The sequence below is a fragment of the Oryctolagus cuniculus genome, chromosome 8, assembly GCF_964237555.1.
Source record: "Oryctolagus cuniculus chromosome 8, mOryCun1.1, whole genome shotgun sequence".
Taxonomy (NCBI): Eukaryota; Metazoa; Chordata; class Mammalia; order Lagomorpha; family Leporidae; genus Oryctolagus; species Oryctolagus cuniculus.
In genome coordinates, this window is record NC_091439.1 from 94,543,664 (window position 1) to 94,645,226 (window position 101,563).

At 41.8% G+C, this 101,563-nt stretch overlaps 2 protein-coding genes across 4 annotated transcripts; one reads left to right on the plus strand and one right to left on the minus strand.

Annotated features, from left to right (window-relative positions):
- Window positions 1–234: 234 nt before the first annotated feature.
- Window positions 235–73,466, minus strand: MOB1B (MOB kinase activator 1B). Of its 3 annotated transcripts, none has more exons than XM_008267766.4 (6): window positions 73,134–73,454; window positions 30,343–30,509; window positions 19,576–19,669; window positions 13,687–13,820; window positions 10,847–11,010; window positions 235–5,916 (listed from the first exon to the last, which is right to left on the minus strand). In XM_008267766.4, the coding sequence occupies exons 1-6, from the start codon at window positions 73,145–73,147 to the stop codon at window positions 5,839–5,841; spliced, it is 651 nt and encodes a 216-aa protein (XP_008265988.1). In that variant the 5' UTR covers window positions 73,148–73,454; the 3' UTR covers window positions 235–5,838. The 3 variants fall into 3 exon arrangements, with proteins under 3 accessions (XP_008265988.1, XP_069904145.1, XP_069904146.1); XM_070048044.1 differs by lacking the exon at window positions 73,134–73,454 and adding an exon at window positions 72,884–73,024; XM_070048045.1 differs by lacking the exon at window positions 10,847–11,010 and having other exon boundaries at window positions 73,134–73,466.
- Window positions 73,467–74,618: 1,152 nt separating this feature from the next.
- On the plus strand, window positions 74,619–75,096 carry LOC100356732 (ribosomal biogenesis factor-like). Its single transcript, XM_002717117.5, has one exon. The coding sequence runs from the start codon at window positions 74,702–74,704 to the stop codon at window positions 75,002–75,004; it is 303 nt and encodes a 100-aa protein (XP_002717163.1). The 5' UTR covers window positions 74,619–74,701; the 3' UTR covers window positions 75,005–75,096.
- The last annotated feature ends 26,467 nt before the right edge of the window (window positions 75,097–101,563 follow it).

Here is a 101,563-nt window from a genome sequence, read left to right on the forward strand (position 1 = left end):
GGAAAGCAGTGGAAGATGGCCCAAGTCCTTGGGCCCCTGCACCCGCCTGGGAGACCAGGAGGAAGCGCTTGGCTCCTGGTTGCAGATCGGCGCAGCTCCGGCCATTGCAGCCTATTAGGGAGTGAACCATCAGATGGAAGACACTCTCTCTCTCTCTCTCTCTCTCTCCTCTCTCTGTGTAACTTTGATTTTCAAATAAATAGATCCTAAAAAAAAAAAAAGTCATCCAAAGGATTCATGGCCAAACATAATGATTTATTAATTTTTTTATAAACATTCAATTTCTTCCTTAAAAAAACTTATAATTTAAATATCCCATCACATACAAGTCTGTATACATTATTTACATCTTTCAAATAAAACATATTACAAATTTTCTGACATTCGGTATGCCCTTTAAAACAAAAATGATGAAGCAAATTCTGATCATTAGCAACTACAACCTGCATAATCTTGGCACAGTTTACAATATAGCGCCCATATTCCATATTTTAGACCATTTTTCCCCTTCCAGCTACTTAACTATAGAGACAAACTGTCCCTCTCCACTAGAGTGTGATCCCTGTATCGATGCAGTCTCTTAAACACTAGCACAGTGTGAATGCTGCCTTTATGCTTCCATCCCCTGGCATTGGCAGTATTCCTCTTCTTTTGTCTTCACACTTTAAGTATTCTCTTGTGTACTGTATTCTCTCAGTCTAGATTTCTTGACACTGTTCCTATTGGTAATTTAAAGTAATAATTTAAATATGTAGGAAAAGTTCAAATAGAACAAAGTGTTCCCTACAAGATTAGTGCCCTCACCACCCTGCTTAAACATGTACAAAAATAACAAATACAATTTAGTGGCTGTAAAAAACTATTTTCCCTAAAAATAGTCATTTCTGCAGAACAATTTAAGGAGAAAAATGTTGTTAAAATGAAAATGCACTCATTTATTTTTACAATCTGCACAATTAAGTGTTTCTGAAACAAAAATGAAAACTGTGCAAAATTGTAAGAAACATCTACCTGTAAGAATTTAATATTAATAATATATGAAATAAAATTAAATATTAATAAAGTTTTACTTTATATCACGAATAATCTCAGCTTCAGTGACATAACTTAAAAAAAGCTATCAACTGAAACCTGTGTATTGACACTAAGTACTTTTGAATCACTAACAAAGAAAACTTAGAGGAATCAACCTGCTTTGCTTGAAATGTGTCTGTGTGTATGTACCTGCATACCTTGTGTTTGTGACATGGAGGATAAGGAGTCAAGAAAAGAGCTACAAAAGGCCAGTGATTTTACTATCTTTAGAACTGTAGTACAAAGTTATCTATTGTATTATACTATGTGCAGAAAAAAATGTACATTACATTTGCAAAACTGAGAGTACCCAGTATTTTAACCTGTTTTGTCAAATGTAAATTAGTTCAACTACAAGTGGCAGACATACAGCGCAGTTTTATAATAAATTATTCTGTGATTAGCTTATTAGGAAATTCATAAAATTCAAATCATCTACAGTCAGAATTGTTACATCTTCAAATTAAAATTTTCCAGCATATCTTGAAATAGCTTTACCTCTAAACATTTATTATCTCATACACAACTAAGTTGATAGCTGAACAAGTGATTCCTATGCTAAATCTTAACATCAGGACAAAATTCTTGGCATTTAAATTATTTTGGGAGTGGTCCTTAAAGTATAGATCTGTGTTTCTAAGAATTGATATAGTCTTTATTATACCAGATAAGTTTCAAAAAGACATAAGTTTTCATAGTACAAAGTCACATTTCCAAATTACAAATATACTTCTGGTCCCACATCTTTTCAAAGGACATTCAGAAACTTAAAGTTATAAATGATACATAAAATGACTATACAATTTTAAACATTTTGTGATATGTAAGCTTAAAACTCAGCATAACATATAAAACATTCCGATTTCTTTGCATTACAGTCTTTAATAAAGTAAAATTGTTTACTCAAATAAAACATGCTTTAAAAAAAATCCTGGAAGTGAAATCTTTTATTTCCTTAACTTACTTCTATCTTAAATATTGGATCCATTTTCCACATTAGACAATCAGAACTACTATTCTGTAGTAATCAATATAAAATTCAAAAGTTTTCAGGATAAGTAATAAAACACAGAAAACAAGTTCTGGAGAAAAACAGTGGTTTTTAAAAATTATTTAATTGTATTTAGATTGAATTTTTTTTTAAAGTAAAACCTACACTTGTAAATGATATTGTCCACTTCAAAACAGTGATGTCAGAAAACTATTGCTTTATTCAATTATGTGATCAATACTTAACATATTGTTTTCTGCAGATTCAGAGACTATGGCACATTTTTTTCAATGTCCCTAATGGTGCAGTTCTCAGAGCAGAGCCAAATTATAGTTAGCTTGGGGATTAAGATAGGTCACTACTGAGCCACCAAGAAGCTTTTGGTACAACCAAAATGATGAAACTGATTTCCTTGCATAGTCACAAACTGATTTGCATGACATGTCTAAAACAAAGTTCCAAAAACATTGCACTTCTGTGATCAACCACTGATTATTTTTAACTCATCACAAAGCTATCAGCATACTTTCCTAGCACAGCTGGGATAAGTAGCGCTCCCACAGGAACCACTCCGAAGATCAACTCTCATGTGTATGTTGAGATACGACATATTCATTTTAAAAGAAAATTCTACAACTTAGTATTTGTAACTCACATATTCTACCATTTTATTGATTATCAAAACTTCTCTCAGAAAGGGTATAAAGGTGTAAAAGAAATCTGTCATTTTTCTATTTTCTCATAAGCAGGGAAAATGCTAATAAAATGGAATCTGGTGACTATATTTGTAAAATATAAATATCCACATCATCTCTACTGCCTAACAAGAGATTGTAGTGCTTCACCTATTCTGAGAAGCCAGAGAGAAACTCAGTCTGAGAGACATTATACATTAAACCTATCTTCCGTAGGGCCTACCTAATACATTTTATGCTGACCTTTTAGAAACTACAGATGACTAACAGGAAAGGCAGAATGAGATAGTAATTAAGACAAATTGACCTCCAAAGCCACCAGCTAACTAACACATGCTTACTCTTTTAATGTAATCTAATGCTATGATTTTTATAGGAATGGAATAATCAAGTCAGTAAATGAAAGCTAGTAGCACCGTCTACTGCTAACTAAAAAGATTTCCACTGTGTTACTCATGTCTCTTCAATACTGCTACTCCATCATTTAAAATAATTACTAAAACTTGTTTCATGTTAACTTAACCAAGCATCATGAGTGACAGTAATACTATGTTAATTTACTACTGTATATTTTACAGGATGCTTTTATCAAAGAAAGTTTTATATCTTATGTATAAAGAGTAGAAAGGAAAATATCTGGGTTATTTACAAATTAAATTAAAAGATCTGAAGAGAATCCAATCAACATTTAAAAGCATGCTCCGCTGAAAAAACAAGCTTTAATTCTTATTTTATAAAGGGCATCTTACTTTCACAGGAACCAAACTAAAATAGCTTCCTATTAAAAGTTCATTCTCATATGCTTTGTGTTTCCTTATTGGTAGCCATGTAACACCACTGACAATGCCAGGCCTCTCCCTAGGAGAACTTCTATACTTTGTTACCATATATACACATACATACCTCCTCATTCCCAAGAACTCTGATTAAATAACCAGAAGCAGGCACCTGAGATTCTGGCACAGTGAAAACTAACTCCTATCTACACATACTGGGAAAGTATATCCTACTATTGAACAATTTAAAAGAAACATTTTCCTATTTTTACAGTGTACTAACGAATAAGGCTAAAAAGAGCAAGAACAATTTTTGACTTGGCTTTTGCAATTCCTAGTTTACTAGGTCTGTATGAAGTCAATGCATTTGGAAGATTATTTGAGTAATCATATTGTTTCATGTTCCTAAATAGATGGTACTCAAAACCACTTGACACTAAATTTCATTTCTGAATCAATCCACAGTTGTTGATATTGTCTATCTGGATACTAAAAGATTTAAGGATATCAGCTAGCTCTCCCTGCAGTTTATGAAAAAGAATTATCAGTAAATATCCAAAATATTCGCTTCTGCCAGGCTCTCTTGTTATTTCTACTGTTGCTATTTGGCAAGCAGTTGCTACAAATGAAATGGAGTAAAAGGCAGTTCCTAGTGACCATAACTTTAATGGCATTAAATTTTATCACTGATCTGTTAATGATAAAAAAAAACTGATCTCATTTTATATTTTTTCTACTAAGTATTTGTATCTATGATTGCAGAGCAAGCATTTCTATTCTACAAGGAAAAAAGGCAATGTTTCTAACTGAAAGAAGGACATATATTTCTAACTGAAGGGAGGAAGTTTGCTATAAATGACAAAATTAAAACTAGATGTCAGAAAAGGCTATTTCTCAAGAATAAAATGAGAGAAAAATTAGTATTTATTCTAAAAATGAGGTTTCTAGATTTGTTATTTATGGTAATAATTCACTATAAAGATACAGCATTTTCATTGTTTGATATCACTGCAAAGAAAAAGATTTCCTCTCACAGTGGAAAAATCAGAAGTCAGAATGCTTCAAACTGGGCCTATAATAAGCAAAAAAGGTACTGTATCATTTTAAAATGATAAGCAAACACCAGCTCCATTCACTGAATGGAAATGCTAAAAAGTCATCAATTTACCCCATCTTTAAATTATAAGCTTAATGTCTGTACTTAAAATTAGTAATTTATTTGTAACTTCTCATGGAAGTTGATTCCTAACAGGAAGTCTCTAAGACGGTTTATACATACTTTTTAAAAATCTTCACACCATTCTTTTTTTTCAAGGGCTTAAGCCAGGACTTACAGAACTTGACTCCCCATACTTAATCCCATCCCTAACTCCCTAGAAAACTAACCACCCCCTAAACACATACACACCCCATCCCCTCCTATTCAGAGTAGAAGGAGATTCTGCAGACTTATGGCTCATTTGGCAATTGCTAAGAAACCTCACAGTTCAGCATCACCTCTGAAGATGGCAATCTTACTTATAACCTGAATTTTTACACCTACAGTGCAGTAGAAAGAAGCCAAAATGCAATAGATATTACATTTCAACATCCTCAAGTTTCAATATCACAGATATCAACAGATGGAAAAAGACCTGCTTGCAGAACTTTAAATATTTGTTGAACAGACTCTATTACTGTCAATATAAAAAATAATTAAGAAATATTAATTTTTTATGTTCTACATGCACACCTTTACAAATTATGTTTCTTCAATGTAGTAAAAGCTGGAGATCACCAATTTACATAAACTATGGCTTTTATCATGAATATTTTACAGCATGCACAGAAAGTGCCCTGGGTAGTAATCTTATATTGTTTCAAGCCCTGTTCAGTTCCATGTCTGTGCTTTGCACCTCAGAAGTGAGCCTGACAAGGCACTTAAAAACAAGTCTTTTGGGGACTTCAAAAATGGGCCACAATTTACATAAGACAGAACCCCATCTACCAGCAGTTCAATCAATAAGCTTTTTCTTTCAGCACACAGTATTATAACATATTTCCCAAATAATCAAAACTAAGTTTAAAAAAAAAAAACTATACAACTAAGACAAAATTTACCCCCATCAGAAGTATAGAGAGTGGCTCTTGGCATCCTCTAGCAATAGAATATGGTTTCATATATTCAGAATAAAGAACCAGGAATGCAAAGCCACCCAAACCTAAGACGGAAACAACAAAGATAAAAACAAAACATAACCAAGATCCAAATATACTCCACACATCTTCATTTGAGGAACAATCTGCATAGCTTTGCATCCTTTTATCTATCCTTTGAGGTGAGTTTTTCAATCAGTTCTTGGAGTGGTGCAAGTTCTCTTCTGTCAATAAGGTTGAATTCCTATGCATGATTTAAAAAAAAAAAAGCAGCAAAAATAGTAAAACATTTGCACTTCATTCCAAAGCAAAGTACCATTATCATTTGTTGGAAATTAGCTTTTGAAGTAAAAGAAGTAGATTTGATTTTTTTTTCTATTCACTAGTTCTGTGTCTTAGACAAATCACTTAACCAATCTTGATGTTTTCTTTTCAAAATTTTATTTTATTTATATTTGAACGACAAAGTTACAGGGAGTTAGAGAGAGAGAGAGAGATCTTCCATCTGCTGGTTTACTCCCCAAATGGCTGCAATGGCTGGAGCTAAGCCAATTGGAAGCCAGTAGCCAGGCACTTCTTCTGGGTCTCTCACATGGGTTCAGGGGCCCAAGGACTTGGCTGTCCTCCCAGGCACATTAGCAGGGAGCTGGATCAGAAGTGAAACAGCCGGGACTAGAATCGGTGCCCATATCAGATGCTGGTGCTGCAGGCTGGGGCTTTAACCTGCTGCACCCCAGCGCCAGCCCCTTGATGTTTTTTGTTTGTTTGTCTGTTTGGTTTTTTTTGACAGGCAGAGTGGACAGTGAGAGAGACAGACAGAGAGAAAGGTCTTCCTTTTGCCGTTGGTTCACCCTCCAATGGCCGCCGTGGCCGGGGCGCTGTGGCCGGCGCACCGCGCTGATCCGATGGCAGGAGCCAGGAGCCAGGTGCTTTTCCTGGTCTCTCATGGGGTGCAGGCCCCTTGATGTTTTTATAACATCTGTAATATTATGAAAAATACCCTGACCTCATAAAACTATCGGGAGACTAAATGTGATAATGAATATTAAAAAATCTATGTAAACCCTGGGAAAAACTAACACTCAATAATTGGGAGTTTCTGCTTCCTGGTGAAAGGAATAACCAGTATACCACTTAAATATGTATATAGTCAACCAATTAGGGATCAAAAACTCTAGCATCACAGGCAAATTTAAGCATATATGATAGTAAAACCCTGGTTGTAAACCTGTGTATCTGCAGGCCAGCCTAAGATGTGACCTGAAAATAACATGAATAAGGTAGAGTCTACAAATCATAAAATCCTGTAAAGAACAAATGAAAAAGCCTGGATTTAACTTAGGCTTCTTTAGAAGCTCCACTCCCTATCATTCGAAAATTCACTTTGGAACAGATTTTCCCTCAACTATAAATTATAAGGCTAATAAATGGAAGCTGCTATACTTTCAATATTCTGTTATGATGAGGCCTTTTCAGTTCTCAATTTAACTTCCTTTGTTAGCATCTGTCAGGTGCTACATACAATAATTAACGGGAAGAAGCACTAGGAGGTATTCAATTGCAGGCTTACTTCTAAGATTGGTGGTGTCTGGGCCAAGAACACAGATACATAGCACATGACTAAATTATTAAAATTTTACATTAAGCTAATATGTTATGAAATTAACCATATTCTATTCTCCTACCTTTACAAATATAACTTCACAGTGACCAGGAAAGCAGATTCATATTTATAATTCTGAAGACTCCTAAGGATTCTGCACTTATAAAGTTATGACACTCTCTATGTATCTATGTATCTATGACTAGTGACTAACTGAAAGGACATAGAGTTCTAACTGAAAGATTTGCCATAAATGACAAAATTAAAACTAGAAGTCAGAAAAGGTTATTTCTCAAGAATAAAATGAGAGAAAAATTAGTATTTATTCTATAAACAAGGTTTCTAGACTTATTACCATAAGTAATAATTCACTATAAAGACAGCATTTTCATTGTTTGACATTACTGCAAAGAAAAAGATTTCCCCTCACAGGGAAAAATCAGAAGTCAGAATGCTTCAAGTTGGGTCTATAATAAGTAAAGAAGGCACTGTATCATTTTAAAATGATAAGCAAACACCAGCCCCATTCACTGAAGGGAAGGACACTAGTCATATAGTGCACTGGTATGGCACTAGTGACCCAGGTCCCAACCCTCCAGAAACCCCCTGCTGTTCTAGCCTCCCTGCACCTCAAAGGGCTGCGTGCACATGAGTGTAGGCACACTTGCTGACACACATGGGAAATGTTCACATGCCCTCATGAACAGCAAGCACCCTTTTGGCTATCCTCAGGTATGTCCTCAAAGGAATGGATGCACAGAAAAGATTCATGGAGATGCTGAAAATGCAGCTGGGAACATGTGGGCAGAGAATTCTGAGATCTCAAATGCCCAAGCATAAACCAGAAGAATGGGTAGGTATGTTACTAGCTGCATGGATCCCTTAAGGTCATGGTGGGGAGTGCAGCCAAAGCAGAGACAGAATAACAGTCTAAAATTGTGGGATCTAGGGCAGATGTTCATTGTACTCAATCTAAGGGTGATCCTATATAACTTATAGAACTACATTTAAGAAACCCAGTGTCCCCAGAGGTAAATTAGATAAGATTTGATAAATGTTCTGTGTCAATCCCCTACTAATAGCTAGCAGCTGGAAAACACAGTGTACTTTAAGATTACAAAGTAAAACCAAGCTTTTTGAGGGAGAAAATACTCTTCCGAACCACAGAATCCTGAACTTTCGTTTGTTTGTTTTTGACAGGCAGAGTTAGACAGTGAGAGAGAGAGAGAGAGACAGAGAGAAAGGTCTTCCTTCCATTGGTTCACCCTCCAAATGGCCACTATGACCGGTGTGCCACTGTGCCGATCCAAAGCCAGGAGCCAGGTACTTCCTCCTGGTCTCCCATGCGGGTGCAGGGCCCAAGCACTTGGGCCATCCTCCACTGCCTTCCTGGGCCACAGCAGAGAGCTGGACTGGAAAAGGGGCAACCAAAACAGAATTCGGTGCCCCAACCAGGACTAGAACCCGGGGTACTGGCACCGCAGGCGGAGGATTAGCCAAGCAAGCTGCAGCGCTGGCCCAGAATCCTGAACTTTAGCAATCATGTTCTGCCTAAACCAAAGCACAGCTACAAACTTTACAAAGTTCTGTTTGTTTCTCTTGGTCTGCAAATGAGATATCATATTAAGTGTTTACAGAAACAGTTCTGGCAAGTTACAACCTCCTCAAATGCATTTATATAGGCAAGACTGAAACTTAAAATATATGTATGCCTTCAGACTGAGAGTGTGTATAGAGGGAAAATGGACATATTTTTTCTTTAGTGAAGAAGAGAAGTGAACAAGTATTTACAGACACACTTGAATGTTAGAAAAACAACATGAAATCAGGCCTTGGGCTTCTCCAGACCACCATCTCCCTCTCTTAACCACTAGGAAAAAAGTAAATAAATCTTGTCCACTTCTACCTCTTTTCCACCTTTGCCTGTTACTTCTCTAATTATGACAGAGTGAGAGAAGACTCATGGCCCCTAGTCTATATTTTTTCTTTTCTTTTCTTTTCATTTCTTTTCTTTTCTTTTTTTGACAGGCAGAGTGGACAGTGAGAGAGAGACAGACAGAGAGAAAGGTCTTCCTTTGCCGCTGGTTCACCCTCCAATGGCCGCCGCGGGCCGGCGCACTGCGGCCGGCGCACCACGCTGATTGGAAGCCAGGAGCCAGGTGCTTTTCCTGGTCTCCCATGTGGGTGCAGGTCCCAAGCACTTGGGCCACAGCAGAGAGCTGGTCTGGAAGAGGGGCAACCGGGACAGAATCCAGCGCCCCGACCGGGACTAGACCCAGTGTGCTGGCGCCGCAGGCAGAGGATTAGCCTATAGAGCTGTGGCGCCGGCCCCCCCTAGTCTGTATTTCTAATGTCAGCTCATTGCAGACTAAATATAGGGGAGGTCAACTAGGAAGTCAGATCAAGCACTAATAGATCTCTGGAACAAAAAATACCCTTTGCAATATATTTCTAATATATTTCTCCCTCAGACATATTTAGAATATGATTTTTTTTTTGATAGGCAGAGTTAAACAGTGAGAGAGAAAGAGACAGACAGAGAGAAAGGTCTTCCTTTCCTTCCCTTCACCCCACAAATAGCCACTGTGGCCGGCGCGCTGGGCTGATCTGAAGCCAGGAGCCAGGTACTTCCTCCTGGTCTCCCATGCGAGTGCAGGGCCCAAACACTTGGGCCATCCTTCAGTGCCTTCCCAAGCCACAGCAGAGAGCTGGCCTGGAAGATAAGCAACCGGGACAGAATCCGGCGCCCCAACCAGGACTAGAACCCAGGGTGTTGGCACCACAGGCGGAGGATTAGCCAAGTGAGCTGTGGCGCTGGCCTAGAATATGATTTTTAAAAGGACATGGGCAAGCATTTGGTGGTTAATTTGCTAGCTGGAACCATCACATTGCATATCAGAGTGCTTAGGTTTGAGTTGCAGTTCCTTTCCTAATTCAAGTTTCCTGCATACCCTAAGAGGCAGCTCTGATGGCTCAAGTAGCTGGGTTCACAATACCCATGTGGCAAACCTAGATTTGAGTTTCCAGTTCCTAGCTTCAACCTAGCCCAGCCCCAGCTTTCGCAGGCATTTGGGGAATGAAGTAGCAGATGGGAGCTCTCTTTGTCACTCAAAGATATAAAATAAATAAGGAGACAAAAGATATGACATCCAAAGCCCATTTCCTTGTTCAGGAGCCACTAATAAACAGCAAGGCTTGAAAGGAGAAGAAGGTTAAAGGGAGTGTGAGGAATGATGAAATGATTAAAAAACCAAGTAATATATATGTCATGCATTCAATAAATAATCTGCCCAACTGTTAAAGGTTCCTTACTGAGCCCCTCCATTATGGCCTGTTCACTAAAGCAAATATAAGGCAACTTCTCTTGGATCTATTTTAGACTTACTGTCATCAACTTGGAGGCTAATAAAATTCAGAAACAAAAGGCCAGTGCTTACCATAATGGAAAGTTTGGAACAGGATGCAGATTATAGAGATGTGGCAAATTATACACTGTGGAAGTAGTGTTCACCGTGTAAGTCAGAAGATAAATGCTTACACTAGGCACCAAAACCCTCCTAATCCAACCTACCTGAACAAAAAAAATAAAGTGCTTGAAAGATGTATTGAGATGAGCTTCCTCCTGCAGCTGGATCACAGGGTCAAAGTGCTGATGATAAATGTGAGCATAAACCCTGAAGAGGCGTTTGAGGATAGTTTTCGCCACAGACATGAAATTCTTCGGAAATGGGACACCTAGTAAAGAGATAAACAACCCCCATTCTATTAACAAGAAATGAGAAAAAGGCAGTATGAGTTTGTAAGCAAAGTGAAAAATAAATTACTAAGACGAAGCACAAAAAAAGTAGTATTTATGAAGTTCGCATACCCATTTTACATTTCAGAAGTCCTCAATATTCCATGAAAATGAGCTTCAAAGCTTCTAAGGAGTAAGAACTAGTCTTCATTAGGGCCCATTATGCTTCTAACATATCATTACTTTACTAAAATGAAACAAAAAACTCCGGGGATGGTAGTGGAGCTAACAAAACGCACACTCAAATCTCTAACATCAAGTCCCAGTACAAATATGTGATAAATAAAAATCATGCATTAACCCTGTTTAAAATGATTTCCTTACTACTTCAGGTCTACATGTGTCCTGAAATTAGCTTCAATCTCTGCTCAATTAGGCTCACTGTTTTTGTGCATTGGAGCACTTTTACATCTTTAAACAAATGCAGCATCCCTGTGGAGAAAAGGAAATCCTCGTACACTGCTGGTAGGAAAGTAGATTGTTGCAGCCATTAATGGAAATAGTATGGTGTTCCTAAAGACAGTAAAAATAGAATCACCATATTACTCATCAGTCCCACTTCTGCATGTATACCCAAAGGAAATGAAATCACCACTCCTATGTTTTTTGCAGTATTATTCATAATAGCCAAGATATGGGAGGGAGGAAGAAGGGTAGGAGTGGGGGTAGGAGGACAGGTAGGGTGGGAAGAATCACTATGTTTCTAAATTTCTATTTATGAAATGTATTAAGTTTGTATACTATAATGTTTCCGGGTTAAAAAAAAAAAAATGGGAACAACCTAGGTGTCCATCAACCAATGAATGAATAAAGAAACTAAGATGGGGCCTGTGCTATGGCACAGCAGGTTAAAGTCCCAGCCTGAAGTGCCAGCATCTGATATGAGTGCCAGTTCTAGTCCCAGCTGCTCCACTTCTGATCCAGCTTTCTACTAATGCACCTAGGAGAGCAGCAGAGGATGGCCCAAGTCCTTGGGGCCCTGAACCCATGTAGGAGACCCAGAAGAAGCTGCTGGCTACTGGCTTCAGATCAGCTCAGCTCCAGCCTTTGTAGCCATTTGGGAAGTGAACCATTGAATGAAGACCTCTCCCTCTCTCTCTCTCTCCCTCTCTATCTCCTCTCTCTCTCTGTGTATGTGTGTGTACTTCTCTCTGTAACTCTTTCAAATAAATAAAGTGAAATCTAAAAAAAAGAAAAAAAAAGAAACAAAGAAGCCAAAACACACGGAAATACTATTCAGGCTTTAAAAAGGAGATCCCGCTATTTGCCACTGCATGGACTTTGTAAAAATGTAAGCCAGAAACAAAATGAAAAATACTGCATGTTCTCATTTATATTTGGAATCTTAAAAAGAGAAAAAAATCAAATATGCAGAGATGGAGAACAGAAAAGTTATTATTGGGGAAACCTGACTTAGACCTATATAGTATTTAATTACTAGTAATTTCCTGCTTTTGACAAGTTATGATATCAAAATAAAACCAAAATCCTGGGGCTGGCGCTGTGGTACAGCTAATTAACATCTTGGCCTGAAGTGCCAGCATCCCATATGGGCACCAGTTCGAGTCCCAGCTACTCCACTTCTGATCCAGCTCTCTGCTATGGCCTGGGAAAGCAGAAGATGGTCCAAGTCCTTGGGCCCCTGCACCCACCTGGGAGACCCGGAATAAACTCCTGATTCCTCGCTTCAGATCGGCACAGCTCCAGCCATTGTGGCCATTTGGGGAGTGAACCATCAGATGGAAGACCTCTCTCTCTTTCTCTCTGCCTCTCCTCTCTCTCTGTAACTCTGACTTTCAAATAAATAAATAAATATTTTTTAAAAAAACTCTCTCTTTAGCGTAAGTACAATGTACAACTGGATACAATCCATGTAAGTTTTTCCCAAAATATAAAATACACATGATCGTATTGGATATTACTAGTTGCCTACTCAACACCCATTCTCTTTTTCTATAACATAACTCAGATTTTGCTATTATCCTAGATACACTCATTTTCTCATTGTGTAAAATTACAGAGAAGTGATCTCAATGTTCATGATAAATTTGGTATGAAAAAGGATAGTTTTAATGCATAAGATTAGAAATATTTTGACAGGTATGGTACCTAGTATGGTTTCCAGAACAGGAATAAGCCTCCACCTAGAAATTTTTACTGAAAAGGTTAGCTCAGTGTTTATAACTATAAAACAAAGTAAAACATAACAATAAAAACAAAAATCCCTGCTTTATTATTGAAAATAAATTTAGTGATATTTTAATCTAGAATATCACCAAAAACTTAACAAATATTTTTATAATATATATAATTTTATATATGAAATTATATATTTATATATAATTTATAATGTATTGTTTATATTTATAATTTTATAATATGTTTTATAATATAATAACATATTAAGGAGAATAAAATCAATTCACACAGGATAGCTTGTTGATTTTAACTCTCGATTAAACAACTGTGTCTCTTCCTGGGAGCTATATACATACATACACCAATACAACACCACAGAACTCTTCCAAGTATATAGGGTGGGAAGGACAACAATTCTAGAAACGTGTATTATTACATAATTAATAATGGATCCCAATTACATAAAATAATTATACCAATTTTTGATGGAAATAATGTCTCATCATCCAACTGGTCCTGAACCCAGGTCATCAGATAATCAATATACTTTGGTGCAGAGCACTTGATAGGCTTCTTTATGTTTGTTCCATCAGCCCAGTGATACTCATATCTGTATTGGAGAGATAAAAATGCACAGAATATCATTATATACTTCTAGATGGTTATGATACTATGATACACTTGTATATATTTTGGTTTTCATCCCCAGTTTCTGGCTCATAACTCCCTTCTCAAGGCAGACTACAAAAATGAGAATCTCTCTTCCCCAAGGCAGGTCATAGAAATTCGAATCTTCTCCCACCTTTCTGTCTTAGAACTGGCCACAGAGAAATTCTCTGACCTACCCTTGTCCAACTGTAGGTCACAAAACCCTCCTCATTTAGAGGGGCCCTGCCTCATACCCTTGGGGTAGGAAGGCTTCACACAGAGACCAAGAACGCTGAGTTAGGCCATGCTGGGTTTCTCTACACATTCTACTATCAATCATATCTTTGCAATTAAATTCAAAAAACTCAAAAGGATGGAGTTCAAAAAGCTTCCAGATAGCTGACTGGAGATACCTGGAGCATGCCCTAGGAAGCCTTGGAAGGCACAGAATCTGCACATCTCTTCCCCCTTACCTGATACCTATGCCTCTCTTCACCTGTATCTTTTGAAATATCCTTTATAACAAACCAGTAAATCTAAGGGTTTCCCTGAGTTCTGAAAGCCACCCATGTAAATTAATCAAACCTGAGGCAATGGTATAGGAATCCTGATTTATACTCAGTCAAAAGCAGAGGTAAGGGGCTGGTGTTGTGGTGTAGTGGGTAAAGCTGCTGCCTGCAGTGCCGACATCCTGTATGAGCACCGGTTCAAGTCCCAGCTGCACCACTTCTAATCCAGCTCTCTGCTATGGCCTGGGAAAGCAGTAGAAGATGGCCCAAGTCCTTGGGCCCCTGCACCCGCATTGGAGACCCAGAAGAAGCTCCTGGATCCTGGCTTTGGATCGGCACAGCTCTGGCAATTGCAGCCATCTGGGAGAGATCTCTCTCTCTCTCTCTCTCTCTCTTAATCTCTCTCTTTTTCTCTCTCTGCCTCTGCCTCTGCCTCTCTGTAACTCTACCTTTCAAATAAAATGAATAAATCGTGAAGGAGGAAAAGGAAGGAAGGAAGGAAGGGAGGAAGGGAGGAAGGGGGGAAGGGGGGAAGGAGGGAAGGAGGGAAGGAGGGAAGGAGGGAAGGAGGGAAGGACAAAGGCAGGGGTAAAGCAACCGGGGGCTTACAAATGGAATCTAAAGGGTAGCAGGGAGTCTTGGGGACTGAATCCTCAACAGCTGGATCTGACACTATCTCTAAGTAGACAGGGTCGGAGCTGACCTGGATTGGAGTATATCCAACTGGTGTCTATGGCAGAACTGCCTACCTGCTTGGTGTATGGGGAGAAAGCCCCCAACATCTGGTGTCAGAAGTGACCTGACTGCAAATGTATGCTGGAAAAACTGCATCTGACTGGTGTTTCCTGCTATATCCTTGGAATAGTGTACATACTTTTTTATATTATATATGTATTTAAAATGTATACAGATATTTTAAACAATCTGCTCCTTCAATAAAGATGCATTTTTAATTTGCTAGTGGACTTTCAAATTTTCACAATCCAAACTAAGCAGATCCTATATTCTCCATTGTTTTCCCTCTCATGTAGTAGAACCACACACTGCTACAGTAGAGAAACTGGCTTTCTTCCCAGATCTATGATGACTATCTTTGAGTCTTATAGTTGTTCTTCTTCCTTAGAAAACATTTCTTCTTATGCAGCACAATTCTCAAATTGAGACTTTGCACTTTGCACTAAGAGTCAAGAATGAAATAGAAGCTCTAAAGTGATGAAAAGGAGGATGATTCAATATTTGAGGACATTTGGCTGATGGGTTAAACACTCCAAAGAAAAGTGGCAGTGCTGGCGCTGTGGCACAGTAGGTTAATCCTCCGCCTGTGGTGTTGGCATCCCATATGGGTGCCGGTTCAAGTCCCGGCTGGTCCACTTCCAATCCAACTCTCTGCTATGGCCTGGGAAAGCAGTGGAAGATGGCCCAAGCACTTGGGCCCCTTCACCCACGTGGGAAATCCAGAAGAAGCTCCTGGCTCCCAGCTGCGGATCACCACAGCTCCAGCCACAGTGGCCATTTGGGGAATGAGTGGATGGAAGACCTCTCTCTCTGTCTTTCTCTTGGACTGTAATTCTACCTCTCATATAAATAAATAAAAAAATTTTTAAAAAGAAAGAAAATTGGCAACCCATCCTTTGTTTAATGGGCTTCTACCATGTGAGAGATACTGTGTCAACATCAGTCATTCACCAATGCACTACACAGCTGGTGTCATCACTTACAAAAGTGTTTGAACTTGATGGGTCTTATACTGAGAAATAAAATCACATAAATAGATGGATAGATATAGATTTAGATACAGGCACACACATACACATATATGTATTTTAATTCAAGGCAAAAAGAGAGAGAGCAAGCTCCCATCTACTGCCTCACTCCTCAAATGCCCACAATAGTTAGAAGTAGGCCAGGACAAAGCTGGGAGCCTGGAACTCAATCCAGATCTACCACATGGATGGCAGGGACACAAGTACTTAAGCATCATTTGCTGCCTCCTCAGGTGTGGGTTAGCAGGAAGCTGAAACTGGGAACAAAGCCAGGAGTCAAACTCAGGCACTCTGTGTTCAGGATGCAGGTGTCCCAACTGGCGGCTTAACCACTAGGCCAAACACTGGCCCCTAAGTTAATATTTTATTTTTATCTTTCTTTTCAAATGTTTATTTATTAATTTTCAACTACCTGAAAGGCCTAGTAACACAGAGAGAGAAAGAGACAGAGACAGAGAGAGATCCTCTATCTGCTGGTTTACTCCTCAAATGCTCACAACAGCTAGGGCTAAGCTAGGCTGAAACCAGGAGCCAGAACTCTGTCTAAATCTCCCATGTGGGTGGCAGAGGTCCAAGTACTTGAGCCATCATCTGCTGCCTCCCGAGATGCCATGAGCAAGAAGCTAGATTGGAAGTGGAGTAGCTAGGACTTGGATCAGCACTCCAATATGGAATACGAGTGTCCCAAGCCGTAGCTTAACCTGCTGCACCACCAGTCCCTTGTATTTAACTATTTAATTCCATTTTTCAAGGCCCCTCTTACATCTGCTGCTAAATATGTACAGCCATGACAACAACCACATCTACTTATGTCCAACAACAGGTAAAAGTCTAGATTTCTCCATAAAGAAGGGGTGGAATACATGGAAGAAAGGAAGGATGGAAGGAGGCACACATGCAGGCAGGAAGGCAGGAGTCTAGCTACAGCTTTAGTTACAGCTACACACCCACACACCAACATATAACTTGTGCACACACAGGAATAGATAGAAAACTGTAGCTTTCAAATAGTCACAGGAACTTGCTTTTGTAAAAGGTGGGCTATTTAATGTCCTCAATGCATAACTAAACATGAAACAGAAAAATTAAACACATCTATTCCCAGACGTTTTTTAAAAGCATCTATTCTCAGAAGTGATTATCAAAAATCTTAACAAAAATTAATTAGTACAAAAAGAAAATTTCATTTCAAAATGTGTACTTTTCCTTTAAGAAATTGTCCCAGAATAACAAGTAACAGAAATTCATACCATATCTTTGATGAAACTAGGAAACACCTGTGTCTCTGAACAACAGTATTAAAAAAAAGAAAAAGAGAGCTAACTCATGTAAGTTCAAACAGGGTGAAAAAGAACAAGAGGCACCTGCAACTACAAACCCAAAGTGAGGTCCACAGAGGCCTTTTCTCCAAAGCAAACACTGCAGAGGAGGGAAAACCTCAGAACATACCTCTCTGCAAGAAGGGATCTGTAAGGGGACTGAGAAGCACTGGATTCTGACTGACTTCTCTGCAGGCCAAAAAGAAGTGAAGGCTCACTTTTATGCCTTTTCTAGTGCGGTCTTCCTCTCTCTTCACTGAAAACTGCCAGCTCCTCATTTACCTCCTTCTGTGGTATTACCATACCTTTCCTTTTTTAAAAAAGATTTATTTATTTATTTGAAAGTCAGAGTTACATAGAGAGAGGAGAGGCAGAGCGACAGAGAGAGGTCTTCCATCTGCTGGTTCACTCCCCAGATGGCCAAAACAGCCGGAGCTGCGCCGATCCGAAACCAGGAGCCAGGAGCTTATTCCAGGTCTCCCATGTGGGTGCAGGGGCCCAAGGACTTGGGCCGTCTTTTACTGTTTTCCCAGGCTATAGCAAAGGGCTGGATAGGAAGAGGAGCAGTCGGAACTAGAACCAGTGCCCATATGGGATGCCAGGGCTTTAACCCACTGCGCCACAGCGCTGGCCCCACCATACTTTTCCTAAGCTTTTACACCTCTATGAGCACTGTGACCATCTGACCAAATTGTCTGAGTCCATGGCAACATATGGGACGATATTTTTGTGATGAATGTTTCTGTGTACAGGCAAAACACACAAAAGGCCTTATAGCTAGTTAGTTCTAAATGAAGAATAGCTGCTATTGTTATTATTAACAGTAATAATAAAGGTTTCAAAAGTATATTGATCTGGCCGGTGCCGTGGCTCAATAGGCTAATCCTACGTCTTGCGGCGCCGGCACACCGGGTTCTAGTCCTGGTCGGGGCGCTGGATTCTGTACTGGTTGCCCCTCTTTCAGGCCAGCTCTCTGCTGTGGCCAGGGAGTGCAGTGGAGGATGGCCCAAGTGCTTGGGCCCTGCACCCACATGGGAGACAAGGAGAAGCACCTGGCTCCTGCCTTCGGATCAGGGTGGTACACTGGCTGCAGCGCGCCAGCCGCAGTGGCCATTGGAGGGTGAACCAATGGTAAAGGAAGACCTTTCTCTCTCTCTCTCTCTCTCTCACTGTCTACTCTGCCTGTTATTTAAAAGAAAAAAAAAAGTATATTGATCTAACCAACATTTATTGAGTGCTAACTAGGCAGCAGGCATTGTTCTTATACCAAAAAGAAGTTAAAGGGGGCCAGCGCTGTGGCACAGATGGTTAACACCCTGGCCTGAAGCGCCAGCATCTCATATGGACGCCGATTCTAGTCCCAGCTGCTCCACTTCCAATCCAGTTCTCTGCTATGGCCTGGGAAAGCAGCAGAGGATGGCCCAAGTCCTTGGGCCCCTGCACCCACATGAAAGACCCAGAAGAAGCTCCTGGCTCCTGGCTTCGGATTAGCACAGCTCTGGCCGTGGCAGCCAACTGCGGAGTGAACCATCAAATGGAAGACCTTACTCTCTCTTTGCCTCTCCTCTCTCTGTGTAACTCTGACTTTCAAATAATAAATAAATCTTTAAAAAAAAGTCTAACATTATATAAGATGTATACTCATAAATAGTATATTGTAACAAATAAATATAACCATTGTAAAAGTTAAGTAGAAAGAGCTCATCTAAAGAAGTCAGAAGGCTTCAGAGAGAAGAAGTATTTAATATGGGCCTTGAGGACAGGTAAGATTTTTTGAAATATTCACAAATGATAGGAAAGAAAAGGGAAAGAAGAAAAATATCCCAGAACAGAAAAGAATGAGCAAGTTTTCAGAGAGTAATGGAGGGGACAGTAAAGCATTTCCAGTAAGCCAGTTTGGATAGAACAGGGAAGACACATAAGCAAATGGAACAAAGGCAGAATGGAAGACTACAGGGAGAGTTGGGCATCAGTTCAAGCCAAGGCACATGGATTTGATAAATCAGTCATTGGCAAACCCCTAAGGCAGACGCTAAGTAGAGAAATTGCATGGCCAGAAACTTTCTTCTTATCTAAGTACTATAAAGGAGAATACAAATGACTAGTTATCATTAATGACATCTTACTTTGGGCCAGCTGACATCACTGGACAGCTCTCTTCTGTACAGAAGTCTGTGATGGTCCCATAAAGCATGTTGATCTGATTGAAGAAATCCACAGCTGCAAAACAAATATCAGTTATTAATAAAACAGAATGTTTAAAACAAAATTTTACTTAAGGACAATCTTATGGTTATCAGTGTTCTTTCCCCTACAAAGAACAGGTGAAAGGTACACACAAAAGCCTCAATATTTGGCTACACAGGAATTAGCAGCTTAGGTTTATCAAGTAACTCAATTAAGAGGGCAAGCACACAATGGGGGAAGTTTTTTGCAACACATAAAAACAAAAAGCTCGTATCCAGAATATATAAAGAACTCCTATAAGTCAATAAGAAAAGGACAACGCTGTAGAAAAATGTGAGACAGGCTGAACCATCACTTTATTTATTTATTTATTTAAGATTTTTTATTTATTTACTTGAGAGGCAGAGTTACAGACAGTGAGAGGGAGAGGCAGAGAGAGAGAGAGAGAGGTCTTCCATCTGCTGGTACATTCCCCAATTGGCTGCAACAGCTGGAGCTCAGCCGATCCGAAGCCAGGAGGCAGGAGCTTCTTCCAAGTCTCCCACTCAGGTGCAGGGGTCCAAGGACTTGGGTCATCATCTACTGCTTTCCGAGGCCATGGCAGAGAGCGGGATTAGAAGTGGAGCAGCCAGGACTTGAACCAGTGCTCATATAGGATGCCGGCACCACAGGCGGCAGCTTTACCCACTATGCCACAGCACCAGCCCCGAACCATCACTTTACAAAAGAAGATTTCAGTCAAAAATCCTATGAAAAGATGCAAGCAACTATGGAACAGCACATTTAAATGACGGTGGATGCCATTATACAGCGCCCCCCCCCCAAAAAAAATCCAAGAATATCCAACACATACACAAAAATGAACAAAGTGCATATCAAGATTTATAAGACACAATGAATAAAACAGGTCTTGGCAGACCAGCAAGACAGAACAGAGAGCTCAGAAACAGATGCAAGCATTATGCCATCACTGCAGAGCAGTAGGCAAAGGACAGTCTTCTCATAAACATTCCCAAGTCAACCGGCTATTGACATTGAAAACAATAAGACTTAACTCTTCACTCAAAACATACCCAAAAAGCAATCCCAAGTGGACTGTATCTCTAAATGTAAAAAGCAAGACATCAAAATTTAAGAGCATGGAAAGAGGCCAGCACCGCAGCTCACTAGGCTAATCCTCCGCCTTGTGGCGCCGGCACACCGGGTTCTAGTCCCGGTCGGGGCACCGGATTCTGTCCCGGTTGCCCCTCTTCCAGGCCAGCTCTCTGCTGTGGCCAGGGAGTGCAGTGGAGGATGGCCCAAGTGCTTGGGACCTGCACCCCATGGGAGACCAGGAGAAGCACCTGGCTCCTGCCATAGGATCAGCGCAGTGCGCCGGCTGCGGCGGCCATTGGAAGGTGAACCAACGGCAAAAAGGAAGACCTTTCTCTCTGTTTCTCTGTCTCTCACTGTCCACTCTGCCTGTTAAAAAAAAAAATAAAAACATGGAAAGAACACGTTTACAACCTTTGGCATTGACATATTTCTTTGAAAGAAGGGAAAAAGCAATAGTTATACAGAATAGGTTTCCATGTATTTCATTAGATTTATTTTAGGTTTCTGGTATTTGATAGTTATCTGTAACTTTTTATATTGAACTAGAGTCCACAACCCTATGAAAGTCATCTTTTGGTATAACAATTTGGTATGGCAGTAACAATCATAGTTGTTTAGATTTTCAACATACATATTCACGTTGGCTATAAATGGAAAAGGTTCCATCTTCCTTTCCAGTCACTGTTATCTTTTATTCTTTTTCCTACTGTACTGCATTGGATAAAATTCCATTAAAGTGGGGGTGGAAGTGGATATCCTTGACTTACTCCTAATCTGCAAAAACTTAAACTTTTCTGTTATGTTTGCTTTTGCTACTGCTTTTTTTTTCTTTTTTTAAAGATTTATTAATTTATTTGTTTGAAAGTCAAAGTTACACAGAGAGAGGAGAGGCAGAGAGAGAGAGAGAGAGAGAGGTCTTCTCATCCACTAGTTCACTCCCCAATTGGCTGCAATGGCCAGAACTGCGCCAATCCAAAGCCAAGAGCCAGGAGCTTCCTCCGGGTCTCCCACGCAGGTGCAGGAGCCCAAGGACTTGGGCCATCTTTTACTGCTTTCCCAGGCCATAGCAGAGAGCTGGATCAGAAATGGAGCATCTGGGTCTCGAACCGGTGCCCATATGGGATGCCGGCACCAGTGGCGGCTTTACCCACTACGCCACAGCACTGGCCCTTGCTACTGCTTTTCTCCAAAACCTGATGCTTTAACAGAGGTTCTCATTTATTATTTACTTGACAATATATTTCTTCAATAAACTCAACATGATAATAATATGTTAAGACTTTTTAAATACAGCTAGATTGAATTTCCTAATATTTTTATTAGGATTCGTAACCTAAGTTCAATCAATAAATTAGATGGCTTAGTTCTCTTTCTGATTATGTTCATACAGAGCTCAAAACACATAATCTCTGTAAGAGCCAAAGGCTGGTGTTATTTCTTCCTTAAGTGCTTGGTTGCGGGGCCGGCGCTGTGACATAGTAGGTAAAGCCGCTGCATGCAGTGTTGGCATCCTATATGGGTCCCCGGCTGCTCCACTTCTGATCCAGCTCTCGACTATGTCCTGAGAAAGCAGTGGAAGATGACCCAAGTCCTTGGGCCCCTGCACCCGCGTGGGAGACCTTGAAGAAGCTCCGGGCTCCTGGCTTTGGACAGGTGCAGCTCCAGCCGTTGCAGCCAGCTGAGGAGTGAACCAACAGATGGAAGACCTCTTTCTCTCTGTCTCTCCTTCTCTCTCTGTGTAACTCTGACTTTCAAATAAATAAATAAAATCTTTTTTAAAATGCTTGGTAGGAATACCCATTGTGTTAAGATTTCAATTAGATTATAATTATCAAAACAATAATTATAAGACTATTCAAATTATTTTTTATTCTAGTGTTAACATTTGTTAAGTTGAATTTGTAACAGGAATTTGTCTATTTCAATTAAACCTTCAAATTCTGGGCATAAATTTGAACTACATTTATAATATTCTCATGACTATGAGTATTTAAGAGTTATATAGATCTATGTAAGATCTGCAGTGATATTACCTTTTTCACTCCTAATATTGGCTATTTGCATTCTCTATTAATTTTTGTCTCTAGACTTGTCTTATCAAGGGTTATAAACTTCATTAGACTTTTCAAAAGAACAATTTTTTGATTTGCTAATTATTTTTGCTGTATGTTTTCATTACCTCATTCTATTTTGAGAGACAGGGGAGAAGAGCTCCCACTGGTTCACCCCCCAAATGCAAAACAGCTGTCAAGCCTTCTAACCTCCAGAGTGATAAGCTAAGTAAAACTCTGGTTTTTAAAAATATTTTTTCATTTTATTTGAAAGGTAGAAACAGATCCTCTACCTGCTAGTTTACTCACAAATGCCACAGTAGCCAGGGCAAAACAAGAATCCCAGAATTCAATCCTGGTCTCCCACCTGGCTTGCAGGAATCTAAATACTTGAGCCATCTTCTACTGTCTCCCAAAATGCAAGTAACCAGAAAGCTGGATGGGAAGCAGAGGAGCTGCGACTTGAATCAGGCACACTGATACGAAATGCAGGTGCCTCAAATAAGGCATTAACTGCAGCCACACACACACACACCCCCTTCTCTTCTACAGAAAGTACCAAGATTTGGCTATTTTATTACATCAACAGAAAACAGACTAGTACACTCTTGATTAGTGAATTTTACTTAAAGTTTACTTACATGTTCTGATAAAACATGACTATCAGTGATGTTTGGATTAGTGTTTAGCCTCTTAGTTTCAACTTTTATACATCTGCATATTTAAAGTATTTTTTAAAATATTTTATTTATTTTATTGGAGGGGTAGAGCTACAGAGAGAAGGAGAGACAGAAAGGTCTTCCATTCACTGTTTCACTCCCCAGATGGCTAGAACGACTGGAGCTGAGCAGACCAGAAGAAAGAGCCAAGAGCTTCCTCCTGGTCTTCCACACAGGCACAAGGACCCAAGCACTTGGGCCATCCTCCACAGCTTTCCCAGGCCATAGCAGAAAGCCAGATCAGAAGAGCAGCAGCCAGGACACGAACCGGTGCCCATATGGGATGCTGGTGCCACAGGCGGAGGCTTAGTGTACTATGCCACAGCGCCCGACCCTAAAGTATGTTTTTAAGATTTATTTTATTTATTTGAAAGGCAGAGTTGGTGGTGTGGGTGGAAGAGAGATCCTCCATTCACTAGTTTACTCCCTAAATGGCCAGGGTTGGGACAGGCCAAAGTCAGAAGCGAGGAGTTTCACCCAAGTCTTCCATGTGAGTACAGGTACACAAGCACTTGGACCAAATATTTCCCACTGCTTTCCTCAGGCGCATTAGCAGAGAGATGGATCAGAAGTGGAGCAGCTGGGACTTGAACTTGCTCCCACATGGGATACTGGCATTTCAGGCAGTGGCTTAATCCATGAAGCCACAGTACTGTCTCCTAAAGTACGTTCTTGGAAACAGCATTCAAATTTGTTTTGTAACCATCAAAATAGAATCATCTTTTTAAAAAAAATAAATTTGTTTTCATCTACTTGAAAGGCAGTGCAACAGAAAGAGAAATACTCACCAAATGCTGACAACAGCCAGGCAAAAGCTAGGAGCCCAAACTCCATCCAAGTCTGCTATGTATAGCAGTGGTCAGGCAAATTGGCCATCATCCGCTATCCCCCAGTATGCATTAGCAAGAAGCTGTACTGGAAGCAGAGGAGCTGAATTTCAGCTGACACTCCAACATGGGATGCAGGCATCCCAAGCAGCAGTTTAATCTGCTGCTCTACAACACCCACCGTCACTATTTTTTATTGAAGTATTTTGTCATTTACTTTTTTTTTTTTTTTTTTTTTTTGACAGGCAGAGTTAGACAGTGAGAGAGAGAGAGAGAGAGAGAGAGAGAGAGAAAGGTCTTCCTTCGGTTCATTCACCCCCCATATGGCTGCTACGGCCAGTGCCCTGCGCCGATCTGAAGCCAGGAGCCAGGTGCCTCCTCCTGGTCTCCCTTGCGGGTGCAGGGCCCAAGCACTTGAGCCATCCTCCACTGTCTTCCCAGGCCACAGCAGAGAGCTAGACTGGAAGAGGAGCAACCGGGACAGAATCCGGCGCCCCAACCAGGACTAGAACCCGGGGTGCCAGTGCCGCAGGCGGAGGATTAGCCTAGTAAGCTGCAGTGCTGGCTTGTCATTTACATTTAATACAATTACTAACATTTGGATTTTAATCCACAATCTTAATAATATTTGGTATAGATTTATCCTATTTATTATAATTATTTTTTGATTGTGTTCTTAGGAATTATTTTAATCATTCTGTTTTTCTCATATTAGCTAGGTAATTATACATCCATTTATTATTATTTCACTCCTAACCTAGAGCAAGAGTTGGCAAACCATGGCCACAGGCCAAATTTGGCATACCACCTGCTTTCATAAACAGTTTTACTGGAATACAGCCAGCCTAGTCAGTTATAAACATCTCTGACAGCTTTCTTCCTATAACAACAGAACGGAAGAGCTACAACAGAATCTTTGTGACCGGCAAACTCTAAAATGTTTACTATCTTGTCTTATAAAGTTTGTTAACTCTTGACCTAGAGTATAGAACATCACATCCTAGATTTTAAAAAGTCGCAAACACAAGACAGACATTGTGGTGCAGCAGGTTAAGTAGCCACTTGAGATGCCAAATTGGAGTGCTGGTTCAAATCCTGGCTACTCCACTTTTGATCTAGCTTCCTGCTGGTAGATGCATCCTTGAGCTAGCAGGTGATGGTTCAAGCACTTGGGTCCCTGCTACTCACATGGGAGACCTGGATGGAGTTCCAGAGTCCTGGTTTTGGCCTGCCTAGTCCTCACTGTTATGGGCATTTGTGCAGTGAACCACAGGATGGAAGATTTCTCTGTTTCTCAGCCTTTGAAGTAGATGGAAATAGCTAAATATTTATTTTTTTTTAAGTCACATACATCCTCCAGACAATGCACAGCCCTTGGATATGCTAGAAACTATGGCAGCCTCTAAGAATATAGTGAGGAACAAAACTGACTCAATGGCCTGCCCTTGAAGGTTTACACAGCAGTACCGAAGAGTTATCACTTGAGTTTCTCATGAAGAAAAGTAAACATGGAAGCGAACAGGTTGCCCTCAGAGCACTCTTAATACATAAAGCACAATCAATAAAGATTTACTGCAAATTACCTCAAGGAAGCCACAAGGAATGTTCTGGTAACCACTGACATCTCTAGCCAGATCCTAACAACTTATGCCTATAGTGTAAGAATTGTATCTTTTCAAGTTGCTAAGGTAGAAAGAGAACATCCAGCCAGATTTTTAAGGACAAACACTACACGTGGTGACCATGAGCTCAGTGTCTGTTCTCTCTTGTTCACACAGTTCTAACATTTCTTTTTCAAGCCATTAATCACCCATGAGCAGCACCATGCTTTGTAAATTCAGACTGTCTGAGCAGAAGAAAAAAATGACTGAGGAGTCAAACTTAATTATTGATGAAAGTAGGGCAGTAATAAGTACAATGCCAAATTAAATCCTAACCATTTTCTTCTACTGTCCTACCGCAGTGAGCCAAGATTAAATAATGACTCTGCAACAGTAATTCTTAAATTGTCCTCAATTTGAACAGGACAATCTATAGCTTTTAAAATAACTCATATAGGTTTGAATCCCAGCACCTATACTTACCAGTTTGAGTTATTTAATCTCCCTGAACCTCAGTTACCCACCTTTAAAATTGGAGTTAACTGGAGCACAGTCTTGGGCCTAGCAGTTTAGACACATGCATCTAATACTGGAATACCTGGTTCAATATGAGGGTCCTTGATTCCAGCTCTTTACTAATGCAGACCCTGGGAAGCAGCGATGATAGCTACCCACGAGAGAAACCTGGATTGAGTTCTAGGTATTCAGCTTTGGCCCAGGCAGAGAGAGTCATTGCAGGTATTTGGGGAATGAACCAATGGATGGCAGCTGTCTCTCTCTCAAATGCACACATAATAATAAAATAAAATAGAACCAATCACGGAGTACCAAAAAAATATGTGCTTACCATAAAGCAGCATTTCAGTAAGCACTAGTTTCCTTTCCCAAACCAAGATACAGCTTCAGGACTCTGTGCCCTATAAACTTTTTATGTTATGCACTCTGTTCTTTTCCAGAATCCTAAACCTTCCTAACATCTTCTTTAGAAGTTATCACTCTTATCTATTTTTCTACTAGAAAAATGTTCAAAAACAAGCTCGGTTTCTGGCTATGAGACTAGTTATTGAATTTGTAAAGATTTCCCATCTTTTACCACTTATCTTCATTAAGCTGGTATAATAAAGCCAAAAGAGTGCTAAGATGCCAATCTTATCAAGAATTTCCTCCTTTTTTTATGCACCTGAAATGTTTATCTAATCATTGCCAATGAGTGGCAATACCCATCTAGTCTCAAATGCTATTCACATCATCAATTGCCATTTTAGGGACCGGCACTGTGGCACAGCAGGTTAAAAGCCCTGGCCTGAAACGTCGGCATCCCATGTGGGTGCTGGTTCTAGTCCAGGCTGCTCCTCTTCCTATCCTGCTCTCTGCTACAGCCTGGGAAAGCAGTAGAAGATGGCCCAAGTCCTTGAGCCCCTGCACCCAAGTGGGAGAGTCAGAAGAAGCTCCTGACTGCAGATCAGCTCAGCTCCAGCCATTGCAGCCATTTGGGGAGTAAACCAGTGGATGGAAGACCTTTCTCTCTCTGTAACTTTTTCAAATAAATAAAAATAAATCTTTTAAAAAATTGTAATTTGAGCCGGCGCCGCAGCTCAATAGGCTAATCCTCCCCCTTGCGGCGCCGGCACACCGGGTTCTAGTCCTGGTCGGGGTGCCGGATTCTGTACTGGTTGCCCCTCTTTCAGGCCAGCTCTCTGCTGTGGCCAGGGAGTGCAGTGGAGGATGGCCCAAGTGCTTGGGCCCTGCACCCCATGGGAGACCAGGAGAAGCACTTGGCTTCTGGCTTCGGATCAATGTGGTGTGCCGACCGCGGCAGCCATTGGAGGGTGAACCAACGGCAAAAGAAGACCTTTCTCTCTGTCTCTCACTGTCCACTCTGCCTGTCAAAAAAAAAAAAAAAAAAATTGTAATTTGAGAAGATTACTATAAATAACAAACTTTAGAATCTAACATTTCAGGCAAATATTGCATTTTCAAGCAGAATTACATGTTCAAAGCAGATAATGTATTGCTTCATTCCAAAGTAATTTTTGTCCAAGTAAATAGGATAATTCTGGAATGCCAGTGAAATTTCAGTATTTCAATAGCACAGACACTCACTTTCAGCAACAGAAAGAGAATACAGACAGAAAATACTGATCTGGAGCTGGCATTGTGGCAGAGTTAGTTAAGCCGTCACCTGCCAAGCCAACGCCAGCATCCCATATGGGGCAGTTCAAGGCCTTGTTGCTCCACTTTTATCCAGCTCCCTGCTTACCCACATGGGTAAGCAGTGGAACGTTGCCCAAGTACTTGGGCCCCTGCACCCACATGCAATACCCAGATGGAGTCCCAGGCTCCTTTGGTCTGGCCCAGCCCTGGTTGTTTTGGCCATTTGGGGAGTGAACCAGTAGATGGAAGACACCTCTCCCATCATTCTCTGTAACTCTGCCTTTAAAATGAATAAGTAAATCCTAAGAAGAAAGGGAGATAGAAAGAAAATAATGATCTGCTTTTATACATAGAAGTCAAAATTTCTTGTAGTATAGTGGCTCTAATCATTGTTATATTTTTGATATTAGTAAATAAGGTCTCAAGGGGCCAGCATTGTAGTGTAGCAGGTAAAGCTGACACCTGGGATGCCAGCATAATATATGGGTGCTGGTTCATGTCCTGGCTGCTCAACTGCCAATCCAGCTCATCGCTAATGGGCCTGGGAAAAGTAACACAAGATGACCCAAGTTTTTGGGTCCCTGTCACCACGTGGGAGACCTGGATAAAGCTCCTGGCTGTTGCAGCCATCTGAGGTGAACTAGTCATAGAAGAGTCTCTTTCTCTCTCTCTCTTTAGCTCTTTCAAATAAAAGAAATAAATTAAAAAATAATTATAAGGTCTCAAATAAACGGCACAAGGGCATAACATGCATAAAAAATGCAGGCTTATACTGGAAATACATTCTTAATATTGTCTTTGAGGTGCTACAAAATCATCTAGTAGATAAGGTGAGTCTCATTAACAGCAAATGAATCAGTTTATTTGAAAAATTCTCTCAGTCTAGAAGGATAAACATAATAATACAGCTCTTGTACAAATGCTGTCACAGGAAGATTTTAAAACATCTCAATGAAATCTGTCTGGGAAACAGGGATTCAGCCTAGTGGTTATGACAGCTGAACACCATTTCAGAGTACCTGGGTTCAATATCTGATTCCAGCTCCTGAAGCTGACTTCCTACATTATAACGCAGACCCTGGGAGACAGTAGTAACAGCCCAGGAAATTGAGTTCCTGCCACACAAATGAGAGACCTGGATGATATGCTAGCCTTGACCCAACCCAGCCCTAACCAATGCCAGCATTTGGGAGTGAATGGGAGAGCTCCCTCTCTCTGCTTCTCTAAAAGTAAATAAACAAAACTTTAATAAGTAAATAAATAAAATCATTCTGGTTCTTAAAAGTTATTACTGGCTAGAAGCTCAGTTTATAAATCCCAAGACATATTTCAAATTACAGTAATACTATTCAAAATTATTATAAGAAAAATACTGTTTTGTTCTTCCTCGATGCTTTAGTTTATGCTTTCAAGGAAATTTCATTTCATTTCTATTAGATTCATATAAATTCCCTTCAGCTATAAAATTATGTCAATCTTTTCACTGGTGCTAAAGAAAACCTCTGAATGCTTATCCTTCAATTTTGATTAATTCCTAAGAATATATTTACTTTGATATTTTTCCTTTATACTTATAAATATTTTTATTAACTTAAAAAGATTACTATTGAATTGACTTTAAAAACAATAAACACAACTTAGACAAACAATCAGGTATGCTCCCGACACAGGCAATTTTATTTAGTTAGAATAGACTTTGAAATTTTATAGCTGTGTATTTGAGCCTCAGCACTGCCATTTAATAGTTACATGATCTAGGCAAGCTAACGATCTTTCTGTCTCGGCATCCTTATCTGTTAAACAGGGATAATTAAAGTATACACATCATATGGTTACAATGAAGAAATAAAATCATCCATGTGGAAAGGACAGCAGTGCTAAACACATTATTAACACTTACAAATATGAGGGGTATTCAGAAAGTTCATGAAAAATGTATATTACCAAATAAACTATGCATGGATTTCCCAACTTTCTGCATGAAAATAAACTACCTCTTAATTCTATTTTTCCACATATCTTGTGAAGTACCCTCATATTATTATTTTTCCACTTAAGTTTGATAAAATCTGTGCCTTCTAGTATTCATACATTACAAAAGGAGACAAGAGTTTTACAAAACTTCATATTCAGAAAATGTAAAAGGGCTAAACGTGGATTGTGACATCATTATATTGTGATATTAGATTGCCAACTAGATGCTAGAATGAGGCTCTTAACCTAAATGAGAGCCCACTGAGAAATAGAAAAACCACTTACTGTTAACTGCAACCCATTCATTTAGATCTTCCCCTTCAGGAAGCATGACAGCCATCCGGAGGTTGCCACTGCCAAGTGTGGCTTCTGCATGCTTTAAGAGTTCATACTGGTGAGACCCCTCTGGAATGTTCTTCTTTGGTTTAAAAGTTTTAGAAGAGCGACTACCACTATGAATAGAAAAGAAAAAAGAAAAAAACACTTTAATATTTAAGGCAAGGCTTTCAACAGGGGTTAGTATGCTATATTACGGGGTAATAAAATACAAGTGATCCCAAATGTTCACAAACAGCAAATACACTTTTAGCTCCTCTCAGCATTAGACCTAAAATGCAATGGCTACATTAAATCACAACACCATAATTGCCGTAACTCCTGTGTTCTCTACCAAAACACATAAAAACTCTCTCTACATTCACTACTATAATCCATAGGGAGAAAAAAGAATTTTTAGGAGCCGGCGCTGTGGCGCAGTGGGTTAACGCCAGGGCCTGAAGTGCCGGCATCCCATATGGGCGCCGGTTCCAGTCCTGGCTGCTCCACTTCCTGTCCATCTCTCTGCTGTGGCCTAGGAAGACAGTAGAGGATGGCCCAACTCCTTGGGCCCCTGCACCCACGTGGGAGACCCAGAGAAAGCTCCTGGCTCCTGGCTTCAGATCAGTGCAGCTCTGGCAGTTGCGGCCAACTGGGGAGTGAACCAGTGGATGGAAGACCTCTCTCTCTCTCTCTCTCTCTCTCTCTCTCTGAATGCCTATATGTTACACACACACCTGAAACTAAGCTTAAAATTGGTTTTAAGAATGTTAAAGAGAAGGCATATTCTCTTAATGCTGCAAATTCTTACTGAATTGTGCTGTATCTTTGTCACTCCCTCTCAATACCTTCTTCTCTTCAGATGAGAACACACTGGAAAGATTCAGAAGAAGCTGGATAACTGAGAGCTCTATAGTCTGGGGTCACTAAATTTACACCACCACAGCGTTCAGATATTTTGAGCATGCATGGAAAGTGGAGTTCCAATAAGAACACATAATAGCAGTTACACTTCCAAGTTCCCCATTACCGTTCCCCCAAGATAAAGCAGCAGTTCTACCCTGGCTACATACAGCACTTGAGGAGCTTTCAGAAAGCACTAAGATAAATGAAAATCTTAAGATGAACTAGGAACCTACTGATCAAGCCAGGCATCCAACTGAAATCACAGGTATATTTCACTCTAAATGGCATTCACCACTGACATTCTCATTTAAATGTAGGTCTCTTCTCAGGTGTCTAATTAGAATTTAATTGACACTCCTTCAGTCTCCACACACATTCCTTCCCTATCTGTGCTCAACAGCTAAGAGACCACTGAAAACATCAATCAGGTGTGTTCTGCTTAGACCCACTCAATACACCTAGTGTACCAGAGTAAATCAGAGGACAACTATCAGACATGGTCAAGCTCTAGACCTGCACTAGAGTGTGGAAACTGTTCTTTAATCAGATAATGCTTTTAGCACCAAATACTCTCCCAGCATCTCTAAAATATAAATAATTACAAACATGTAAATTTATTTATGTAAACATAAGGTATAATTATATATAAATGACTACCAAGCTTGTGGATTATTTCATTTTCTTCCTCCTCCTCACCTCTTATCAAAATTTAGTGTGAGAACATCTTTAACCAACATATTGTACAAAAAGACATTTGACTTAATTTATGTGTGATCAATTACAAAAATAGCTCCCCTGTGACAACATAGTACAAGTGCTGAGAAAGGGTGTTAAGTGCATTCCCTTTAATTAGCCTCAACTCCAGTGATGCAGCAACTGAGGAAGTGCCAAGCAGCTCTGAACAGGGCTGGCTGAGAGCATTAAGAGAGCTACAAGGACCTGTGCTCTGCCTGCACTCAGGAGGGTCAGAGCCTCCCCTAACCACCAAAACCCCTACTGATCAAACTATTCTGCCCCAGAGTTTTACACTTTGTAATGGTTTCTTGATCAGCCCTTTCCTAGACCTACCGGTGATCTTCCACCAAATTCTCGCAAGACCTTACATTTTGGTAGAAAGAAAGAAAAAAGTAGGAGTTGGATTTTATGAAGGCCAGCTCGGCACATACCAGGTATGTCATCTCAAGCAAATTAGCTTTCCACAGCCTGGTTTTTCTTTAGCAGCGAAAGCCTAAGAAAAAAACAACATATCCATACTATCTGTATCACAGAACAGTTGCAAAATGAGAAAATAATATATGTGGAAAAAATTTTTAAACCTGTAAAAGCTGTGCAACTCTTAGTTTTTCATTATCATGACTACAAAGAAAGGATAGGGGCCGGCGCTGTGGCATAGCAGGTAAAGCTGCCGCCTGCAGTGCTGGCATCCTACATGGGCGTGGTTTGAGTCCTGGCTGCTCCACTTGCCATCCAGCTCTCTGCTACAGCCTGGGAAAGCAGTATCAGATGGCCCAAGTCCTTGGGCTCCTGCAACTGTGTGGGAGACCTGGAAGAAGCTCCTGGCTCCTGGCTTGGGATCAGCGCAGCTGCAGACATTGTGGCCAACTGGGGAGTGAACCAGCAGATAGAAGACCTCTCTCTCCTCTCTGCCTCTCCTTCTCTCTCTGTGTAACTCTGACTTTGAAATTAAAAAAAAAAAAAAAAAAAAAGAAAAAAGAAAAAAAAAGAAATGATAGTGCAATACCCAAAGCTAGAATTGACTCCAGTCCTATCTGCTTTGTCTTCCTTCCTTCCTTTTTTCTTCCCTTCCTTGCTGTCCTCTCTTCCTCACTTCCTTAATTAATTTATTTATTTGAAAGGCAGAGCTAAAGAGAGACAGGGAGAAACAGAGAGAAATCTCCCACCCACTGGTTCACTCCTCAAATGGCTACAACTGAAGCCAGGAGCCTGGAACTCCATATAGGACTCCGTGGGTGGCAGGTGACCAAGTACTCTGGCCATCTTCTGCTGCGTTCCCAGGCACGTTAGCAAGGAGCTGGATTGCAAGTGGAGTCCATAAGGGATGTTGCCGCAGCAGGCTATGGCTTCACCTGCTGCAACTCATCATTAGCCCTTGGAAATACATGTTTTTATACAAGTTCAAAATAGAATATTTTTAGTTTTCTGTTGGTTTTTTTCTTTCCTTCTTTCTTTTTGGTGCATACAACCCTATGCTCACCTCAAACTTGGTTCAGGTGATCTCAGAGGTTACATAAGAATCAAGAAAACAAGGCTCCCCTCTGCGTGGCCATTTGGGGAGTTGAACCAGCAGATAGATGATCTCTGCCTCTGTCTGCCTTTCAAATAAATAAGTAAATTTAAAAAAAAAAAAAAAGAAAAAGAAGGAAGGGGAAAAGGGAAAAGGGAAAAGGGAAAAGGGAAAAGGGAGAGGAGAGGAGAGGAGAGGAGAGGAAAAGAGGGGAGGGGAGGGGAAAGGAGAGGAGAGGAGAGGAGAGGAGGGGAGGGGAGGGGAGAGGAGGGGAGGGGAGGGGAGGGGAGGGGAGGGGAGGGGAGGGGAGGGGAGGGGAAGAAAAGAGGCTCAAGGCACTTGGGGAAACAATTAAGATGCTGCTTGGGATACATATCACAGAACCTGGGTTTGAGTCCTGGCTCCACTCCCAATTACAGCTTTCCTGCTATTGAACACTCTGGAGGATGGCAGATGATGGCTCAGGTAGTTAGGTCTTTGCCACTGTGTGGGAGACCCCAACTGAGTTCCCAGACCCTACTATGGTTTTACAAAGGGGCCATTGTGGGCATTTGAGTTCTGAACCATGGGAATTCTGTCCCTCCCTCATCCTCTCTTTGCTTTTCAAATAAAGGAGAAAAAATTTAAATAGTAAAACAAAGTTCTATTTTCTCATCTTCTTAGGTTACTCAGGAAACCACAAATTATCATAAAAGTTTTTTTTTTTATTTTGTCATTTGAAAGCCAAAAAAATGACATTTTACAAAAGGGTATAATTTACAGATGAGATGTTTATAAAATGTTTTTAGTTCTCTGCAGACACCTGCCTGTCTTCTCTATTCCTCTCTGCATGTACCACCAAACTTCCCACATGCTTTTGAGTCCTCCATCTCATTTTCCTTCTTCCTGCTTAATTCAGACAGAATACCTTAACCATCTACTACTTTTTTTAAAATACTTTTTAAAAACTATATTAGGGGCCAGCACTGTGGCACGGTGGGTTGAAGCCCCAGCGTGTAGCGCCAGCATCCCATATGGGCACTGGATCAGGTACCAGCTGCTCCTCTTCGATCCAGCTCTCTGCTATGGCCTGCGAAAGCCTAAGTCCTTGGGCCCCTGAGCCCATGTTGGGGACCCAAAAGAAGCTCCTGGCTCCAGCTTCAGATCGGCTCAGCTCTGGCCATTGCAGTCGTTTGGGGAGTGAACCAAAGGAATGGAAGACCTCTTCCTCTCTGTCTCTATCTCTGTAATTCTTTCAAATAAACAAAATAATTCTTTTTTAAAAACTGTATTAGACTTTTCTTCAACTGCTAGTTGAGATTCCACCAGCATCCTTTCTACCCTGGAAGGGGTAGACAATATTGCTTCTCATTTCTCAAACAACCAACTGATAGATCCTCAAGTTCAAACTACAAACACAAAAGCATGTACACAACAGTCCTCATGGATGACTACAAGCTCTCATAATAGCAACATATGGCCAAAAGCACGGGAAGGGACTTCCAAAGGCTGTGGAGAAATGGAATAAAAATACAACATGAATTTTCAGAAGCCCCCTCATATATTTCATATGGCATTTTAGATATATGAATGCAAATGGTCAAAGCATTTTTCAAAAATGGAAAGTAAGTTGCCCTTTCACTCCACCCTCCCCAGAAGTCCCAGTTATCAATACCTTGTGTATCCTTCCAGAGATTCCATGTCTGCACAAGCATAAGAATGTTTGTGCCTGTCTGATCTTAAATAGGTAGCACACTGTAGTAGACTACATATTTTTCACTTAATATATCCAGGATATTGCTGTGTTAGGCACAAGTAAACGTACTTATTCTTTCCATAGACTGAATAGCATTCCTTGCTATAGATTTAATCAGTCATTTAATATTAAATATTCAGGTTGTTTCCAGTCATTTGCTACCACAAACAATGCTGTGGTAAAAATTCTCATGCATATGTACTTAAGGAAACATTCCTAGAATTGCTGGGCTAAAAGACATGTGCATTTTATTTTTCTCCAATAGGTTATACCTTTTTATAATCCCATTAATAACGAATGAGAGCTGCTACACATTTTTTTCATTTCATTTTACAGGACAAAGATTAGAATGCTAATTTCTCTTACACAGCTTCCAACACAGCACTGTAACTATAGAGAATTTAGAGATTTCTGATAAGAATGTGAATGATGCATTACACCTAAGAGTGCTGTATTAATGATTCTAACATTACGCTGCTGCTATCACTTTCCAAATAAACATCTAAGACATTTAGGTTTGTTTTCCCCTGTTATCTTATAGCTATTTGAAGGAAAATCAATTTTTAAATCAAGACAGTGTGGTCTGTCTGGTAAATAATCACTTCTACGGACAGATCTGACACATATTTCTTATAGTCTTCCAATTTGATTTACTTTTTGTAAATTTCCACAACATCATTTATTTCCTCTTTTAGGTCCTAAAGAATATCTTAGGTTCTGTAGTAACACCTACATTAAATCCCATAAATCATTATTTATTATCTTAACACTACCATCCATCTATACCCTTAATTTTAACCATCTATTGTTCAATCCAACCATCAACAAGATTGCTTGTACTTTCTAAATTGAACTGTGGAATCTTAAGGCTGAAGGGATGAGGGTTGGTGGAAGAAAATTATAGAGAACTCAAAACAAGGGCACTAGGATTAAAAGAATATACATCTGTATATTTTGACACTTAAGAATATGTCAATTTCTTCAGACCAGAGGGAAATTAACTGTCTTAATTTGAGTTAATAGCACCATCCCTTCAAGGTTAAGCAACTTACTCTTACCACAGAGCAAGTTAAATGGCCGAAGAAGAATTCAGTAATAGCCCATATCTGGAATAAGTTATTTAATATTATTAGTCTTGGTTTCTTCATCTATAAAATAGAAATAATAATACCTACCTTACTATTGAACCACATGATAAGAATTCTACTAACAGTAGCACTCTTTGCTCTACCTCTGGGTACCAACTTGTCATTCATATCAATAGCTCTTTATGTCTAAGTCAAAAACTGGAGATCAGGTACCCAATAAAATACTTTTAATCTACAGGTCAGTAGATTAAAACTTCAATCTGAGAACACCTACATCAAAAAAGTAATGATGATGATAGTAATTAATATTTCCTGAGAGTTTTGTGCTGAGAACAATTCATACGCAATTCTCATGTAATCCTCCCAAACTAGTATTCCCAAACAACACAGGTGGACAACCTCAAATCACTGGATGGAGTTCTGAGCTCCTGGCTAAGGCCTGGCCTAGCCCTGACAGTTGCACCAGGTACCTGAACAGGGAACCAACAAACAGAAGGTAGATGGATCTCTCTTCTATCTCTCTCTGCCTTTCAAACACATAAACTTTCTTTAAAAGCCAAACTAGCAGAAAAATCTTTGCAAATAACAAAGGATATGTATCCAAAACACAAAAATCCCTTAAGATTCAACAACAAAACAACCCAATGAAGAAATGGGTAGGCCGGTGCCGCAGCTCACTAGGCTAATCCTGCGCCTTGCGGCGCCGGCACACCGGGTTCTAGTCCCGGTCGGGGAGCCAGATTCTTTCCCGGTTGCCCCTCTTCCAGTCCAGTTCTCTGCTGTGGCCAGGGAGTGCAGTGCAGGATGGCCCAAGTACTTGGGCCCTGCACCCCATGGGAGACCAGGATAAGCACCTGGCTCCTGCCATCAGATCAGCGCGGTGCCCCGGCCGCAGTGCGCCAGCCGCGGCGGCCATTGGAGGGTGAACCAACGGCAAAAGGAAGACCTTTCTCTCTCTGTCTCTCTCTCTCACTGTCCACTCTGCCTGTCAAAAAAACAAACAAAAAAAAAAAAAAACAAAAAAAAAAAACAAAAAAAAGAAAAGAAATGGGTAAAAGATATGAACAAATCCCATCAAAGATAAACAAATAAGCGTATGAACAGATGACTACCATTATTTGTTATCAAAGAATTGTAAATTTAAATAATGAAATACAATGGGCCAGTGGGTTAGGCCATCACTTGCAATGCTGCCAACCCATACCAGAGTGCCAGTTTGAGTCCCAGCTTCTCCACTTCTGATCCAACTTCCTGCTAATGCACCTGGGAAGGCAGTGAAGGATGTCTCAAGTATTTGGGACTCTGCCACCATGTAGAAGATCAAGATGGAGTTTCTGGCTCCTGGCTTCAGCCAAATACAGTCCTGTCTGCTGCAGCCATTTGGGAGAGTGAAGTAGAGAACAGAAGATCTCTCTCTTTCTCTCTCTCTCTCTCTCTCTGTCACTTTGCATTTCAAAAAAAGGGATCTTAAAAAAAAGAGAGACAGAGATACCAATATACTCCCATGAGAATGGCTACAATCCACAATATGACAATATCAAATGCTGATAAGGATGCAATGCAATAGAAACTATTTCATTGCTGGTAGCAATGAAAAAATGATATAGCCAGTTTGGAAAACAATTTGGCAGTTTGCTACAAAGCTAAACAATAATCTTCTCATTCATTCCAGCAGTCATGTTCCTAAGCATTTAACCAAACCTGTACAGGAATGCTTATAGCAACTTTAATCATAATCACCAAAATTGTAAGCAACTAAAATGTCCTTCAATAAACAAACTGTGCTACATCCATACAACAGAATATTCCATTCACTGATCAAAAGAGATGACCATCAAGACTTAAAAAGACAAGAGAAAGCCTTAACAGAATACTACCAAGTAAAAGAAGACAAGTAAAAATGCTATATATTGTATGGTTCCAAATTCATGACATTCTAGCAAAACCAGAGACAGTAAAATGATCAGTCAGGGTTCAAGGGAAGTCAAGAGAGATGACAAGATATATTCCCAGAAGAACTGAAAACATATATCCACACAGACATAACATTTTCAGATTTTCAGAGCAGCGTCATTTATAACAGCCAAAAAGTAGCAACAACTGAAAGATTGATCAATTATAAATGGATAAATACAAAGTGGTATATCTGTAAAACAGAATATTATTCATTAAAAATGAAGTACTGATACATACAACATGGATGAATCTTGATAATATGCTAAATGAAAAAGAATCCAAACACAACATATGTAGTGTCACGTATCATATGATTCCATTTATATGAAATGTCCAGAATAGACCAATATAAGAAGACAGAAAACAGATAGGTTGTTGCCAGAGCTAAGAGAGCAAGGCAAAGGAAAGGGACAACCACTGAAGATATAAGGTCTCAATATGGGTTGATGAAGACATGCTGGAAATTACACAATAGTGACAGTTGCAAAACTTTGTGCATATTTTAAAAGCTACTAAACTGTTCATTTTAAAGGTCAATGTTATGGCACCCATTCCTTCATTCAATCAGTATATTCTATTTGCCTACTTCATTCTAAGTAGCACTATTCTATGCACTGAAACACAGCATTGAACAAGACAAGTAAAGTACCTATTCTCATAGTGAGAAAATAAAAGTAACATTTTCATGAACAAGGGAAAAAAGGTAATTGAGGCTAAGGCATCATAAACAGTGGTTTGAGATGAAACCAGTAAGGCTGGTAGCATCAAATTAGCTAAGATTTTAGAGGCCAAACTGAGGGACTTTAAGTGCAAGTTGAAGTCACTAGAAACTTAGTTTTAAAATCGAAGTGCTACCATCACCTGATTTAAGCTTTTTTAAAAAAATATTCTATAGCTATTATCAAAAAAGACAAAAGAAAACAAGTGGTGGCAAGGATGTAGTAAAAAAGTAAATCCTTAAACACCATTGGTGGAAGTATAAATTAGTGCAGCCACTGTGGAAAACAGTATGGAAGCCCCTCAAAAAATTAAAAGTAGATCTAACTATGTGATCAGCAACCCCATTTCTGGATATTATATCCAAAGGATAGGAAATCAGTATGATGAAGAGATATCTGCACTCCCATGTTCACTACAGTATTAATTCACAATAGCCAAGATATAGAATCAACTTAAGTGTCCATCTGTGGATAAAGAAAATGTGGGGCCAGCGCCGTGGCTCACTAGGCTAATCCTCCGCCTTGCGGCACCAGCACACTGGGTTCTAGTCCCGGTTAGGGCACTGGATTCTATCCCGGTTGCCCCTCTTCCAGGCCAGCTCTCTGCTGTGGCCAGGGAGTGCAGTGGAGGATGGCCCAAGTACCTGGGCCCTGCACCCCATGGGAGACCAGGATAAGTACCTGGCTCCTACCATTGGATCAGCGCGGTGTGCCGGCCGCAGTGCGCCGGCCGCAGCAGCCATTGGAGGGTGAACCAACGGCAAAGGAAGACCTTTCTCTCTCTCTCTCTCTCTCTCTCTCTCACTCTCCACTCTGCCTGTCAAAAAATTTTTTTAAAAATGTGGAAAATATATACAAAGGAATACTATTTTGGTCTTAAAGAAGGAAATCTTTTCATTTGCCATAACATAAACACTGGAAAACATTATATTAAGTGAAATAAGCCAAGAACAGAAAAACAAAGATCACATGATCTCATTCATATGTGCAATCTAAAAAAGTGAAGAAGCAGAGTAGAACAGTGGTTACCAAGGGTGGGGTTGGGAGCCACTGGGTTTTTGGAGAGATGTTGATCAAAGGATAGAAAATTTTAGTTAAGAGGAATAAGAGATCTATTATACAACATGGTGGCCATACTTAATAACAACATACTGTATACCTGCAAATTGTTAAGGTAATAGATTTAATGTCCTCACCATAAATAAATAAAAATGTGACCTAATATACACATTAATTAGTTTTGAGCATTCAAAACATCATGCTACATACAATATGCTAACAGAAACAGGGAGACTCAAGTAGTAACTACTATAAAGAAGAGAATGGTGGCTCAGACTAGCATGGATAGAAAGAAGACAGATTCCAGATACATTTAAAGAGAAGCAATAAGATTCACTCTTAGATTTTGTTTATGGAGAGCAGCAAAAAGAGGAGAATCAAGGATGCCTCCTAGGTTTTTAATCTCAACTAGGTAGAGACTGGGCCATTTACTACAAAGGGTACAGCCTAACGGCTCCTAGACATATTATCTTGAGTACCTATCATACATCCAGATGGATATGTTAGGTAGGCAACTGTACATACAAATGTCAGCATTGAAGCAAAGTTCAGGCAGAACATAATGGATCAACTTTGTAATCTCAATGGTTAGCACAGTGCCAAAAGATGCACTAATATTAATACAATGTGCATTTAAATGTAGTATTAAAATAATGAGTATTTCACAAGCTATGAAAAGACCTATACTGAAGAAAACTGTTTATGGTTAAATCCAGAGTTTCCAAATATTTTAGTCATGGAAACTTTTTCCACGCTTTGGCATCCTATTCTTCGACATAATTGGGAACAGTGCACGAGTAAGTTAAACTGTTTTGTTCTCTTTCAATTTAAAGCATGTTCCTAAAATTTCAATTTTATAAAGTATAACAGCAACTTCATATAATAATAAGTAGACTGTTAGTCAATTCAGTATTTATTTAATACTCCATTAACTTTTATAACCTAATCCTTAGAAAATAATATAGCACTTCACAAACAAACATCAATTAGTTTCAATATCATGACATTATCTGAGGTACCATACTAGCTATAAAAAAGGCACTTTATGTTCTATGTGGGTGCAAACTGATGAAATCTTTACTTAATATATAGTAAATTGATCTTCTGTATATGAAGATAATTGAAAATGAATCTTGATGTGAATGGAATGGGAGAGGGAGCGGGAGATGGGAGGGGTACGGGTGGGAGGGAAGTTATGGGGGGGGGGGAGCCATTGTAATCCATAAACTGTACTTTGGAAATTTATGTTTGCTAAATAAAAGTTAAAAAAAAAAGGCACTAGAGTTTGTTCACCTGTCTCCTAGCATTCTGAAGCTTCTGAGTTGCACAGAGGCCACAGTCTCTGCCTAGCATTCAGTCCAGTGTTCTAGTCAGTAAGCAGGTAGTGAAACCACAGCAGAGTTTAGGAAGTACCCACAATGGATGACTTGGTGATTTCCATGCAACAAAAGCAACTCCATTTTTGGAGTTTTATGCAGCGAGCCAGACAGTTAAAAAGAGAAAACAGAAACTTGCACGAGCAGGGCTTAGAATGCATCAGCCTGGCAACTGAGTCTACAGTAATTACAAATTTTTTTCTAAAGATTTATTTATTTATTTGAAAGGCAGAGTCACAGAGAAGCAAAGAGAGAGAGACAGAGACAGAGAGGTCTTCCATCCACTGGTTCACTCCCCAAATGGTAACAACGGCAAAAGCTGGGATGATCTGAAGCCAGAAGCCAGAAGCCAGGAGCCAGGAGCATCTTCTGAGTATCCCACATGGGTGCAGGGGCCCAAGGACTTGAGCCTTCCTCCACTGCCCTCCCAGGCCATAGCAGAGAGCTGGATCAGAAGTGGAGCAGCCAGGACTCAAACCAGTGCCCATATGGGATGCCAGCACTGCAGGCAGCAGCTTCACTTGCTATGCACAGCACCTGCCCCTAATTCCGAATATTTATGCCAGTAGTTTGAGGCACCTATACATGTGATTGTTCTCTTTCAAACAGCTGTTCTAAGATGACAGGCTGTGTCCCCTTCATTTTTGTAGTTCTACTGCCTAATATGATGTCTGGGATACACTAGAAGGAGAGGCAAAGGCTTTGGAATGAAGACACAGTTTCAGATCCTATCTTTGTAACTTACAAATTATACAGCTTCCCTAAACTTATAGCAGTCCTCCCTTACGCATAGTTTCATTTTCCGCAGTTTCATTTACCCACAGCCAACCACAACTCAAAAACACAAAATGGAAAGTTCTATCAGTAAACAATTTCTAAGTTTTAAATTGCATACTCTTCTGAGCAGCAGGATAGAATCTTGTATGGTTCTACTCCTCCTACCCAGGACCTGAGTCATTCCTTTGATCAGCACAAGAGTAATGATACTGGCAACTGCCTTATAGTTCATTGCTACACTATTTTATTATTGTTGTTAATTCCTTGCTGTGCCAAATTTATAAATAGAAACTTGTCATAGTTATATTGTACAGGAACAAAAAGAAAATATAGAGTTTGATACTACCTAAGGTTTCCAGCATCTACCAGGGACCTTGGAACACATTCCCTGCAGATAATGGAGACCACTATATAACTAAAACATCGGGAGTGATATTACTAATTTTACAGGACTATTATGACAAATGAGAGCATATATTTAAAGCACCTTAGTTTTACAGTAACTCACACAGTTAATAATACAGGAACTGACAGTCATAAATTGATCAATAAATTATGTGTATGTACATTTACATGCCTATCCATATATATAAATAAAATAACTATCCTTACTTTATCTCCCTGAAACACTTCTAATCCATTAAGGGCCACCTTAAAACATCACATCCTCGTATTTACTGTTTCTCTCTCATCAGACTGTCAGTTACTCAAAGATATGGACAGTGCCTTAGACATCCTTGAATCCCTAATACCTAATACAGAACCTGCAACATAACAGTGCCTAATAAATGTTTATTATCTTAAATGATCACATTGAAGTGGAAGAAAATTTTACTGTAAGGAGCCACTGTTTCTAGTATTAAACAAAAGGATCAATCTATCATCTTTCTTTTATTCAGTGCAACAAATCTATTTTAACTGTGACAACAGAAGTAACAGGCAGACTGGAGATAATTCCTAACCCCATCACTAAAATTTCATTTTCAATCTTAGGCCCGTTATAGTCCTACTTAAACTTTGCCTAAAACAATGGGTTAACTAAAGCATCTCAGCAATTCTATGTGAGCCTATTTCTCCCCCTTGTGGGGAGGTGGTAGTTTTTATATTTTTAACCACTAAGTAGGCTGTAGTTTCATCCTGTAGTCTACAGTAATATAACCATATTTTACAAGCTAGAATGTAGTTTCTTGTAAAAAAAAAATGGTTTTCCCCACTCAAAGTAAAAGGACAGAACTTTCCCTGGCATATAATCCAAACCACAGACCATTAGAAAAGGTGTAGTAAAAAATCAAGTCTGGGGGCCGGTGCTGTAGTGTAGTGGGTAAAGCCGCCGCCTGCAGTTTTTTTATCAGTTTGAGTCCCAGCTGCTCCACTTCTGACCCAGCTCTCTGCTGGATGGGAAACCTGGGAAAGCTGCAGAAGATGGCCCAAATCCTTGAGCCCCTGCACCCAGTGGGAGACGAGGAAGAAGTTCCTGGCTCCTGGCTTGAGATTAGCACACCTCTGGCCATTGAGGCCGTCTAGGGAGTGAACCAGTAGATAGAAGACTCTCTCTGCCTCTGACTCTGTATAACTCTGCCTTTTAAATAAATGAATGAATAAATGTTTTTATTTTTAAAAAAAGATCAAGTCTGCAGTTTTGGCAATAATGAAATAACCTTTACATCAGAAATAAATTTCAAACTAACACTAGGAAAAAGACCAACTCACAATTCCCAAAGTCTAGCATTTGCCTGTAAATATCAAGCAATAAAACAATAAGCATTCAATGCAATCAGTGACACAGAAGTTTTGTTGCTTGACTTTGAAATTAAATTTTAGTAACAGTGAAGTCAGCCTGGTTTTCTAAGAAAAGAAAAACATACGTACAGTTAGAAATCAGATGGAGCCTACTCCTCATCTCACATACTTTTAACTGAACTTTTTTCACTGGGTAATGTCTAGGCACTCCTAGAGAATCAACCAGGGGTCACAGACCTCAGGAAGCTTCCCGGATGGCCTCAGATGGGTGAAGGACGCCTTCTCTGTGTTCCCACAGAACTCCAGCATGCGTCCATTTTACAAAGCATCAGACATTTCCTTTAAGGCAAGGATTGTTCCTAAGTCATCAGCAGATCTCTGGAACCTAACACAGGCCTAGGTCAGAACAAATCCTCAGCGTTTGCTTCTTGAGCTAAACTAATAAATGACTCCAAAATAAATTTGAAAGTACAGGAAGTATTCTGGTAACTTTTGCTAAAATTTATATTTTCAGTTTACATAAATAGGCCTAAGTATGATAGACTGAAATAGAACACTACCCAGTATACATGCTTAGTAACAGACATATTATTCTTTAAGAAAATATTTATTTATTTTATTATTTATTTGGTAGGCAGAGTTATAGGGAAGAGAAGGAGAGACAGAGAGAGAGTAAGAAATCCTCCTGTACCTTTCTCTGAAGGGAGATGAGAACTTCCACTTTGATTACGGCCCTGTCTAAATAATGTTGGAGTTTGCTTATTCCATTGGGTTACTGTGAGAATTGAATGGCAGGATACATGTGGAGGCTTTTTATAAACCAGAGAGTGCTGTATGAACTGTCCTTATCTTTGTTCATGAAACTCTTTCTTCATTCCAGCTTTTGTTTCGTTATCTTACAAATGTATGGTATTGCTACATAATAGAGTAAACATGTATTATTAAGCAAAGTGTTGGGGCCGGTGGGCCACAGCTCAATAGGCTAATCCTCCACCTGCGGCGCTGGCATCCCCAGTTCTAGTCCCAGTTGGGGCACCAGATTCTGTCCCAGCTGCTCCTCTTCCAGTCCAGTTCTCTGCTGTGGCCTGGGAGGGCAGTGGAGAATGGCCCAAGTGCTTGGGCTCCTGTACCTGCGTGGGAGACCAGGAGGAAGCACCTGGCTCCCGGCTTCGGATCAGCGTAGCTCCGACTGTAGCAGCCATTTGGGGGGGTCAACCAACGGAAGGAAGACCTTTCTCTCTGTTTCTCTCTCTCACTGTCTGTAACTCTACCTCTTAAATAAATAAATAAAATCGTAAAAAAAATAAAAAAATAAAAAAAAAAAAACAGTTCTATTTTACTGAACTGTGGACATATTAACAAGTGTCAAAAAAACTCTAAGTAGAAAGTTATGGCAGACATCAGGCTTTTCTGTATTTTGTGATGTTACTTTCTAAGCTTTATTAAGTTTGCAACATGCAGTTCTTGTATCATTTCAAATATTTACTTTACTGTATAACTTGGCAATTATAACTCTAAGATCTGGATTAGTTTCTACCTACCTTAAGTTTTACTAATGGTACTCAGAGAGGGTAAATTAGAAGGTATTTGTTGATAGAACTGATTCTGTCAATTATCAGCACATAGAACTATTCAGAAACATTCTCAGAGAAATTGTTCATGACTATCCCTTAAAAAAATAAGCAACACCTTCCTCCAGGCATTATTGTATAGCATATAGTTTCCTATCACTATATTCACCAACCTAGAAGAATTGTGTGTTAATTCATCTGTTTCTCTTATGACCATGTGCAATGTAGGACCAAGTCCCATAAATCTGTAATATAATAAATGATCAAAAACTATTGTTTTTTTTTAACTTGAACTTCTATCTTTGAGTTTATTAAAGCTCTTTCACTCATTGGCTCACAACACGTATTATTCATCACTGTGGGGTAATTAAAGACCAAGATTAACTATAAAAACTGACAGCATTGATCTCTTTAAGGACCAAGGAGTTGAATTACTAGGTGCCATCCCAGTTCTTTTGCTCACCTAAAAGACTACTGTAGTTAAAAACTGCTATGTTGTCCACTGGGGGAAAACCAGCAGCAAGTGCACACAGCAGGGCCTAATAGATTTTTTCCTCCTCCAGAAAAGCTGAGTTATTGATGTAGCTAATGGAAATGTAAAGTGAAGAGCAAAGGTGAGCTTAAAGTACATTATGTCAGACCCATAAGGAAGTACTATGCGGATTAACAGTACAACTACGACTCAAACAGTATAAAAAAAAAAAAAAAGACCCATAAGGAATGATCTTTGGTTTTACTCCAAAAAGGTATAATTTCTGGGTGATAGAAATGTTCTAGGTCTCAAAAGGGTTATGGGTTACACAAGTCTATACTTCTCTTTAATCAAATTACATAGTTAAGATCTGAGCATTTCCAGGCCAACGTTATGACGTAGCTGAGAGGATGGTATCTCATATGGGCACCGGTTCAAGTCCTGGCTGCTCCACTTCTGCCAGCTCCTTGCTAATGCACCTGGGAAAGAAGCAGAATATGGATCAATCGCTTGAGCCCCTTCCACCCATGTGGGAGACCCATATGAAGCTTCTGGCTCCTGGCTTTGGCCTGGCTCAGCCCTGGCCCTTGCGGCTATTTGGTGAGTGAACAAGCAAATGGAAGATGTTTTTCTTTCTCCCTCTCTTTCTCTCTGCCTCTCTTTTTAACTCTGCCTTTCAAATAAATAAATATTATTTTAAAAATAACTCAATAATTTATATTAAACCTTAAAACCATGGCATTTATAAGAAATTCACTGCATTAAATTAACAGTCTTAAGAAAATGGGAGATGGCGCTGTGGCTTGGCAAATAAAGCCTCCACCTGCAGTGCTGGCATCCCACATGGGCACTAGCTTGAGACCTGGCTGCTCAACATCCAATCTACCTGAGAAAGCAGTAGAAGATAGCCCAAGTGCACCACCTCCACTGCACCTTCATGGGAGACCTGAAAGAAGTTCCTGGCTCCTGGCTTAGGACCAGCCCCGCTCCAGCCATTACGGCCATTTCGTGTGTAAACTAGCAATGGAAGATCTCTCTCTCTCTCTCTCTCTCTCTCTGCCTCTGCCTCTCTGCAACTCTGCCTTTCAAATAAATACATAAATCTTTTTTAAAAAAAAGGGAGGGGGGAGGCACTGTGGCATAAAGGGTAAAGTTGCCACCTGCAGTGCCAGAATTTCAAATGAGCACCGGCTCAAGTCCCAGCTGCTCCATTTCCAATCCAGCTCTGCTATGGCCTGAGAAAGCAATAGAAGATGAGAAGATGGCCCAAGTGCTTGGGCCCCCACATCCCTGTGGGAAACCCGGAATAAGCTCCTGGCTGCAGATCAGCCCAGCTCTGGTCGTTGTAGCCATTTGGGGAGTGAACCAGTAGACAGGAGACTTTCTCTTTCTCTCTTTCTCTCCCTCTCTCTTTCTCTCCAACTCTGCCATTCAAAATAAATAAATAAATAAATAAATAAATCTCTTTAAAAAAAAAGAAAAGAAGGAAGGGTAGATGTTTGGCTTACCAGCTAAGATGCTACTTAGGATGTCTACATCCCATGTTTGAGTCCTGGCTCCACTTCTGATTCCAGCTTCTTGCTAATGCACCCCCTGGGAGACAGATGATGTGGGAGACCTGGTTTCAGCCCAGCCCAGCCTCAGCTGTTGTGGGGATTTGGGAAGTGAACCAGATCTCTTTCTGTCTCTGTCTCTCTGCCTTTTAAATGAAATAAATGTTTTAAACAATGTACTGATTGATTTGAAAGGCAGAGTGGCAGACAGGGAGGAAGAAAAAGACAGAGACAGACAGATCTTCTATCTGGTAGTTCACTATTCTGGTATTCACTGTTAGCTCCCTGCTAACAGCCTCGGAAGGCAGTGGAAAATGGCCCAAGTGCTTGAGCCCCTGCACCCAACGTGGGAGACCTGGAAGAAGCTCCTGGCTTATCATCCGCCCAGATTCATCCATTTGAAGAGTGGCCATTTGGGGAGTGAACCAGCAGATGGAATACCTCTCTCTCTATCTCTCCCTCTCTCTGTCTGAAATTCTACATCTCAAATAAACAAATAAATAAATCTTTTTAAAATGGTTACATCGACGCTGTGCTCAGAGGAGCGCGCTACATCCATGAGGAAGGAAATCGCCACGTGTCAACGTGTAAGCCTTTCAGACCTTTTTGCACTGTTTCATGTGTGTGACTTGTGTGATGTTATCCATGTTTTTGTAAATATTTACTATGTTTTCCTATTTAGCTTAATTTCAGCAATTTTGTACTTTAATAAATTTTAGCTCTAAACATCAAAAAAAAAATGGTTAAAGTCATTTTCTCCTATAACCCTCACTGCAAATCCAAGTAACTGAGTTTTTTGCTTTTTGGGTTTTCTCTTTAATGAAAATAGGGATCATTCCTGATTTTGAGATAAATTTAACTCACAAAGAGTTGAAGCTAAAAACATTAAAGATTTAAATGAGCTTTGCTGGGGCCAGCACTGTGGCATAGTGGGTAAAGCTACCACCTACAACGCTGGGATCCCATACAGGTGCTGGTTCAAGTGCTGGCTGCTCAATTTCTGATCCAGCTCACTGCTAATGTGCCTAGGAAAGCAGTGGAAAATGGCCCAAGTGTGTGGGCCCCTGCACACATGTGGGAGACCAGGAAGAAGCTCCTGGCTTCTGATCAGTCCAGCTCCAGCCATTGCGGACATATGGAATAAACCAGTAAAACAGTAAACTGTCCCTCTTTTTCTCTATCTCTGTAATTCGTCCTTTCAAATAAATACACAAATCTTTTTAAAAAATAAGAACTTGTTAAAGTATGCTTGTGAAGCATAACCTGAATAATCTGAAATATCAGAAAGACAATGATAATGAAATAAGTTATAAAACTTATTAATGGTTTAACCAATTAAAATATTCTAATCAAGAGCTTAAAGACATCTAGAAACAAAATTATCATAGGACTAATATTAAATCATCCATTCTTCTGACAGACATTGAAATGTATCAGTCTAGTTTCATCATAATGATAAAATGAAAATACCAAGAAAGCTTGTGGTATCAGTGGTCATCTTTACTCTAAAGGAATTAAATTACTATTTGAATGTAGACATCATAGAGTTTTATTGCTGAAAACAAAGATACCAAAGAGGAATTTCACAATCTTGAAGAAAAATGGAAGGGAAGGAGGAGCAAGGCAAAGAAGAAACTCCAAAATTGCAGCAGATAATCATAAAGAGGTAACTAGAAATGAAAGCATAGTACTGAGACCACATCTGATATCCAAAAGGGCATCAGGAATATCAGCTTCGTTTGCTAGGAAATAACAAAGTAGTCATGAAGAATTCTGATAACCAGAAACAAATGGCAATAAATGTCTACTTCTACATTAAGAGTGAGACAAAATACTATAGTTCAGTATGGTTAGCTAAATTTCAAACTCAGAGCTCAGATATTTAAAAGGATCAATTAGTATACTAATGTCCCAATATTATTTTTATTGTTACTCTGGAAATAAAAATTTTAGGAAAATCTTCACCTACCTATGATCAGATTTCAAAGTCACTGAAATAATAACAGTGTTAATACAATGGATAGAGATTCATCTTCAATCTTCCAGGATACCTAACACAGACAAGACATTGCCATGTTAAGAACTATGGGAAGCTGTGAAGATACAGTTCAAATTTGGATTAATCTGTTTTATTGGAAAAATGAGATACTGAACTGTCAAAGTGTTAGTTGGAAGGTGAAGTTTTAGATTACCTACTAATACAAAGACATCTGAAGAAGTTCATAGAAAATGGAATTAAAAGATTGAAGCTTTTATGATGCAAAAAAATTGTGAAATCCATGAAGTTTTTTTCATAATATGCATTTCTTATGAACTTTCTGAAGTCTTTTTGTATTCATAAAAACAATTATGAAGAGAGATGGTTAAAGACTGTAGGCCGAAAATACACACCAGCCCCCCATGCCTACTCAAAGTAATAATAATTTTACAAAAATTATAATCCCTTGGGGCTGGCGCTGTGCTCAGCGGGTTAATGCCTTGGCCTGAAACACTGGCATCCCATATGGATGCCAGTTCTAGTCCCAGCTGCTCCACTTCTGATTCAGGTCTCTGCTATGGCCTGGGAAAGCAGCAGAAGATGGCCCAAGTCCTTGGACCCCTGCACCAGCATGAGAGACCCAGAAGAAACTCCTGGCTCCTGGCTTTGGATTGGCACAGTTCCGGCCTTTGCGGCCAAATGGGGAGTGAACCATCAGATGGAAGACCTCTCTTTCTCTCTCTGCCTCTCCTCTCTCTGTGTAACTCTGACTTTCAAATAAATAAATAAATCTTAAAAAAAAAAAACTATAATCCCATAAGAATAAAAAGGAAGAGGAAATAACACTTTTTTTTTTTGGACAGGCAGAGTTAGACGGTGAGAGAGCGAGACAGAGAGAAAGGTCTTCCTTCCGTTGGTTCACCCTCCAAATGGCCGCTATGGCCGGTGTGCTGCGCCAATCCGAAGCTAGGAGCCAGGTGCTTCCTCCTGGTCTCGCGTGCGGGTGCAGGGCCCAAGGACCTGGGCCATCCTCCACTGCCTTCCCGGGCCACAGCAGAGAGCTGGACTGGAAGAGCAGCAACCAGGACAGAACTGGTGCCCCAATTGGGACTAGAATCTGGAGTGCCAGCGCCGCAGGCGGAGGATTAGCCTAGTGAGCCACGGCACCAGCCCAAAATAACACATTTTTGTATATTATAAAGTAGATACATAACTGAATTAATGTGTCTAAGAAAACTTAATCCCAAATTTAGAAACAATTCATATCATAGATCCCACAAAAAGTTCAGGATTTAGTGACACCTCTAATTGCAGGATAATAGTTAATCCCTAAGCCTTATCTACAAGCTCACAACAGGCTTCTATACCCCCTCCCCGCTCTTACCCATCCCAAGAAAAAACTAGGAGCTGAAGGTTTATTTTAAGGCGAGAGCAAAATAGAAGCACTCTGGCTTAGAGATCACAGATAAGGCTGCAGGCTGACCTACCACTCCTATCACTAAGATGAATTTGAAGAATCAATGATCAGATTTGTAGCCTTTTCCCCCAACCAGGAAGATCATTTCCAAGCAAATACCAGCAAAGCTTTTTCTAGCATAACTGATCACACTGAGTATATAAAGATATTAATTACTTAGTTCCAGTTCTACAGAGAACTCCTTCAGCAAAGTCCACAGTTGGCATGTTCGGCTCCCAACAACCTGCACTCCAAAGATCCAAGGAACTAAGCTGTCTTACTTGTAAATAAAAGCAGAAAGCAAAAGGTTACAAACATCTGAGAGAAGCCTCTAACATGAAAGAAAACACCAAAATAGGCAGAAAAAAGCAACCTGAGGACAAATGATGCACAACAAAAATGTTAAAAAATAAAAACTTATCAAAAATACCCTCAAAAATATGCAAAAAAAAAACCTGCTTCATAAAATAAAACCAGGATATTACATAAAAAAAGAGAGAAACCATGTAAAACTCTTGGAATTTTTTAAAATGAAAAATATAAGCAGATGGGGTGGGCATTGTGTTACAATGGGTTAAGCTGCTGCCTCTAACACCTGTATCCCCTATCAGAGCATGGGCTTCATTCCTAACTCCTTGGCTTCTGATCCAGCTTCCTGCTAATGCACCTGGGAAGCATCAGATAATGGTTCAAGTACTTCAGTTCCTGCCACCCTGTGGGAGATCCAGATGAAATTTCTGGCTTTGACCTGGCCCACCCCTAGCTATTGTGGTCATTTGGGGAGTGACCCAGAGGATGGAAAATCTCTCTCAGTGTGACTCTGCATCTCAAATAAATAAATCTTTAAAAAAAAGAAAAAAAAAATTTTTTTTTAAGCAAGGGACATAAAAGTGTTTATGTCCTGGATTCAAATTGGCGCAGCTCCAGCCGTTGTGGCCAACTGAGAAGTGAACCAGCAGATGGAAGATGTCTCTCTCTCTTTGCCTCTTCTCTCTCTGTGTAACTCTGGCTTTCAAATAAATAAATAAATCTTAAAAAAAAATTGTTTAGGAGGGCCCGGCACTGTGGTGCAGTGGGTTAATGCCCTGGCCTGAAGTGCTGCCATCCCATATGGGCGCTGGTTCTAATCCCAGCTGCTACACTTCCGATCCAGCTCTCTGCTGTGGCCTGGGAAAGCAGTAGAAGATGGCCCAAGTGCTTGGGGCCCTGCACCCACGTGGGAGACCTGGAAGAAGCTCCTGGCTCCTGGCTTCGGATCAGCGCAGCTCTGGCCATTGCGGCCAACTGGGGATGGAAGACCTCCCTCTCTGTCTCTACCTCTCTCTGTACTCCATCTTTCAAATAAATAAAATAAATCTTTAAAAAATTGTGTAGGAAAGGAAAAGTAATATTGTATTGGCTCAACTGTTCACAGCACTTACGCAGTATTAAATGTATCATAAAGTTGGCAGGATAGGAAATAAATATGTATGTAATCTGGTGTCTGGTGGTAAGGGTGGGGTGATATCCTTTACTTCCATAATAACAATTTAATAATTAAGGCCTAGAAGCCGGCGCCACGGCTCACTAGGCTAATCCTCCGCCTTGTGGCGCCGGCACACGGGGTTCTAGTCCCGGTCGGAGAGCCGGATTCTGTCCCGGTTGCCCCTCTTCCAGACCAGCTCTCTGCTGTGGCCCGGGAGTGCAGTGTAGGATGGCCCAAGTGCTTGGGCCCTGCACCCCATGGGAGACCAGGAGAAGTACCTGGCTCCTGCCATCGGATCAGCGTGGTGCGCTGGCCACGGCGCGCCGGCCGCGGCGGCCATTGGAGGGTGAACCAACAGCAAAGGAAGACCTTTCTCTCTGTCTCTCTCTCTCACTGTCCACTCTGCCTGTCAAAAATAATAATAATAATAATAATAATGAAGAAGAAGAATGAAGAAATCATTATAATGAAGAAATGAAGAAATCAAAAAGTAAGAATATGTACATGTTCCAGACATGAAATTCAAAGCCAAACAATCACAGCAGGGCAGGTATTGTGGTGCAGTGGGTCAAGTTACTACTTAAGACATCAGCATCCCATGTGGGAATGCCTGCTGCTCTGCTTCTGAGCCCACTTCCTGCTAAATGTACCTGGGAAAGCAGCAAATGATGGTCCAAGTACCTGGCTCCCTGCCACCCACATGGGAGGCGCAGAGTTGGCAGCTCCTGGCTTTCGCCTGATCCAGTTCTGGCTATTGCAGACATTCAAGGGGAGTGAACTAACAGACAGAAGATTTCTCCCTCTCTCACTCTGTTTTTGGAATAAATAAATAAATCTTTAAATATTCAATGTTAAAAAAAATCAGAAGAAAGCATTCAAAGTGGTTGCCTCACATCATTCACAATAGCCAAAATTTGCAACCAACCAAGGTATCCATCAACACATGGCTGGATTTAAAAAAAGATGGTATATATACACAATGGAAATATTATTCAGCTATAAAAAAAGAATGAAATTCTACCATTAGCAGCAAATTGGACACAACTGGAGGACATGATGTTGAGTGAAATAAGCTGGAGCCAGAAAGCAAATACTGTATGTTCTCCCTTATTTGTGGGAGCAAAAATTTAAAAAAAAGAGAGAAAAGAAATGTCTATGTGTATCAGACTGCAAATATAGTTTTGTAAAACTTTGTTTTATAACTTGGTCAAACTAATGGCTAAGAATGTTATGCTACTAATAGTTTTAACGATCTGGGATTACTTTAAAATTTACTATATATGGGTGAAATGATCATTTTTCCATTTTTCCAATTATTGTTTATAGCCATTGTCTATATTCCCACTAAACTAGGGCCTTTTTGCTTTTTACTTGTTAAACTTCTTATTCAGTGAAGTATTACTTTTTACTGTAATGTAATTTTTTTTTTTTTTTTGACAGGCAGAGCTAGACAGTGAGAGAGAGAGAGACAGAGAGAAAGGTCTTCCTTTTTGTCGTTGGTTCACCCTCCAATGGCCGCCACGGCTGGCACGCTGCAGCCGGCGCACCACGCTGATCCAAAGGCAGGAGCCAGGTGCTTCTCCTGGTCTCCCATGGGGTGTAGGGCCCAAGCACTTGGGCCATCCTCCACTGCCTTCCCGGGCCACAGCAGAGAGCTGGCCTGGAAGAGGGGCAACCGGGAAAGAATCCGGCGCCCCGACCAGGACTAGAACCCGGTGTGCTGCGCCGCTAGGTGGAGGATTAGCCTATTGATGCTGCGGCGCTGGCCTACTGTAATGTAATTTTAAAATATGCTTTCTCTTGGGGTTGGCTGCATGTTATAATGGGCTGGGCTTCTGTGTGCAGCGCCAGCATCCCATACGGGGACTAGTTCAAACCCCAGCTGCTCTTCTTCCAATCCAGCTCTCTGTTGTGGCCTGGGAAAGCAGTAGAAAATAGCCCAAGTGCTCGGGGCCCTGCACCCATGTGGGAGACCTGAAAGAAGATTCTGGCTCCTGGCTTCAGATCAGCCCAGCTCCAGCCATTGCAGCCCTTTGGGAAATGAACTAGCAGATGGAAGATTTGCCTTTCCCTCTGTCTTTAATTCTTTAATTCCTTCTCTCAAATAAATAAATAAAATCTTTAAAAATTAAAATAAAAAGTTATCTCAAAAACTAAAAAAATAAATAAAAGAAAGAAAGGGAGAAGGAAACAGGGTGGGAGGGAGAGAGAGGGAGGTAGGTAGGAAGGAAATATTATGTTCTTAGAATTGTATCTATAAGTCACATTGAATCTGTTAAAAACTAATTAAAAATTTAAAAAGAGAGCCCGGCGCCATGGTTCACTAGGCTAATCCTCCTTCTTGTGGCGCTGGCACACTGGGTTCTAGTCCCGGTCGGGGCGCCGGATTCTGTCCCGGTTGCCCCTCTTCCAGGCCAGCTCTCTGCTGTGGCCAGGGAGTGCAGTGCAGGATGGCCCAAGTACTTGGGCCCTGCACCCCATGGGAGACCAGGATAAGTACCTGGCTCCTGCCATCGGATCAGCGCGGTGCGCCAGCCGCGGCGGCCATTGGAGGGTGAACCAACGGCAAAGGAAGACCTTTCTCTCTGTCTCTCTCTCACTGTCCACTCTGCCTGTCAAAAAAAAAAAAAAAAAAAATTTAAAAAGAGAGATTAATGTTCCAACCACTGGTTCATACTACAAATGATTATAACAGTTAAGGCTGGGCTAGGCTCAAGCCAGGAACCAGAAACTCCATTTAGGTCTCCTACAAGGGTGGCAAAGACTCAAATACTTGGCCACCTTCTACCACATTCTCAGGGGCATTAGCATAGAGCTGCATCAGAAGTGGAGCAGCCCAAATGTGAACCACTGCCCTTATGGGATGCTGGCATCGCAGCCTGCGGCTTAAACCACTGCACCACACCACCAGCCCCCTCTACATTTTCTTTCAACAGTGTTTTCTAATTTTCATTGTAGAGATCTTTAATTAACTTGGTCATATTCATTACTAAATATTTTATTTTATAGCTTTTGCCAAGAGTAATGCTTTCTTAATTTCTCTTTCAATAAGTTCACTGTCAGTGCATTAAAATGCTACCTTTTCTGTACATTGATTTTGTGTCCTAAAACTTTACTTGAACTTGTTTATCAGTTCTCACAGCTTTCTGGTGGAGTACTTAAGCTCTCTATTTATAAAATCATGTTATCTGTAAACATTGATTATTTTTACTTCCCATTTTCATATGTGAGTGTTTTATTTCTTCCTCTTGCCTAATTGCTCATGGCAAGGCTTCCAATCTATATTCTTTTTTTTTTTTTTAAGATTTATTTATTTTATTTATTTGAAAGGCAGAATTACAGAAAGAGAGGCAGTGATAGAGAAAGGTCTTCCATTCACTGGTTCACTCCCCAAATGGCCACAACAACCAGGGCTGGACCAGGCCAAAGCTGGGAGTCAGGAGCTTCTTCTGGAACGCCCATGTGGGTACAAGGAGTACTTGTACAAGTACTTGGGCCATCCTCCACTGCTTTCTCAGGCACATTGGCAAGGAGCTGGATAACTAAAGTAGAGCAGTGTTACGGGCTGTGTCTTAATCTATCATGTCTCAATGCAGCCCCTCCAATACTATATCCAATAAGAGTGCTGAAAGTGGATCTTAGAGGAAACACCTTCAGCTCTTCTCTATTTGGTGTTATGTTGGTTCTGGATTTCTCATATGTACCCTTTATTATTTTGACATACGTTCCTTTTATACCTAATATGCTGAGAGTTTTTCCTCAGGAAGCAATGTTGAATTTTACCAACTGTTTTTTCTGAATCTACTGAGATAACTGCATGGTTTTTGTTCTTAAAAAAAATGGTTGCATCTAAGAAGCAGTAAAAGAAGGGTTGCTTTTATCACATACCTTAAAGAATTGTTTAACTCTAAATTAAACTATGTACATGTATAACACTGAAAAAATAAAAATAAATTTAGAAAAAGTTTGAGAGCTTAATAAAAAACCAGTCTGAATGCTTAATCAAAACATGGCACTAAAATGGATTATTTATAGAAATGTAAATAAACTGCTCTACCTAAGCATACTGTACTGTATATCTAGAGCTATACAGAGATAGCCTAGCATTTTGATGCTGTATCACAGATAAATCAGTCAAAACCACCTATAAATGAGACATAATGGCTTATTAGCTGTTAGATGCTATTCTTAATTCACCTTAGAAATATTGCCAGAGGGGGCTGGCATTGTGGCATAGTGGGTAAAGTCACTGCCTGTGATGCTGGCATGCCATATTTCCAAATCAGCTCCCTGCTAATGGCCTCGGAAAAGCAGAAAGGAATGGCCTAAGTACTTGGGCCCCTGCCACCTATGTGGGAGACCTAGATGAAGCTCCTGGCTTTTAACCCAGCCCAGCCCCAGCAGTTGCGGCCATCTGGGGAATGAACCAGTGGATGAAGATCTCTGGGTCTTCTTCTCTCTGTGACTGTGACTTCAAATAAATAAATAAATCTTTAAAACAAAAAAAAAGAAATATTGCCAGATTCAATCAATGTGACTTGCTTCAGAAAACCAAAACCCACCAAATAAACATAAATCAGGTTAAAACTTATAAAAGCAGCATGCAGCATGATGTAGAACTGCTTACTGGAGTCCTATGGCCCTGGAATCTCATTGCAGCTCTACAGTTTAGTGGAGACATTGACTTACTCATTAGTCTATGGAGCTTTATTTACCTTGTCTACAAAACAGAAAAAACACTACGCTGCAGAGTTGTCTCAAGGGATAGAGACCAGAAAGTAAATTACTAGTGCAATGTCTGACCAAAGATCAATAAAATCTATTTATTGCTTTTGTTTATTCCTTTGAAAGGCAGAGACCGAGTGAGGTTGTCAGCTGCTGGTTCACTCCCCAAATGCCCCCCACCCCGGCTAGGCCAAGACATAATAAGGAGTCCAGAACATAATCTGGGTCTCTCACTTGGGAGAAGTTCCCGGCTACTTCAGACATCATCTGGGGCCTCTGAGGGTGTGCATTAACAGGAAGTTGGAATGGAAAGCAAAGCTGGAACTCAAACCCTGGCACTCTGATAAAAGATGCAGGCATTTCAAGTGGAATTTTTTTTTTTTTTTTTTTTGACAGGCAGAGTGGACAGTGAGAGAGAGAGACAGAGAGAAAGGTCTTCCTTTGCCGTTGGTTCACCCACAATGGCCGCCGCGGCTGGTGCACTGCGGCCGGCGCACCACGCTGATCTGATGGCAGGAACCAGGTACTTATCCTGGTCTCCCACGGTGTGCAGGGCCCAAGCACTTGGGCCATCCTCCACTGCACTCCCTGGCCACAGCAGAGAGCTGGCCTGGAAGAGGGGCAACCGGGACAGATCCAGCGCCCCGCTCGGGACTAGAACCCGGTGTGCCGGGGCCGCAAGGCGGAGGATCAGCCTAGTGAGCCGTGGCGCCGGCCGTCAAGTGGATCTTAACTGCTGCACCAATTGCCCAACCCCACTTACTATCATTATTTAACTCAGGTATTATTTGTTTCATATGGCAAAAAACTTGACTTTTGCAGCTGGGTATCTAGACTGGAATCACTGACCTGCAGAAGTGACAGTTCACACTATCTAGGACTTAGCAATGCTCTCCAGTATCTGGAATGAGTTCTAACTCTGGCCATCTAAACTAAGAAAAGACAACATAGGGGCCAGTGCTGTGGTATAGTGGGTAAAGCTGCTGCCTGCAGTGTTGGCATCCTATATGGACACTGGTTTGAGACCCGGATGTTCCACTTCTGATCCAGCTCTCTATTATGGCCTGGGAAAGCAGTGGAAGATGGCCCAAGTCCTTGGGCCCCTGCACCCGCGTGGGAGACCAGGAAGAAGCTCCTGGCTCCTGCCTTCGGATAGGCACAGCTCTGGCTGTTGCGGCCATTTGGGGAGTAAACCATCAGATGGAAGACCTCTCTCTCTCTGCCTTTCCTTCTCTCTCTGTTACTCTGACTTTAGAAAAAAAAAATGTTCTATGGGTAATAACTTCCAGAAATTATAGTTTTATCTTGGTAATAAAATTTTTTTTAAAAAGAAAGAAAAAGAAAGCATAAATAAATGAAAACTGTCAAAGAGGAGAAAAAAAGAAAATCCATAACTAAATGCAAAAAAATTCTCCCCTCTTTCTCCTACTTTTCTTTTTCTGAACTAAGTGGAATGCAAGTTTCAGAGCTGCCATTTAAAAAAGCAACAGGAGCTGGCATTTGGCCCAGCAGTTGAAGATGCCAGAGTTCCGTATCAGAGAGCCTGGGTTCAGCACCCAGCTCCAGTAGTCTGCTGATGTAGACCCTGGAGGCAGCTGTGATGGCTCAAATGGCTGTGTCCCCTCCAGCTATGCAGAACACCTGGACTGAGTCCCTGGTTTCCAGTGTCAGCAGGTCCACCTTGGCCACTGCCGGCATTTGGAGAGTGAACCACCATCTGAGGGCTCTCTATCTCTGTATCTTAAGTAAGCAAATAAAAGTCTTTTAAATGTTGAAAAGGACAAAATCATAGGCTAGCAGGGCTCTACACACACAATTATGCAGAGTATTTGCTGATAAAATGGTGAAATATTCTGAGTTGTCATAACATGTAACTTATTAGTGCTTTTAATGGTTTTACTTGTAAATACTCAAAAGCAGCAAGCATACCATAAAGGCATATTCTTCCTATGTACTAGCAATTGGACACTGCAGTTTACCCATGGATTGGGGAAAGAGTTACTAAGAGAAAAAAACCCTTCATTCAAAAACAATCCTGGGGGGTCCAGCACTGTGGCGTAGCAGGTAAACTGCTGTCTGCAGTGCCGGCATCCTATATGGGCACCAGTTGGAGTCTTGGCTGCTCCGTATCCAATCCAGCTCTCTGCTATGGCCTGGGAAAGTAGTAGAAGATGGCCCAAGTGTGTGGGCCCCTGAACCCACGTGGGAGACCTGGAGGAAGCTCCTGGCTCCTGGCTTCAGATCAGCTCTGCTCCGGCTGTTGTGGCCATCTGGAGAGTGAACTAGCAGATGGAAGACCTCTCTCTCTCTGTATCTCTGCCTTTCAAATAAATAAAATAAATCTTAAAAAAAAAAAAAAAAAAAAAAAAAAAAAAACCTTTACATGTACTATGTGTCGATCTTAGATAAAACAAATATTTTCCTAAAAGTTATCAATATTTTTAAAAGAATATAATTTTAAATTATATTCTGGGGCCAGCGTTGTGGCAAGCAGATTAAGGCCCCAGCCTGCAGCACCAGAATCCCATACGGGCGCTGGTTGGAGTCCCAGCTGCTCCACTTCTGATCCAGCTCCCTGCTAATGTGCCTGGGAAAGCAGTAGAAGATGGCCCACGTCCTTGGGCCCCTTTCAAAAAAATAAATAAATAAATCTTTAAAAAGAGTCAAAGAAGCTAAGAGGCTTTCAGAATTGTTTTTCTTAGTGGTACGAAGACATTAGAGATCCAGAGAAATGGGCACTGTCGTTTATCGCTACTGGAAATGCACATTACAGAGCAGATTAGAAGGCAGAACACATGAGCCTGGTATATGCCAATCTTTTAAGGAAGGTATCTACAGTGTTTCTATAAAGCCATGCAATAAAGATCCAATAAACAGGTGCTCTAAATCTTTCTGTGCATAGCATCCACTTCTTATATTTTCCTTAAAATCTTTAGAAGGGGGAAATTAGAGCAAAATGAGGCAATCACTCCCACACCCACCATCAAAATATTTGAAAATGTCATTGATTTGTTTACTTCCAGGCAATGTACTAGGTGGCAATGTACTAGGTGGCAGATTAAAAACTGTGGCTCACTTGGCTAATCCTCCGCCTGCGGTGCCAGCACACCAGGTTCTAGTCCCGGTCGGGGCGCCAGATTCTGTCCCAGTTGCCCCTCTTCCAGTCCAGCTCTCTGCTGTGGCCCGGGAGTGCAGTGGAGGATGGCCCAAGTCCTTGGGCCCTGCACCCGCATGGGAGACCAGGAGGAAGCAGCTGGCTCCTGGCTTCGGATCAGCGCAGTGCACTGGCTGCAGCGCGCCACCAGAGCGGCCATTGTGGGTGAACCAACGGAAAAGGAAGACCATTGTCTCTCTCTCTCACTGTCCACTCTGCCTGTTCAAAAAAAAAAAAAAAAAAAAGCAAATAACTCTGAGGGGGCCAGCCTCTGCCTACAACACCAACATCCCCTAGGGCACTGGTCAAGACCTGGCTGCTCCACTTCTTTGTTGTTGTGTGTGTGTTGTTTTTTTTTTTTAGATTTTATTTTTTTTTAACTTTTATTTAATGAATATAAATTTCCAAAGTACAGCTTATGGATTACAATGGCTTCCCCCCCCAAGATTTTATTTATTTATGTGAGAGGTAGAGTTACAGACAGTGAGAGGGAGAGACGGAGAGGTCTTTCCCCAAATGGCTGCAAAGGCTGGAGCTGCATCAATCCGATGCCGGCAGCCAGTTGCTTCTTCCGGGTCTCCCACGTGGGTGCAGGGGCTCAAGACCTGGACCATCCTCCACTGCTTTCCCAGGCCATAGCAGAGAGCTGGATCGGAAAAGGAGCAGCCGGGACTAGAACTGGCGCCCATATGGGATGCCAGCGCCGCAAGCGGAGGATTAACATAATGTGCCAGGGCACCAGCCCCTGCTCCACTTCTGATCCAGCTCCCTGCTAACGCACTGGGAAAGCAACAGAGGATGTTGGCCCAAATGCTTGCACTGATACGGGAGACCTGGAATAAGCCCCAGGCTCCTAGCTTCAGCCCCACCCAGTCCCAGCTGTTGCAGCCATTTGGGGAGCAAACCAGCAGATGGAAGATCTCTCTGTCTCTCCTTCTCTCTCTCTCTCTCTTTTTTTTTTTTTTGTTGTTATTTCTTTTTTTTTCTTTTTTTGTATTTTGTCTCTCCTTCTCTCTAACTCAGCTTTTCAAATAATAAAAAAAGAAAGATTTAAAAAAGAAAAAAACAAATAGCTTTGAAACTGCCCCATCTTCAAAGAGGTCACACATACTGTGATGGGGAGTATAATATCTTTCTGAAAAGGGTTATGGTAAGGTTTGAACATCACTGAAATGGTATCTAACAAATTGGGAAGGGGGCACAGGCCAGGAAAAAGCAGTTTCCGAACCAGAGGAATGTGGTGGAAAGGGTAGCCCAGCCAGAACAACTAGAAGAGCATTTACAAAGGCAGAAGAAACGCAAGCTGAAAAAAATACCAATAAAATGGCTGAGCCCTGGGGGGACCGTGTGATTGAGGCTGCAGTGGTCTGCACACACCATCTCTTCCATGCTTTGGAGTTCCGCCAACCACTTCCAGCCCATTCCAATCCCTACCTGAAAGTCCCAACTACAGGAAGTGGGTGGGCCAAAGGATCCCAGTCACCCCTTTTCTTTATTAAAAAAACACCATGCTGGGTGGAAGAGAGCAGCAAAAAAGCCAAGAACTAACAACACAAGATCCCAAATCCACCCAGTCAAAATGGCCTCTGCCAAAAACTATGGAAGCCTAGATCTGCAAAATCCCCTCTGTTTTGAGTAAGTGAACACACTACAAACATTTTAAAACTGGTATAAACATCAACTGAAACTCACACCTACACCTTAAGGAATGTGTATACTTGATGCAATATCCAAGATGTTTAAGCCATTAGCCAGTGGAAAAACAACTAGTAAGAACATACATCTTATCTTTTCCTGAACCCCTTTCTCCTCTTAAAGCTAGCACCCAACACTTTGCTTTATTTCTTCTTTTTTTTTTTTTTTTTTTTTTTTTTTTTTTTTTTTGACAGGCAGAGTGGACAGTGAGAGACAGAGACAGAGAGAAAGGTCTTCCTTTGCCGTTGGTTCACCCTCCAATGGCCGCCGCGGCCGGCGCACCACGCTGATCCGAAGGCAGGAGCCAGGTGCTTCTCCTGGTCTCCCATGGGGTGCAGGGCCCAAGCACCTGGGCCATCCTCCACTGCACTCCCTGGCCACAACAGAGAGCTGGCCTGGAAGAGGGGCAACCGGGAAAGAATCCGGCACCCCAACCGGGACTAGAACCCGGGGTGCCAGCCCCAACACTTTGCTTAATAATACAAGTTTACTCTATTATGTAGCAATGCCATGCATTTGTAAGATAACTAAACAAAAGCTGGAATGAAGAAAGAGTTTCATGAACAAAGATAAGGACAGTTCATACAGCACTCTCTGGTTTATAAAGAGCCTCCACATGTATCCTGCCATTCAATTCTCACAGTAACCCAATGGAATAAGCATTACTTTCTGGCCCCTGCCCCCCAGTAGGTAGAGGAAACAGAGGCTAAGGAATTAAGTCATCTCACAAGGTTAATGGTGACCAGGTCTCCTCTCTTACATACCACTGTTTCTACTAGAACAACCTTCAGTTAAGAAAAAAAAAAAAAACTAAAAACATATTTGCCAAGTAACATACTAACATACTGGAAAATAAAATGGTGAGCAAACCCTCCAGAAATTTACAGTCCAGAAGGAAAAAACATAGTTAAAGAATCATTATAAATAATTACAAGTGTGCAGACAGTAAGATAACATATATTTAGGCTCCTACAAGGGGCTTCAAAGAATCTCTCAATCAGAAGTAAAGTTACAGCGAATCTCAGAGGCAGAGTTACATTATATTAATTATTACATTGAACATGTAAATCAAAATAGTCATTTACCCATTTACTATTTTTTTAATTAATTTATTTATTTAACAGTCAGAATTACACAGAGAGGAGAGGCAGAGAGATAGAGAGGTCTTCCATCTGCTAGTTCACTCCCCAGTTGGCTGCAACAGCCAGAGCTGTGCTGATCCAAAGCCAGGAGCCAGCAGCCTCTTCCAGGTCTCCCACGCGGATGCAGGGGCCAAGCACTTGGGTCATCTTCCACTGCTATCCCAGGCCACAGCAGAGAGCTGGATAGGAAGAGGAGCTGCTTGGACTCAAACCGGCACCCATATGGGATGCTGGCACTGTAGGCAGCAGCTTTACCTGCTATGCCACAGTGCCGGCCCCTCATTTACTATTGTCTAAAGTTTCTCAGACTTGAAAGGTACTTTCCAATCACCTAGGAAATCTTACTAAAATATTTTCTTTGGGAGGGAGGTACCATATCATTTTTTGTTTTGTTTCATTTTGTTTTATGGAAAAATGACCATTTCACCCATATATAAACTTTAAAGTAATTACAGATCATTAAAATGGTAGTAATATAACATTATTTTTTATTTTAAAGATTTATTTATTTGAAAGTAAGAGTTACAGAGAGAGGGAGGGAGAGACGGAGAGAGAGATGTTCCATCCACTGGTTCACCCTCCAAATGGCCACAATGGCCAGAGCTGGGCCTATCTGAAGCCAAGAGTCAGGAGCTTCTTAGAGGTTTCTGACACGGGTGCAGGGGCACAAGCACTTAGGCCATCTTCTGCTGCTTTCCCAGGTGCATTACCAAGCAGTTAAATCAGAAGTAGAGCAGCTGGTCTCAAATGGGTGCCTTTATGGGATACCAGCTTGCACACAACACCACAGTATTGGCCCAGTAAAACATTCTTCATCACTGGCTTGACAAAGGTTTAAGACAAAGTTTTACAAAACTGCATGTGCAACAATACTGATACACACAGGCTTTTTCATTTTTTTAATAAATTTTAGCTCCCACATATAAGGGAGAACATGCGGTATTTGTCTCTGTGGATGGCTTATTTTACTCTACACACTCCGGGTGTGTCCATTTGGATGCAAATGGTAGAATTTCATTTTTTATGATTGGATATTTTACTCTGTGTGTGTGTGTGTGTGTATATATATATATCACATTTTCTTAATCCATTCATCTGACCATTGGACACCTTGGTTGACTCCAAATTTTGGCTGTTGTGAACATTACTGCTATAAACATGGTGGTGCAGGTATCTCTTTGATACAATGTGTTCAATCCCAGTAGTGGGACTGCTAGATCATATAACAATTCTATTTTTAGTTTTTAAAGAAATCTCCATACTGTTTTCCACAGTGGCTGCACCTACATTCCCATGAAGAGTGTGTAAGTGTTCCCCTCTCCCAACTTCCTCACCAGCATTTGTTGCTCTCTTTCTTTTGGATTTTGGCCATTCTGACAGGGGTGAGGTGATATTTCATTGTGGTTTTGATTTGCATTTCCCTGATGGCTAGTGATGTTGAGCATTTCTTCATATTTGCTGGCCATTTGTATTTATTCTACTAAAATACATTCTAATCCAAGGGTTTGGACCCTGAAATCTTGCATTTCTATCTTCCTCCTAGGTGGTGCCAAAGCTCCACACTTCAAAGGTCTAAAGCAAACCTCTTAAGGACAATACATTGGTCTCCTCAGTTCTACAGGTATCTTCTGTCATCAGAGGCCAAGAGCAGCTTTTCTTCTGCTATATAAAATGACAGTAATAGTGTTTTCCTGAGTGTTGAATGACATAAGCAAGTCAGAGGGAGTGGTGTTTGGTTCAGCAGTTAAGACACCACTTGGGACACACACGTCCCATATCAGAGTATGTAGATTCAAGTCTCGGCTCCACTCTAGATTCCAGCTTTCTGCTAATGTGAACCCTGAGAGGGAGCAGGTGATGGCTCAAGTAGTTGGGTTCCTGCTACCCACCTGAGAAACCTAGATTCAGTTCTCAGCCCTAGGCTTCAGCATGGCCTGGCCCTAGCTGTTATAAGCACTTGGGGAGTAAGTTGGTGGATGGAAAATCTCTCTCTCTCTCTCTCTCTGCTTTTCAAATAAAATGACTACTTTCAAGCCTTCAAATAATTTTTTTAAAAAGGTGAAGATATCTCTAAGCAAGTACTCTTCTCATCAAACAATATAGTATCAACATCTTATAACTATGTTTCCACTTCAGAGAAAGCTAAAAAATCATTAAAGCTCACAAAGTACATTCTGGTTCATAAAAATCTAGCAATTTAAGCACTGAATTTTTTATTTAGTTGGATTCTAACTATAATTAGAAATATGGTTTTAAAAGAATGTTTGGTTCTTAAAAATTTGCCTTTTTTTAAATGAAAAACTGATAAGGCTGAAAAAGAACTGAATAGTCTGACTGAGAAGACACCATTGAGAGTCCTTAACAATAACTCAAGACTTACAAGCAGCTGACCTCATAATAATGCTGTGTAATCAATTTGTTATTCACTGACTCCAAAGCACCATTTCAGAGTTGCAAATACGAGAGCCAACTGAATGAACATTTGGCAGGGATGGGGAAGGCTTAGTGAGAATGAAACTAGGCATATGTGAGCAAAAACCATAACCACGGGGAGTTTTTGAACAAAGAGCTATTTTAATAGTTAACTCTAGAGCTACAGGGCTCTAGCAAACAGATTCTCTACAGAGCAGGAGGGTCACACTACTGTTCATCTGTCTGGAATAGGATCTGAAACACTTAGATACCAGAAAAAGTACCTTAAAAACACTTTCTGTCTACTGTTTCGACTAAATTATTCTTCCTTTACACTGAGTTACACTGTTACCTATTTCCACAAAGGAACCACGGCATAAAAAATATTTCTTCTAATAATCAATACTATATTACTACTACTATGATTACTGAGGTATTCTTAGTCATATTTCCATTTGATAACATAAAGTCTTAGCCAAAAATATAAAACAAAAGCAACAATTAAAGAAAATTTAACCTTCAATTACAAATAATAAGGCTATATGGTCATGAAGTAGTTAGACTATTACCCAAATAATGTTTGCTCACTTGAGTTCTAACCTCAAAAACTCAAAGCAGCACTGACACACACCATGATATACCTACTAAAATTGGCTACAATTTAAGTTTCCAGAAATGGAGAACATGTTTACAAAAAATAACAGCCACTAGCAATCATCACACTACAGAGATGTCAATAATAAAGTGTGCATCACTAATGTACACAAGTGCAATACGTTGAGCAAGGCCTTTGCATTCACTGCATCTAATCTTCCCAACAGTTCTGCAGTATTGTTCCTAAACGCAAGATTCATAAGAAAAAAAATCACTGTCACATGCAAACAAAACAGTTTCACAACGCACTCATCCCTAATATGGTTACAGTACAGGCCCACACACGCCCCAACGAGAGAAGTTGGGGCTATAAAGTGGGTGGACATGTAGGATAGCCAGAGAAAAGAGAAAAGCTATAAAGAGGGACTCGGTAAGGAAGTTCCATGAGGATGAGAGGAGTCAGATTTCTCAAGGACAAAGAAGTAGAAAACATGAAAAGAAGAAGGTTAGAATAAAACCTATGCGATTGGCTTAGAATTGAAGCTGGCGCTGTGGCTCAGAGGGTTAACACCATGGCCTGAGGTGTCGGCATCCCATGTGGGCACAGATTCTGGTCCTGGCTGCTCCTCTTACGATCCGGCTCTTGGCTGCAGCCTGGGATGGCAGTGGAGGATGGCCCAGGTCCTTGGGCCCCTGCGCCTGCGTGAGGGACTCAGAGGAGGCTCCTGGCTCCCGGCTTCAGATTGGCGCAGTTCTGGCCATTGCGGCCAGCTGAGGAGTGAACCATCGGATGGAAGACCTCTCTCTCTGCCTTTCCTCTCTCTGTGTAACTCTGACTTTCAAGTGGATAGGTAAATCTTAAAAAAAAAAAAAAAAAAAAAAAAAAAAAGAATTGAAGGTAGCTGTGGGAACTGATTTAATATACACAGGTAGATACAGATAAGTATATATTATATGTATGTATTTTTTAGTACTGTCCAATGATGGGGCCTAGGAGCAAGCAACCTGTTGTAAAAAGCATACCTCAGGGGCTGGCGCTGTGGTGCAGTGGCCTGAAGTGCCAGCATCCCATATGGGTGCCAGTTTGAGACCCTGCTGCTCCACTTCCAATCCAGCTCTCTGCTGTGGCCTGGAAAAACAGTACAAGATGGCCCAAACGCTTAGGCCCCTGCACCCACATGGAGGACCTCTCTCTCTGCCTCTACTCTCTCTGTGTAACTCTGACTTTCAAATAAATAAATAAATCTTAAAAAAGAAAAAAGCATACCTCAGGCATACCCTGTGGCATAGTACTAACACCACTACTTGGGACGCCTGCATTCCATATCAGAGTGCTGAGGTTTGAGTCTCACTTCCGCTTCTGATCCAACTCCCTGCTAATGTGCACCCTGGAGGGCAGCAGATGACGGCTCAGATATTTGGGGCCTTGCTATCACATGGGAGCCCTAAATGGAGATCTGGGTTCCTGGCTTTGGTGTGGCCCAGCCCTGGCTGTTGTGAGCATTTGGAGACTCAATCAGCAGATGGAAGATCCCTTTCTCTTTGTCCTTCAAATTAATGAAAATAAAATATTTTTTAAAAGAACATTGTTTTCTATATTATTCTCCATTGAACAGAACCAAGGTACTCAAAGAAACAGACAGTCACAGAACTGGGGCAGAGAATGTCTGGGATATTTTGTGCAGAAAGCAAAGAAGTACTGAGAGAAAGATAGGAACAAGCCAAAGGATAAAGAAGCTGGCTTGAACAGAGTTCCCACCAGCATAAATTGGGACAATTTGAGCACCCAAATAATGGTTGTTACAGATTACAGCTCACTGAGTAACACAGAAATCCACATGTTCACACTGTCTTAGTCCATCTGAGCTGCTATAATAACATATCTATTCTCAGTAATATATAAACAACAGAAATTTACTGCACATGGCCCTGGAGGCTAGGCATCCGAGATCAAGGCATAAGCAGATTCTGATGTCTGGTGAGGGTTGTTCCTTACAAGCCATGTCTTCCGGGTGTCCTCACATGGCAGAGGGCAAAGAAGCTCCTGAGGGAGTTGAGGCACCATCTTCCATTTTTTTAAGATTTATTCATTTATTTATTTATTCTGAAGGTAGAGTGACAGAAAGAGACATCTTCTATTTACTGGTCTACTCCTCAACTGCCTGTAATAGCCATGGCTGGGCCAGGCCCAGGCCAGGAGCCAAGAACTCCATAAGGACAGGAACCCAAGTACCTGGGCCATCATCTGCTGCCTTCCAGGTGGACTAGCAGGAAATTGAATTTGAAGCAGAGTTGGGACTCGATTCCAGGCATTCCAATATAGATGAGGCATCCCAAGCAGCAGCCTAACCCACTGTGCCACAACACCTATCCCTTCCTCACGCCTCTTACCTAAGGGCATTAATTCCAATCACCTCCCAAAAGCCCCACCTTCTAATACCATCCATCACCTTAGTAATCAGATTTCAATGTATATGCTTTAGAAGGATAGAAACATTCAGACCATGGCAAACACGGATATAAAAAAAAAATGAATAAATGAAAAGAAGGTTAAGTTCTTCCTTGAGGTAAAACTATCAACTAATAAACTTAAAAGAAATGACAAAATTAGACAAACACAGTAGTAATAACTTGGACAAGATGTTGCAGTGGACACTAAAACTAGTGGATAAAAATGGAATGAGGAAAGGGATAGTCATAGCATATCAAAATACTGACTGCAAAGAGGGAAAAAAAGAGATCAAATACAGTGGAGAATCTTGGTACACATCTCAAAGAATCAAAGCTAACACCACCAAAACCAGACAAATACGTAACTTGTGTATCTACTAAGATGCAATAAGAAAAATACACATCCCTTCTGTAGTATTCTTGTCCCAATGCATAACTCAACTGCACAAGGAAACATCAGACAAATTCAAAACGAGGGACATTCTACAAAATGACTAACCTGCAATTCTTAAAAATGAGAAGGGCAAGGAATTCAAGGAAAGACCAAGGCAATACTTCAGTTTGAAGACACCTGCAGACACGTAATTGGATGCAACACATGACTCATGACAGGACTCTTTCACTGGAGATGACGCTGTTGGAGCCACAGATAAAATTCTGTGGGGTTTCTGAAGAAGGAATGCGTGCAGTTTCCTCGTGTGGTTCCTTGCAACCTTTATGAAGGTTGGGAAATGTTTCACAATACAAAGGTTTTTTAAAAAAAGTTATTGGCCGGCGCCGTGGCTCAATAGGCTAATCCTACGCCTGCAGCCCCAGCACACCAGGTTCTAGTCCCAGTCAGGGCGCCGGATTCTGTCTTGGTTGCCCCTCTTCCAGGCCAGCTCTCTGCTGTGGCCAGGGAGTGCAGTGGAGGATGGCCCAAGTGCTTGGGCCCTGTACCCCATGGGAGACCAGGAGAAGCACCTGGCTCCTGCCATCGGATCAGCGCGGTGCGCTGGCCGCAGCGCACCGGCCTCGGTGGCTATTGGAGGGTGAACCAACAGCAAAGGAAGACCTTTCTCTCTGTCTCTCTCTCTCACTGTCCACGCTGCCTGTCAAAAGTAAATAAATAAATAAATAAAGTTATTTATTTATTTTGCAAGTCAGAGTTACAGAGAGAGAGAAAGAGATCTTCCATCACTGGTTCACTCCCCAATTGACCACAACAGTAGATGAAGCCAGAAACCAGAAGCCAGGAACTTCATTTGGGTCTCCCATGTGGGTACAGGGGCTCAAACATTAGGGCCATCTTCTGCTGCTTTTCCCAGGCCATTAGTAGGAAGCTGGATCAGAAGCGTAATAGCCAAGACATAAACCAGTGTCCATCAAGGGTGCTGGCAATCACAGGCGGTAGCTTTACCCCCTACACCACAATGCCAGCCCTGTCACAGTAAAATTTTAAATCACTTCTGCAAATGAACAGATTTCACAGCCACACTTATACATAATTAAAAGATATCTTAGTTGATCTAAAACAAAAATAGAATGTTGGATAAAATGAAGAGTTGAAAAATATACAGGACTCAGCTTGACATTCCTAACAGGTACGATCTTTTCATATTTTTCAAGAAGTAATGCATAAGTGGGCCAGCGCTGTGGTGTAGTGGGCTAAGCCTCTGCCTGTGGTGTCAGAATCCCACATGGGCACCAGTTCAAGTCCTGGCTGCTCCACTTACAATCCAGCTCTCTTCTGTGTCCTGGGAAAGCAGTAGATGAAGGCCCAGGTCTCACCTCAACCCACATGGAGAGACCCAGAAGAAGCTCCTAGCTCCCGGCTTCAGATGGGATCAGCTCAGCCTAAGCCGTTGTGGCCATCTGGGAAGTGAACCAGCATATGGAAGACCTTTCTCTCTGTCTCTCCCTCTCTGTCTGTAACTCTACCTCTCAAATAAAATAAAATCTTAAAAAAAAAAAAAAAGAAAAAAAGAAGTAACACAGTATTGCAAGTAAGTGTGGTATTGCAAGTAAAGCTGCCACTTTACTGAGGCCAATCTGCAGCATATTCAATGCTCTGTCCCTGCCAGACCTACACATTCAGTCAGTGCCAATTTATCTTGAACATTCACAGAAAAGTTACACAAAGGTATCACTCCTGCAGATGATCTGGGCAGCCTCTGAAGATGTCCTAATCTACCTAGACTCCCAATCCAAAAACTGCGTTACTTCCTTTATTTTTTTCCATGGCATGACTTTCTAACATTCTATATAATTTACTGATGTTTAGGGTTTAGAGTCACCCACCAGAATACAAGGTCTAGTAATGCAGGAATTTCTGTCTGTTTTGTCAAGAAATGATACTCAGCGTCTACCTCAGTGTCTGACGTAGCGAATTTTTTTTAAATCAATAACTTTTTCCTTCTGTCTTACAGTCCTCAAGAGCCATGAGTCATCACCTTCGTAACTCTGTCCTGCATCGCCCTTACTTCCTCTGCTCCATCCACTTAACAGAAGCCTTCCCAACAAGCTTCCAAGAACTGCAGGAAAGTATCTGAACTCAATCTTTAAAGTCTTCCTTTCTGAGGTCATCTTTCTAGTTCTTGGTATAGAAGTTGTATTCAAGAAACCGTAACAAAAGATGAAGAAACCAAAACTTTGTTCTTTCATTTCCAATAATTATTTCTCGGTGATTTTAACTACCTGGGGACAAGGATCAAAACCAAAAATATGGAATGAATGTTTTTGAACTATCAAGGACATAGGCTAAGTATCCTAAGAATATACTAACTGCTACATGTCAGCTGACTCAAACACTGTGCCTCGAGCAGTGCAAACCCTCTGAGGTGCCATGTACATTAGTTACAGCAAGACTTTCTAAATGTAGCTAATATCCTTTAGGAGAAATGAACCAATCCAGAACATTTCTGAATCTATTAAACACTAAGCCATGTAAAAACAGGACACTATTGTATTTGTATTCCAAAAAATAGCACCAGAACCTTCTCCATCCTCTAGTTTCAGCCAAATACAGCTCTCCCCTGCTTCAACTAATTTGGTTTATGAGTTCCAAAAGACACAAGCCCATCAGATGCAGTCATGGGCAGTACATTCATTGCTATTTGAAAAGCACCTTTTAAATTCTTAAAGAAAATAAAACATCAGCAATGTAAAATTACACTCAAGATGAGAAGCTTAAAGCTAAGGTTGCCTGGATATATTGGTTAGGACTACAGTAGGAAACAAAGACTTCTAAAAAGGCACCCAGTCCCCTCCTCTAGCACTATTTCAATCTTACAAATTCAGAATCAACGTCCAGGATAAAGTCTAAAAACGGGGCTTCAGGCTGACAAAAGCCAGGTCCCCTACGCACATGGAAAATAATAGCCAGTTTGCGGGCAGTTAACCGTCCGTGATCGCTCGATAGACACCCTAAAAAGAATTAATATTGTAGATATAAGCCACGTGGAAATAAGGGTGAATTAAAACATCAGAAGTCAGATGCCAAGGGGATGACTAAAAAGTAATGGGCGACTGGGAAGTAAGTGCAATCAGCCCAGAAAACAATCTTCCAAAACGCTTATCTCGTCCACCACAGTGAAGGAGTGTACGGAGTCGGTTTCCAACTCCCACTTCACACTGGCTTTCCAAACGCAGAGGAACCACGGAGGAACCACACACAGCGAAGCCTTCAGGAGAGTTATTCCTCGGGGCGTAACCGGAGGCCCGCCTGCTGCCTCCACACCCTCATCTGGCCGCCTCATCTTTCCGCCCTGCCCTCTCGGCCCCCTTCCGCCCCAAACTCTTCTGGAATAAGCGATAAGTACAGCGAAATAATGACCAGCACTCAATGAGACTCTACCGATGGCATCCTCCAATGAGTCGCGCAACAACCCCCTGGGGGGACCTAACCAACACTGTGGCATGCAGGCAGCTCCAGATACCCCTGCCCAAGACCCCAGGCTGTCACCGGAGAAGGACTCCGATCCGCATCGGAGTTACAGCCACAGGGCTTGTCCCCTATCTCCCCACCCCTACGGCCTAAGAAGGAAGTTTACAAGGTCCCGGCGTGACAGGGGAAAGAGCAGGACGCTCAATCTTCCGTGCCTGGGACGCAGAAACGAGTCGGAGCCCGACGGGAGTGGGCGGTATCTAGGAAAAGCGTGCGGATAAACAATCGCCGGCAGGAGTGCGAAGGCAGCGCTCGGGCTGACGGAGAAATCGGACACACACACACACACACACACACACACACACAGCCGGGAGTACCGGGGGAAACAGCCTCCTGCGGCTCGGGGACTCCACGCGCGCTACAAGCCAGCCGAGGCGGCGGCGGCGGCGGTGGCGTCCCGGGAGCTACAGCTGCAGCTCCGGAGCTCCGCCCGGGGGGCAACGCCCGGCAGGGCAGCGCGGAGCGAGGCCACCGGGCCGGGCGGGACGGCGTGCAGGCAGGCGGCCGGGGCCCGCGGCCCAGGTCGCGCCCAAACAAAGCCGACGCGCGCAGGGGCCTGCTACTCACAACAAGAAGCTCATGTCGGCCGCGGCGTGGGCTACGGGCGCGGGGATCGCAAGGCCTCAGGGGCGGCGGCGGCCGGGGAAGCGGAGGACAGGCGAGAGGAAGACAGGCGCAGAGTAGGAGGGCAGCGCCGGCTGCTCGGCGGCCGCAACTTGCTGGGCTTCGCTGGTTCCAATGGCAGGCAGAGGGGGCGGAAGTGGGAAGCGCAGAGCGTGCAGCGCTCAATGGGAGGAGAAGCTAAGGGAGGCGGGGAAAGGGCCGCCCGCCGGCTCCTCTGACACCGCGCCGCTCCCAGGCGTCCACTTCCCCAGGCCCCTGCCACCCTCACTAACCGAGCTCTCGCGAGAGCCGCGCGCGCCCACCCGGCGCCTCCTGCTGGGCCCGGGGTCGCCGGCCTAATGGTCACCTTTGGGCCCAGGGAGCCCTTTGCCCGCCCAGGCCTGTCCGCCAGGTCGGGGGTCGCGGGCAGAGCGCTAGCTGGGCTTCACGGTCGGGGAGGAAGTGGGCGGCAGCTCCAGGAGGCCAGGGTCCTGCGGAGAGGGACTGAAGGGCCACCGGGGTTCTGCCCACCCTGAGTGCCCGGTCCAAGGTGAGGTGAGGCTATGCAGTCTCCTTCTCTGCCAGTATTTAAGGTCAGGGAATGGTTTGGATGTGGTTCTGCCCGAAGAGAGGAAAGGGGACTAAATGAGCTTTCAAGGTCGCTGCCCTGTGATGGGAGCATTTTAAAGCCCTGAATTAGGTCAGGGTCTCTGGGTCCCTGTCTGAACTGGCAGGCCAGGCTGTCATCAGCTCCTGGGAAAACTGAGGGAGCCCTGGGGAGAGCTGGAGTCACCACGGACACTACTAGCAAGGTAGGCGGGTCATCATCAGAGACAACACTGAGGCGGGGCCAAAGCCCCCGGTAAATGCAGGGTGAGGTGCAAAACATGCTGGAAGCTAGAAAAAATTCAGTCTCACTTATGGAAGCACTTTTGTTCTCTCCTAGTTAAGGGGCCCAGAGCAAGGCTTTATGTTCTAAGAATGCGCCTGCGGCATTGTCAATTTGAGGAGGACTATGGGTACCCGTTTGTTTTATGCAAGAGCTGTCCATGTTACGGACACCCATCAAATCCACAAGTTCTCAAAGAATCCCAACAAAACAAATGTGCAGATATTAACCCGCCTTTGACTTAAAGTTCCAAAGGGCAGAATACACTTGAAGGAGATGCAAATGTGAACTTTATTTTCTTATATGTCACATTATTAGTTTAGGCATGGCGATAAAATAGTTAAAAACAAAAATAGAGGAAAATATTGAGATCTCACACTATTAGGGGAACTGCAGAGGTCACTGGAATAATTTGAGAATTACAGGCCCAAAACATGCCACAAAAGGAGGAAAGAGGAGGACTGAGCTAAATATAATAAAAATCATGGATTTATTATGTAAAACCCCTGTGTTTGAAATATTCCTATACTACTTTTTTTAAGAGTTATTTATTTATTTATTTGAAAGTCAGAGTTAGAGGGACTATGTGCGTGCAGATGGTGTCACCTGGACCTCCAGCTGCAGCACGCGGGGATTTAAGACAATGGCCAAGAACAAATTAAGAGGACAGAAGTCCAAAAATGTATTTCACATAGCCAGCCAAAAAAACTTTAAGGCTAAAAACAAAGCAAAACCAGTTACTACTAATCTTAAGAAGATAAACATTGTGAACGAAGACAAAGTTAACAGAGTGAACAAAGCTTTTATAAATATACAAAAGGAACTTGCAAACTTCTCAAGGGGCCTTTCTCTGGAACCGTTACAGAAAGAGCTGATTCTTCAGCAGAGTCATGAAAATGAACCTGTTAATGTTGATGAAGCTACAAGATTAATGGCTCAGTTGTAATGCAGCATGATGTGATGGAATCCCCCCCCCCAAAAAAAATTCAATAAATTGTTTTATACAAAAAAAAAAAAAAAAAAAAAAAAGAAAAGAAAGTCAGAGTTAGAGAGAGAGAGAAGAGGTCTTCACTCTCCAGTTGGCTGCAATGGCCAGAACTGGGCCAATCCAAAGCCAGGAGCCAGGAGCTTCTTCCGGGTCTCCCATGTGGGTGCAGGAGCCCAAGGACTTGGGCCATCTTCTACTGGTTGCCCAGGCCATTGCAGATAGCTGGATCAGAAGTAGAATAGCTGGGACTCCAACTGGCACCCATATGGGATGCCAGCACTGCAGGCAGTGGCTTTACCTGCTACACCACAGGGCCGGCTCCAGTAGATGCATCTTGTGATCCTGAATCTGGAGAAAGACCAGCAGAGGAAAGAATCTGCAAAAATCTCTACCGTGTACTTTATCAAACCACTAGGAGAACTGCCTAGAATTAATATCTGGAAGAGCTTAGTTATAGTTGTCCTAAAAATGAGGGGGATGTCATGTTAACAATACAGAATAATTCTAGATTAGACTTTAAATCAAACAATGGCTATCACCTAAAATGATGTAGCATGTCAAAAATGTTAGGAATTTCAGAATCAAGTAGAAGTTATCTTCAAACAAATATAATTCGAATTTCTCTTTCACCAATCCATATTTCATGCCACTCTTTTGAAGTTTCGGTTTCAAGAAGTTACTGTTGAATTCCAGAAATTGCTTTCTGAGGTAACGTGTGTGTCCAGTGTGGTGGTTGTGAGATTGCATTGTGGACAGGGTCCAAAGGGCAGAAGGTGATGGTACACCCATCAACCTCATCCTCAGATACTTGCAAAGTAGATATGACACTCAGATGTGACTGTGTGAGCGAGTGTATGTGCAGAGAAAAGGCTGAATCATTGGTTTTGATGAGTACATGAACCTCATAATGGACCACGCAGAAGAGATTTATCCTAAAACAAAGTCAAGAAAACTGTGGGATCATGCTAAAAGGAAATAGTTATACTTTGCTACAAAGTGTCTCCATGTAGAAATGATCAATAAAGTTAGAAATTATTGAGAGGGCAATACAGTTTTTGTTTTTTAGATGTCCTTTATTGGGAGTAGTTTTTGTTTTTGTTTTTAAGATCTATTTGTGTATTTCAAAGTCAGAATTACAGAAAGAGAGGAAGAGACAGAGGAAGAGAGAGCTCTTCCATGTGCTGGCCCACTCCCCAAATGGCCACAATGGCCAGGGCTGTGCCAGACCAAAACCAGGAGCCCGGAACCCCATCTGGGTCTCCATGTGAGTGCAGGGGCCTGCCCAAGGATTTGGGCCATCCTCCACTGCGCTTTCCAGGCACATTAACAGGGAGATGGATCAGAAGTGGAGTAGCTGAGACTAAAACCGGTACCCACATGGGATGCCAGCACTGCAGATGGCATCTTAACCCACTGAGCCACAGCACCGGCCCCAGGCATATAGTTCTTTTTTTTTTTTTTTTTAATTTTTGACAGGCAGAGTGGACAGTGAGAGAGAGAGAGAGACAGAGAAAAAGGTCTTCCTTTGCCGTTGGTTCACCCTTCAATGGCCACTGTGGCCGGTGCGCTGCGGCCGCCACACTACGCTGATCCGAAGCCAGGAGCCAGGTGCTTCTCCTAGTCTCCCATGTGGGTGCAGGGCCCAAGCACTTGGGCCATCCTGCACTGCACTCCCGGGCCACAGCAGAGAGCTGGCCTGGAAGGGGGGCAACTGGGACAGACTCTGGCGCCCTGATCAGGACTAGAACCTGGTGTGCCCGGCGCCGCTAGGTGGAGGATTAGCCTATTGAGCCGCGACACCGGCCAGGAATATAGTTCTAAAATACTTGTTCATATAGTTTTTATAGCCCTTATGCTATTACAAAAAGACAGTAAATACTGTGGTATTATTATTAAAAAATTTATATTATTAAAAAAATTAACAAAATCTGAATGAAGCCATTTGTTTATGAAGCAAAATTGCTAACATTTTGTATTCTGTCTGCCAATTTTTTGAAGAATTGAATTATACTACAATGTGGACAAAAATAGAATATGAGTAGGTGTATGCCCTCAAATGCCTTTATTCATTTAGGTTGCTTTCTTGTCATAATAAGCATGTAAATATATTTAGAGAAATGGGTAAATAATTATAAATATGGTAAAAGATCTGAAATACAGTGACACAATGGTGTTATGAATGTGGAAGGAAGAAGTTAGGTTAGGTTAAGAAAGGTCCCTGTAAAGGAGGTTAGATGTTTACTGAAACTTGGAGGAAGAGAAGCCAGCCTGGTGGAGGGAATAGTAAGTGCAAATGCCCTAAGAGATGAAAGAGCTTAAAGTGTTCTTTTGCCTGATAGTTTAGAAGGAACAGGGGGTAGAGTGGCATCAGTTGGGGCCAGAAAGGTAGACCAAAGGCAGGTTGGGACTCACAGACCTGGATAAGACATTTGGATGTTATTCTAAGGGCATTTGAGAAGTCAGCATTGAATTAAGATAGTAAGAGCATAAATTAAAATAATCTGAATAATACTTTTCTTTTTAAATTTGGAAAATTTCAGACATACTCACGTGGGCAGAGATTAGTATAATGACTCCATCACACAACTTTAACAATTATCAGCTCTTGACCCCTGATTAATATTGTGGAATGATAACTCTCCTTTTTTTTTTTCTTAAAAGATTTATTGGCCAGGAGCCAAGAGCTTCTTCTGGGTCTTCCCATGCGGGTGCAGGGGGCAGGGGCCCAAGGACTTGGGCCAGCTTCTACTGTTTTCCCAGGCCACAGCAGAGAGCAGGATCGCAAGTGGAGCAGCAGGGGCTTGAAAAGGCACCAGTAGAGGATGCCGGCACTGCAGGCGGTGGCTTTACCAGCTACACCACAGTATTGGCCCCCACCTCCTTTCTTGTAGATAATAAGGTGGAAGCAATTTACATGTTAAAAGGAAAGCTAGATTACTGAAATAGTTCAATTGTTTCTTAGGAATAAGTTGTAATTTGATTTGGGGTGGTGTTATTAATCATAGAAAAAAGGAATTTGTAATGTGGAGGTAAAGCCAAGAGCACCTGGTGATTGGTTGGTTGGTTGATTGTGGAAGTTGTGGAAAGGAGGGAGACAAGAATGACTTCTGTGTTTTCAGCTGTCGCAACTGATTGACGATGCTGCCATTTATTGAGATAGGGAAGATGTGGATCACAATTCTAAGGGAAAACCAAAAAAATTCCATTTTGGATGTGTTCATGTTGAGATGTCTTTTAGACATCAAAGTAGCAATATCTGTTGGAGTTTTGAGTACTTCATGAAGCCTGAGGAGACATCTGAACTGCAGACAGGAATGCAGGCTTCCTCAGCAGGTAAATGATATTCAAAGCCGAGGATAGGCTTTTGAATAGAAATTTGTGTGCCACGTAAGAGTAACTTAGAAAAATGTCACCTCTAAGACTCTGTTTCTCCTTTCTTTACTTCTCTCTCCAGATATCTGATGCCTGACAACCATCTTCCTCTTCTCCCTCAATTTTGTTTACATTTGCTTTCTCTGAAAGTTAGGATTTCTACTACCTGAAGGAAAAGTATTCATAGTAGCTTTCTAAAATACAAAGGAATCATATCTACTGTGTTATTTGATGTCATTATTCCCATATAAAATAACACCAGTTAAAGACAAGTTTCCACATAGTAGATGAGGAGAAATTTCTCCTTGTGGAATTATTTAAATTTTTTAAAAAATGAAATAGGAATGACTGAACTAATAGTAGAATATCAGTATTTTCGCAACCCCTCCTCAGTAGATGCATCTAGCCTCTAGTGAATGATCATCAATGGTTGTTGGTGTCACAAGACAGATAGCCAGAGTTTATGTTTCCTGATAAAAGTATGTATTATCAGGGCTGGCGTTGTGGCATAGTGGGTAAAGCTACCACCTGAGACACCAGCATCCCATATGGATGCCCGTTTAAGTCCCAGCTGCTCCGCTTCCCATCCAGCTCTCTGTTAATGCCCCTGGGAAAGCAGCAGAAGATGGCCCACGTACTTAAGCCCCTGCTATCCAGGTAGGAGACCCAGATGATAGCTCACATAGTTGGGTCCCTGCTACCTGTGTGGGAGACGTAGATTGAGTTCTAAGCTCCTGGCTTTGGCCTAGCCCAGCCCCAGCTGCTGCAGGCATTTGCGAAGTGAAACAGCAGATGAGAGATCTCTTCTCTATGTTTTTCTGCCTTTCAAATAAATAAGTAAATTTTTAATTCAAAAAAAGAAGACTTACAACAAAATAGAAACTGAATCTGATCATGCCTCTAGAACCAATTTATCAGTTTGCAAGAAATACAGGAAACAGAGAATGTGCTAAAGAATGTGTTAAAATTACACCTGTACCACATGGATACAATCAGCAAAATCCAAACTGTGGAGAACCTAAGCAGAATCCAATTTCTTCAGTAAATACATTGCAGGGGGGAAAACAGCTGAAGGAGAAACCTAGAGGCTTAAAAACTCATAAGAAAATCAACTAATTGAAATGTGTGGACTCATTTGCATTCTGATTCAAACAAACTGTGAAACAACTGGAATAAATCCTCCTGACATTTATAAGACACTGGAAATGTGGACACTGGGTGCTTTTTGTGATGCTGATGTTGTGATTTTGCTTTTTTTTATAACCCTTAGCTTTTAGAAAGATGAAATAAACATGGCTGGAATTTGTTTCAGATAGACATGGGAGAGGAAGGTAAGAATATAGATGAAACAAGGTTGTCCATAACTTGATAATATTTGAAGCCAGGTAGTGAGGACATGGAAATAATTATGCAATGATGACAACCTTTGTTTAGCTTGAATTTTTTCCATGATAAAAAGAAAACAAGCGGCCGGCACCGTGGCTCAATAGGCTAATCCTCCACCTTGCGGCGCCGGCACACCGGGTTCTAGTCCCGGTCGGGGCGCCGGATTCTGTCCCGGTTGCCCCTCTTCCAGGCCAGCTCTCTGCTATGGCCAGGGAGTGCAGTGGAGGATGGCCCAGGTGCTTGGGCCCTGCACCCCATGGGAGACCAGGAAAAGCACCTGGATCCTGGCTCCTGCCATCGGATCAGCGCGGTGCGCCGGCTGCAGCGGTGGCCATTGGAGGGTGAACCAACGGCAAAGGAAGACCTTTCCCTCTCTGTCTCTCTCTCACTGTCCACTCTGCCTGTCAAAAAAAAAAAAAAAAAAAAAAAAAGAAAACAAGCAAAGAACAGCCTCCTTTTTGGGAAAATCCTAGAAGTTCTATTAGTGATAAGGATTTAAAAGTTGTTGAAAATGGGCCAGCTCTGTGGCTCATTAGGCTAATCCTCTGCCTGTGGCGCCGGCACACCAGGTTCTAGTCCTGGTTGGGGCACCTGATTCTGTCCCGGTTGCTTCTCTTCCTGTCCAGCTCTCTGCTGTGGCCCGGGAGTGCAGTGGAGGATGGCCCAAGTGCTTGGGCCCTGCACCCACATGGGAAACCAGGAGAAGCACCTGGCTCCCGGCTTCAGATCAGCGTGGTGCGCTGGCCACAGCGGCCATTGGGAAGTAAACCAGGAAGACCTTTCTCTCTGTCTCTCTCTCTCTCTCTCTCACTGTCCACTCCGCCTGTCAAAAAAAAAAAAAAAAAAAAAAAGAGAGAGAGAATAGTAGATACTGAATAACAAATACTAGAAAAGGTATACCTGGACAACAAATCCTTAATAACTTGATGAAATGCATTCTGTTGTGTGGGAATGTTTAGATTGATGTGATAATTATTCCATCTAATTATTTTATTACACAAGATTGTTTTTCTGGATGCAACTTACTGAGTATTTCCAATGGGCCAATCTCACTAAGCTTTTCATACAATTTTTTTTGTTTCATTTATTCCTTATACTGCTCCATAGGTTGATTTTAAGTGTTGTTTACCCCACTTTATAGATAAGGAAGATAATGCTAAGAGGTTATGTAACCTGCCCGAGATCACAGCTAGTTTGTAGAATCCCAACAGTGTAAAGATTATTTCTCTTCACTCTGCCCCTCCCTGATGGACTAAAATAGAATAAATATATTCTAAATGAATTGTTGCATGCTATACGGTCCAGAAATTCAACCTGAGCTTTATTGGTGCTCTTTAGATTTTAATTCTGTGTCTTGCTTCATTAAAGACAAACCAATGTGAGTCTTAATTGCTTCTCAAGGACAGATTAATTTGACATAGTGGAGCGTAATGGAAGCATGAAAATCTTGGTGTCTCTCAGTGCATTCATTTATCACTAAAACCCACAAAGTGTGCAAACACAAAGCTTCTTATTTCCTGTTTAAAATGAAGAAGGCATCTTTCATTGACCAAAAACTCAACCCAGTACCCTCGCCCTTGAAACTGTGCATTCCTTGAAGATGAGGTTTGTGCAATAGAAAGCTAGCTTTGAGGGAATGATAAGAGTCTCAACAAGTATTTGTCATCTATTCTGGACTTTAGTGAGGTCATGAAGTCTGTAGGTCATTGGGAAATACTAGCAATCAGATAAGTAAACACAAAGTTAGAAATTACATACGCATTATGAAGGCAGGTTCCATGTTGTATATGAGTATATATTATATCTATTTTGACCTTACCTATTTTGGTGGTCAGAGAATTGCATCATTTGTTTTCAGAAGTGAACAGTGTGTATGTACTCCTTGCACTTAAATTCCTGTTGCATTCATAAAAGGCATAATTTAATAAAAGTTTTGTTTCCTCACTTATCATTACCAACTTACTTTTGATGTTTTGAGGCATCATTGCATAGAAATTTATTTTTGTCTTTGAGAAGCCAGTCTTTTAAAACTTAACAAAATGGTTTTTTCTTTTGTTTATTTGCGAGACAGAGACAAAGAACTCTCATCTATTGATTTACTACCAAAATGCCTGCGTGGCCAGCGTGAAACTAAGGCAGCAGCCAGGAGCCAGAGCCAACTGCTAGGAACTCAGTTCTGGTCTCCCATGTGAGTAGCAGAGACCCAGCAGCTTGAACCATCCATCATCCACTGCCTCTCAAGGTCTGCATTGGCAGGAACCTAGAGTCAGGAGAGGGAATCAGGAATCAACTCAGACACTTCAATTTGGGAGACAAGCATCTTAACAGCTAGGCCAAATGCCTGCCCCTAGAACTTTTTTAGAAAGTTCTTTTTTAGAAAGTTCAGTATAATTTTGAGGGCTTTAGTCATTAGGGGGAAAAAAAGGATATAAGATTTCTTTCATGGACCTTGTACTTGCTCAGTAAATACTGAGTTGAAGTTCTTGGTCTGTCAAGTTTACTTCTGCCTCCTATTGCTTTTTCCAGTATAACCACGTAGCCACTTCTTCAGTAGGCTGCATAGAGTTGAAGAGAGAGGGACCTTTTTGAGCCTATTGAGAGCTGCTTTTCCCAAATTGACAGGACATTTCCAAGGTTGAAAAGTCTAAAATTAACTCCACCAGCTGTGTTTTGGTTTGCTTCATATAGCTCATGGGCTCTGGAGGCTCAATCTGCCAGGCTGGCTTGCAGCTTCAATCGCTCTTAAAAAGTTTGTTTGCCAGGAATGCTTCTGTGCACAAGACATGGTAACTAAGCAGCTTGAAAGTATATGTGGACTAAACAAATAAGTCTCTTGTTGAAGCTCATAATAGCCTAGCAACAACATGAGGAGATGGAGGAGTCACTGCTGAGTGTGTCAGACGAGCAGCTTAACTTTTAACCTTGCTGAAGTTTTGCAGAGAGCAGGCTGTCAGTGTGCTGTCAAAGATCAAGAGATGGCAAAGTAGTTTCAAGGAGCCCATGGTTTTAGCCCACCCATCCCCATGAGGTCCTGTAGCATGAAGGACCATATATAGACAGAGAGAGTCTCCCAACTGGGTACAACAAAAATATCTTAGGAATTAACAGCTGTTACTTGCACCCACACAAATTCACAGTTGGCTTAATTAAATAGTGCCTGTTCCCAAGAGCTGCAGCCTTTTGGTTTGTACCACAGGTGCTTTGCTGCTTCCCCCTACCCTATTGCCTTCCTCAGAATAACAAAAAAGCAGGATGGATGAATGAAAGGATTCAATTATGAAAGGTTCAGTGTTTGCATCAATGTTTATTTATAATAAAATCTGGAAATTAGATCTCCATATATGGTTTTGAATCCCTGCCTATATGACCACTGGAATCCAGGGACACTAGGCAGTCTTAGCCATTTGTTCTCCTTTGCTGTGGCCATTTCCACACCCCCTTCTTGGCATCTCACTCATGTTTTTCATAGTTGTCATAGTCACAACCATAGCAACCTGAGCAGGCCACAATCCTCTTATAGCTGGAGACATGAGATACTACCTTATACAAGATAATTTCCCTGTTCTGCACCAACAGGAATCTGGTCCCAAACAGGCAAACTACTTGTTTTGCTTCAGGAGAAATATTCCAACCCTCCCCATGGATTGCTCTCTTTGCGGTCCCTATGGCATTAAAGCAACCAGGAAGCAGACAGCAGAAAACCAAGGTAATCAATCCCATGTTGAAATTTGATGAAGTGTTTCCAAATCCCTTATTTGTAGGGTGTTCTGGATATTTTTACACTAATCATCTCATTTCAATACAGAATTCATGGATTTAGTGAAAGAAAACCTTAGTGGGCAGAAAGAGTTCCTATCCAAAATGGTGCATTTTTTAGAAAAAGATTTAATTATTTATTTGAAAGGCAGAATTACAGAGAGAGGAGGACAGACACAGAGAGATTTTCCATCTGCTGGTTCACTCCCAAATGGCTGCAACAGCTGGGGCTGAGCTAGGCTGAAGCCAGGAGCAAGGAATTTCTTTCAGGTCAAAACTCTAGGTCTCCCAAGTGGGTGCAGGTGCCCAAAGGCCATTATCAGGGAGCAGATAGGAAGTGGAGTGTTATGGTGCATTCGTTCTAAGAGGAGGAGCGCAGTGGGGGCAAGAGGCACGGAATCACCACATAGACCCTGGGAATCGAGTGAAAGCGGGTAAGAGGCGAGCAGCCCACAGACTCCTTTATTTCAGTTGGTACAGCAGCTTATATAGCCGAGGCAGCCAATCCGGTCAAGGGGCGGTTTATGCCCTAACCAATCACAGCCTGTTGCCAGGCAGGCTCCGTTGCCAGGTGGGTTCTGAAGCTATTCCTAAGTAACTGACGCTCGCTTACCAGTGGCCATCTTGGCATGGCCTTCTCATTCCACCACAGTGGAGAAGCCAGGACTTGAACCAATACCCATATAGGATGTCAGCACTGCTGGCTATGGCTTAGCTCGCTGTGCCACAGCACCAGCCCCCAAAATAGAGCTTTTTAAAGGAAGGGATCTTGTAATGCACTCCTTATAAAAGATTCTGGAGCCCTGCAGAATGAAGATCTACTTGCAAGATTCAGTCAGTCTGTGAGTGACATTCAGTTAACATGCTCAGGGGGATAATACAAAATAAAGACCCACCATCACAAAGAACTCATTTCTACTGGCAGAGACTGACGTGTAATCCAATCATTATAGCACAGAATCATTCTGCTTACAATAGGAATATATGCAAAGGACTGCAGGAGCCCACCTTTTGAAAAAGGGTTACCTTCGTTGGAGGAGGACGGTAAGGACCAAGAAGATTTTTATCTGAAGGCATCTTGAAAGGTTACAAGGCCTTCCCCAAATGAAGAAGGGGTGAGAGAAGGCATAACAGACAGGATGCAACATCCTCTGGAGGATGATACACGTAATGTGTGTAGGCAAAGGGAATGTTGGCTGCCACAATCATTTGCTCTTAATATGAACTCTCATCTATCCAGCAAATTTTTTATTAAGTTCTAACTATATGCCAGTTATGTGAACACTGGGGATATAGAAGGATTCAAAGCAAAGGCCCTGCCACCAAGACTTTATGTTTTTATTAGGAAGGAGATATTCTGAATTTAAGTCAGTGTATAAACTCCCTCATTGTATTAGCAATTTATTTAGGTCTAATTATGGCACAGAAATCTCAAAATATATTAAAGGAGTATTTTTAAAAATTAAAGCAGCAAGTGGGAGACAAACTGTGGAATCACAAAATAAGGACAAAAGGCCATCGATCACCAAGCAGATAATAGTTTGAAGTCTCTTATAAACTCTAGTTGATACACAGAATGGCAAATCCAGTCCTATAGGAGGTACTGTGACTACTTAAAGTACAACTTTTAGCTGTGAACTCAAGGATCATGTGGCCAAATGGTGGATCTAAATTTAGAGCAGTTCTGTTTGTATGTAAAGAAATTAAGATGGGAAAAAAAAAAAAAGGAAGAAAGAAATTAAGAGGACTCACAACAACTCTTTTCCTAGGAACAAAGCCTTCCCTATGTTCTGTGCCTCCTTCCTGCCTGATAACCTCCAGGGACCTGCATCATCTATCAGAGTCACTGTCACAGAACCTGCATGCTTGCAATTTCCGTAAACGTTGGCTATATCATCAAAAATGCTAACCCGGCCACACAACATGGCTCAAAAGGCCAGTTCCTCCCAAGAGGCCTATGTGGTTGCTCTGGACAAGACTGAAAGCAGGTCTTTGTTCCTTGTGGTACTCTGGGGCCAACTGTGGTTGCTTCTCCTGCCAGCGCTCATAGAGAGCTTGCATAATCATGGAAGGATATGAAAATCCAGACCAAGGCTGGAAGGGGACCACAGTATCTTCCGGAAATGGAGAGAACTAATATTTATTTTGTGCTGTGCATTTTATTTGTAATCTTCCAAGACTCCTTATATCTCATTTAATTGTCCCCACAACCATGTAAGACATATGTTTTGTCTCAGCTTCTATGGATGAGGAAATTCAGTCACATCTTAATTATATGAGCAGGAGTAAGTTGTAGACCCAGAATTTGAGCCCAGCTCTATCTAATTCATGTAGAATCAAACAATTTCAGAGTACTGTAGTTTTGAAGAACTGGGATTTTAAATGGTGCATGTACATGGCATTATATAATACTGAATCAGAATTAGATAAGTTAATCCCTTTTACATTCATTTTAATTTTTTCCAGCCTTGGTTTGATGCTAGTATGTCTTTAACACTTCTCTAAAACCTCCCTTGAAATACAGCATAGTCCCATGTGGCCCAGGGACTTCATCAGGCAACAATATTTAGCTAGAGGGGTCCATGCCATGGTGTAGAAGGCTAAGCCTTCACTTGCACTGCCAGCATCCCATATGGGCACTGGTTCAAGTCCCGGCCGCTCTACTTCCAATCCAGTTCCCTGCTGATGTGCCTGGGAAAACATCAGAAGATGGCCCAAGTACTTGGGCCCCGTACCCATATGGGAGACCCAGATGAAGCTCCTGGCTCCTGGCTTCAATCTGACCTAACCCCAGCTGTTGCAGCCATTTGGGGAGTGAACCAGTGAATGAAAGATCTCTTTCTCTCTGTCTCCTTTCTCTGTATCTCTGCCTTTGAAATAAATAAATAAATCTTTAAAAGAAAAAAATCTAGCTAGAACTTAATACTTTTTTTTTTTTCATTTTTTAAAGATCTATTTACTTATTTGAAAGGCAGAGTTACAGAGAGAGAGGGGAAGAGACAGAGAGATCTTCCATTTGCTGGTTCATTCCCTAAATATCCACAGCAGCCAGGGCTGGACCAGGCCAAAGCCAAGAGCTAGACCTCCATCAGGGTCTCCCACTTGGATGGCAAAGGTACAAGCATGTAGGCCATCTTCTGGTGCTTTCCCAGGCACATAAGCAGGGACCCAGATCAGAAGAGGAACAACTGGGACTCAGACCAGTGCCCATTTAGGATGCTAGTGTTGCAGATGGCCATTTAAGCACTGCACCACAATGCGGTCCTGTAATATTTTCTTCTGACTGCATTTACTTCTATGTTTTTCTACTACATAGGGCATATGATACTGGTTTCTAGTTACAGTTGTAATATAAACTATAGTTATTTGTTAAGTTCAGGATCTTTCTAGAATCATACTATCCAGGTTCAGCTATTTATTACCTGTTTGACCTTGGAAAAGTTAATTAACCTTCCATTTCCTCTCTTATAAAAGAGGTTTGATAGCAGTTTCTACCACATTCGTTTGATGTGCAGATTCTATGAGATACTGCATTCTCAGTCAGGTACTTAGAACAACATGTAAAATACATGTCTACTCAGTAAGTATTAGTTATTATGAAGTTTAAAGAGAATGAACTGACTGAAATCAGGGTTTCTCAACACTGGCACTGCTGACACAGTGGGCGGATGATCCTTTGTTGTGGTGGGCTGTGCTGTTTACCATGGTGTTTAGCAGTATCACTGAGCTCTAGCCAACAGACGCTTGCATGGCTCTGTCTCCCCAGCTGTACCAAACAAAAATGTTTCCAGTCTTTGACTAATATCCTTGGAGGGCAAAATCATTCCTGGTTGGGAATCACTGATTTAAAGGAAAATATTAGATATTGAGAGATGACAAACATCAAAAGGTATCATGGGAAACACAAGTCTGGGAAATACTGATGAAGTCAAAACTCTTTGCAAATTAATTCTTTTTTTTTTTTTAAGATTTATTTATTTATTTGAAAGGCAGAGTTACAGAGAGGCAGAGGCACAGAGAAAGAGAGAGAGGTCTTCCATCTGCTGGTTTACTCTCTAAATGGCTGCAATGGCCTGAGCTGGGCCAATCCAGCGCCAGGAGCTTCTTCCAGGTCTCCTTAGCGGGTGCAGGGGCCCAAGGACTTGGGCCATCTTCCACTGCTATTCCAGGCCATAGAAGTGAGCTGGATCAAAAGTGGAGCGGCCAGGACTCAAACCGGTGCCCATATAGGCTGCTGGCACTGCAGACAGTGGCTTTACCTGATATGCCACAGTGCGGGCCTTCAAATTAATTTTTAAAAACAGAAATCATTTTTATTTGTAGGTTTATGAATGCGCTCTAAGTTTCCTATCAAAACTGAAAGTACACAAGTAACTTAAAATAAGACAGAGCTAATAAGTACATGAAATTCAACCTTTTTTTTTTTTTAAACCTCCCTTTTCTTCCTCTGCCTTTCCTTTTGGTCAATCCATGACCTAGACTCCCTCCTCCCTGTGCACATCTGTCCATGAACTGAATAAACAACCCCCTTGGCCCAGACTTCTCACATCCCTCCCTCCCTGGTCAAGGGTCCTCTTCTCTTCCCCGAGGAAGTCATGTAAAACTGTAATTGATGCTGTGTAGTATCGGTTCATTTTCAATTACAGACAGCAGAAATTTACCCTCTTAACTGGTTGAAGCAATGAGGACATGTATTGCTTCACAGAAGTGCAGTTCACAGGTTGGGTAGGTTTCAGGATTGCATTAGTGGCTCCAGCTTCATTTTTCTGGGGTTCCCTTGAGTTTGTCCTTCCTCTGTGTGCCAGCCTGGACTTCACATTCACACTGAACCGTAATTAGAGGACATTGAAAGAAGTTTGTCTTTTTTTTAGAGAAGTTGTCCTTTAATGAAATTTCAGCCTCAGTTGACTCAGCCTTGTAGGTTATTTGCTTTGAATGATTAGATACCTAGAAAACTCTCTGTAGTTTATTGGCTTTATTGATGGATTAAACCAGATAGTATAAGTGCAAGCACTTCATAAACTGATAATTATCTTTTTGTAGAAGACTGTTTTAAAAGAGTTATAAATTTCAACTATGTTATTCATAGGAGAGTTTATTATATAGATACTCACAGAACAATAATAGAAAGAGAATGATGAAGACACCAAAACCAGCATTTGACAGAGTCAAAAAGTCTCCGAGAGACCTTTGGAATGATTCTATACACCAGGTCACTCTGGCACATTCAGCAACAGAGTTTCTGGACCTTGAGCCCTGCAGTGATGCAGTCTGGTTAGAACAGGTTAGAATGGGTGTTTCTACTTTTTTTCAATCCTGCTCCCAACTGGCAAATTATTTCTGCATTTGTCATTCAGATTGCCAGAAATCCTTTGCCCAGATCACTTCAGAAGCTACTAGCCAGTTTGTAGTGGGATGACTCTGTCTTCATGATTAATTGTATGTCTCAGGGCTGGTGCTGTGGTACAGTGGGTTAAGCCTCCACCTGCAATGCTGGTATGTCATTTGGATGCTGGTTTGAGTCCTGGATGCTCCACTGCCAACGCAGCTCTTTTCTATGGCCTGGAAAAGCAGTAGAAGATGGTCCAAATACTTGGGCCTCTGCACCCACGTGGGAGACCTGAATAGAGTTTCAGGCTCTGGCTTGCATCTGGTCTAACCCTGGCCTTGCAACCATTTGGGAATGAACCAGTGAATGGAAGATCTCTCTTTGTCTCCCTCTCTCTCTCTTTCAACTAAAAACAAATAAATCTTCAGAAAAAAATTTTTGTGGGCCAGTGCTATGGTGTATTGGGAAAGCTGCCGCCTGCAGTGCCAGCATCCCCTATGGGCATCGGGTCTAGTCCCAGCTGCTCCACTTCTGATCCAGCTCTCTGCTATGGCTTGGGAAAGCAGTACAAGATGGCCTAAGCGCTTGGGCCCCTGCACCCGCATGGGAGATTTGGCTCCTGGCTCCTGGCTTCGGATCAGTGCAGCCAACTGGGGAGTGAACCAGCAGATGGAAGACCTTTCTGTCTCTCCCTCTCTCTCTGTAAATCTACCTCTCAAATAAATAAATAAAATCTTAACACAAAAATTTTGTGTATATTTCCTTAGTTGATTTTTGTTGTAGTCATTTATGGTGAACTATGGTAGTGAGTTTCAGAGAGACTGAGTAACTTTCCTAAGCTTATATGACCTATAAGAGATGATAATAATAATTAAATTAATAAAAGAAAAACTAACATTTATTTAACATTTACTATGTCTCTGCTGTTTCATAGAGTTTTTTTTTTTAACCTTGCTGTATCTAATTAGCCCTGTGTGGTAAATACTATCATTATCTCCATTTTCTGAATGGGAAAACAGATTACCAGTTAATAAGTGGTAAAGTGATATTTCCAGATCTGTTGGAGTGGAGTCGGTGTGCCACATCATTATGCTGGAATAGTGACTTTACTTATGGCTTCTTAAAGCTTCTTTTCCTGTTGTTGCTTGTCAGCTGTAGTACCACGTTGCTGGTGCTAATTCCCTGATTCTCATGCTGGAAAACATGTAAGTAAAATTAGGAAGAAGTGAACAGACATCAATTGATGGGTTCTGTAATGTCTTTTATGGGCAAATTTTTTTTCATTTACTTTTTGATTCTCCCCTATATTCTGTGAATAAAATTTCCCAAAATATTGCCTCTTCTTCAGTAGCTTTGTGTGAGTTAACTTTAGTAAACTTAAGGTTCTCTAAAGAGTCAATGAGTTGTTGGAGGAGCCTGAGTGTGTCCATAGTCTGTTTTTCAGCACTTTGCTTCATCCACCTGCAGGATGGTACCTAAACGTACCATGGAACATCAATACTCATACTACAAACTGCTTCCACAGTGGTTTTCTGTTTAAATTTTTACTTATTTATTTGAACAGCAGGGAAATAGATGGAGAAATCTTTCATCTAACTAATTCACCCTGCAACAGCTAAGGCTGGGCAAGGTCAATACGAGGATCTGGGAACTCAATCTGGGTCTCCTCTCTGGGAACCATCCCCTGTTGCCTCGCAGGGTATGTGTTAGCAGGAAGTAGGAATCAGAAGAGTCAGCACTTGGACCCAGGCATTCCGATATGGAATGCAGGCATCCCAAGCAGCATCTTCACTGCTGTACCAAATGGCCAATCTTGCTTCTATAATGTTAAATGGCTGAAGTGGTAAAAGGATATACCTTGCCGTGCCGCAGCTGTGGCATAGTAGGGTAAACCTCAGCCTGTGGCGCCAGCATACCATAATGGGTGCCAGTTCAAATCCTGCTACTCCATTTTAGATCCAGCTCTCTGCTATGGTCTGGGGAAGCAGTGGAAGATGGCCCAAGTGCTTGAACCCCTGCACCCATGTGGAAGACCCGGAAGAAGCTCCTGGTTCCGGGCTTCAGATTGGCCCAGCTCTGGCCATTGTGGCCATTTGGGAAGTGAACCAGCAAGATGGAAGATCTCTCTCTGTGTCTCCCTCTCTCTGAAACTCTGCCTCATAACTAAATAAATATTTAAAAAAATAAAAAGGATAAACCTTGCCAAGAAACAGTGCTCAAAGCTTCAGAAAGCCTATCAAGCTCTAGAGCACTTGGTAATCATTGGCCTTTTGAAAGCAGTTCACAGGACTACAGAAACTGGCAAGCATAAAAGGCCGCAGAGTTCAAACTGGCTTGCATGAAGCAGAAGAAAGCCCACATTGAGTGTGCACACTTATCAAAATAGCATGATTATGAATGCATGAGTATTCATGTGATTTCAAGAGAACATGTAAGAATTTGACTATAGGGGCTGGCACTATGGTGTAGCGGGTAAAGACGCTGCCTGCAGTGCCAGCATCCCATATGGGCGCTGGTTCTAGTTCCAGCAACTCCACTTCCAATCCAGCTCTCTGCTAGGTCTGGGAAAGCAGTAGAAGATGGCCCAAGTCCTTAGGTCCCTGCACCTGCACGGGAGACCCAGAAGAAGCTCCTGGCTCCTGGCTTCGGATCAGCACAGCTCTCGCCGTTGCTGCCAATTGGGGAGTGGACCAGTGGGTGGACGACCCTTCTCTCTCTCTCTCTCTCTCTCTCTCTGCCTCTCCTTCTCTCTCTCTGTAACTCTTTCAACTAAATAAATAAATCTTTTTTTTTAAAAAAAGAGAATTTGACTATACTCATACAACTCATTTCAATTCAATTTCATACAATTCATACATATATTTACTGAACACTTATTTTGTGCCCAGCACTTTATCTAGACACATGTTAATGAGCAAAACTAATGTTTTCTACCCTCATTGAGATCATGGCTACTGTTGTGTGTAGGCTCACTATTGAATAAGTTTGCATTTTTATTTTTTAAATTTTTTGTTTGTTTGTTTAAGAGACAGAAAGCACATACATGCACAAAAGCACTCCCATCAGCTGGTTCATTCTCCCAAATAACTGAAATAGCCATGGCCAAAGCCAGGAGCCAGAAACTCAATCCAGGTCTCCCATGTGGATGGCAGGAACCCAATTACTTGAGCTTTGAGCCATAACCCTTGCCTCCCAGGGTCTACTTAGCAAGAAGTTTGAGTCTTGAGCTGGAGCCAGGAATCCAACACAGGTTCTCCAATGAGGTCCACAGGCATCTAAACCAGAGTCTTAGCCACTAGCTAAACAACATTTATTTTTAATTTATTTTTGAAATATTTATTTATTTATTTGCAAGGCAGAGTTAGAGAGAGGCAGAGGCAGAGAAAGAGTGAGGTTTCCCATCCACTGATTCACTGCAATGGCCAGAGCTGGGTCAATCCAAAGCCAGGAGTCTGGAGCTTCTTCTGGGTCTCCCACATGGGGATAGGGCCCAAGGACTTGGGCCATCTTCTGCTGCTTCCCCAGGCACATTAGCAGGAAGCTGGATTAGAAGTGGAGCAGCCAGGACTTGAACAGCTGCCCATATGGAATGCCGGCACTGCAAGTGGCGGCTTTACTGGCTATACCACAGCACCAGCCTGCTCCCTCTTTTTAATTTATAACCCAAGGTCATAGTATTTTTTAAAAGATTTATTTATTTATTTGAAAGAGTTACACAGAGAAGGAGAGGCAGAGATAGAGGTCTTCCCTCCACTGGTTCGTTCCCAAACTGGCTGCAATGGCCGGAGCTAAGCCAATCCGAAGCCAGGAGCCAGAAGCTTCTTCCAGATCTCCCACGTGGGTGCAGGGCCCAAGGTCTCAGGCCATCTTCTCTGCTTTCCCAGGCCATAGCAAAGAGCTGGATCAGAAGTGGAGCAGTCGTGGCCAGGGAGTGCAGTGCAGGATGGCCCAAGTACTTGGGCCCTGCACCCCATGGGAGACCAGGATAAGCACCTGGCTCCTGCCATCGGATCAGCGTGATGGGCCGGTCGCAGCGCGCTGGCCGCGGCGGCCATTGGAGGGTGAACCAATGGCAAAGGAAGACCTTTCTCTCTGTCTCTCTCTCTCACTGTCCACTCTGCCTGTCAAAAAAATAAAAATTAAAAAAAAAAAAAAAGAAGAAGAAGTGGAGCAGTCAGGACTCAAACAGGCATCCATATGGGATGCCGGCACTGCAGGCAGCAGCTTTACCCACTATGCCACAACACCGGCCCTCAAGGTCATAATATTTTAACAAAGTGAAACTTCCTTCCAAGGATAAAATATGATGATTGGATGTTAGTGCTGAAATGAATCCTTTTAAATAGGCATATACTAGCATGATGCCAAGTTTCATAAGGTATTATATTAGTTGCCCATGTCTGCTGTAACAAATTACAACAATGTGGGGCTGATACTGTGGTGCAGCAGGTTAAAGCCACAGCCTGCAGCACAGACATCCCATATAGGCGCCAGTTCAGGTCCTGACTGTTCTGCTTCCAATCCAGCTCCCTGCTTGTGTGCCTGGGAAGGCAATGGAGGCTGACCCAGGTCCTTGTGCCCCTGCACCCACAAGGGGGACCCAGAGGAAGCTCCTGGCTCCTGGCTTTGGCCTGGCCCGGCCCAGCCTTGGTCTTTGCAGCCTTTTAGAGAATGAACCAGCAGCAAATGGAGATCGATTCTCTTCCCTCCCTCCTCTCTGTGACTCTGCCTTTCAAATAAACTTGAAAGCTAACAAGAGCATATTTTATTATCTTACAGTTCTGGAAGGTCACAGGTCCTAAATGGGCTTGACTGAGCTAAAATCAAGGTGTCACCTTGGGTACTGGGTATTCTTCTAGAGCCTCTAGGAGAAGAACTATGCCTGTGTTTTCTGACTTCTGACTCCACCTGTATGCCTTAGTCTGTGGCTCAACTCCTCCATCTTCACCGTTAAACAGCACTTCGTACTGTGGTGAGATAATGGAAATGACTTTAATTTTCTTTCTTTCAGCATTCTCTAATGGTATGTATATTTTCCATTTATAACATAAAAAAAGAAAAATTTAACAAGGAGAATCCATTCGGAAAACAGTTTAGTGTTCAGTGCAGCTGGATCCTCAGTGCATTATCCAGATCAGCTGGAGTTAAGGCTGTTCAGACCTCCTCGGAGCTAGATCATGACCAGTTTGCTAGCCTGGGTAATCATCTGAGCTTGATCTGCTGAGCAGTGAGGAGTGATGGAGCTTGCTAAGCATATGGTTACCAGGCAGATTTGTAGTTTAAAAAAGAAGCCATAATCATGGGTTGCAGGAGTATTAAAATAAGAGAAAGTTTGTTACCCTCTTTGTAATCTCCCATTTAGATTTGCAGAGTATAATTTAGTTTTCTCTATTGTTAATGTAGCTCATTTCTCCATAGCATCAGAGCTAATATTCAATTTTAAAAATTCATTCATTTATTTATTTGCAAGACAGAGAGACAGAAAGACAGACATGTAGAGATAGAGAGCTCTCTTCCACTGGTTCACTCCCAAAATGCCTGCAAGAACCAGGACTGGGCAGGAGCCAAAGTCAGGAGCTGGGAATTTTATCCAGGTCTCCCATGTGGGTGACAGAAACCCAATTATTTGAGCCATCACTGCTGTCTTCCCAGTGTCTGCATTAGCAGGAAGCTAGAATCAGGAGCCAGAACCAGGACATGAATCCAAACATGCTAATATGGAAACTTAGCAGTCTTTTAACTGCTAGGCTAAACTCTCACTTCTAATGTTCAATTTTCAGTTCACTTTCCTATGCTATGAAAATGAAATGTTGACTTTATACTCTCATGGACGAATGGTCAGACTGTTCATTTTTGGCCTGTGACATGAGCACAGATGACAAAGGACATCTGGTTGGCATTAAAACATGATGTCAAATGAACCAGATATTCTCAATAGACAATTGAAGTGGAGTGGGAACTATTTCAGCAAACTTTCATTTTATGTTAGCTTCAGTATATCATCATATGCCACAGGATCTTCTCAACCTTTTGTCGCTCCCCCTCTTCGTGGAGGAGCAACACTAAACCCTGCCTAGGCTTCATATCCGAGTCACGGCACCATTATGTCGCTCCCCCTCTTTGTGGAGGAACGACACAGGACCCTGCGCTGTTCTTTCGTCTGCTCGGCCCTCCCCGGGTTTGCTGCTGGTTCTTCCCGGGTTGGCTGCCGTCCCTTCCACCTCCGTGGAAGGGCGGTTCCCCCTGGCCACTTTCCCCACTTCCGCAGGGGAGCGGCACACCGCCGGCCGGCTCTCTCGGGGGCTGCACAGGTGTTCCCCTTAGATGTTCCCCTTAGATGTTCCTCTTAGATGTTCCTGGTGCATGCCGTCTCTCTCCTCCTTTATAGTCCTCCTCCGCCAATCCTAACTCGACTGCCCACACGCCGAGTACGCTGCTCTCCTCCAATCAGGAGCAAGTCCTACAGTTTATTGGTTGAACTGGAGGCAGCTGTGTAGAAGCTGTTTTCTTCTCTCCCAGCGCCATATTGTGGGAGAGCAGATGCATAGAATAAGTCTTAATTCCAGTAACTTAGTCCAGTCCGGATTGCTCCCCACACCTTTGGCCAGGGAGAAACGGTAGCGCTGACTCAATAGGTTTAGTTCTCATGGACAGGATTTGGGAAATGGGTTTTCAGAAACATCATACTAGGGATCAGCAGCAGTTGTAGGGGAGAGAACTCCTTGGGCAGGAACTCTGCCTCCATCCCTATCCCTAGATACCTAGGCCACCCAGGAAAATTTATTTATCCATTTCATTTATTTAGTAGGTTTTGTGTGAGATTAATTTGAAAGAAAGGACTTATGGTTAAAAATCTTAGAACACATTGTACTGACCCATTAATTAGGTTGGCATTAGAAACCACAGTTGTAAACTCAGCTCATTATTAAATAATGAGCAAAGTGCTTCTCTAGCTGTGGCTTCGCAACCTCCTTAAGAGCTTACAATGTCTTCTTTGTCTCCTAATGGAACCAGTTGGTTTCGAGAGTGCACTAGCTATTTCACATAGTTAGGTACTAAGGGGAATTAATAAAATCCTCTTTCATAATTATTGCTCCAATTGTCTGGAAAAGTGTTGTACTTTAAAAGTGGCTTACTTCTACTGAAAGCAGTTTACTGCTATGATCTAGCCCCGCAAACATAATTATTATAGTCGCTTTAAACAAAATATACAGTTATAATTGCTGACTTTTAAAATCACACAGTGTACTTTCTTAAATGTAAATAATACAAACAAAACAACTGGATTTATTTCTTTTTCTGACAAAAGTAGATAGTGTCATCAAACAGTTCAGTGAAAGGAGAAAAGCAGATTATTTACTTTTCAATACATTACTAGAATTCAATTCTTTTGCTGGAGAGTGTATCTTGTAATAAAATGTACTCAGTATGTAGGTTTAACTTTTTAAAAAATTGACCAATGATTGTCAAGCAACGCCTAGGTTCCATCTACTTTGCATTAACTTTCCTAAAAATTGATCTCAGTTTTACTTCCCTAAAATATCTAAGTCAATGAAAAAATCAGGCTCACATCAAGTGTGAAATATGAAAGTATCTTGAAGTTTCTCTTTAGCCATGTGAAAGACATACCACTTTATTATTTTTAAAAAATGAAATGGCAGGGCCAGCAGTGTGGCACAGGTTAATCTTCTGCCTGCAGCACCTGCATCCCATATGGGAGTCAGTTCTAATCCCAGCTGCTCATCTTCTGATCCAGCTCTCTGTTATGGCCTGGGAAAGTAGTAGAGGATGGCCCAAGCGCTTGGGCCCCTGCACCCGAGAGGGAGACCCAGAAGAAGCTCTGGGCTCCTGGCTCCAGATCGGCTCAGCTCCAATTGTTGCAGCCATTTGGGGAGTGAACCAATGGACAGAAGATCTTTCTCTCTGTCTCTCCCTCCCTCTATCTGTAACTCTATCTCTCAAGTAAATAAATAAAATATTAAAGGAAAAAAATGAAATGGCATGGCTAGCAGTGAATGTCAAGGTGGCTCTCACACAAAGCACATATTATATTGATGAATTCCATCAACATTCCTGCAACTCAAACTCTACCTTTTATTCAGGTCTAGGCAAATAAAGCTAAATTTCAAATAGAAAATACTAGAGTTCTAAAAATACCAATTTTTGGCAGCCAGGTGGCAGAGAAGAGCAGAGCAAGGTCAGGCATCAGAATTGAGTAGATAAGTGTCTTTTTATTCTTTCGTGCCTGCTGACAATTTTTATTTTCATTTCCAAAGACTGCCTTATCAGAAGAATGGTAAAGTCCCAAACAACAGAGCCTGAATAGGTATTTTTCCTGGTTCACTTTCTGTCTTTGCCACAAGATCTTAGAGAGGCCACTGTTCATATCTCTGTCCACAAAAGTTTCTTTCTCTATTTTTAAAGATTTAATTATTTATTTGAAACGTGGAGTTACAGAGAGGCAGAGGCAGAGACAGAGACAGAGAATCCTCTATCTGCTGGTTTACTCCCCAAATGACAACAGTGGCCAGGGCTGAGCCAGGCCAAAGCCGGGAGTCAGAAACTCCTCCGAGTCTCCCACATGGGTACGGGGGCCCAAAGACTTGGGCCATCCTCTTCTTCTTTCCTAAGTGCATTAGCAGGGAACTGGATCAGAAGTGGAACATTCAGGACTCAAACTAACACCCATATGGGATGCCATGTCTGTAGGAGGCGGCTTAACCCACTATGCCACCGTGCCAGCCCCCAAAGTTTCTCATTTGAAAGAGATAGAGGCATGGGATTAGAGCAAGTTACATGACTTAACAACAAAATGTTGTTAGTAGAGGGAGGCCTGAAGCTCTTTGGGCATTTTTATTGGACCACTTCTACATGTCTCTATTAATACAAAAATAAGGCACAAACCTTACCCTTGGAGATCTTAAATTTTATGGATTTTTGGCTGTAAACAGTGGCATTTTAGAAAAACAGGAAACTGAAAAGACAAAATAACCCAATTGTTTGGTTTCAGTTTTAGCATATTATACATATATAAATTATTTGTGCAGTCTAAACTTCTAACAAAGAAAATACAGAAGAAAAAAAAAGAAAATCCTTGTAATGTGAAAAATACAGTGGCCTGAACAGAAAGACATTTATATATCTTCACTCAATAGTCCTCTGGGCTGGTGAAGAGCCTCTGCCATCCTTGGACTTTTGTCTCTGGGGCCCAACCTGGAAGACTGGAGGAGGAGAAAAGCTGAAGCCATGGCAGTTTAAGGAAAAGGCCTATAGTGTTTGCGAGAATCCCTTCTGCTCACATTCAGTTTGCCAGCACTTAGACAAATGGCCACAATTAGCTATAACAGTCTGGCTGGGTGGCATAGCAAAAATACCAGTGTTCTTATGAAAGGATTCATCTCTGTTCTAACAACTTAGGTGCTGACAAGAGAGCTGATCAGAATTATTTTCCTGTAGGTCTAAGAAAGACATTCTGAGGGCTGGTGCTGTGGCGTAGCAGGTAACGTCACTGCCTGAAGTGCCAGCATCCTATGAGCGCTGGTTCTAGTCCCAGTTTCTCCACTTCTGATCCATCTCTCTGCTAATGCCTGGGAAAGCAGTAGAAGACGGCCCAAGTACTTGGGCCTCTGCACCCTCAGGGGAGACCCAGAAGAAGCTCCAGGCTCCTGGCTTCGGCAGTCATTTGGGAAATGAACCAGTGTGTAGAAGACCTTTCTTCCTCTCTCTGCCTCTCCCTCTCTGTAATTCTGCATTTCAAATAAATAAAAAATCTAAAAAAAAAAAAAGAAGAAGAAGAAGAAAAAGACATTCCCCAAGAACTATTATCCACCCCTAGGCTGAAACTTGGGTGACTTCACTGTCCACAATGTGTTGTTTGATCAATGATGTGGATCAGGATAATGTACTAATTTTTAATTCGCTCTTGTGACTGCTTAAGTTATCCAGGGATTTGCTTTAAGATTGCTTGCAGAAGTGGCCATGTTGGGCCTGTGCCGTGACTCACTTGGTTAATCCTCTGCTTGCGGCGCCGCTCCTGGCTTCCTATTGGCGCAGCGCCGGCCGTAGCGGCCATCTGGGGGGTGAACCAATGGAAGGAAGACCTTTCTCTCTGTCTCTCTCTTTCATTGTCTATAACTCTACCTGTCAAATTAAAAAAAAAAAAAAGGGGTGGGGTGGGGTGGGGACATGTACGAAAATGAAACAAGATTAACGATGAATTGTTCATGGTTAAGCCAGATGATGCGTATGTGCAGATTCATTACACTGCTCTCTCTTCTTTTTCATGTATTTTAACTTACTCATATTACAAAATTTTAAAGGTGAATAAATAATAATGGTGAACACCCATCTAGGGAAATATGGATTTTCAGACCTTCCTCATCTCATAGGTAGTTAGTTTCATAAGAATTGATTCAGTTTCACAATTGTCATCAGTCTTCTCAATTTACCTTGAAAAATGGAAAATGTGGAAGTAAACACTGTACATGTATTTATGAAATGCATAATGTATATTAAAAGTTTAAAAATGCTTAAAAGATGTAGTTTAACTTTTCTTCTCTTCAATACCTTTCTACTTAAATCCATTTTTTTTGTTTGTTTGACAGGCAGAGTGGACAGTGAGAGAGAGAGACAGAGAGAAAGGTCTTCCTTTGCCGTTGGTTCACTCTCCAATGGCTGCCGCGGCCGGCGCACTGCGGCCGGTGCACCGCGCTGATCTGATGGCAGGAGCCAGGTACTTATCCTGGTCTCCCATGGGGTGCAGGGCCCAAGGACTTGGGCCATCCTCCACTGCACTCCCTGGCCACAGCAGAGAGCTGGCCTGGAAGAGGGGCAACCAGGACAGAATCTGGCGCCCTGACCGGGACTAGAACCTGGTGTGCCAGCGCCGCAAGGCAGAGTTTAGCCTAGTGAGCCGCGGCGCCGGCCTAAATCCCTTTTAAGAATAAAATTATACCATGTAATACCAGAGCAATTCTCTTCTGGGAAGAGAATAAAAAATATAATCCCATGTGTTAGAATGCGGTGCTGGGGCCGGCGCTGTGGCGTAGCGGGTAAAGCCGCCACCTAAAGTGCCAGCATCCCATATGGGCGCTGGTTCAAGTCCCGGCTGCTCCACTTCCAATCCAGCTCTCTGATGTGGCCTGGGAAAGCAGTAGGAGATGGCCCAAGTGCTTGGGCCCCTGTACCCACGTAGGAGACCTGGAAGAAGATCCTGACTCCTGGCTTTGAATCTGCACAGCTCCAGTCATTGAGGCCGATTGGGGAGTGAACCAGCAGATGGAAGACCTCTCTCTCTCTCTCTCTCTCTCTCTCTGCCTCTCCTTCTCTCTTTGTCACTCTGATTTTCAAACAAATAAATAAATATTTTTTTAAAAAAGAATGTGGTGTTGTAGGGGCAACCCTGTGGCACAGCAGGTTAAGTTGCAGTCTACAGCACCAGTATCCCATGTGGGCGCTGGGTTGGAGCCCCAGCTGCTCCATTGACAGTTCAGCTCCTTGCTAATGCACATGGGAAAGCAGTGGAAGATGTCCCAATTCCTTAGGTCCCTGAACCCATGGGGCAGATCCAGAAGAAGCTCCTGGCTCCTGGTATCAAACCTGCCCAGCTCCGGCCATTGCAGCCATTTGGGGAGTGAACCCATGGATGGAAGATTTCTCTCTGTCTCTCCCTCTCTCTCTCTGTAACTCTGACTTTCAAATAAATAAATGATTTTTTAAAGCTAATCCTAAAATGAAGAAGAAATCCATCTATTAAGCATTCTCTGTTGGTCAGTAAAAGAAAGATTAAGGAGAACAACCTAATTTCACTTCCAAGATAAGGCACTGAAGTCTTAGGAAAACATATTATTAAATCTAAGAGACAGAGAGTTCTTTTAATTTCATTTTCACATCTTTGTATAAACAAAAGGTATTTAATCACTTTTTTGGGGGCAAAAGAATAAGGAAGTGAAAAATGCATTTTCATGAGAAAAAAATGTCCATTTTCATGCACCCAAGGCAGATTGTTAAACTCTTTGCTCTTTTGAACTCCTTCCATTTTTTTTCTTTAAAATATTTTTTTAAACTTTTATTTAATGAATATAAATTTCAAAAGTACAGCTTATGGATTACAATGGCTTCCCCCCCAAAACGTCCCTCCCACCCGCTACCCTCCCCTTTCCTACTCCCTCTCCCCTGTATTTCCTGTAAACTGGAAGTTCAATATAAAGACTTATTTTTTAAAAAAGATGTATTTATTTTTACTTGAAAGGCAGGGTTAGAGAAAGGGAGAGGCAGAGGCAGAGGCAGAGAGAGAGAGAGTGACTTTCCATCTACTGGTTCACTCTCCAAATGGCTGCGATTGCTGGAGCTGGGCCTGTTGGAAGCCAGGAGCCAGGAGCTTCTTCAGGGTCTCCCATGCCAGTACAGGGGCCCAAGGAGCTGGGCTATCTTCCACTTCTTTCCCAGGCACATTAGCAGGGAGCAGGATCAGAAGCAGAGCAGTTGGGACTCAAACTGGTACCCATATGGGATGCTGGCTCTGCAGGTGGCGACTTAACCTGCTTTGCCACAGCATCGGCTCCAAGACTTATTTCCTTATTAGAGATTTATTCTATTTATTGAAAGGCAGAGTTACAGAGGGAAATGGAGAGAGAGAGAGAGAGAGAGAGAGAGAGAGAGAGAGACCGGTGCCG

Bases quoted from the DNA above. Each gene is read 5' to 3' on its own strand.
- MOB1B (XM_008267766.4), bottom strand. The intron at 13,821-19,575 runs GTAAGATGTCAT...TCTCCAATACAG, and splicing joins GTGATGTCAGCTGGCCCAAA to ATATGAGTATCACTGGGCTG. The intron at 11,011-13,686 runs GTATAATTATTT...TCTCTTTACTAG, and splicing joins ATTATTTCCATCAAAAATTG to GTGTCCCATTTCCGAAGAAT.
- LOC100356732 (XM_002717117.5), top strand. From the start codon at position 74,702: ATGGCCAAGAACAAATTAAGAGGACAGAAGTCCAAAAATGTATTTCAC.